Source organism: Rattus norvegicus, chromosome 8 (assembly GCF_021556685.1).
Source record: "Rattus norvegicus strain SHRSP/BbbUtx chromosome 8, alternate assembly SHRSP_T2T, whole genome shotgun sequence".
In the NCBI taxonomy this organism is placed as follows: Eukaryota; Metazoa; Chordata; class Mammalia; order Rodentia; family Muridae; genus Rattus; species Rattus norvegicus.
The window spans coordinates 100861229-101005407 of record NC_141541.1 but is presented as its reverse complement, the minus strand read 5'-3'; the positions used below and the strand labels follow the sequence as shown (position 1 = coordinate 101005407).

The 144179-nt window shown below is 40.2% G+C and overlaps 2 protein-coding genes, 2 long non-coding RNA genes, 1 other non-coding gene and 2 pseudogenes across 9 annotated transcripts; 4 read left to right on the top strand and 3 right to left on the bottom strand.

The window, feature by feature from the left end:
• Positions 1-3523: 3523 nt before the first annotated feature.
• LOC148004301 (heterogeneous nuclear ribonucleoprotein A1-like 2) lies at positions 3524-4737 on the bottom strand (annotated as a pseudogene).
• Positions 4738-12425: 7688 nt separating this feature from the next.
• On the bottom strand, positions 12426-46513 carry LOC102551814 (uncharacterized). Of its 4 annotated transcripts, none has more exons than XR_015627384.1 (4): positions 46461-46513; positions 20236-20278; positions 17610-18013; positions 12426-13060 (listed from the first exon to the last, which is right to left on the bottom strand). It is a non-coding gene; the product is annotated as an uncharacterized LOC102551814 (long non-coding RNA). The 4 variants fall into 4 exon arrangements; XR_015627386.1 differs by lacking the exon at positions 46461-46513 and adding an exon at positions 23440-23554; XR_015627385.1 differs by lacking the exons at positions 20236-20278; positions 46461-46513 and adding an exon at positions 18111-18466.
• Positions 46514-50718: 4205 nt separating this feature from the next.
• Plod2 (procollagen lysine, 2-oxoglutarate 5-dioxygenase 2) lies at positions 50719-120736 on the bottom strand. Of its 2 annotated transcripts, NM_175869.3 has the most exon segments (20): positions 50719-52072; positions 52218-52343; positions 52453-52599; positions 54395-54499; positions 55081-55146; positions 56831-56944; positions 57964-58026; positions 59229-59370; positions 61567-61692; positions 65426-65530; positions 67389-67510; positions 68902-69027; positions 71365-71466; positions 73917-74014; positions 75529-75592; positions 77822-77934; positions 79964-80127; positions 89120-89256; positions 91359-91450; positions 120431-120736. In NM_175869.3, coding segments are annotated over 20 exon segments (2277 nt in total). In that variant the 5' UTR covers positions 120540-120736; the 3' UTR covers positions 50719-51916.
• LOC148004300 (uncharacterized) lies at positions 120618-129403 on the top strand. Its single transcript, XM_087564093.1, has 3 exons — positions 120618-121001; positions 128323-128621; positions 129105-129403. The coding sequence occupies exons 1-2, from the start codon at positions 120651-120653 to the stop codon at positions 128350-128352; spliced, it is 381 nt and encodes a 126-aa protein (XP_087420219.1). The 5' UTR covers positions 120618-120650; the 3' UTR covers positions 128353-128621; positions 129105-129403.
• Positions 128994-129403, top strand: Rpl39-ps5 (ribosomal protein L39, pseudogene 5; annotated as a pseudogene).
• Positions 129404-137486: 8083 nt separating this feature from the next.
• LOC134480086 (uncharacterized) lies at positions 137487-139607 on the top strand. The gene is made up of 2 exons (XR_015627382.1): positions 137487-137623; positions 139489-139607. It is a non-coding gene; the product is annotated as an uncharacterized LOC134480086 (long non-coding RNA).
• A 4389-nt stretch (positions 139608-143996) lies between these two features.
• Positions 143997-144127, top strand: LOC120094505 (small nucleolar RNA SNORA17). The gene has a single exon (XR_015628342.1). It is a non-coding gene; the product is annotated as a small nucleolar RNA SNORA17 (small nucleolar RNA).
• The last annotated feature ends 52 nt before the right edge of the window (positions 144128-144179 follow it).

Below are 144179 nucleotides of genomic sequence, written 5' to 3'. Positions count from 1 at the left end.
ACAAACTTTTCTTTGAAAGCATGCATTTTTATATCTTTTTCCTACTTGTTCTTTTTCATGGGAGGCCTGAAAAAAAGTGATGAACAATAATTATGCTTCAGCCTGGATTCTTTTCCGTTTTGAAATATCTCCCACAAAACCCATTAACCTATCTCTTTTAAATTTCGCCCTATTCAATTTCTCAAGATACAAATAAATGTCCCTGGATTCTTTGTCAGTACATTACACAAATAACAAAGTCCATGTCTTCATAGCTCCTTGCTCCCTTCTGAAACCTCATGTACTGAGACTCCACTGTCCTCATTCGATTTTGCTAAACTTCCAGAAAAATGATCAATTAAGCTCTATTTGCAACGTCCAAAGAATTAACAAAGTTACCATTTAAAAATGTCATATACGGGGCTTGGGGATTTAGCTCAGTGATAGAGCGCTTGCTAGGCCCTGGGTTCGTTCCCCAGCTCCGAAAAAAAATAAAAAAGAGAAATGTCATATACATTTTTCACATCATTGACTCATCAAAAAATTTTTAAAATGTGAAGTAAAGGGGGCAAGTGGAAATCTTATATAATGTGTATATATATATATGTATATATATACATACATACATATATGTATACATACACACACATATATACATGTATGTATATATGTGTGTGTTTATGTGTGTGTTTGTGTGTATATGTGTGTATGTATACATATATATATATATAGATATGTATGTATGTATGCATATATAATGTTTCCATATCAAAATGGTGCTAAAACAAACAACTGTAAAGGATTACTAACTTCTTTTTATTGTAACTCCACTGGAAAAAAGTTAATCATACTTTTCACTATTGAAGGAAAAGCATCACAGACTCAATAAAATTGTCATTTTAAATATTCTTCAAATAATTCCCTACTATGATTCAGAGAATCTCCAACATTTGTCGGGGTTTTATTTTTAAAAATGGAGCCACATTAGATAATATTTAACAGAAAATAATTCTGAAAATTTTGTAAAATTTTCCTCTTTCTCCTGCCTTAACTTTTGTTACTCTTAATACCTCCTGATATATTAATATTCTCCGGTTTTAGAAAAATCCTTCCCTTCCAAGTTTAAGATTACATTTAACATCAACTAAAAGGACAGTTTTCTCCCAGTTGCCAGCCAAGTGATTTAGAAACATCTAGAAGCAGTTCCTAAGAATTCAAAGCACATAGCATTAGTCCTGCTTTGAATGCTTAGTTCATTTTATATCTACAAATGTCCCCCTTCTGTCTAACATGGTGAAGAAGATAAGGAGAGAGAATTGGGTACCATACATATCCACTCTTTCACATGAAATTGTTGCATCTTCCTGGGCACATTCCACAGTAAGATTTAACTTGCAATTTTATATCCAGCATGCTTACTGATATTTGGGCAGTCTTGTACATTCCCAGTGCCCACGCAATTATGCATGTGCAACATATTTATAAACAAAGAAAAGGCAATAAATTCCAAACTATGTTTTGTTTTGTACCCATATCTGGAAATTTCATCTTACCCTGTCTATCTACCTATATACTTTCTACCTCAAATTGTACGTGTGGTAATTGATGTAGACGTAATCTTGGCCAAGTTAATTTCAGGAGTCACTGAAGTTTTGAGCATAAGATAGCTTCCCAAATTAGCAAGCAAAACACTATCTAAATTACTTTAGTTAAAACAGCACCTTTAGTAGTTTTATGTTTTAACTGAACCAACTGCCAGAGAATGTGGGAGTCACTGAACCAATACAGGAGCATTACCAATTAGCACTTTCACAATCTGTGAGCAATTTGGAAACTGGTCTACAAATGTAGAAAGAACACTAAGTATGCTTAAGAAAGTGCTGTTTAACAATCCCCAGAGTGCCTACTCTGCAGGTGTGGCTTATTACTGCCACATAGTAATGCTCGGTCACCTAGACCACAGAAGGTTGATCTTGCCTGTGAAAATCCTCACATTTATTGTTGTCAGTAAAAATTTGATTCATCTATATTAAGGAATATTGGTTAAGCACGGATGCATATAAGACTATTTACATAATGGATGTATCAGGGCCACAAACTGTTTCCTTTTATCGTGTAAGCAAATTACGGTTGGGTCTACTGCACTCTACATGTTCAGAGTCTACCCCAATCCCCACAACTCCAAAGAAGCATGGGTATAAAGACAACTCTGTCTAGCTTTAAGTTGGTAAGTTCTCAAAGTCATAGAACAGAAAGGCAACAAATCTGTTTGGTCTTGGAAGAAGACTGTAGGGATAGATGGGATGAGACTCAGTTGGTCTTGGAAGACAATGGTAGGCATAGATGGGATGAGACTCAGTTGGTCTTAGAAGAAGATCCTAGGCATAGATGGGATGAGGTTCAGTTGATCTTGGAAGAAGACCCTAGGGATAGATGGGATGAGGCTCGGTTGGTCTTGGAAGACAATGGTAGGCATAGATGGGATGAGGCTCAGTTGGTTTTGGAGGACAACAGTAGGGATAGGTGGGATGAGGTTCAGTTGGTCTTGGAAGAAGACCCTAGGGATAGATGGGATGAGGCTCAGTTGGTCTTGGAAGAAGACCCTAGGGATAGATGGGATGAGGCTAAGTTGGTTTTGGTGGACAACAGTAGGGATAGGTGGGATGAGACTCAGTTGATCTTGGAAGATGACAGTAGGGATAAATGACATGAGGCTCAGTAGCTCCCACGCAGCAGCCACTGTGAGCTTCTTCATTCTGCTTGCACCCCTCACTTGAAGTAGCTTTGAAAGGAAGTTTTGTTGCCCTGAGTTCACAAATGAGGATTCTTTGCTTTGTCCTACAAGTTAGTTTATCAGCACACAGATGGAACACATTTTAATCCAGATGATATTAATATAATTAAACATTTTAAAGATAATTTTAATATGTACTAAAGTTACAAAATTTCTACTGTGAAAGGCTCTATCCTATGGTTAGGATGTTCCTCAATAGAGTATGTACTTAAACTGCTATGGAAAATGTTCTTCTTTTTTTTAAAGAGAATTAAATTGTTTATTGAATACACATGATAACGGATGACACAAGTTTCAATCCCATCTGTTATTTTATTTGATACCATTATTCAATTTTGATATTACATAGGGTGTGCAGACAACCATTTTATAACCAAATTGTGACCTGGCTTGGGTGGCCCTTTCAATGATGAAATCATTAAGTTACAACAGTAACTATCAGTTTAGCAACACCAAGGTTTTTGAAGATAATGACTTCTCCACTCAAGCAACCATAAATAAATTCCAAATGGAACTTGGAAGGAATTCCAACTTCACACTGTTGGGAAAATTTACCAAGATGGCTTCAGAGTAGACTAACTTTACACAGCGCATTAAAAAAACATAAAAAAGACACATTTATTCAGAGTCATGCTCAGACTTTTACATTTAGCAATCAACAGCAAGGGTGAAAAACGTCTACAGTAAAAGTCTTTGTTGAAATGCTTTCCACTTTCCACAGGACAGAAACTAAAATAATCTGTTATACAATTAGTCACAGATATAGTACTGGAGTTTTTGCTCACACACATGAGTATTGTCTAAAACATGTCTTCTTTTGCTAGGCCTGCCACCGCTGTGCTGAGTTCACAAATCGGTTGTAACCTCCTGTCACTTCTCTGGCTCTCCTCTCCTGGTAAGCTTTGTTTGCTGGCTGTAATAGGAACCTCCTGCCACTGCCATAGCTACTGCTGCTGTTGGAACCCCAGAGCCACCTTCGTTTCCTGGTTTAGCAAAGTACTGGCCTCCCACCATAAGGGCCAGAGCCCCTGCCTCCAAAGTTTCCTCCCTTTATCTGCCCAAAATTTGACAATTGTTGTAATTGCCAAAATCATTGTAGCTTATACCATCTCCAAAACTGATTTCATCATTGTCAAGTCCTTTATAGCCATTCCCACTGCCACCATATCCACCACCACCATGGCTGCCACAAAGTTACCATGACTACTGAAGTTCCCTCCTCAACCAAAATTGTCATTGCCATCAAAACTGCTTCCACAACCACCACCAAAGTTTCCAGAAATACTTCAACCTCTCTGACTGGATGAAGCAGTAGCCGTCTCTTGCTTCAAAACAGCCTTTCTTACTTCACAGTTGTGGCCATTCACAGTATGGTATTTCCGAATAACAATCTTATCCATAGTCATGGCCATCAGAGGTGACAAAAGCAAAGCCCCTCTTTTTTCCACTGCCTCTGTCAGTCATAATTTCAATCACCTCAATTTTCCCATACTGCTCAAAATAATCTCGTAGGTGATATTCTGCAGTGTCTTCTTTAATACCACCAACAAAGATCTTTTTCACAGTCAAGTGGACACCTTGTCTCTGAGAAACTTCTCTTGACACAGCTCTCTTAGGTTCCACAGCTCGTCCATCCACCTTGTGTGTTTTTGCACTCATGGCAGCATCCACTTCCTTCACAGTGGCATATGTGACAAACCCCCAAACCCTGGATCTCTTGCTGTTTGGATCTCTCATTACCACACAGTCAGTGAGTGTTCCCCATTGCTCAAAATGGTTCCTTAGATTCTCATTGGTTGCTTTGAAGCTCCGCTCTCTGATGGAGAGTTTCCACAGCTGTTCTGGCTCTTTGGAAGACTCTGACTTATACATGATGGCAAGGTGATGAGAACCTTCAGTGACGCTTCCTCAGCAGCATCAAAGAGCAGCCAAAACAAGGTATTCTGACTTGTCCAGTATTACACACATTTTATGGCTGAAGGTGCTGTGTACATAGTCATATTTTCCAATCCAATGGGAATTTGGGATGGGGGGTTAAATTTTCATGTAACGCTGCCCATTTTCATTGCTTTCTTTTTCCTACAACTTGAGGGACCTTTTTGCCGTTCAAAATAAATGTGCTGTTCTTTGACTGGAAATGCTAAACTCTAAACCACAATATGCTGTGGTTCAGAAGAGAAAGTGTGGAAGAACAGCCTAAATGGTAGTGTGTGTTTTCTTTGCATGCGAAAATGGAAATGTCATGTTGACCCGAAGAGTCTCAAATCCCAGTCCAAAACAGTCTTGAAACCTCTGTTTTTGTCGCGTCTTGTCCTGAGTTGACCTCAAAATGATGAAAGAAATCTCACCAATTAGTAACAGGAGATATTACAGATAATGCACTGAAGCAGGAAACAACCCCAGTACAATTTATAAACGTCCTCTGCAAGCTGTCCAGCAATGTATCAAATGTAATACTTGAAAACCATCCAGCCATTGCAAAAGCCAGTCTTAATTCTAGAAAATTTTCCAAGTGTTTTGACCAGGCAGATGCTGAAGCCGAGGCTCACTGAAAATGAGAGGGAGCAGAGTTTCCATCCAAAGATTCTAGAAAAGTTTCCAGGTTTGCAATATTTGAAATTCAACAATTAATCAAGATTCAATTGAGTGTTCCAGTTCTCAAAGGCTGTGTAAACAAAACAAAATTATTGTAAAGAAATAACCAACAATACTTCTTGAAGTTTAACTTCTGCCCGTCACATAAATTAGCAATCATATTTGTTAAATATTTCAAGACAGGATTATTCACAGTACAATTTTATAAGTTCTAAATATTTGCCACATCTGAAGTTATTGTGTGAAAACAGCACAGACTAAAAATACTTTGTTCACAAAAAATATAGCATATTTAAATAGACCACAATATGACAAATTCTATTTTGACTTTCACTGTCAAAATAATCAAATATCCTAGGTCATAAATGAAGTATATTGTTAACTTTATATTTTCATGTGATGGCATTATTTTTATAATTACCAGATTTAGAATATCATCATGAAAAAGGTGAAAACTCTAAATATACCCATTGCAAAGTGTATTGTTAATTTGTCACTCCTAAAAGGTCCTACTTGTTGATTTGTAAACAATACATGCCATATATGTATAAAACTCAATAAACTTGCAGGTGTGATGAGACACAAGTTAATAAATCTCTGGGAGGTCACGACTACTCTGGTCTACATAGTGAGGTCAACATCATCAGGCAAGGCTATATGGCAAGACCCTGTGTTGGTTTTAGAGAAAACATCCTATTCAGTTATACCTGTCTCTTAAGGGTTATCTGTATAGTATTTGTTATCTTATAGTCTTGAGGTTCAGAGACTCAGAAGTGAAGTCTTTTGGAAGTGGAAGTCCAAATCTACTGCTTCTTAACTCCTTTCATAAAACACCTTACCTTTCTATTCTCTGATATGAGAATATCAAAAGGCTGTGTTATGGCTCCTGTGAAAATTATTTTCCTTTAAAAGTGGTTTCACAATAAAATTTGTCTATAGCTCCACAAAGAAATCTCAGAGAACTTTATTTGTGACCCCACCTCACACTGGGTTATTCTGCATACTGTGTAGTCCTAGTGCACATAGAAATACTTCATTATGACTGTGTTGAAAGCTACGAGGATTTTTCATACAGTAAACAACAGAGATGACAAGAAAACCACAGAATGCACTGTTGCTGGCAGTAAAGAACACAAATTTTGTTTACATTTTCCCTCTAAGAACAGCTAGTGTAATCCTATTCCTGGGAGACTGACATTCTAATAGTTGCAGAAAGTATCAGCAAATACAGGCAAACTGAAACAACGGCCTGTGTTCTAGTTAACAACAATAAAATAAAGCTGGATAGCAACAGCAATAGAAACCACAGGTTGTATACAAACTCACGGGAATAAAATAACACACTATTGAACAATAATCATGAAATTATACAACTTATGAAAAATGTAATAAAATATACAATAATAAATTATATATACAATAAATTATAGACAACCAGGAAATTTAACAATAATCAGAAAGAAATAAAGGAGGGAATTTAAAATTTCTAGAATTAAATGAAAATAAAAATACAATATACTGAAATCTATAGAGCACAATGAAGGTTGTCCCAAGAGGAAAATGGATGGACTGAATACCTACATCAACAATATTGAGATCTGAAAATAATGATTTAAGGATGCTTTTAAAGACCTTTGAAACCAAGAATAAACAAACAATAAACTGGAAAAGGTAATTAAGACCATGGCTGAAATTAAGGAAGTAGAAATAAACAAAACAAAAACAACTCACAGTGAAATGAAGAGTTGGCTCTTTGTAATTATTAATGTATTAACAAACTGTAACCAAACTATCTAAAAGGAAGAGAGATAGTATCCAAATTAATTAAATTTGAGATAAAAGGAGAGACATTAAAAGAGGCACTGGGGAAATTTAGATAATCATCAGAATTCTAAAAAATGTATAATTTATCAATTGAGAATATTGTGAAATATATTTTGATTATATTTACCATCCTCCCTCAGCACCTCTCAGATCCACATCATTAAAGAAAATCAACTCACCCTTTTTATCTATCATTGCCAATAGTTCCTCAGCTCATGTAAGCTGTAGCCACTCTTCCCCCATGTTTTCAGTTTCTCTAGTTTGAGCTTACATAGGGCTTGTAAATGCTACCACAATCCCTATAAATTAATATGTGAAATTTCCCTGTTGTGTCCATAAAAGCGCTGTTTCCTTGGAGTTATCCACCACTTCTTTGTCTTATAATCTTTCCTCTCCCTCTTCCTCAAAAGAAAGTCTTGCTCTGGGTGGGAGTGCAATAGATAATTTCCATTTAGAATTGAGAACTCCATAGTCTTTTATATCTTGCATATTGATCACTTAAGGTTCTCTGGGTTAATTGCCATATTCTACAAGAAGTTTTTCAATATAAGGATTGGAGAATGTACTGATCTCTGAATTCAGCAATAATTCATTAGGATTCATTTTAATATGATATCCATTTATCAGACAAACTGCATTATGATCTACCCTACTTAGACAGAGTCTATTATCTATATAGCCACAGGATCTTGTCCTTATTAACTGTACTAGGTATGGGTTCCATCATGTAATCAAGCCTCAGATATAGTAAGGATGTGGTTGGTTACTCCCATAACTTTCATGCCACCAGTACACCATTATATAGCTTATTAGGCAAGGTAATATTATAGTCTGCAAGGTTCGCAGATTGGTGAGATTGGTGGCTCATTTTCTCCTCTGCTAGCATACACAGCACCTTCTGGCAAATGAATTCTAGCCAGTATGTTTGAAGCTTCCAGGTAAATACCATCTTGATTTTTCTCTGACTTAGGGATATGGCTTCCTTCATCAATAGTCTCTCTGGTCAAGTTCTGAAGTATAATCACGTTTCACTCACATTCAATTACCTCCAATGTAGGATCTGTTGAACTACTACCCATCAACTCCAAAAGAGGTAATCCATTTCTGACATGGTCTAGTTGGGGTTTTAATTCCATATTATATAGGTTAATTTTTTCCTTGTTATATATTTTCATATGCATACATGTACTTATAATTTATACTAATTTAGGTTTCCATATGACTTTTTTCAAAAAATTTTTAACGATAGTTGTCCCACTCAATTCCCTTCCCCACTCTGCCTCATGACAACTTAAAACTTTCTGTTATATTATTCTTTCAGCCCTTTATAGCACTGTGTTTTATCACCCTCCCCGAAAGTCCTCCCACAGCATCCCTTTACTAACTTCCTGACCTCTGTAATTATTCTAAATGAAACACACATATCTAAGGATTGAAAACTAACGTCCACAAGACAGCAGTCTTTCTACGTTTATGTTATTTCACTTAGAAAGATTGTTTCCAGCTTCTCTTGTTCAATTGAAATTTTCATCATTTTGCTTTTTTAAAAGTTGAATGATATCCCTTCATGTAAATGTGCCCCACTTTTATTATCCATTCATCAGTTGATTGACATCTGGGCTGTACCATTTTCTTGTTACTCTGAATAGAGCATCAGTAAACCTGGATACACTGTCTGCTTGGTATATACCTAAGAGTAGTACATCTGGACCCTGTGATTGATTTTATACAAGTATATACCCAGAAATTTACTGCTGAGCATAAATGTCTATTTGGTTTCAGTATAGCAAAAGTTTTCCAAAAAAGTCTTATCTATTCATGTTTCCAGCCAATAACTTATAAACATTCAAAATATTTGCTATTCTGCAAATAGAAATTTTATTAATCATTCCAATTGGAACAATTCCATTAGCTGCATTGTGATAATGTATTGTGAACAAATTTGCATTTCCTGAAAACTAACTGTAATGAACATATTTTTTCTATGTGTGTTTTCCTGCCACTTTGTATATCCCTGTGTTTACATTTATTCGAATGTTTGATTTTTAATCTTAAATTCTGAGACACCTTTTTTCCTTACCATGTATGACTCCTTGAACTCAATTCCAAGCACACACACAAAATGTAAAAGCTACTATACATACTGTGTAAAAAATACTTAGTAAAATGTGTCTTTTGAAAATGTCTCCCTATCTAGTTCCTTTGATTACTGTTAATGTTGGTTATTGATGAACAGAAGGTAATCACTTGGAAGAACAACAATATCAACCAACCAGACTTCCCAGAGCTTTCAGAGACTAAACCACCAACCAAAGAGAACACACGGAGGGACCCATGGCTCCAACTACATATGTAGCAGAGGATGGCCTTATCAGGCATCAATGAGAGGAGAGACCCGAGGTCTTGTGAAGGCTCGATGCCCCAGTGTAGGGGAATGCCAGGGCAGGGAGATGGGAAAGAGTGGGTGGGTGGGGAAACATTCTCATAGAGGCAGGGGGAGAAGGGAAGGGATAGGGGGATTCCAGAGGGGAAATTGGGACAGGGGATAACATTTAAAGTGTAAGTAAAGAAAATATCCAATAGAAAATAAAGAACTAAAAAAAAAAAGAAATGAAATATAGTTCATAAATCCATGTGTTTGTTGGAATACTGCTGAAGTGTTTTGTCTATTTTATGGTCTGGAATACATTCTCCTTTTCTTATTTTTATATTATTTTCTCTTTCATACTTAAATAAAACAGCTGCAAAACAACTGTCTGTACATAGTAATTAGGATGAACTGCATATCGATTGATGTAGAGTAATAGACTGGAAGCATTTTCACTCAAACGCTGTATTTACCATGTTATTGAACACAGTCACTGTGTTAGTGTACCTTTGTTTTCAGGAATCTGTGCTGTCCCTTGGTTAGCTGCCAATACTCAGCCATCAGATCTCCATTTGCATCGCTCTAGCTAAATGCCTACAACTTTCTGTGCTATTCTTATTGAAAAATCATCTTCATACAATCACTCTATTTTAATAACGGTTGCTCTTCCTCTAACTCCTCTCCTACCCTATTTCCCCACCTACTTAAATTCATACCCTTTCCTTTAACTGTCTTATGGGAAATCAGGTATATAAAACAAACAAATCGAAATAAAACAAAACAAAACAAAAACCAAACCAAATCAAACAAACAAAAGGAGCCAACAATAATACACAAGAAACACATGCAGATGGAGAAACACACATACTCAGACACACAAAAATCCTGTAAAAGTGCACAGTCAGAAACCAAAGACCTGGAAGGTAAGAAGTATCCAGACAAAGCATTATGAAACAAAAACCCTCCCAAAACACGGCTGAGTTCATTTTTAGTGCCTACTCTTTTTAAATTGTTTTTGAGAAACTGTACGTCTTTCACATGTCTAGAATCAACATGTGCCATGGAGATGGCTAAGCAGATAAAAGTGGTTACATGCAATCCTGGGAGCCTGAATTCTATGTTTATAGCCCATATATGAACTTATATGAACTTATATGAACTTAGTGTGGTGGCATGCAACGGTAATACCAGGACTTCTGTGGAAGCTGGGAAAACAGAGACCAACGACGTTCCTACAAGCTCACAGTCAAACTAGCTTGGACCCGATACAAAAGAAACAAAAGAAGACCCTGCCGCAACACAGTGGAAGGAGGGGATTGATGCCCAGTGTTCTCCTCTGACCAGGGCATGTGTGTGACTGCATGCACACATATAACATGCATAAACACACAGATGACATTATACCATACGCAAATCAATAAAACTTAAAAGCAATTTGTCACAAAATTTGATCAAGATGAAAAGGAATCTGTACAAATGCTCACACAGCTTAACAAAGTGACTTTTCATTGAATTCTACTCAAAGTCATTTTGTAATAAATTGAAAAATGATACTTTAGCTTAGGTTTCCAACTTTAAACTTTTTGATAGTGGATATACTTTGAATATCCAATAGTGTCTTTGCTAAATTGGTTAATTCTAATAATTTATAAATTAGTTCATAAATCATTATGGTATTTTACAAATAATGGTATTTTCTTCTTGCTTTCTATGGTGGTTGTTTAGCGTGCCAGTTAGGGACTTTGTGAAGTATTAGCTAGAGGCATTGATCATATGTAGAATTATTTTCAATTTTGAGAGAAAAGTACTCAGCGTCTTATCATGCCAATGCTTGCTAAAGGTTGGCATTACCCTGCAGAGCCTTTATGAGTCAAGGAATATCACTTTATTTTCATGCTCCTGCGTTTCTTATTCAGCATGCACTTTGAATTTTTTCAAACTATTTTCTCTTTCTACTGAGTCAGTCATAGGCCTTTTCTTCATTACTTGTGAAGCAGGGCAAGAGAGTTGATAACTTTCTAGTGGTTGATCAGTCTTTGTTCCTAGAATAAGTTATCCTATCATTCTTGGATGTTGTTTGTTTGTTTACATTGATCTTCACAAAACCGGTAAGCCTTATTTTTCCTTAAAATTATTACATGGTTTTGGCATGAAGATAATCCTGGTTTTCCATAAATATTTGAAAATAATATACTTTTTTCTGTGTTTTTTTTTTTTTTGAGCTGGGGACCGAACCCAGGGCCTTGCGCTTGCTAGGCAAGCGCACTTCCACTGAGCCAAATCCCCAACCCTTTTTTGTGGTTTTTGAATGAACTAAAAGTAACTATTTTCCTTCACTAAATACATGGAATAATAATCACTCTCTGGCAAGCTGACCATCATTTTTTATCCATCATTGTTTGAGCTTTTGTTTTTAATCATGCTGGTAAGATTGAAGATTTTATGTTTATCTAGGAAGGTTGGAAATTCAATTTCTTCAGCAAATACCCTGTTTAACTTCTGCAGTAATGTGTGCATTATATGTGTCCATGTTCATGTATGTATGTATGCTGAAGTTAACATGTGCATGTGAAGGGCCAAAGACAACACTCATGTCTGCTATATTACCAGTTCTATCTTATTTATGAAGACAAAGTCTCTCAGTCTACCTAATTCAACTAACTACTAGTTTAGCTAGACGATTTGGTCAGTTACCTCCAGAGGCATCCCCTGCTGCCTCCCCAGAACTAAGATAATAAAAACACCCAGTTTTTTATGTGGGTCATTGGGATCCAAATCCAAGTCCCCATCCTTGCACAGAACAGCAACAAGCACTGACTGATCCATCTCTCAATCCCGGAAATTCTTCAAAAATATTTATGTAAGTAGTGTTTGTCCAAGAGTATTTATTTCATTTGTTTTCAAATATCTTCACATAAATGTGTTCCTAATTTTCTGTCTTTGAGATCTAGTTCACACTTTAAAATTCATAATTTTCAAGCGTACAATTCAGGGGACATTGGAATGTTTACAAGGTTGTACAATCATGGCAGTTAACTCCAGAGCAGGTTTACAAATCCCCAAAGAGATCACACACCTGTTAGCAGTCACTAGTTATTCTTCCTTACAGCTTCTGGCAACCACATACCTGCCTTATGTCTCTAAAAAATTGGCCTTTTGAGGATATCTTGTACAAATAGAATTATACACTGTGTGACATTTTATGTCTGGTTTCTTTCACTCAGTGAGATGTTTACAAGGTTCACTTACATAATACCACCTGTCAATAGTCTATTCCCTTCTGGAGCTCAACAGTATTCCTGTGTAAGGAACACACCGCCATTTTTTATCCATCAGTTGATAGAAATTTGTATTGTTTCCTCTGTGGGCTGTTATGAAGGCTGTTCCCATGACAATATGTGAAATGATTGTTTGAGCTTTTGTTTTTAATCATGCTGGTATATAAATCCAAGAGGGGGAAGCTCTGGGTCACACGCTAACTCCATCTGCAAGTCTTGAGGCTGCCAAAGAGAACAGATGCACCATGTTACATTTCTAACACAGGAACGTGGGGGAAGTCTCTGTTTCTCATCATCCACAAGCCCCTCCTCCTCCTCCTCCTCCTCCTCCTCCTCCTCCTCCTCCTCCTCCTCCTCCTCTTCCTCCTCCTCTTCTTTTTATGTCATTATAGAGAGTATAAAGTAGTTTTGATTCGCAGCTTCTTAATGTTGCAGTTAGTTAGTTAGTTAGTTAGTTAGTTAGTTAGTTAGTTAGTTAGTTGGTTAGTTAGTTAGTTACCTAGTAATATTGATGACTAATGCTGAGCATCAACACATAATGGGATTGTATTCGCTTTCCCTTTTCCTCTTTGACTAACTAATAGGGTCTCACTGTGTGGCACAAGCTCAATCTTGCTGAAGATGCACAATTGTCCTATTTATATTTTCAATTTCTATGTAGTCTTCAATGGAGTTGCCCTTTTCAAATCTTAGACAAGCACTTTGTGTTTTCTATTATCATCTTGCAAGACTTTTCATCTTTTGCAGCCTCATAGGATATGCCTGTAGTCATATCATTGCTCTTTCTTGTATATATTTTCTTTTTTATTACTGTCTCCCTTTGTTTAAACTGTGACTGTGGTCATACTTCAGGGGTAGAACACTTGCTTAGCAAATGCAAGGACTTGGGTTCAACCCAACAACAACAATAGATGCTATCTTCACATGCAGTTTCACAAGGACAAGATGAACTTAAGCACCATAGATAGATGAATTTAGGATCAAGGGTGATAGAAGTCAGCCAGGAAGAAGCGAAGGTTATGTTCTCAGCTTATGAAAATAGCCTGGGTGGCATGAATGTGCACATGTTTGTCAAAACCAATTGAATCATTCACTCAGCATTTGGGCGTGAATCCCACACTCAGCTTAATAGTGGTTGGTAATAGATAACTGCTGGAAGTCAGACAACAAAAATTTTAAGAGTAATATTTCTGGTAGATTGCCCACCTGCCAGTGGGATGTTTTGCATTCAAGAGTATATGGGCATCTCCATAAGAAATTGATGGGTTTTGAAAAAGAAACACATAAATTTCAGTGGGTTGGAAGGAAGACCTGGAAAGAGTGGTGAATATGATCAAAGCACATTGTACAAAATTCTCAAGATAATAATACACATAATAAAAATAAAAATTAAAAATAATTTACATGAAGAAGAATATTTTATTTTGTTAATAATATACCTTTTAAAAATTAAAAAGTATTCAAGGAACATTTGTTATTTACACAATTTAAAAACATTATATTTCGCAATCCTAATTTCACTTGGTAGACATTTCCTGATGTTCCTCTTGACTCAAGTTTTTATGATAATGCTTTGTTTTATCCATAAAAGGTTTAGAACATACTAATCCTTCTAATATATTTTAATACTCTAAAATCAGTAATTTTCATAATCTTGTTTTAATGTCTATAAAACTCAAGATATTTTGTCCTACTTCAATTGCTAAACTTACACTTCAAATAAAAAAATGTAAAAACCTTAACACAGAAACACACATACTCACCCACTGACATGTAGTCAGTGTTTTCATTCAATCTCAGTATTTTTGCAGATAATTGACAGTTCATCTCACTACTTTGGAAAAGCTTGAATTGGACCTAAAATACCACAGTTTTAAACCTAGCGACAGAATTTCATTTTTTTTTTACAGTTGAGTCAAAATCCACTGTGTAGGCTGTTCACATTTCCTGGTTATTGTTAGCAGTGCAGCACTGAACATGAATAGATGTAGCAGGATGTAAAATCCTTCAGAAACACCTCTAACTGCTGTATAGCTGCAACTTCCGGTAGTTTTAGTTCTCCCTTTTTGAGGAGGTTCCATACTGGTTTCCATAGTAGCCACAGCAGTTTTTATTCACACTATGGTCATTATTGGAGCCTCTAAGAACTAGCAGTGAATAGTGAGCCCCCTTTCCCACATCAGTGCCAACTGTAGTTGGTGATTAATAGAGACCCAAGACTGGTCAATGGGCGGGATAAAATGAAACAATAGACTGCTTTGCTCTAAATGGGGCATCTCTGTCACACCCTCTTCTCCCCAGAGTCACTGACCATTGCTAAAGAGTGAGTAGAAAGAATGTAAGAGGCAGAAATAGGAGACCCATGCAGTGTCACAGTATGTATGAAGTCACGTTGGCTATGGCTATATGCTTAAGATGTAACCAAGATAAGTTTGGCCAAAATTAAAGCACAAAGAGGAGTAGGGCTCATGAAGCCCCATCCCACCTGAGGAGCTATCGATAATCCATACCTGCTGATAGAATGAGAGTCCATTTTCTAAAGGGATGTTGTCTCAAAGAGGCTACACATCCTCTAATAGATGGGCCTTGTGGTGCTTTGAAAACGATGGACCCATGGGAGTGGCCCTATTAGGAGGTGGAGTTTTTTGGACGTAGTGCATCGCTGTGAGGATGAGCTGTGGAGCTCTGCCAAATGTGGAAGAGTCTCCGCCTGGCTTCCTTCAAACCAAGATGCAGAAAGAACGCTTAGCAACTTTACCAGCACCATGTCTGCCTGCATGCTGCCATACTTCCTGTCATGAAGAAAATGGACTAAACCTCTGAAGCTGTAAGCCAGCTCCAATTAAATGCTTACATTTATAAGACTTGCCTTTGTCATGGTGTCTCTTTATAGTAATGGAAACCCTGACTAAGGCAGCCTTTTACTCATACCCATCTAGGAAGCACTGGGTGGACTCGGTGGGTTTTAAAAAAAAGAAGTAAACGAATGTCCAAATTGCATACATTCCCAAAAAGTGTGGGGGTACATGGAGGAGTTAAAAAGGGGGTTGGGAGGTGTATTTGATTCAAACAATTAGACACATAAACGGAACTCAAATAATAAATCAAAATTTAAAAAACTCAACAGATATAAAGGTCAAGGAAAAATATATATCCCATAAATCAATTCTAAAACAAAAACAATGTAGACATGCAAATGATAGCCTAGAATATTTTTCACAGGGAAGAGATTTGTTTTTCCTACTAATACAAATAACAATACATACAAGAAAATTTTGGGCACCATTTTTTTTACTATGAAGGAACACATAAAGATCTTTGGCAGCTCTAGGCAATTTGTCGGCTTCAACCATCAAAGCCTGCCTGACACTTGCACCCACTCTTTTCTCCCTTGAAATGTACTCAAGTCTTTCACTATATACCATGACAACCTCCTTCAATGTTCAATGTTCTTGCAAGTAGTCTGAGTTGAATCGAAATGTATCCAGGAGCTAACTAGTGTGATACATATAGCTTGAAGTGTACCTAGGTGTTTTTCTACAGCTATTGCCTCATTATGAGGCCCTGACTGTGCATTTTTAACTGTGATTTCACAGAGGAGATACAAAGTCTCCTTTTCTTATTAAGTTACATCTCACTTTGAATTCCCTCATGGTTGAAGTTAGCTTTGATCATTTGACATGTGAGCTCCTTCAAAGGATTATTTTTCGCTCTGTGGCCGTTCTTCTGCCTGTTGATTAGCCGAGGGTATATTTTAAGACCTTTAAATATACTCTCATCTTTAAGGAGCAATGCTGAGTTACCGTAGTCCAGGAATAAAGCAATCTGTCCAACAAGATTTCAATTACCCCTCAAGTCCATGTTCCAATGTGGAAGCGGTTTCTCAAAGTCAATACAGTCGAAAAATGGTTTTATCTATTGCATCAAGATGTTAGTTCCAACACAAGGAGGCAATGAATGGCTGTTCAGAGGGGCCGGTACTTAGCCCAAGAAAAGGTAATCAGCCTCTGGACTTGCAACATTCCAATCTCTTTGTTCCCTGAAACAATGACTCTGAGATATAATATTTCATGAATAAATGTCTAGGCTAATAGCTTTGGCTTGTTCCCCTATTAGCTCATAACTTAATTACCTGTTATTCTATTCTAAGTCCTGCCATGTGGTTAGTTCCTGTCCTCAATTTCTTGTGACCATCTTCTTCAGCACTAGGAGCTTATCTCCCTCCTAATTCCCAGAATCCTTTCTTTCTCTACTGAATGTCCCACGTTCTAATCCTGCCTCAATTCATTGGCCATAATTGACAGGTGATGCTTCCCATACATTGCACAAAAGATTCTTACTACAGAAGTTTCCCTTCACACTAGCAATACCAGCCACAATAGTGAGTTCTGGATTTGATTGAGACACTATGCCTCAGTCAACTAGAAGAACATTTGATGGGAGATGTTTCCTGACCTTAACCCCAAACTCCACATGCGTGTGCGCACACACACACACACACACACACACACACACACACCACACACACACCATACACACACACACACAAAGAAGAAAGTCAATAACAAAGTCCATTACCTCAACGAAAAATGTTTGAGAAAAATTATATTCTGCATGATATGCACACTCATTATTGTTGGGATAGTCTCAGTCAGAACAGGGAAAGGTGTTGGACATGTACCCATAACTGAAAGCATCCACACTGAGAGCTGACCATTAGAATGGGCAAACCCCACAGGTTTATACACAGTCCTCCATTTACACATCTTACCCTCTGTCTCTGACAGGGTGAAGCCTGGCTGCCATTATCTTCGAGTTGCCTTTTTAGTTCAATTCCTGCAGTGTACAATGAGTCTCCCACTGTCACCATGTCTCTCTTCTCCTGTTCCCTTTACTGACTCTGAGCTGCTGCAGCCTCCCTGTGCTCCTATAAAAGCGTTCCTCTTGTCCAGTTCAGGGACTCCAACACTTTGCACCAGCCAATGCTACCAGCATCCTGCAGGGATCCCTTTCACATTGCCCTGCCTCCCCGCCGTGCCACACAATATTTTCATTCCAAAGTCAAAATGCCAAGTGACTCCAATTCACTGTATGACTTCTAGACACTCCAAGTAGCAAGTCTGAAGACTCTGAAGAGCAGACTCATTTTGGAACGGTTCGTTTAAGGAGATGACTCTGTGGAAGACAACAGAGAAGGAGGCAGACTAGGTCAAAGGACTGTTTGCCTGCAAGTATATTCTACAGCAACCGAGGGAAATGATGAAGAACTTACAGGGAGTCATGGGAAAGGAAGTTCGGCCAAACATTCAGGGCTTGACAAAATTTTAGAAGAGCGCTGTGACTCCCAGAAACTTTCCAGTCCCCAGATGTGTTCCAGCTGTGCCCAGTAAACTGTGTAAAGTGTGTGATGGCCACAGATCTGCACAGCGGCTGAAGTCTTGGGAAGCCACACCCTCGCAGTTGGACAAGTGTGAGCTGGTTTCTTATTATCACTCCCAAATCAAGTTCTGTTTGTCAGGTTACAGATCTTTATGGTTACCTCTTAGGATCAGTTCAGCACCACACTAAAATAAGCCTTACCTAAAGAAGACCTTGGGAGTACACTGAACAATAAGTGCACTTCAAATCACTGGTAAAACCATAGGTCTGGTGGTATTTTAATGAAAGACAAAGACAAAAATCAGATTGCGGTATTCTTATCCCAGTAAAGACTTCTGGGAAGCTTTTCTTTGGGAGCTTCCCGAGGAAGGACAGCTATTGGACTGGCAGATCCTACTTGCCCATCCCTAGGACAACCATCTAGTGGAAGCAGCCAGTAGGCCTTTCTAAAATAGTAATCTGCATCTTCTGGACAAGTATTTCTATTCCTTAAATGTGACCCTCATCACTTTTAGAACTTTACTGTTTTCATGTACAGGGCATGTATCTTTTTAAACAGCACATCAACATTTTCCAGATAAACAAAACACATCTGCCAGATTGCACACATTCTGAAAAACTTGAGATAAAAAAAGAGGAGGTCATGGCCGCGGAGAGCTGCTGCCCTTCACGGAGCTATTGAGCAACCTCAAGCATAACCTCTGGTCTCCAAGCTGTAACTCACTATATATATCGTCTGCGCACTAGACGTTTACCTTTGAATGCAATCCTCTCACTTTAACACCAGTGGTTCACACTGCATAAAAGCAGGTTAACTCAGCACGGCCCCGGGAAGCCCCACAGTCCCCTGACATACAGCAATATTCTGCCGAAGAGGTAGCAAGACACACTAGCTACAGATAGAAAACACGAACACAACGGACAGGTAAATGGACAAAAATTACAACTCATGTAATGAGAGTCTCCGGAAAGTCTTGACTTGCAATTCTCCACCATCTCCTTGTAGTTTAGGTCCCAGTTTACGTAGGGAATATACACAGTAGGAAATAAGCCTGAAGACTCAAGCGTCAATGGTGTTACAAAGGAGGAATGCTACGAAGCAGTCCTAGTTTATGGTCACTTAATATTCTATACATACCTATTGAAGCATTATTTAAAACAGTATTATTTAATCGCGTGTATTTGTTTCCATGTTTTTTGATACAGAGTTTTTATCTGTGTAACCCTGGCTTTCCTGAAAGTCACTCTTTAGACCAGGATGGCCTTGAGTTCTGATTATCCACCAGCCTCCAGAGTGCTAGAATTAAACATGTATGCCACAACTCCTGGATTACAAGTATTTATTAAATACTTGAAATTCGGTAGTTCAAATGAAGTTGAAAAATGCTTTGTAAAAAAGAAACACCACTTAGACTTCAAATTTTTGTGTGGAAAAATGAATGCAAAATATCCCAATAATAGTAAACTGACTTTTAAAATGACAATATTTTGAATATTTGGGTTCATATGTGTGTTACTCTTTGCTACTTAGCCTTCCTATTTCACTGTTTATAACTTGGATACCAGTTATCTGCATAGAAATCCTCTTCTATTTCTACTGGGAAACATGAATTATACTGCAGAGCATATTCAAGGTGTTGCCCAAGGCAAATTTCCTCTTCCTATCTTAGTACCTGCAGCATGTCCTCCTCATTCCACCCAAAGTTTGGTAAACAGAATCCTTCAGCAGGGGGATTGTTAGCTTCCTCACCAGCAAATGGGATAAAGTAGCCATGGTCCCCCGTGTTCTCCCTGGCTACTAAGAAGGGTGTCTTCCCACTTGCATGCAATGTCTATTAAAGCAGACGCAGACATTTAATAAGTGCTTCTTTGACAGCAGCAGTGACAGCAACAATAGCAAAAATAACTAAAGGAAAAAGGAAGAAGAAAGAAAAGCTTTTTATTTGTTCTCAGGCCTCGATTTCTAACACTAGTCTCAAGTTTCTCCTCAAAGAAGTGTCTTGACGCTGTAGTTGTACCTAGATGAGCCTCGAGCATCGCGCAGATCCACAGCTGAACAAACTGAAAAAGACAAAAGATGACCACGTGTCAAATGGACACCGAGCTCAGGCTGACTAGCGCTGGAATCATTAGAGCAATAAAACTATAGCAATTCATTACATTTTAAAGACGCTCTGTGCCTGTCTGTACTGATATGAGTGAATCCACGAATAAATATGTAAATAAATGAGCTTAGCACACATTTACACAAGAATCGTAATAATTTGTTTTAGATTAGACTCAGATTTCTCTTATCCCATGGCAGAGAAGTCAATGGCTCACCCCTCTAGTATGCGCTGCTCTTAGTGACTTGCTTTCAAAATGCATGATATGGTGAGGTTTATGGAAATGAACAGTCCCCCTGTGGTCCAGCCTGGAAAGGACTTCCTTCTCCAAGTGATCCCAGAGAACATCAACAAAGACCTTACATTCATAGCAAGCATCTTTAATATATGTTGACAATGGCACTTCACCCCTGTGATCTGCCTCCAAGATAACTAATATGATGAAAATATAAGGAAAAGAACAAGTTGAGAACCAGTCTACAAATGTCTGTTCTAGAACCCCTCAAAACCATTAAAGTCATAATAAAGCACTAAAACACAGAGAAGACATAACTGAAACGAGTGTGGTACTGATGGCTGCTCATCATAGGTGCTGCGGTAGAGAAAGAAGCGCACCAAGATGCCTTCACTTCCCAAAGGAGCAGAGGGGTACAGCCTCCTGGGGAGGACTGACACCCAGTTAACTCACTCCAGTTACTTGATTCAAACATCATACAAGGTTAACTGGGGCTGGGAAAGCTCCAGCTATCTTGCCCTAGGCTGCCCATGAAAGCAGACAAACTACACAAATCTCAGAACTCCCAGGTAATCAGGAAGGAGTGTCTTAAGACCAAGGTTAGTCCATCTGCAATCTCTCATGGACCACCAAGTATGGACCGTCTAGAGAGAAAATATTTCTTCAAGGTTCAAACAGCCTCATAACGATTTCTCAGCAAATACCGATTAACCAAAACATAGCAAAGACTTTGCTGAATCATTTCACTCAAAGCCAACACAAAGGCTTTACTATACCCTTCACTTAAAGACAGACATAAAGGTTTTACTGTACATAATCACCCCAGTCTGGTATCTCAGTCCAGGTGTGAGAATATTCAAGAAATGTTAGAGGATATGGTATCACTTGCCTGTAACCTTAGTACAACTGTGGCAAGATAGGAAGCAGAAACCCAAGACTCCCTGGGAACCTGAGGGCTAGCCAGTCTGGCTTATGCAGCAGCAAATAAGAAATTATATATAAAATGGTTGGAAGGTGATGATTAACAGCTGAGGCTATTCTCCAAGTTCTATAATACTCTGTGGCAGGCAAAATACACACACACACACACACAAACAAACACACACACACACACACACACACACACACACACACACTATGAGGAGCATGGGGAAAGAGGAAGATGTAGGTAGAGGGACAGGAGGAGAGAAAAGACAGGAAGTTTTTAGATAAGCATTAAAAAAACAAAAGTACTAAGTACAGTTAACAATTAAATAACAGTATTGGTCCATTACCTTTGTGCCATAGCGATACCAGATGGTAACAGAGTATCTGTGTACGACATATATGGGAACTCATTGTGCAACCTTAGGGAACTCCCAATAAGTCTAAAGCTACCTCAAATTAAATATTTTATTTAGCTATAAAACAAAATATTTTAGTTACTTTGAAACTTCCTTAATTGCAGGAGAACCCAAGCAAAAATTATATTTCTGTATTTGATGGAAAACCTCTTAGGGGCTGCGGGCAGATGGCTCAGCTAGAAGAGAGAGCACTTCTCAGGGATGTCACCAGGTGCTCACTTTGATACCTGTTAGTGTTTCAATTAGACTTGAAGGTCAGGGAAAGCCTACATCTTGGGTAATTGGACTGAATCCACCAAAAGGCAATAGTTTACCACTGTTTGCATCCTCACTGTTTCATTTGAGATGACCACGTCAGCTTTGAATGGTTAGGGACCTGATCTAATCAGGATGGTAGATTGGCTGATTTCGACCTGCGAGTTTTCAAACATGCTTCCGAGCATTTGGAGTGGTTCCACTGAAATCAAACTAACTCATTTGTATAAACAGAGTGTGGAGAGCATGATGAAATTATATTATGAGGCTAGGATATTTTCATAATATTAATCCCTTGCACCTTCTTGTGAAGTACATTCAAGTTTCCATCTAATAACTTTACAACAAAGGCCATCCTCTACTCCTTCTTCTACGGTGTTTTCTTTGTTTGCCCTCTTCTTTCTCAAATCATAGGCTTTTATTCCCACCTCTCTAAGTCCCCTGGAGAATTCCGAAACATAATTTTTCTAGGAAATTAGCATGCTGAATGCTGGCTAGAATGGGATATTTTGTACCATTATACATCTTTATTTGCAGAAGCTATGCTGGACGGTGATGGTGAAGCATATCCCTTCCACTGTGCCTATGTTTGCTGAAAGTCCAAGCCACGTCCTATCAGCATGTCTGCAACACACACTGCTGAACTGGATTACAAGAATATAAAGACGCAATGTCTACTCATCAGCATATTTTAATATTGGATGAAGAAACACGATTGTAAAAAACTAAAGAATATTAAGACATCCTAGCAGTTCAAAGATCAAGTCCTTCTATGGCATTCCCTTTTGATAACTTGTTTGCCTCCAACTCCTCATATAGAAGCATTCAGCTAAACAGAGGCTGATGAGGAATCTCCCCAGATTACTTTCCCTTTTTCCTCTGTAACAACAATAATCACACCTGCCCTAGTCTGCGTCTCACTTCACTTTTAAACTAGAAGTATTGATGAAGATAAATCCCCGGGGCACTGGGCTCCATCTCTCAGGAAGATTTGTGACCTTAAGCAAGTAATTTACTCACTGCGCGGCTCTGTTTCCTCCCTTAGTAAATTATATTAATAACACAATGTAAGCTATTGTTCGAAAGATTAAATTGAATTAGCAGCAATATATTACATTACAGTGTTTATCGTACATTAAGCATCTGATAAACATGACCTGCAGTTATTCAATGGCTGCTTGCTTCTTGTACTCAGGAACTTGGGGAAAATAGTGGTGTTCCACTACCCAGTTTGTGCCTTAGGACAGCAACACACAGTCCTGAATCAATATGGAAGGGACTTACCATCCAGAGAAAGGACACACTTCTTGCTAATGGAGACTGTCACTGTTGGATCTTCACGGAGGTACAGCATTTGTCACTTTCCCACACATAGCCATAACTATATTTAAATTGCACTAAAATTTTAATTGGGTTTTCTTTAGATGCAGATCAAAAGGGTGGGACTATATGTCAGACTGTGATTGTCCTATGAAAATAATACTGAAATAAGGCCAGCTTCCACATCTGAAGATTTGGCTGAAATTCTGTTTTCCCTGTGCTCAAGCCCTAGCAACCAGATGACTCAGTGAAGAAAAGCATTCCCAAACAGGAAGCTGGGGGGTGGCTTGAGTTAAGACCTCTGAACTGACAGGAAACTTAATGCCTGGCTTGAATCTGTAATCCCAGCACTCCGGCAGTGAAATGGAAGGTGGAGGCAGGAGAGTGCCCCAGAGTCTTGTAAGCCAGCTAGCCTACAGGACATAGGACAGCAGAAAACAATAGTGATTAAACATGGTGGAAAGGGAGAACTACTGACTCGTTTTATGATTTATTTATGTGAGTACACTGTAACTATCCAGAAAAGGGCACCAGATCCCATTACAGATGGTTGTGAGCCACCATGTGGTTGCTGGGGTTTGAACTCAGAACCTCTGGAAGAGCAGTCAGTGCTCTTAACCACTGAGCCATCTCTCCAGCCCGAGAACTACTGACTCTTGAAAGTAGTCCTCTCAGCTACACATGCACTCATGCATGCATACATACACACAAACTAATAATAATAGCAATTATAAGAATATGATCATATATACATATGAAACGAATTTTATAATTCATTTAAGACATAATGTTTGGTTGACTCTTGGTTCTAAAAGCTCTGTGACAGCTTGGCTAATGGCAACCAAAGACTCTGCCCCCAAGAAGGAGTGTCACAGAACATTGGAATCAAAACTATAATGTCCTTATCTCCTTAAGTGGAAATCTGCAGCAGGCCACATAAAAAAGATAAATAATATTCTATATATACGGAATTCAAATTCTTCCAATATCTACTGTAAAGGATTACATAGTGAATCCAATGTTCCCCCAAGGGACGGTTTGTGGTCTGGCTTTCGAAGGCAAGCAATGGTGGCATCAGTTTACATATTCCAGTATGGCAAACACAAAAACCATCAACACATGCCTGGCATATTATTAAACAAGTGTTTTCTTGTAGTGTGTTTAAATTAGTTAATCTGTTTCAATTCATTAATTTTTAAATTAACCAGTTCTATATGCTCTTTTGCAAAAACCTAGGAACGTTTTCCTACAGCTCAACATTGCCCTCCTATGGACTGAAAGCCATAATAAAAAATTTCTAATGTTTAAAAACAAACAGGAAAATTATATCTCTGTGGCACGGTTATTAATAGAAGCAATTAGCTTTTGGAATTCTGAATATCAAACACACACCTGTCCCCAACATCCCAGCATCCCAGCATGCTCGCGTCGCTTATGGATGAGTGTGCCTGAAGAGACTTCCTCTTCAGACACCCTCCAGTCTGAGTGGGCAATCAGTCAGTGTACAAAAGTGATCAGCAGCTCAGCAAGTAAACAGCTGCTTCACAGAGTTTGGTCAATAATTAAAGGACAGTCACAGTGGTTTGCTTTACTGGGCACTTTCAGTAAACTGTGGTAAGCTTCGAAATAACCAAACTTTCCATGAATTAAGAAAAGAGTAAGGGATTGTAGGATTCAATCGAGAGTTTCAGAAAGAACTAAATCATGCTCTGATAGCAACTCATCTGGACTTCCAAGTGTGCAGCTCAGAAATGATCCTGAGCCACTGGATGGAATGATCAAGCCAAAGAAGTGCTGGGCGACAAGAGACTAATGCTTTGAAGACATTTAAGAATGTCACTGTCTGAGACTGGAGAGATGGCTCAGTGGTTAATAGCACTGATTGCTCTTCCAGAGGTCCTGAGTTCAGTTCCCAGCAACCACACAGTGGCTCACAACCATCTGTAATGGGGATCTGGTGTCCTCTTCTGGTGCGTCTGAAGACAGTGTACTCACATGCATGAAATGTATAAATAAACCTTTTTGTTTAAAAAAAGGTTAAAAAGGAAAAAGAATGTTGCTGTCCTTCTGGAGCAGACCTTGACATAATAAAGGTTGTGCATAACAAACCCACAGGCAACATGGAGGAAAAACTAGAAGCAACCTTGTTAAAATAGGGAATAAAGACGGCTACCCATTATAACTGCTCCTTTTCAATGTAGTACTTAAAGAAGTAGGCAGAGTAGTGAGAGAAGAGAAGGAGGGACAGTAGAAATGTTCACTGTCCAAGAGCACTTGAGACATTTTCAGGGGATCCCACTTAGATTCCTAGGACCCAGATGGTAACTATCACCTTCAATTATATCTCCAGATGATCCAACACCTTCTTCTGGACTTTCAGTAACTACACAGACAAATGGTCCAGAGACAATCATGTAGGCAGAACAGCCACACAGATAAAATGAAAATAAATACATCTGAAATATAAAGACAAAACAAGGCAATATAAAAAGAATATAAAAAGAAGTCAAATTATCCTGATTTGTGAATGATATAGTATGTGTAAGAGTGATATATTATATGTAAGAGATCCCCAAAACTCTACCAGAAAACCACTAGAAATGAGCAATATGTACATCAAAGTGTCAAGATATAAAATCAACATACAAAAAAATCAGGACACACACACACATACACACTCACACACAAACACACACACACACAAACACACAGACATACAGAGTGTGATAAGGAAAATATAATAAAATATACTCCCACTAATAACATCCTGAGAAAAGAATTTCCAGGAAAAAGCCTAACCAAGGAGGTAAACACTGTAAAATCAAATTATTAAGTCTCTGAAAAAAATAAACTGAAAAGGACACTAAAAGATGGTAAAAAAAATCTCATGCTCATGGATTAGTAGATTTAATGTTGTGAAAATAACCATTTTATCAAAAGCAAGTTATAGATTAAATGCATTCCCAATTAAGATATCCAGGATGTTTTTAATAGAGACAGAAAAAATACTAAAATTCATCTGTCACACAAAAGTTCTGCAATAGCAATTCTTGATTGCCTACTTGACTACATCTTAAATTAACTAAACAAAAGGAGGGCATATCTGTGAGGTGGAAATTTCTGGCTGTGTCATGCGATGTAAACTCATGCGATATTTTGCTGAAGCAGGCCCTTGAGAGGATATATAATGCTGGAGAAAGGATAAGTAGGACCCAACAGTGACACTTGCATAGCTTGCCATGCAACACTTAGTTGGTTTTCACTGAACCTCACTTGAGAGAGGCATGGCGTTCCCACTGGTTCTGGTCACTCCTGCTGCCAATGTAGTGACGGCCTGCCTGGTTCTGCTGGATTATGCCACCACTGTTGCTTTGAATTTGAGGACACTTTTTGAACTGCACTGTTGCTATCCTGACAACGAAGGTTGGAATTGTCCTCAAAGAAGTACTTCTAAGCAGGTCTACATCCCTATTGTTTTATTACCCATCTCTTCTCCCCTACCTTTGGACAGTGAACTAGAAGCGGAGTTGAAGGATTTGAGAATGCTTATTAAAGTAGGCTTTGAAAAATCTAAACCTACATACCTGTGAAGTATTTTTGCTTAATTTGAAGTGGGAAGATCTATTTCTAATCTCAGTCTTTGAAATGGGAAGGCACACATTTAATCCAGATCTTGAGGTCAGAAGACTGACCTTTAATCCAAATATAATCTGGGCTAGGGGCTAGGCCTTCTGCTAGAAACCTGTGCAAATACCTGGAAGAACAAAGATTTTGCTCTTTGCCTGCTTGTCACTGTCTTGCTAGCAAATCAATTCTTTCACTAGCATTAGAACCTACTTCTTCTGGACTCTGGTTTATACTACAGACTAGCTGAGACATCAGAATCATGGACCATTCAACCATTGTGTACGTGGACCTTCTGTTCATTGGCAGCCATTGTTGTATTAGCTGAACCACAGCCTGTAAGTCATTCTAATAAATCCCTGTTTTATACATATAGATTCACTCTGTAAGTTTTGTTACTCTAGAGACATCTAATACACTTCTCAATTAGACAAAGCAGTGATGAGCAGAAAGCAATTCTGGAGGCAATACTTTCCAGATTTCAAGCTGCGTTACAGAGACCTACTAATAACATACTGACACAGAAATAAATGGACCAAAATGGAAGGTATTAATCAAACGACATATACCTAAAATCATCTGATATTTGACAAAGATGCCAAAAAAATACACATGGAGGAAAGGGGTGTCTGAAATAAATGGTGCAAGGCAAACTGGATGCCCACACGTAGAAGAATAAAGTTAGACCTCTACCCATTGCCTGCACAAAAATCAACACCAAATGCATCAAGAACTTCAATGTAAGACTTGAAACACTAACAAGTTGTAGACAGAAGGCATACCTTGCAAGACACAGGAGCAAGAAAAGACTTTCTGCATGCAATTCCATTCATTCTTGACTTAATGCCAAAAATCGGCAAACACAACCTCATAAAACTAAAGGTTTCTATGCAGCAAGGGAAATAATCAAGTGAAGAGAAATCCAACAGCATAGGGCATCTCTGCTGGCTATGTATCCAACAGAGGATTAAAATCCAAAATATACAAAGAAATCAACAAAGAACCAAGAGCGAACTAATCAAAAATGGCTAAGAGATCTAAAGAGTGAGTTCTTAAAGGAAGGAACAAAATTACCTAATAAATAGCTTTAAGAGTATTTAACATCCCAAGCCATCAGGGAAATGCAAATTCCGTCTTCCTCCAGTTAGAATGACTAAGACCAAAGAAATAAGTAAGAGCAAATACTAGTGAGTTTGTTCGGAGGAAGGAACCTTCATTTATAACTGCTGGGATTACAAACTGGTATAGAGCACAGTGTAAGGGATTCTCAAAAAAGCTAAAAATAAATCTAGCCTACGGCCTAGCCATACCAATCCTTGACATAAGTCCAAAAGACTAGATATCTAATACACAGATACCTGCTCGGTCACTCTCATTGCTACTACATTTGCAAGAGCAAGGAAATGATAGTAATTTAGATGTCTGTCTTAGTTAGAGTTTTACTGCTGTGAAGAGACAGCATGACCAAGGCAACTCTTATAAGGATAACATCTAATTGGGGCTTGCTTACAGGTTCAGATGTTTAATCCATAATTATCAAGGCAGGAGCATGGCAGCACCCAGGCAGGCATTGTGCAGGCAGTGCTGAGAGTTCTACATCTTCATCTGAAGGCTACTTTAAGGAGACTGACCTCCAGGTAGCTAGGATGAGGGTCTTAAGCCGATGCCCACAGTAACACACCTACTCCAACAAGGCCACACTTCCTAACCGTGCCACACCTGGGCCAAGCATCTACAAACCATCACAGTGTCCTTCAACAGATTCATGGAAAAATAAATTAGACGGCATATACCATATGAAATTCTATTGAAATGCATTCAGAAAAGAACCTGGAGTCATGACATTTGCAGACAAATGGCTAGAACTGAACCTACTACCACCACTTCCTCAAACCAGGGAATATCTCATTTCATTCTAAGTACTTAGCCTTATACCCACAGATCTGTGTAACTCTCACAATCATTAAAGAATCTGCTATTTGCAACAATCAGAAATCATTACAGAAACCCACAGCTGGTCAAAATACAGAGAAAAACTCAGCATAGAGTGGCCAACACCAATCAATACATCCACAACACAAGTCTTACACATCCAGCACAGAAAACCTCATTGATGACTGGAGGAAAACTTGTAAAACGCAAGGAACCAGGACACAAGCTTTGAGTAAGTGTATCTTAGACGTGACAGGGATGCTATACCTACTAGTCTCAACAATATGGTTAAGTAAACCAGAGCTACAGAATGACCAACCAGTAGCCCTGGAAAGATAGATTGGGGGAACTTTACAAGGCCCCACCCTATCTCTCACACCTATTTGTACACATCATAAACATGCACTGCTGGAACGTTATTGGACGAACTCCAGAAATGCAGCTAATTTTCAAGGAAATGACTGAGATATTAACTGGAAAGACTCTTCTTAGTAACTATGACATATTTCCTTTTAAAAATCCCTTGTGGTGGTGTTTTTCAGCACTTAGGTATTACAAATATTATGTTATGGATAAACTGTAGACTTCATCATTTTAGATGCGATTACAACAGAATTATAAATTCTGTTTCACATATGTCTGTGCATGCCGGTCTTGCCAAAATCCCTCTTGCATTTGAATAGATTTTTGTAGATTTTTACATTTTCACTATTTCTCTTGCCAATCTACATGAATTTTTTTATGTACATACAAATATTAGCATGCACAAGTTGTCTGGGAAATCCTCTGCACATCAGCCACTTACATATGCATGTGTGTGTATGAACACACACACACACACACACACACACACACACACACACAGTCTATTTGAACTGGTTAGAAACTCTAACATGAGGTATATTTTTAAAAAGCTTTGACATTTGCTCTGATTTTAGAAGAACTCAGACTTGACATTAACTGTGATGGTATCTGTAAATTTATCCAGTTGTGAGAAATTCAATCCACTAAAAATATATTAAAGCTGCACTTTAAAATTTTTCAATTGTTTTCTATATAAGTAAACATGATTTTCTTGTATTCTGTAAGGACAACATTTCCTTTAATGTTCAATCAACTTGGCATTCCTGAAAGAAAATCTCACTTGAACATGATGCTCTGTCCATGTATTGCTGGATTGAATTTACAATGATTCTGGGTCTGCCTCTAGTTTTCCATTAAATTTTTGTGAACCTTTAGTAGTGAGGGCGATGTGTTTATTATAGTGTTTCCTTATTCATTTCTGAAATCCTCTTTGGGAATTTCATCACAGCTTTCTTAAACATTCTATTGCATTTAGCACGAAGCCAGTTGAGCCTGTGTGGGAATGTCTGTGCGTGAGCATCTGAGTGAGGATGTGCAGGTATGTGTTCTGCATTTATGTGAGTGTGTATATGGGGGAAATGTCAGTGTGTGTGAATGCAGTGTATGTGCATATGTGTGTGTGTGTGTGAGAGTGTGATTGTATGTTTCTGTGTTAACCTCAATCCTTCTTTAGACAATAATGATAACAGGTTTTCCATGCAAGCATAGTTTTACAATTTGCATTTACAAATAGCTTCAATGTGTATTGCTGTTTTCGTGACATAACATTGTTGGTGTACTTTTTGTTATTGATTTTTTTTCAAGTTATGAAATAGTAACCCCTCTATTATCCTATAACTTGGAAATTTTATGCTTACTTTAATGAATTTTATTGATCTTTTGAAATAATCAACTTTTTGTTTCACTTATTTCTCTATATCATTTTCTGTTATATAGTTTCATATATTTTTTACTGTTTATTATTTCATTCTTCTACAACTTTTTCTTAGCTATTACATGAAAATTTGTCACTGTCTTAAAATATTTTTTCACTTCTCATAATAAGCATTAAAGGCATAGATATAAAATTTCTCAGCATTGAATTAGCTGTACATTTAATAGGACTTGCTGTATGTGCTTCAAATAGATTCTATTTTTTTTTCATTTCAAAAGATAACTTCACTTAGAAAATGTTGACAAATGAGGTCAAAATTCACCAAAAGATGGAATTTTCTGGGCTGTCAGGAGCGGTGATCTGAGGCCTCCTTCCTTCTTCACATATTCTTTATCCCTCAGCAACTTGAGAACCTCTGGCTAGGCTGAATGGGGTTAGTTACAGGAAAGTTTATCCCAGCGCTGTTTCTTAGAAGCAACTGGGGTTCATGGAGTCCTCAAGAGTCCTTTCTTCTGGAAGGGCTCTGAGGCCGCAATACTGTATGGATGTAAGTTTTACTTCATCTATAACCTGTTATGTCCGTGTCTGTGTGGTCAGGTCACAGAAATAAAGCAATCAAAGGGAGAAAATGTAACCATGAAACTGTAATAGGAAACAAGTTTGAGGCTACAAGGAAGAAGACAGCGCTGTGCTACTATGGGGGCCAGCATTCAGTCTTGATGGAGAGTACAGTAGCAACTGTGAATGTGGACGGGCTGACAGAATTACACCAATCCAGACTTGGCAGGCAAGACAACAGATTTCTGCAGTGTAGGCAGAAGCCCATCTTGAGAGGGGAGCACTGTTTAGACTTTGAGTTCCACTGTGGATGTGAAGCCTAGAAGATGCCACGCCCATGAGAGGAACTCAGAGAAAATCAGCCTTTTGTGTAGATTAGCTGTAGATCGTGGGAAATTGTCTTAGCTCTGGGATCTGCGTGAGTTAACATGAGGTCCTGATTCTGAGTTAGCTGGCAATGCGCAGAGATGCTGTATCATTCCTGCCAAAAACTGCCCCAGGCTAAATCACCCTCTGCCCACTCTGAGACGTTAAAAAGAAGTGCCTGTACCCAGTTCTGGTCAGGGACAGTGGATGCCAGCGCCTGCACAAATGTTCAGTAGGTAGGGTGAGGGGCATAGCACCCTCACATTTTCCTGGGTTGGGTCCAGAAAGAAAGAGTGGAAGATTATTACGAATGTTGTGTTTCTTTGTTAGACCCAAATGATCCTGTTTTTAAATTAGAAATCCTGCATGCTGTTTAGGGGGACACAGGGATTCAGTTGTTATCTCAGAAAGGAGAATGATGGATTTTTTTTTTCACAGAATCACCATTCGGAAATACAGAAAAGTTGGTAAGGATGGGTCGGGGTCCCGGTGGGGCGAAGTGTAAGCTCAGCTGCTTACACAGAAAATGGGAAACTACTGAAGCAGATAGTTTGTATCTGCGTCCCTATTTCCCTTCATTCTTTCTGTCATTCAGAAACATGAGAAGGCACGCAGGCAGGGCAGTGTCAGATCAGAGAGACAAGAGGCGTGCGAATGAATAGATGTCAGCAGAGACAGAAGAGAGGACGATAAAGGGACAAAGGAAAGCGCTGTTTTGAAAGACTCTGAGTGAAGACAGTAGATGAACCGGTGAGAAGTCATTTTAGGGCTTCCGACAGGACTGGGAAGTCATTTCCAGACTTTGTAGATCTACAGTTGGCTAAACAACACAAGTTGCACTGTAAGCTCGAAGCTGTGTACTTGGTTTGTTCAAGAGATGATTCGCTTTGAAAACAAGACAACCTTTTTAACGGACATCTGATTTTTGAGGCTATGCTTTTTGAAAGATGAAGCCATCACCTAAGATGTGGGGGAAAAAAAATCGTGTGGTGTAGGAAGTCGGCCACCTCCAAGGAAGATCTGTAGAGGGAAAAGAGCCCTCAGGTTATGCTAATTTAGTCTGGTCTTGTACTAAGGTTTTCCAGCCTACGTGCCAGACTGCTGAAACTGCAGTATAAATAAGATATAATTACTGGTTTGCCCATTGAGAATTACAGTCCTGCTGGGTTGGAAAGAAAGAAGCAAGAAAATCATAGCCCTAAAACCTAGAGGTCACAAACCCAAGGGCCTGCTGAGGTCAGAGTGACTGCTGAGGAGGAGCTGTGGGCACTGCGGCAACACAGACTCTGAGCCATGACAGGGCCAGTGCCACTCCCGGTTCTATGGTTCTGTTCTTACCATGGGATACCTCAGATTCCACATGGCCAATTCCCCTTTGAAACTGCAAATATAGGTTATAAGTAAAATTACCTAGCTTTTTCTTTATTATTTACTTTTACACATTTTAATTAAAATAGAAATGTACCACTTTCTCCCCTCCTTTTTCCCCTTCCGGTCCCTCTCAGTCCCTCCCACTGGTAGCTTACTTCTCTTGGATTGCCACTGTTACATACATGTTACATTTACGTGTGTTAAGTATGTATATGTGAAAATATGTAGATGATATATAAATATGTACATTAGATGGTGCAGATATTAATATAGATGTCGATACAGACAGAGACGGAGACAGAGTAGAGATATCTACTGAGTCCATTTAGGTTATTTGCATGTGTATCATTTCAGAACTCGCAGCTCTGCATTGGACATGGTGGCCATATCTGAGAGACGTTAATTCTTCTTTTCCCAGCAGTTATTGGTCACCTTCATTTCTTTGCCTAGGGGTGGCATCCTGTAAAATTGTCCCCCTCCAAGTGAATGTGCCCATTGCCATTGCCATTGTTACAGTCCTGTTTAGGCAGCCATTTCTAGGAGTGACTATTTCACATCCGATTTTCTTGTATTCTGAAGAAAAATTACTCGGTGATTAAGTGTTCCAATCTTTTTAACTATGAGAAATGAGGAAAGAAAGAGACTTCTGTGGATGTAATGTATAATGTTTCCACGGGCTTCCACCGTTCTAAGTCAGTACACATATTTCAGATGAGGAGTTTGGCCCCAGGGATGGGAACAGGCTTTCGCCCTGTTCACAGACTGGTTAATAGCAGGGCCAACATTTAGTATGAAGACTCCCTTGTTACCATGTCAGTACCTGCCAGCTTCTGTAGATTCCAATGTTCCCAAACATCCACACTGAACACTCAGAGCCTTTTGAGCTTAGAGAGAGCCTCACTTGTAGTCCCAGTCTTTGCCGTTTTACTGAGAAGCCACCGCACTGAGTGCTGTTCTAAATCCAGGGTTGCTGTGGCCTATCAAATTAATTTTCTCCTGATTCGGCATAGAGGGCTAAAAGGTCCCTGTGCACAGAGGTAAGTACTGGCGAAACCAGGAAAGGTTACACACACAGCTGATCTTTCCAAAGAGAGAAGATACTCGGCCATTCTTCAGGAATGCTGGGAAAATGTGGTTTACCACCTGGTAATCCTTGGCTACCTGTTGAGCCAGGCTCCACCCATATCAACCAGAATATTATGTTTCTTTATCCCAGACCTTTTCTTCCTAAAACCTTGACCATTTTTGTTTAGGCCATAAAACTTATCCTGGTGAGGTTTGTACTTCACATATTTAATTCTATATTATGTTACAGGTTGAATTCTGTATTATTTTAGGGCCAGACCAAATCCCACAGGGATTTTGTTCACCTCAGCCATTCTCTCTAGACCCCTATCTTGAGCATTGCTTCTAAGTCAACCAGGGCCCTTCCTATGCACAAAGCCCTGTACTGCAAAGAGCTCCAATATCAACAACCTTGAAGCACTGTTGTCCTCATGGGACAGAGTCAATTGTTATCTGAAAACTTCTTGCAAAATTGTGCTGCGCTTAAATTTGGCAAAAATATACAAGCTGATATCAGACTCCAAGAAGTCTTGGCCCAGCACCAGTCACCTAAATTGGACTGAGCCGTGTCTCACTCTTCCCTGGACCAGATCATTTTTCCTGCCAGCTGTAAAACCCACAGGGACCTCCCACAATTTGGGAGGCAATTCGGAGAAGGTGAATGCCTACACATTTTATGGTACTCTGAGCTGTTATATGAGTGGAACATAAACCTTTGATCTACACTAGCCTGAGGCTGTCTAATCTCTCTGCCCACTTCTTGCTAAACATTTCCAGTGCAGTGGTGATAAGCACTAACCCGAATATTAAAATGTGTTAAGTACCTTAGATTTTTAGGAATACTCTTGAATAAATTTGAGATTTTTAGAGCTCAATGTAAACGACACCAAATTACAAATCTGTGGAAGACTCTCCTGAGGGAGACCAACACTCTTCAGGTTGAACCAGACACCATGGGGAATAGAAGGGCTCAGACCCAGGGAGAAGAAGGAATTCCTTTGGTTCAGCAAAGATTGACAGTCCTGGTAAGCATCTGGGAGATGGATGAACTCTGTCTGACTAAGTTTGAAAGAAGCCCGCCCCTCATCTTGCACTGAGATCTTGTGGTGGTGCTAATGGAAAAGAAGAAATCTTACACCTCTTCCACGAAGAATGAACAGAAGGGAAAGGATACAGTGGCTGGCCTGAATCGCTATAAGGTGCATGAAAATTGTAAAAATGAGTCACTCTCGTGGACAGTGTCTTTCTATGAAGGTAGTGCTAGAGTGACCGTGGTCACCTGCTTTGACTGATAGCGTTGTGACAAGTGCCTGTCTATGAGTTAACAAAAAGATAGGAATAGATGAAAAAATCAACAGAAGGTATATCGTGGGGAAGCACATGGAACCATGAGGCACTTCAAAGTGAAAACGCAGTCCCCTGCTGCTCAGATGTCTGCAGATGTTGCAGAAGTGGTTATTCCTGAACGGCACTCAGTTTGCTGTTTAGAGAACTCTGACAGTTGTGAGTAGTCTTGATGACTAATGCGGGTTATTAATAGCATCTACATCTGGTTTAAAGTCAAAGATGTCTGCAAATCCTGAAAAAGAAGAGGAGATAGCTGCTGATCCTGGAGGGCATTGGACCTCGTGAATCTGGCAGCACTGCTGACCCTCGGGGACTGGCACTGCTCACTCTTGGGAACTGGTATTGTTACTGCTTCCAACAGTTCCCTGCAATTTCTTAGAGATTTCAGTAAAATCACTAAAGAATGATACACAAATGCAAAATGCTTCTGTGTTCTCTTAGCCACCAGAATGCCATTAAACATGCTTCATAATCTTGTATTTTTAACTGAATCTTTGTTCTTGTCTGCTGTAATTCACAGATTCAGTCAACAAGTCCTACTCAAAAGCATTTGGTGGGACAAGATGTGTGTGTAGCATTTACTATTAAAACGGACCAGGGGAAAATAGGTCAATGGGATGGTGTAACGGAGTTATAGATTTTTCTATCCCATCATGCCACGCTCTGTTTTGTGATAGTCAAATCTAATTTCAGAAATTTCACTAACACAGAGGAAAACACATAAATCCCTGCAAAGTGCTTCCTTCTGAGGAAGGCTGAGGTTGCAAGAGAAATGGACCTCCCGGGATAACTGATGGGTGTGGGACCCTCCTCCTGCCAGCTGTTGAATCACTGAGCGGGAAGCTTCATCATTCAAGAACTCCCCTGCTCTGTCATTAGCACAAACCCTCACAGAAGGCTTCATTATGCTCCATCAGTGGGTGAAGTCTTCATCTAACTGTGTGTTGGAAAATGACCACTGCTGTACTGCAGATCCCCACACCTGTCTTTTTATAGGCAAAGCCTGCTCCTGACACTCAGCCTCCGACTACCAGAATTCACCATACCAAATGAGCTCTCCACCTTCCCTGAATGCAAACCTGATGTTCTCACAGTAGAAGGAGCTCCCGAGGACTCAGTTTCTCTAACAATAACATGGTCTTGTGTTGGCTCTTCTCTCTCATGCTCTTCTTCTGTGTGCATCCCATCAAGTATGCATCTGTTTCCTGGGCCATCTCAGTTGCCTACATTGCCCAGTTTTCTTCACACTCACATATATTCACAATATATTTATTGTCATTTATCACTACATCTTCCTTACTGAGCCCATTCTATATTTTCAGCTAAAATTATTTCTATAGAAATTGATGTCCCTATAGGCTTATAAAGAAATGAAATGCTGGGACCGAGATACAGCTCAAGAGGTAAAAGTTTGTATAATCAGAAAAGTCAGAGTTCAGGTTCACAGAATCTGTGTAAGCTGCATTGTGTGAAGGAAGGACAAACAGATTCCCAGAGTTTGCTCACTAAACAGTCTAGCTTAAAAAATTCAATATGAGCCCTGTCTGGGAAAAAAATGTGAACAGAAATAAGCAACAGAGGAAGACACACACAGTTGATTTCAGCCCTCCACAAGTACACACAGGCTAGTGAACCCATGCAGGGACACTTTTCACAACATACATTCAGAAAAAAAAGAAAATATATACATATAATGTTGATGACCCCTCTGTGCCCGCACACCCATTACTCTCAAGGAAAAAGTTTAAACCCTGTTTTCCCTATTGACATTGTTTGAAATTCTAAATCAAATTTCTAAAAATTTAATCCTTTTAAAGATACCAATCCTTAAACTTTAAAATGTATATAACGGATAAACTTATCAACAATCAAACTTTGGGCTGGAGAGACGGCACAGTGGTTAAGATTATGCACTGCCCTTACAGTGAACCCACGTTCGGTTTCCAGCAACACGGCAGAGTTCAAAAGACTTGTAACTCTATGTCCAGGGAATCTGACATTCTCTTCTTGGACACTGTGTTCACATGCACCCAACCCCGCCCCGCAAACACACATGCATATACACACAATTTCTAAAAAATAAAAATGTAAGTTTTCTGTTCATTCAAATGAAAGCTACAGTTAGAAATGTCTAGGCTAGGTTAAAATATTAGTATGTGTACTAGATATATAATAAATCCCCAACAGCTTAACAGTAATAAGAAAAATAACAAAGTTGGCCAAGGCTTACACAGATGTTTCCCGAATGAAAAAATACTAAAGACCTATAAATTCACTTTAATGTCACAGTGGGATACCAAGCCACATTCACTAGGACAACTAAAATAAAAATACTGACAGGGACAGTGGTGCAGGTCAGCTGACACCCTTATAAGAACAGACTCCACCTCTAGATGGTGGCCACCTTGTCTTTTCCCTTATGGATAAACCCAGTGAGTCAGGTTAGGAACCTCCCTGCCCAAGATGGCAGGTTCACCTCAGGAAAATGGACTTTCCCTTCTCAGAATTCTTACCCCCTATTGCAATACGGAGAAACAAAGCAAAGTCTGGCTGGGCCACCAGCCTTTCTGAGCGCTCAGTCAGGAAGGTGTAATGTCTCTTTCTTCTCTTCTGCATTTGTTGGGCAGAACCTAAGTATGTTTTTAAAGTTTCCATTGCTTTCGGCTCCCTTACTCTTTTTGCTAAAGCCTCCCTTTCTATCTCATGGCTGGCTGCAGCTGGCTCCCTTTTCTTCTCCACTTTCCTTCCTACCGTGAGTCCTGTGAGATTTCCTACCGTCTGGTTTTCATTTTAAACACTAGTGAAGTGTCATCAAGCTTCTGTTTGAGTCTACTCTTAAATTCTTTCAGTAACAAAACTAATGACATCTCTTATCACATTCTAGTCGGCAACTCTTGCTAAATCATTATTTGAGGGAAGTTTCGGTTTGAACATCTCAGTGAGTGTGGAAACCACAAATTCCAACAAGCTCAAGTGTTATTGGAATCTAGAAGGCTGGAAGTGAAGCAAGAAGTGTAAGGTCTGCTAAGCACAGAGATTCATTCTCCATGGGCATTTCTCATCCTCTACTCCCAAAATATTGACTGGCAGAGGCTGACGAACAGAACAGGACCAATATATTCAACATAAAGAAGTAAAACCCATGACGGAACTTTCTCCCATAGAGATTTCCTTGAGGTTTTGTTACTACTTTCATATATATATATATATATATATATATATATATATGAAATATGTATATATATCGTGTATATATATTGTATATATATACATATATATAAATGTATATGTATTTTATCTGCATGTATATCTGCATACGAGACGATGGTACCACACAATTGTGACTGCCATGTGGGTTCTGGGAACTGAATTCAGTATCACTGGGAGAGAAATGAGTTTTCTTAATCACTGAGTCATCTCTCCAACCACATTGTTACTACTTTCTTTTATTTTTATTATTAATTTTAAAGTTAATTATTTTATTTATTTCCAGCCCAAATGTTGCCCACTCCCAGAGTCCTTCACCTCCTCCCTCCTCTCTTTCATTCCCGAAAGGGTCCTCCTCTGCCAAGCCCCTTGGGCACTTCCTTTCCTTGGGGCATCAAGTATCTACAGGATTAGGCAAATCCTCTCCCACTGAAGCCAGACAGGGCAGTCCTCTGCTACCTAAGTGCTGGAGGCCTCAGACCAGCCCAAGTATGCACTATGGTTGGTGGCCTAGTCGTTGAGAGCTCCCAAGGATCTGGGTTAGTTGACACTGTTGGTCTTCCTATGGGGTTGCCATCCCCTTCAGCTCCTTCAATCCTTCCCCTAAATCTTCCACTGGGGTCCACAGGCTTGGTCAAATGCTTGGGTGTATGTATCTGACTTCATGTCCCTGAAGAACGAAATCAAAGAAGACCTCAGAAGATGGAATGATCTCCCATGCTATGGATTGGCAGGATTAACCTAGTGAAAAATGGCCATCTTACCAAAAGCAATCTACAGAATCAATGCAAACTACATCCGAATTCCAACCCAATTCTTCATAGACATGGAAAGAGCAATTTTCAAATTCATATGGAAAAACAAAAAACCCAGAATAGGCAAAACAATTCTCAACAATAAAAGAACTTCTTGGGACTCACCATCCCTGACTTCAAACTGTACTACGGAGCAATAGTAATAAAAAAAAAAAAAAAACACATGATATTGGTACAGGAACAGGACAGCCAATCAGTGCAAAAGAATTGAAGACCCAGAAATAAACCCACAAACCTATGATTACTTGATCTTTGACAAAGAAGGCAAAAATATACAATGAAAAAAAGAAAGCATATTCAACAAATGGATCTGGCTTAACTGGATGTCTGCAAGTAGAAGAATGCAAATTGATCCATATCTATCACCTTACACAAAGCTCAAGTCCAAGTGGATCAAGGACCTCAAGACAAAAGAAGATATCCTGAATCTAACAGAAAAGAGAGAAATAGCCGCGAATGCATTGGCACAGGGGAACATTTCCTGAAGAGAACGCCGATGGCTCAGGCTCTAAGATCGACAATTGAGAAACGGGACCTCACACAACTGAAAAGCTTCTGTAAAACAGAGGACACTGTTACTACTTTCTAAACAGACTGCAGACCACGCTTGCCTCAGATTCTGCTCTTTTGAGAAACTTCTGAAAGGAACGGTTAAATCTCAGTGCTGCTTTCTGTTGTTGCCTGACGAGTGTGTGGAAGAACCTGCAAAAGCTTGCTTTCTGGTGCAGCCACGTTTCTAAAATAGCTGGGGTTGCTTACCTCCGAGGATGACTTTCAGAAGAATAATCTCAAACTAAAATTGTGTGGGATTTAACAAACAAATGAGAAATGATTTTACTTTTCAAAAAAAAAAAATTCTATCCCTAAATCTTTGCTTGCTCTAATCTTGATAATCTAAAACCTTTTAACTTTTAGTCGCAGTACACGGTACACAGAGGTCCAAATTCCAGGTTGTTACCAAAGGTATTTAAAATTCCATGTTTTAGTCACACCAGCTTTCACCTACAGCGATACCCCGGCCTAGGCAAGGCTGGGAATGGACCTTCCCACTTTCCGTCCTCACTACAGGAGCACAGGGCTCTACACTCTGATATTTGGAGAAGTTGATGATAAAACAAATAAAGACCGGGACTGTTATGTAGAAGTGAAATAACTGACAGTATTAGTCTTTTATACTGTTAGTTTTCACAGCTTCAGCTCCTGCCAAAAACAGAGCCAACTATGTAAACTGTTTAAAGGAAAGTAAACCGTGGTATGCCTGAGGGAGTGTCCAGAACACGACATTCCCCAGAAAGTACAGTTGATCCCTTAACAATACCCAATGAACGCTGCTGCTACATATAGGCAGACACAAATATAACCTTGCTGTTCTTGTGGGTAAGCTGAATGACTGGCTTCAGTTCTGTCTTTAACCTAGGGACATAAATTTCCAAGACATGTTACTGTGTTGTCAGATTTGTGGAGAGAAAAACCAAAGGACTGTCGGCGTGGCACGGCCTGCAGCGCTGGGTGCTAATGGTGTGAGCTGAGCTCCAGTCAGAACTCGATTAGAACGTACTAAAAGCATGGACATCTTTAAATATTGATTCCTGGTCAACTGAGGCCCAAGCCTTTTCTTCTTTCCTTGTATGTTGCCACTTACAGGATGTAAACAGATCAACAACTTGAAAATCCAGTGAATTCAGAATGATGTTCACATGATAACAAGTTTGAAATACTTATGATTTCAGGAAACAGTTATTTTACTGTGACAAGGGTCTTTCTAGCTCGTTACTTCCTATCACTATATGGGCCCCAAGAGTCAAGTTCATGTTTGAGGCTTAGTGGGAACCACCACCTTTACTTGCTAAGGTATCTCGCCAGCTCACATTTCTTAAATGTCATAATAAATAGTAAAAAAATGAAACCGTCAGATGAGAAAAAGAAAAGTAAAAATTGTATAAGTATTTTACTAAAGGAAAAAAAAAGCAGGTTAAAGGAAACACAAAAATACTTTTAAATAAGAAAGGATATAAGATTTTAAATTAGATGTGCCCTTAAACAAATGATTGTTTCAAAGTTGTAAATACAAGATAAAAACAAAACAAGAAAGTTAATCACAAAAATGCTATAAAAGTTAAAATTGAAATAAAGGTTACATGCTAAGACTAAATTGGCTATAGCTAGAAGGCATCGAAATTCCCAAGGTCAAAATTCAATGCGTTAATACTGATGTAGTGGCTGAATTTCTGTTGAGAACGTAGCTTTCTTAAAATATTGCTCTTTTAATGGCCCTGGAATTGTTGGGGTCAGAGGCTGGGCTTTACAAGTCTGTGAAGCTAGAATCAGTCACACATTCCCAACAGGCCAATTAAAGAGATAAATAACGGTGAAACAAATGAATACACAAACATACCACCAGCAACAAAACAAACAGCAACAGATACAGAAATGAGATTCTTCCTGATATGGCTACGTTGGGGAGAGGAAGAGTAGTAAATAAATTCCCTCTTTCACCCAAAGCCCCTCCCACAACCTCTGCATTGGTATTTGAATAAAGAAGAAACACTAATTGTTAAACTTGATTTTAGACTTTGTCTTCCCTGGTCTGAGACCTTCCCATTAGACCTTCCACATCTAAGACCTGTCCTTGGTAAGGAAACACCTATTATCTCTTTACAAAGTATTAAACATCTTATAAAAATACGGTCAAAAGACTACTAAAGGGAGCCACAGTATACTATTATAAGGAAACCTTAAACCTGATAACTAAAAATTCAGAATTGATTACAGAATCTTTCCACTGAGAGTTCCTAGACATTAATAATTAACAGAACATGGGCTAAATCCAGCTGCTTTGATCTACTGGAAAAAGGAGAGCAGAGCCAAGGCTCCCTTCAGCCTAGAGGGAAAGACCACAGTGGCATGTCTAACCACCTCCTGAGCTGGAGACCATCAGGAAGTAAATTCTCCAAGCCACACTTTTCACCCCACACTTTTCTTTTGAAAACACACCCTCAGACTTCAGAAAAGCTGGGCAACCCCAAATACCACAACTAATGCATACTCCAATTGTATTTTATTACGGACAATTTGTAGCCAGATAAAATTTTGTTCCCAACACAACCTTATAGTTGCTTACTTTTTTTTTTTTTTGAGCCAAGTATAGGAAGCTACTGAATTCAAAGCTACAAACTTTGTGGTTTTAGTTTGTAGTTCTAAATGGTTGGCATATTTGTGAAAGGTGGTTTTTCTTCCCACCTAACATAATTTTTCAGTCTGCCCCTGGTTCATGTCACCTAAGTATGTGCAAGTCACATTTAAAGTACAGACCTGTTCAGAAAGTTCAGCCTATGAAGAAGCTGAAGGGGATTGCAACCCGATAGGAAGAATAACAATATCAATTAAGCAGACCCCCACCCCCATCCCCAGAGCTCCCAGGGACTAAACCACCAACCAAAGTGTACACATGGAGGGACCCATGGCTCAAGCTGCAGATGTGGCTGAGGACTGCCTTGTCTGACATCAATGGGAGGGGAGGATCGATGCCCCAGCATAGGGGGATGCTAGAGTAGTGAGGTGAGAATAGGTGGGTGGGGGAGTACCCTCATAGGAACAGGGGAAGGAATAGGGGGCTTGCAGAGAAGAAGCTAGGAAGGGGACATTTGAAATGTAAACAAAATAACTAATAAAAGAAGAAACTTGAGTGTAAGTTAAAATTACATCTTAATCTGAGCGGCAATTATGACTACAAGTATTAAAAAATTGAAAGTTTATTAGTGTGTGTATATTCTTTCATATAATTCATTGATATACAAAAATATTCTCAGTAGAACTTACTAATGACCAATTTCAACAGTTCAAAGAAGTTTGTGATTTGTTTCCCGGGGATCTGCAGAACAGGACAGTGTCTACTTCATATTTTCCTCTTGCAAGTCCACAGATGAGTCACTCACTAAGAGAAGACTGCAAGTGACTGAGTGTGCATGGCCAACAAAGAAGGGATTAAAAGCTTTGCTTAGAGAGGAAGTGCTCAGAGCATGAACTTCTCTTTTATTAATAAAAATTTTAATTTATTGGATATTTTTAAAACTTACATTTCAAATGTTATTCCCTTTCCTGGTTTCAGGTCCCTAAGCCTCCCCTATCCCTTCCCCCTCCCCCTTCTTCTATGAGAGTGTTCCCCTACCCAATCGCTCACCCCTTCCCGCCTCCCCACCTTGACATTCCCCTATACTGGGGATGCTTCAGCCTTGGCAAGACCAAGGGCTTCTCCTCCCATTGGTGCCCAACAATGCCATCCTCTGCTACACATGCAGCTGGAGCTATGGGTCTGTCCATGTGTACTCTTTGGATGGTGGTTTAGTCCCTGGGAGCTCTGGTTGGTTGGTATTGTCCTTAGGGAGTTGCAAACCCCTTTAGCTCCTTCAATCCTTTCTCTAACTCCTCCAATGGGCCCCCCACCAGCCACCGACATACATCTTCTCTTCTTAGATGACAAATGGAATCACATTTTATTATTTGAAATTCAATTCATACTAACTCCACATATCCTCTAGATAAGAGGGAGTTATATCTCAACACACAATAAATTTAAAAACCTTGTTGAACATCCACTTAGCACAAGCCTGACATCCTAACACAGCAGTGCAGAGCACCCGTCCTGAGTCCAAGCTTCTTGGGAAGTTCGGCACACTGAACTGACAATGAAACATGGAGGTAGTATTATGTACAGCAACAACCTGAAAAGAAGATAAAATTGCAACATGTGCATTACTTTTGAATCATCAACAGGTAAAAAAAAACAACTAACTTGTCAGTGACTATCTTTTCTCTTCCACTGACTGTTAGTTATGTCACCACATTTTGCTGTTGCTGCAATAAATCATCATGACCAAGGCAACGTCTACAGGGATTTAGAGTTCTAGAGGGGTAAGAGTCCACCACCCTCAAGAGTGGTAAAGAACGGTAGCAGGAAGACAAGGGAGGCAGGAACAGCTGAGAGTTCACATCTGGAACAGCAAACAGCAAGCAGAGGGAGGAGGGTAAAGAGAGAGAGGGAGAGAGGGAAGAAGGAAGAGAAAGAGAGAGACAGAGACAGACAGAGAGAAACGGAGACAGAACTAACTGGGGATGGTGGGAGCATTTAGAACTCTCAAAGCCTGACTCAGTGACACATTTCACCTAGCAAGGCCATACCTCCTAAACACCCCCACAGACAGTACCACCTACTGGGGATCGATTATTCAAATGTTCCAGAACACACAGGACATCTAATTCAAACCACCAGTTACAATGCAATAAACTGCTTGGCAAATCACAAACTCTCAGGTAATTAATTATCTCAAATCAACTTCATTTCTCACACAAATGTCCTGGGTCCTGCAGCGCTCAAGAGTTATTTACTTATTTCCATGAGGGACTTTAAGATCAGGTCTCTCAGTGTACCTGGCTTAAGGGATATCCCAAACGAGGGCTAAATGCTTGTCTCTGTAGCAAGTTACAAAGAGTTACATGATCCCACGGAATCTGGGAATGCCTCGGGACAAGGCAGGGAATCTGGAAGCACAGTAGGACTCAATGAGTACCTGTAACTATCACAAGAGTGAACTATCAACCACCATCCAGGGTCATAAGCATCTGAGAGTCATCACCTATGTCATAGAGACAAGTATGTATTTTAAAATTAGTTGTGTCCTCATTTAAACCACAAATAGTTTAACAATGGACTATATTTTTACAAAATGTATTGCAAACACCCTTATCAAAAACAAACAAACAAACAAACAAACAAACAAAAAAAAACAAGAAAAAAAACACTTTCAAGACAAGTGCCCCCAAATTAGCAGAGGAAAGCTATTTAACCAGCGACAAGCTTGTGTTAATTTTTCACCATGCATGGTGGGTAATAAAATCAGATTAATTCCCTCAGCAGTGTCAGCCCTCACCTTTAATCCCAGTACTCAGAAGGTAGAGGCAAGCAGAGTTTGAGGCCAGCCTTGTTTATGTAGCTAGTTTCAGAACAGTCAGAACTACATAGACCCTGTCTCAACACACACACACACACACACACACACACACACACACACACACACACACACACACACACAAATAATCACATTTCCTGAGCCCTGCCTACTCTACAATCTTCATCATTATTTTATCCTTGAATTCACTGCAAGTTCCCTTTATATACGACCAACTCACTTATAGCAATTGTAGAGTTAAAAATAACATGTTCATACTTTTACAAAAATTACTATTTTCTAAGGTTATATGATTCACTAATATCTACCTTTCAGCCAAAAAAGTTACTAAGTTTTAGTCTTGTTTTTTCTTTTCTTTCGACACTACTCTAGTTTTAACTCTCCTAAATGGTATTTATCCCATTTTGCAGACCAGTCTGAAAAAAGATGTTGAAATGATGTTTGGTCAAATCAGCCAGCCAAGCGGAATGAGCAATGCCTTCAGTAACCAGGGTAACCATGTGGCTCCAGTAAACACGTCAAGGCCACTCTCAGCCTCAGCATCTGAATCCACTCTCTTCACTCGTTACTATTTTAGAGCCATATTTTACTTGAGAGTTAGACGATTAAATGGGAGCTTTTTAGATAGTTTATAGGCATAGCACTTTGGAAATACATATAAATACACTCTTTTTGAAGATATGTAACAACAAAATGACTATTGGAAGTCATGCATGTGGTCAGTGAGCAGGTCGCTCATAAACTGAATAAGCAGAGACAGGGAGTTCTTGTTAGAGTCTTAATGCATCACTCTCTCCAATTTGGACTATATGTACACAGCTCTGTTCAAGGACAGACTCAACACCTTCATCCCTCACCTCGTATGTAGTAAAAAGGCCATGCATTTTCAAAAATGAACCTGTTAGGTTCAAAGCATCTGCCCCACCCAAGCCTCTAGCAAATACTGGTTCAAACACAATAAAATTTTAGGAATAAAAGCACTTCCCAGTTACTCACAATTAAGCAGCACCAGACTTCAGACTGGGTGGCCAGAATGCAGGAGAGGCTCCAGAACTGGAAAGGCTGTTGAGGGAGGAGCCTTCACTTCTGCTCCTGGGAAGCTCTGGGTCTTGAGAGGGAAATGTAAATAGAGTGCTCAGAGGGCTTTCCAGGGGAGCTTAGTGGCTTACAGTTATCCCACCACTCTAACATGTGACTTGGCTCAACAGGTGCTCAGCCTATGTAAAAACACTGCACTGGAGTCTGGAGAGATTTCCCGAAGAGTCACTGTCCAAGGAACTAAAGCTGTAAGTTCTGTAATTAAACCTGGACGCTGCACTTCCACTTCTGGGTGGATTTCTTTTCTCTCTAGAGTGTTCACACGGATGTGACATGGAGGACAGAGACTTCACAAGGGCCCATGACACTATCATCTAGGACCAGCTCTGGACAATCACGGCCACAAGCATCCACTCCTCACAATAACATGTATTTCCCATTCCTTATCCTTGAGGTTCAGAGATGAGTGTACAGGTACCACCTTAGAGCAATGGTTCTCAACCTGTGGGTCATGTCCCCTTTGTGGTCCAATGACTTGGTTCTCAACCTGTGGGTCATGTCCCCTTTGTGGTCCAATGACTCTTTCACAGGACTCACTTAAGACTTTCAGAAAACACTAACATTTGCATCATGATTCATAACAGTAGCAAAATTGTAGTTATGAAGTACCAGCAAAAATAATTTTATAGTTGTGGGTTACCACAACATGACCAAGTGTACTAAGGGGTCACAACATAAGGACAGTTGAGAACCATTACTGTAGAGTGAGCTGGATCCCTTTGACTCAGTTAAAGAGCAAAGGCACAAGGCAAGGGTGGTGGTGAACATGTGAACAGGAAAAGTAGACATGCCTGGGAACTACTTCCCAACCTCTCTCCATTGACAAGAACATCATTAAGTCAAACTTGTATCTTCAGAGTCTTCATCACCCAGTTTCTATTTTGTAACCACAGTAACTTGTCCTTAATGTTACACGCATCAGCCATGTGATGACCACTCACAATTATTATTCATTACTATTCATACACAGTAATTCAAAAGTTTCCTTTGTAGAATCCTATGGAGCTCTTCCTGTGGTGATAATAGCTATAACTTGTGTACTCTAATGTTTATCAAACGTACCAGCATGTGACATCTTCTACACAGGGTTTATCAGTAAGTAACCCATGCTAGAAGTTCCTAGCAGTTGCTGGTAGAGACTGAACGTCAAGGAGAAGCCAACAATGAAAGGATGGAGGTCAGAACTGAGGACAAAGCATTTCATTAGCATTCACTGGAAGCAGGCCCATTCTTTGAGACTAAGGTTACAATTACTCCTTTTGAAACACTGATCCAGAGCACAGCAGAACATTTAAAAAGAACTGTGGAAAAAGCATCTCTGCGATTTTCATTTGTATAAGCTTTAAAGAAAAGAAAAAAGCTCAGGAATAACAAAAAGAAAATTCAAGTTTTTGCGTTGTTTAGCTTAGACTGTTATCCTTGAATTCTAACCACAAGGTGGAGCTGTTATGTCAGTTTGCAAACACAAACCATGTAAACCCAGATGAGAATACTATAGTAAAACACAACGTAAGAGGATAACTTCATTTTCAAACTATGTATTTTTTCCAATTAATCAATTATATACCACTGATGCTCAGTATCAAATGTTTCCACTTGCTCAGTCCTGCCCTGGTTGTCACAAGCTCTAGCAGATGCAGCTACCCTGTGATTAACGCTTCCTTGCTCTTCTAAGAGATCCTATTACAGTGTCAAAGTTCACTGAACAACATTGTAAGGAATGCTTTTAAAAATTACTTTTAAAGTTACTGTGCAATTATGCAGAGAGCAGTTTATTATCTACCACAAATTTACAGGAAACCTCCATGTCTTAATTCCCAGTGATGAAGTAACATTTACTTTAGAACAAACTTTTGGAAGGGTAACCCTGAGGGCATGCTGTGGCAACTTTAATTTAACGACTCATGTTTTTACTATTATATAGTCAGAAATTCCTAATCTAAAAGAATATTAGTATTCAAAAGTAGTCACTTATTTTTCAGTGAAGACAGAACATGCTAATTGGTTTCTTAATGTACAAATAAACATATATGAACATCGTAAATTTGATAGCACAAAAATTGCTCTCATAACTGAATGCAGGGTCTTGTACCTACCTCTATGGCGAGAGCCCTTCCAATGGGCTCCGAGCCCAGTCCACAGCTCAGTCTGCATCTTTAGAAGCATGCAACCATGTAGTTTTCTACTTTACTTCTTAATTGGAATCAAAGCTCATTTCTTATACACACAAACATACACACAGACAGACACACGGCGTCTGTTTCCCTCCAATGTCTTTCTCTTAATAGCAATTTCAAGTCTGTACTTGTTCTCTGAAAGACCACAGAAAAACAGTGCTGACAAAACCTGCTTTCACGATGTCCTAAATAATTTAATTTTCCAAAAACAACATCTAGTGAAAGGAAGTTATTGACACAGACTGGTTCTTCACCATGAACAGCAATTTTAAATTCTATTAGATTTGTCTGCAGTTTAACGAGATCCGGGGTTTAAATGGTCCAAAACTCTGAATGAATGACATGTCCAAACACTAACACATAAGATGTGCTCTAGTGCTTAGCCAGCACGCAAACTAGCAGGAATCTGGGCGCCTTCTGTCACTAAGAGCCCCCCACTTACTACTACATATATGTGTGCTTTTCCATATTTTTACTCTATGAAATTACCAATAAAATGTTAGCAGTTTTTAAAGGCAAAGCAGAACAGAGGCTGAAATATTAGAATATAATGATCTATTCTAGGGGATGCTATTCATATTGATTCCCATGTGCATAAATAGTTAACAAAAGCAGACTTGGGAGGTGTTTAACGAACATGAGTGAGTAAGAGGTTCCGGTTTCAAACAGGAAAGGAGAGGAAAAAATTAGAAAAAGAGAGAAATAACTTGGAACAAAATAACTATCATGAGGATTTGAAAGTCTTCTCGTCTTACACATGTAAATGGTATTTTTTGCATTTTCTTTCAATATTACATAAATGCATTTACAGAGTGAAAGATTTCAGTTGCAAGGAAACAAGAAAAAGACCAAAATAAATTTACTCCTCCAAGGTCTTGTACCTTTATGTCCTCTCTACAATATTTTACACACACACACACACACACACACACACACACACACACACACACACACGCACACACACGCACACGCGCACACACACACGCAAAGAGATAGAGAGACAGACAGATTTTTTTTAACCATAGCTGGTATTGTACTCTAGCAGCATGGTTTTCCTCATATATCTCTCTTCCAGAGACATCTGTCATCTTGTTATTCCTAAAAAGAATGCATGAATCATGGCTTCGGGAACTCTTCCCATCGGTGTCTCAGTAATCAGTTTTCTCCACCTACCCAATCTTACATTTCCCCATCTTTTAACTTGTATGATCTACTTGTGGGAGGTTTACTCTCACTAATCATGATTCTAAGACACACTGCCTACTATTTCATTAAAGCGAGATGAAAAATAAAACCAGAAAATTTGCTAGTCTGTTATCTTTATTCAATTTCTGGAAACATGGCCTGATGTGTTTCGTAGGAGCCAATGCTTGGCATCTGGCCTCCACAGAACAGTGTAGCAAGTGTCTGAGCCTAGCCTGCAGAAAGTAAATCCTTTAGTTTCTGTGGACCTGGATGGCACCATTGCCGGACCAGATCTACATATTGTGAACAATCTGCCTGAAGTGCGATTAAATTAATAAATCATTACTAAAACACTTCCTCAATCTAGCTGATCTACTTTGGATGTTTAGGGCCACCAAAAAGAACAAGGGGGGAATCCAACTTCTTTACCTCTCAATCAGTCTCCCAGTGAGCACCAGAACAGAATCACAATATCCTCACTGCTTGACTGAGCCTGGATCTTCACAGAGACTCAAAACTACAGCTGGACAAATATGTAGATTGATTAAATGCATGGTTTCTGTTTGCACTGCTATAAAACGAGTTATACCATCTCACTGGTCTCTGTATGATGACCTGTCACTCTAGGAGTAGAAAAAGTACAGTTGAATTTAAAATTTAGGTAGTAATTGATATACTATTAAACCATCAAGGTAAATAAAATAATTACAGCTTTTATATCCAGATATGCTTTCAGAATAGTTTATAATATGTTCACTTCTAAAGAACCACCAATAATACAGAAAGGCACAACGTTTATTTTAAGTTATTTTATTTTTCATTATTTTCTAACACACAGAGTTAGAAAAATGCATTTTGGCACCATGAATAAAGACTTTCTTCAAGTTTAACCTTTAAATTAAAAACAGTAGCTCTAATAAAGATATTTAAACCTCATTCAGAGAAATATTAAAAATTCAAATAAAAATTTTGCTGTGGGAATTTTTAAAAAGTGGGGTAGAGGAAAAGTAATAACAAGACTAAGAATGAGAAAGTAGTTTATGATGAGGAAAAGAAATGCCCCTCCTCCAGGAAAAACAAAGAGACCAACTACCAACTACGGCCAAAGGTAAGAACAGGCTCAAAAACTATTTTCCTGATATAAAATTCAAGTACTTAATCGTTAAAAAAGAAGATAGTAAAATGTACTACTAATCTCAATGAAACTGATATTTTTCCTTACTATTTTCTATAATTAGAGGGGAAAAACAGAAGGAAACACATCCTGTTTGACTTGGAGCTGACGCCTGAAGCACTCTGTAAAGCAGGCAGATGTGAGCTTCCCCTGAGAGCTTGCCCTGGAGACACACAGGGGCCCAGTTTCCAACGGACAGGAGCACCTGCCTCACAAGCTGAGGATCTCCAGTGGATGGGCTTCCACTGGCCATCTGCCCAGGCTGCTTGAGGAAAGCCTCTGTGCAATATTTTCTTTGGGTTTTCTTCCTTATCACTGAAAAGCGAATCTACCCGGAGGTCAGCATGGCTTAAAAGTTACACATAAATTCAGTACGCGTCAGAATCCCGGGCTTCCAGACGTGCCGACCCTCATTTAGAACCATTTTCCATATTTCTCCCACTGAAAAATAAAATCTTCTCAGGTTCTCCTTAAATAAGAAAATATTATTAGGCTTACTGATTATCATTCATGCCTTTGTACCTAAACATTTTATAAAATGTCATCATTTTCATAGACAATTAAAGCACAGAAATAAATACCAACTTTCACTTTTTTCCTCTCTCTTCTTCTTCAACCTGTGTTTTAAGGCTCAGAGCAGACGTTAAGAAACATAAAACAAATTTATATAAAAAGTTTTCAAATGCTTGGCCCAAAGTGACGTTGTTCTGGTGACATTATTTAAATATTCCTCTCGTCTTCTCAAGTACAACTTCAGAGACATGTTCCCGCCAGTCATCCATCTCAAAGAGCCACTCAGTTTAAGTTCCGTCAATAACTTAGGGATCGATAAATGAGACTGCAATGTATCTTGTTCCATTTTTGACAGGAAGCCCTTCGTGTAGATGAGTAAGCCTCCCAGGATGCATGAAGCTCCAGCCTTTTCGGGGGGATTCGATGGAGCAATTATACCTTAGGAATTTGCATCCACCTCCCTAAGAAAGTTAAACACAAACACATTTTCAATCAGCAGCAATATTCAAACTGCGCCGACTAAACAGTGAGCAAAGCCCAAATATCAGCAGAGCCTTTCCTGTATTACCACAGCTCAAAACATTCTCTTATGCTTGTCATAATTACCTGAAAATCCTCTCCTACATTATTTAGAGCAATGTTGATGGTGAAGGTTGACGCATCGTGGTGAGGCCGGAGCGAGCGCTGTCTTTCGGGCGAGTACTTCACTACGAAGTTCAGCAGGGCAAATCCCTAGAAGATCAAGGCAGGAGACTTGCTTAACAATGGAGACAGAAGAGCATGTTCCCATGCTCCTCTTCTACCAGCGGTGAGCTGGTAGGCGCAGGACAGGCGGGACTACCTTGGTGTAATATCCCGCGAAGACCTTCAGGGTAACTGGAGCGATAAACTCTCGGATAAAGTGAAGCCAGACGTTCTCCAGGTCAATCTGCTTCATATGAATGTCATCCGTTGGGACATTTTCATAGCCACCAGATATACGGCTGTCCTGGAAATAACATTAATATACCAAGACAGTTTGTATTGATTATTGGTGTTGTTTTCAATCAAGGACCATAATAAAATAAACTGCTGTTTGATTATACTGTGCCATCTGTTTTAGTATCAAGACAGTAAAGTTCATTCGGGTAACACGGCTTTGCACATGACATGCATGTGTCAGTGGTGAAGTGAGCTTCAGTTGGAAAATACTTCTCTACTTATTACTTATCATAGAGTTCCACTGTTAAAGTGACTTTCTAAGCCTTCATACCACCCCTGAAAACAACTTTACAATCACCCTTGCTATGTGGATTGCCCTGGTGCTGTTTGTATTTTGATGCTAATTATGCTCCCTGAAAAGGGGCTCCCCCCACCCCATGAGGACAGGATCACAGCACTCAGGGGATTTCATGAGAACCTTCTCCCCATTTTAACTGCTCAAATAAAAGCTAGAGCCTGTGATTGGGCAATGGAAGGAAAAGGTGGGGCTGGAAGTTTTGAAGAAGGAAGGAGAGGAAGGAGAGATGATGAGACAGAGGGAGGGAGAGAGAGGATGATGGAGGAAAAGGAGGTGGAAGATGGGGCAGAACCACGTTGCCGGGAGGAGGCACGAGTATCAAGGTATCTCATAGCTGGGGATAGAGTAGTGTAGTGGTATATCAACCTAGGCATGCAGCTTATAAATATTATAACTGAACTGTTTGTTCTTTGCATGGGCATATTGGGGGTGGAGATTTACCGATAGAAATCTGGCTGGTATTAAATATTAAGGCTGTATGGAGTTTTCTATTTGTGACCATTTAGGTGGCCAAGAGAGAGGGTGAAACTGCAAAGCAGTCATTGGCAAAGCCAACGGGGCAGTCTGTCTATGGAACTTGTAGCTTCAGGTGATCTCAGAAAGGACTAGTTTGGGAGGCTTAGCCGCAGGAACCAGGGCCAGAAGGCCATTTTCAGCATCCAGCAAGGAGAAATGGGCAGCTACTGATTCTAGAGCCAAGCTGGAGCTAGCATGGATTTTTAAAATTACAAGCAACACAGCCTCATGGTAGACCCCTCTGTGAGCTCTCTGGACTAGAGCCCCTTAACCCTTTTGTGTTTGGTGTAACCCAAGGCTTTCAGCAATTGTTCACCATCACACCGCCAACGTCAGACTGCAGGTTCTCCCTCATATCTTGAAAGCATGCCTTCCTGGTCAGGTACATAACTGTGAGCAAAGCTAGGCAAATGCAGCTAGGATTCCAAACTATCCCACTAAAATCCCTTTGTAATGTTAAAAAGCAGGCTGCCCCTGTGGCTCCTTAAAGAGACACACATGGAATCAGGGCTTATATTACTTTACTGCCAAGTTTCCGAACAATGTAAATAAAAAGCAGAATTCCAGACTCTGCTGCACTATTTTACACACACACACACACACACACACACACACACACACACACACACACACACAGGACCATGCAAACAGTCAAATGCATGATTGGGACAATAAGCACAGGGAATAAAAACTGTCCTTGGAACACTGGTGAGTGAAGACATGGATTTACTCATCGCTTCCAGTCTGGGGGGCACAGATCCCTCATGGCTACACAGTGGAATTACTCTCATAAATGAGAAAGTGACCCAGGTACACAGTGAGCTAAAACAACTAGCAATCAGTACAATTAGGCTTCCAAGTTTCTTGATGGCTAATTCAATTAGTTCAAGGCCCCAGAGACATGTACCACGTAAGGTGCACATCCTCTGAAATATCTCTGAATATCTACCCCTCCCTCCTCATTTCCTTTCTGCAAATTACAACTCACATGATGCTTTCCCCCGGACCACTTGCCGTAATGTTCCATTTCTTCTACCAACTCGTCACAGGCTCGTTCAGAAAATATGGGAAACCAGAAGACATCTGGACAGGGCTACAATACAGCATGTCATTAGAAAGTTGAGTAACACCAGTAATAGTTCTTGATATGTATGCATTTTTAAAAAAATCTTCACCAGAAAATAATTTTTATCATTGTTTAGTTGGTAGTGTATTTTATTCTTCTTGTTCCATAAAACAATGGTGTATCACAGTCCTGGCAAAGCTTCCTCAGCAACAAATCTGAATGACAGTTTTGAACATTGAAATGTAGTTCATTTTTAGTAGATCTGCATAAAACTGTTTAAGAAAGGGAACCCATTGTTTTTACAAGACAAGGTTCGGGAATCCATTGTTTTTACAAGACAAGGTTCCACTGTACCATCATCTATCAGTAGTTCGCCAGCTTTAGTGGCTTGAGGGAGGTCCAACACCCTGATGCACATCTGCATGTTTTCAAAGACAGGTCTTAATGGTTGGCTCCATTAAGAAAACTAAAAGCCGTAGGTAAACCTTATGAATAGTACGTAACCAATACTTTCCCTATATTTAAATTTTCTGCTAATGTAGTATTGCTTAAGATTTTGTGGAAATTATAGGAAAACCACTCTACAAGTTAGAATCATTAGTACAAACCTGCTCGACTATATTTTCAGTGAAAATCTTTGAATAGTCACGGTTTATATATTTTTCCTTCCAATCCTAAGAAAACAAAGAACACATTTAAATAAATAACTGTTCCATAAATAAGTATACACATTGTTAAAATATTCAAATAATTTATAACTTCAGAAACTTACAATTTTTAAAAAACAGCTTTTATTTCAGTTTTGGCCTGATTCTGCAAATGGGTACACCCCATGAAACCAAGCCTTTCATCTATAAAGTTTCATGTCTCAGACTACTAAAATTGAACATTATAATAAATAGATTTATATGCAATTTGACAGAACTAAACATGTGGTATGTAAACATAAAAAAGAAAACAGAACTGAGAATGGAGCTCAGAGTGTTAAGCGTAGGAGAAAAACCTCACATTCCAATTGAGTTGGGCCATCCTATTTTTAACTTGTTGATGTTAAAATCCCTAACGTTTTATATTGGGCACTGACACAAACTCTTCACTTGAAAACATACCTCTAGACATTAGAAACAAATAAGACAAATTATAATCTCACTCATCTTTTAGAACTTCTAAAAATGGGAAAATCTCTAAGTATTCTGTCACCAACCATCTTCAGACTGAAGTACGAAAGAGTGAGCAAGGCCATGGGAAGGCAGGAAGGGCCGGCTCCCTCAGCACAGTCACCATAGCCTCTGAGGAGAGCTGAGCTCCCAGGAACACAGACAAGGAAGGCCATGAACTGAAGCTCACCTGCGAGCTACAACCAAGTCCTGCTACCTCTCAAACTTCTACAAAAGGTAAGAGCATAAGCTAAGCATTCTATTCTCTCCATAAGAAAGAAAAAAAAAAAAAACATCCAGTTCTACCTCATAAAAGTTGAAAATATCCAGGTAAAATAAGACAAATGTTTCATTGAAACACCAAAGTACCAAAAAGATACTCTCTCTCTCTCTCTCTCTCTCTCTTTTTAAATTTAACAGAGGATTCAGTGTTCAAAGTTGCTCTTTCTGGAATCCTGCTATTTTTCCAAAAATCAAAGATTACTCTCGTCAGGAGGTCAGAGTCTTTGTAATTTAAAACTTGCTGTTGGAAAGGGACGAGATCTTAAGAAGGTACAAAAATGACTGTCCAAGAAAGCTTTCTTTCTAATGGACAGATGTGCCAAAGCTACCGATGAACGAGGGCCGGTAATTCAAAACCAGCAGCTATTACCATCTGACTCAATTTTCTTCAACTTAAGAGCACATTACCTTAGGAGGGAGGAAGATTTACTCTGCGTTGTCCTCTGGCTATCTTAGTTTACATTTAAAAAACTGTTGTTTTATGACACTAAGTAACTTTAATTAAATACTGGGTGTTTTCCAAAACTAACTTGTGATAGTGTGTGTGTCTGTGTAGGTGGGGAGGGGGATGCACAGCTGGGGATGAACTTAATGCATTTTGCATGCTAGGAGAGAGTTCTAAGCCCAAGTCAGTAAGGTCTTTTTTTCCCCTCCTTTTGAAAATATGTATGATATTCATATTTTTTTAAATTATGCTTAGTACTGGGAGAAAGTAAAGAAACTGATAAATTCCTTTCCTTTGAGGATGTGTCTTAATTTTAAAACGTTCTTGGTCAAATTTAGAACTATAACAAATCATAAAACACAATTAATTGAACCCATTTAAAAACATCTATGCGTCAATATTAGTGCACAATATATGTCCACGTAGCGTGACAGGAAGACAAGCAGCGAGGGGGTTACTTGAACATGAACATACCACGGGATTTTCAAAGATCTGCCAGAGGTCATTGTTGAGATGGGAAGTGTTGTAATTAGCAGTTGATATCAGCCGTCCAAATTCATGTCTGTTAGAAATGTACATAAACACACCCTACATACCAAAAAACAGCAGTATTAATCTCAAAGCACAGAACACTTAATCATGGGAAAAATATATAAGATGCATTAATTTCAATTTTTATAATACTTCATTTGTAAAGACACATTATAATTCTGCATAAAACATGGATTATTTAAAACAGATATTGTTATAGATTCACACAACACACAAAACTACTAGCACTAAGGGTCAAATGAAAGGAAGAGGAGGACTGGGCTGCTGGGCCACTCTGTTACTTTCTCAGTGATCCTAGACGCAGATGGGGGAAAAGTAGAAAACATTTCAGACATCAACAGGCAATCAAGTGTGTCTTCTCTTTCTCTTCATCTCCTTTCAAAGAAGCACATATTTTATGGAAGCTCAACATGTCCAAGGTTCTTTCTCAGCGATGCACTCCTCTATGGTTCTGCCCCAGCACCCACACCATTCTGTAGGCACTGGGAGGATCTAAGAGAGCTCATTCCTTAGCAAACTTCATTAGACACATAATTAAGACAAAGACACAAGAACATGAAGCCTTCCCTGCCGCTTTATTTTAACTTGTCTCCTGGTCTCCTGCCCTTGCCCTAAACCCAGTAATTATGGCTGACACCACTGGGTCAAGGACATCTCTCTGTACCTGTTTTTTGTTATAAAAAGGATTAGTGGCAAACAAACACATCCACAAGTACCCAAGTCTCATCTCTAATGGAGATGCCCTTTAAACTCACTTCCTTCTCCTCTCCACAGCACTCTAAAACCTTACAACAATTAGTAAAAGTATCTGAAGTTATTTCTCTCACCTGCTAATTATAAAATGTAAACTACTTTGATCAACCAAGAGCTGACCCTCTAGCAACACATCTACAAAATCCCACAACACACATACAAGCAGATATGGATCCCATGAGAAGCATCATTTTACCAGTCAGTGCAAAGGAGGCTCTTACAGGGTGGCTTGACTGCCACTGGAAACAGCATATCTAACAACTACATAAAGAAAAATCAGTAAAAATAAATAAAAATGACACCTTTGGGGGGCTGAGCATTTGGAATGTTTCCGGAGTGGGGGAGTCTTTTTCCCTTTGTAAGGTCTAAAATGAAGAGAAGCATCAGGTCAGTGATCTGCATACCCTGTGCGAGGCATCTTGGTAAATAAATACAGCAGCTCGGATAAAAGCAGACACTGTGAAATGCCCTTCCTAGACACATGCAAAACAAGCAAAGCTTACAGAGCACACAAGAACATGAAGCCTTCCCTGCCGCTTTATTTTAACTTGTTTGGTGAAACACATATCCAAGCTCATTCCTTAGCAAACTTCATTAGACACATAATTAAGACAAAGGAAAAAAATGAGTAACAGAGGCCATTCCGGATGCACTGTTGAGTGAAATCAGCCAAACATGAGCACACAAATACAATCAAAGTCCTGAGGGTGTTCACTGAGGGTGCACACAGATACACAGGCAGTACAAACACACCGGAACACATGCCTTGTTAAACTAAGGAAAAATACTTGCCAACTTTTCTGATATTCCTTAGGCCATGACTGTTTATATAAATTGAGGAACAAAATAACAATGGCTGAAATAGAAAATCTTTTAATTATGTTTTCTGAATTAAAACATATCTGTGCATTTTGAAAAATTATTTTCTACGAGCATTTATATTTTATTGTAAAAGTACATTTATAAAATACTAAAATACTAATGTATCATCAATTTCACATATGTTAAATATATTCTTTTTTTTTGTTCTTTTTTTCGAAGCTGGGGACCGAACCCAGGGCCTTGCGCTTCCTAGGCAAGCACTCTACCACTGAGCTAAATCCCCAACCCCAAATATATTCTTTTTATAGTTAGGGAACCTGCTTCGTTCGTACCATCACTTATCTTATAGGGTGCACTCAGAAAAAAATAGTCACTGATTTCCCAAGAAGAGTATGTGCTTATCAAATGTGTAAAGTACATTTCATTCAAATTAATATTAACTTGATTTTTTTTAAGTTAAAAAAATTCCAATGTGAGTAAAGATAGTTCTCTTAAAAGAGCAACTCTTATTCTTAATTCTGCCTTTATTAAAATCTTTTCGGGTTGCTTATGAGACAAGCTCAGTCTAACATTTAAAAATCTACATTATAGACGCTCACGGATTATTCTTCAAAGAGCATAGGATCAAAAAAATTGGCTGGTATTTACAAGTAAGGGAGAAGGGGCCATCCAAACACAGGGCCACGCGGACTGAAAAGCAAGCGTCTCATGAGGAAGCTGCAGGAAGCCGCAGCTGCGGACTTACCATGTCTCGAGCATTGCGGCAGAGAGACATGTCGGGATCCAACTTATCACGCACAAAATAGTTCCTTTCACTCATCTCTGATCGCAGCGTCTTCCCTTGAATTAAGTACACATTAGCCATGTATGGGACATTCCATATTCCTCTGAAGGTAAAAAAAAAAAAAAGCATTCCAGTAATACCACACATACAAGGAATGTCTTTCGTGCTTACATTCTAAAATAAATACTTTGTAATGTTCATGGTTTGCATATATAAATTATTCAGCTGGCTAACAATATGATGATGTTTGACAAAAGTGAATGTTTTGTATATACATGTCCTAATGAGGTTCAGAAGAAACTATTATCCCTAGATAGACTCTAATTTAGGTGTATCTAGCTGTTGTTACATGCCACTTTGTTACAGTTATGTTATACAGACTACTGTACAGAATGGTTTCTGTTCATCAGTGAACGTCTGATAGCAAAAGTGCTCACACAGAACCAGAAGTGTGCTAGCATTAGCTGGCATAGCTCCCTGCAGACATCAATGCCAAGACACAGGTCATAGAAGTATTCATACCACAGGACTTTGTAAACACTATTCCTGAGGGTGTGCATCCAACCACAGTCAAAATAAATAAATAAAAAATACATGAACATAAAAATAAGAACCCCCTATGACGTGTCACAACAGGAGCAATGATATTCCTAAGGAAACTCACAGCATTATTAACTTTTAAATATTCACTGGAGTTGTGTATTTTGCAAGACATATAACAGACATATAACATGGTGCAGTTCATTTAACTTCATACCTATGGTATTCTCAAGGAATTCATTGAGCTTTCCTTAAATCTGGGCATGAAGAAGCCGTGAGGAAATGCAGCTGGAGTGGAACTGTTGGCAGACAGTTCCCTCTTCGCACTATCCCCAGCCCAGTCTGACACAACTCATCCTATATGAACAATATCAGCTCCTGAAAGCCCATGTCTGTCACGATTAGGAAACAGAAAGTCTTGACCAAGGACGTGTAAGACTTCATTTTGTCTTACTTACATGAGAAAATATAAACAATCAAAGGCCTTTAAATCAATATGATTTGTCAGGTAAATTCAAACACTAAACGTGCTGGGATACGCAATACTTCTTTCTGAGGGCACATATGCAGATGCACTCCTATGTGTCATCAGCCATGAATCACTCCTTCCTCCAGCTCAGTAACTGACCACAGTCCTTACCATCCTCTATGGGTGGATCAGACAGGAAACCACTGTATACAGAGCAACAATAATGGTTTACTATAATCCACACGAAGGCACGGCTCTGCATTTGACAACCTTCACTTTCATCCAATCCATGGATAGTATCAAATATATGACTTCTGAAAGTCATTTTTAGACTCAATAAAAGTAACTGAAATGGAGTTGTCTTCCTACTGATCCCTTACCTATTATGCTATCAGATAACAAAAACTTTATTATAGATTATTATTATCAATCAGATCTAATGCTCCTAAGCCCATCTTTATTTTCAGATTGACCTTGCCACATCTACAATTTCCCCAAGGACAATATGAGGCATTTAATCTGAGAATACCTCTTTTTAGATGTCAGCTGAAGAGTTGGCTAATTAAGACCAAGCACTTAGGACTCCGGCATGCTAGCCTACCATCTAGGAAAACAGAGTGACATTCTTGCCTAGTAGTTCCTTAACAAAACTCTTGATATTTGACAGACTAATTTTCTTAATTTTAGAAAATGTCAGCTATCATCTAGAAAGTATATATGACTCGTACACTGGCACATTGTAGCATGTCACCTAAAAGATGACAATTGAATGTCGGTGAAGTTTCCTACCTTTTTAGAACACATTAGCTCTTACACACAGAGATGACAAACTAAAAGCTACCGCCATCACCAACAAAAAACCTCATGAGATTGCAAATGTTGGGAAGTTTTGGTTTTCTGCATTATTATTTCCATATTTATAAATTTTAAAGACAAGAAAGACAAGTTTTACTGGAGCTATTAAATGAATTAGGTAAACTAAACTCTTTTCCAGCTTTTAGGAGAGAGCTCTACTCCTCTCCTCCACTAGACAGGTACACATGGCAACCAAGTATTATCATCTAACAGTGAAGTTGCCCACTAATCACATAGACTGCTTTCTAACAAAAAATGTTATTATGTAACTGTAAGTGATCTCCCAGTTTTCAAATTTATACTAAGCAAATTGAAGATAGATAAAGATGGTTTTCAAGTAACATTGCATGTTATACTGAACCACCCAGCCTAGAAGTCCACATAAGATCATATCTTCACTGTATTGTATATGAAAAGATTAATCAGTTAACTCACACTCTGTTTCCCTGAACGATATCTACGTAATCTTCAGAACGAGCATAGTATCCATCAGGACTCAGGGCTCCCCAGAAGTTGGACCACAACTTTCCATGACGTGTCACAAGAGGGGCAATGATCTTCCTAAGAAAGGAAACCCACAGCATTATTAACTTTAAAATAGTCATTGGAGTTGTGCATTTTGCAAAACATGTAACATGTTAAAGTTCATTTAACATATAACAATCATAATGTGTGTGTATATATATATATACATAAATATAAATACACAAACAAAAAATTAATCCCATCATTTTTTCTTCAATAGACACAAAATTTTTAATTATGGTAATTAAAAAGAGCAAAAATGGAAAATTTATTGGAAATGCTAACAAAATATTCAAATAATAGCACGTTAGTTACATTGAAGAGAGTAAAGATAGATTGTTTCACTGTTTTTAAACTACATTCTAGTTTAACTGGCAAACGGAACACTCTCCACAGTGTTAAGGTAGCCAATGGATACTTGTTGAATGAAAAACAACACAGGCAGATGGGCTGAGACACTGACAAGGCAGTGTTCCAAAAACAAACCCTAATTACTTTACCGTCTGTCTTCGGGATTTTAGGACTTTTAAAACTGGGTTACAGTTGTAAGCTGGCCTCCCAGCAATGGATATGTCAGCCTTCACTTTAGAAAACAAAACAGAGATGCTTGCCTGGAACTGCAAGTCCCCTAGGAAACTAGAGTTTGAATTTAATTGCTACCATGATGGGGCTGAGAGGAGGGACTTTGAGAGGCCTCCAATGAATCTCGGTCCCTAACTTCAGAGAAGGTTATAAGAGCAGAGAGACCTTGAAACTCTTTTCCTCTTCTCCCTCTTCTCCTCATACGGTACCCAAGAATGTTGTGAGGCAGCTGGCAGCCCTGCAGCAGCCCCTGCATGTTATACTGAACCACCCAGCCTAGAAGTCCACATGAGTGAAAGAATAAACTCTTACTCTTTATAAATTACCCAGTTGGTGGCCTTTTGTTACAGCCATAGCGAATAGAGTAAGACACTGTAACAATGTCTTGTCTTATTAACTATTTGGAACGTGGTTCCTTTGAGAGAAACACGTACAGGTTTGAAGTGCATCAGGTTTTCCCTTGGTTAGTACCTTATATTATCCATTTGCAAATGAGTAAAGTCTGACAGTCAGTCTCTATGTTTACTTTTAGGTTGCAGTGGCACCAGATCATTTAAGAAAAGCTCACATGATTCTTCCATGCTTTTGGACTGAACATTCTCCACAAAGAATCCTAATTCAAAATGCTCAATACTTCCGAAGATCAGCAGGCCCCTTGCATGAACATATACTAAAATAAAATAAGTATAAAAATATTATATCTCAAGGCTAGAGAGATTGTTCAGTAATTAGGAGTATTAGCTTGTTATCCAAAGACTCAGGCTTGGTTCCCAGCACCTTCATGTCAGCTCACAAACCTTTTTCACTTTAGTTCCAATGGATCTGACAGACGTTAAGGTCTCTGGGCAATGGGCACACACATGTGGTTCCCAAACCTATATGCAGGCCACGTACTTATACACAGAAAAAGATCAATTAAGGAAAAATATGTATCATGCCCACCAAGATATTTTTTTTTACTATTTACCAAATATTAGCCAGAAGCATGTGGTTTTGTCTTGTAGAATAGCATTAGAAATAATGCTACAGGGGTTGGGGATTTAGTTCAGTGGTAGAGCGCTTGCCTAGCAAGCACAAGGCCCTGGGTTCGGTCCCCAGCTCCGAAAAAAAGAAAAGAAAAAAAAGAAATAATGCTATAAATTAGTACTATGGGAATTCAGGGAATGATGATTCAATGTCCATAACTGACATGAAGTATTTTGACAGTTAAAAAAGGCCAAAACAAACAAAAAACTTATAATTTCAGTTGTTCCTGAAGTGTTAGACTGAGAAACTTAGTCTAACAAAGCTTGCTTGCCGTGCACCTTAGTGTTTTTTAAGAATGGAAAGTATGAAGAAACAAACTGGGGGAGATGACTTCTCTTTTATCAAAGAAGTAAAATGGGGAGCAAGAAACAGGGAGAACAGAGAGGTGACAGATGCTCAAAGTTACATGTCCCATCCTGAACAAGTGGCCTACACTTGAGTTCTCTGTATCTCACACATATCATTATGCACACATTTCTCATGTAAACTTCAGAAGCAAGAACCACGAGAGTCATACGTAAACTTTTGTTAACTGAGAAGTCCATGCAAATAGGAACCATTGGTTTTACAAGTCTGTAAAGGGGTAAAGAATAAAAAAGGTAACTCATTTCCTCTTAAAATAATTTTATTTTTCAGATTATTAAAACCTTTGATTAATAGTAAGGGGAATATATACTTAATATCTGGCATGAATTGTTACACTAGGATAGTAACTAATAATTAAGTAACTATGACTAAACAAATTGTCATAAAATTAACTCATTCATGATGGCTAATTTTAAGTCTCAACCCAGCAAAACTTAGCATCACCAAGAAGGAGACTTAAAGAAAAAATTTCTAGATCAGGTTGGCCAATGGGCATCTCAGGGTGTTTTAATTGTTAACTGAGGTGTGATGATTCAGTCTACTCTGGGCGGTACCATTCCCTACACAGGGCATCCTGAGTAGTAACAAAAGACAGAAAAACTAGCTGAGAACAAGCGAGCAATTGTCCAAGAGCAATTACACTCTCTCTGCTCTTGACTGTTGATAATTTATATTCCAACCTTGACTATCTCACAATAATTGACTGTAACCCGAACCTTGTGCCAAATAAAGCTTCTTCCCTAAGTTGTTTTTGTCAGGTTATTTTTTTTTTACAGCAACAGAAATAGAACTAGACTACTACTTAATACTGAAAGTCTGTATGTGTCATATGACAAGCATTCAAATCAGAGTGGGAAAATATTAACAAAGCAAAATTTTAAAATTATTGAATTCTCCTAGATTTTTTATGAATCTGAGAGAACTTTGTAATATCTCTATCAGCTTATTCAAGTCAAATGGTTAAAACCTTAAAATACTTTGAGAAAGTATGAACTTGAAATTGGCTTAAAGCAGGTATCTGTGGATGAGCACAATGGGACGGAACAGACAGACCGTGTGTGCTCTGTCAGGTTAGGCAGCAAAGGCTGGATCTGCAGACTGAGCAGACCTAGGAGCATGACTCCACATGCAGGAAGGGTTGATGCAGCATAGCTGACTTCCTATGTAACTTGTAACACAGTGAAGTCATGCTGACATTTCAATTCCTACTCCTTTTTTTTTATTGTGTCAAGTATAAATGCACACAAACAGCACAGATGTGGGCCGTGAGGACCGGGGAACAGCAACAGAGACAGTAGTCACTGTATTAGAGCAGGTAGGATTACGACCCTTGAATCCATAATGTTTTTATACCATTTCAATTCGAGTCAGTGACAGTCAGTTTAACAGAAAATGCAACTCTAGCTTGCCGTGGAATGATCAGAGTGTTGGAAAAGTCTGACTTTAGAACTATAGTTCTACCAAATAACTGATGAGCTTTATGAAGGCCTAGATTTAAAATATTTACAAATGATAAAAATTTAAAAATGTTCTAGTATTAGATATATTAATATTTTAATTAAATGCTGCTTATATAAAAAATAGACCAAATACCATTAAACAGCCACTTTTTGTCTATAAGTGCTATTAAACACTTTTGGCTACGATTGCTAATGGAATATTTAGTACAGGGAGTTTACAAGATCCAGAAGACAGTTGAATGTGACCTACCTCAATTTATTACAGTTAGAGAGTAGGTCCACACAGAGGTGGGAAATTACCGTATGACTAATGAATTCATGTTAAATCTTAGTACCTGTTTTGTTCAATCAAAATTTTTAAAGTTCTTGGGTTTGTCAAAACAACATCTGCATCCACACTAAAGTAGTAATCACACTTTTCATCCTGACGGCAGAAATCCCTGGTGTTGAGAAAGAAAATAAAATAAGCATTAGATAAAAATTCCTGTTTGGAAATATTGGCATAAAGCAAACCTAAGTAGGGATGCACTGATGTTATTTTCCCAACCACACTGCTCGACACTGAAAATCCCTAATTCATCAATGTACAGGAATACATCACTACAATCTTAGACCAAGTGAGAATGTATTTCAAGTCACTATATACTTTAAGGCATAAAGCATACAGGAGCCACAGGGATGGCTCACTGCATCACAGTTCTCGCTTTGCAAGCATAGGGACTTATGCCCCAAATCCATGTGAAAAGCTCAGCCTGGTCCAACATGCAGGCTGTACCCCAGGACTATAGTGACATAGACAGAGGGGGTGGCTGTGACTGGCTGGCTCCAGGGAAGTGAGAGATGTTGTCTCAAGGGAATAAAGATAGACAAGGGTATCTGATGTCCTGCTGTGGCTTCTACAAACACTGTAGTTGTGCACACTATGCACATACATACACCATACATACAAAACATCTTGTGACAATGAGAATACGAGAGCCTTGTAAATGCTTTCTGAAAAGGAAAAAATAATTCATCTTAATTTGTTTTATTTGAAATTACGTTTTACATGCTAACACATAGATACACAATATGAAATACTGTATCTAAATAACTCAGATTCTTTTAGTGGTTTAGGTTTTTTGCTGGGGTGTGTGTGTGTGTGTGTGTGTGTGTGTGTGTGTGTGTGTGTGTGTGTGTGTAGTGATGGAGATTAATCCCAGCTTTATCCATGCTAAGACCAATGTACTACAAACCTAGACACCCACATCTGGAATTTGAGAGGAATTATGGAGATGAAGCTAAAGGTGCCTTGAGTCTTAATATCTAATACATGATTGCAGAGAATGTTTCTTAAGACAGTTGTCTCCTGACTGCTCACTGGAGGTGGTGACTGGTATCTTTTTACAAGAGAGCCCGCAGCGTTATCAGCAGAAATACCAAGGACTGAGCCAGTGCTGATACCATGATGACCTGTGAAATCTTCCACATGCATTTAGGATTCTTTGCCTGCTTGATCCTTCGAGTACTGGCCCCGCTGACTACTTTCTGCTTTAAGTTCATTTTCAAAGTAGGTGCCAGCAGGACAGTTGATTGGGAAGACTTACAGCAGTCATTCAAACCATCAGAGGGAGGGAGTCCTGAATGGGGACTCAGGGGGTTATCTAATGATTCAGTTAGGGGTAAAGGCACTTCGGACTGTACGAAAAGCTCATCCCAAGCAGAACCCTAGCTATGAGCCAGACTTGCACAGTAAAAGGCGTAAGAGTCAGCAACAGAGAAGAATGTCTCCTGATAAGAAGCCACGGCATGTTTGCCCTTTGACAAGCAGTTTACGAAATGTTTCTGGAGAATCGGCTTGGCATTCTCTGAAGCCATGACGTCTCTATGAGCAGAGTTTTACATGGATGCTATTAGAAGTATGCAGACTTCCGCGCACACAATATTAGCCATGGCAAGTAGGAGCACCTGTATTTCCCATAGGGGCATTACTATATATAGGGCCTCTAATGGTGAATTTAAAAGCAAGTCATTCACTACTGCAGCCATAATATTCATTTATCGGCTGTTTTGCTTCAATCTTTATCCGAAGTTCAATTCATAAACTGATTAAACATTTTGACTCAGTTTAAAGAAAAATGTAAGAAACTTCTACAGCTGTCCTGTGTAACCACACCCATGCAGAACTGACTCCTGGAGCTGTATCTGTGACAGACATGAAGCAGCTGCCTTGCAACTTTAATGGAATAATTTTGAGACAATTTTTTCATGAAGTTCATCTATTAGAACACTAATTCGGCATACAGCATTCAGACATACATTCCCATGTTTCTGGCTTCCGCTTGACTTAGATTTTCCTCTGGTCCTACTATTTTTATAGAGCTGATGTCGTGTTTAGCTTTATCAACAAACGCTTTGATGTCCTTTTCATGATAAACTTCCTGTAACATATTTTAAATAGAAAAAGTTAGAGAGAGAACAATCATGATTTATACATGAAGACAATGCTTCACACTGAGAGTGTGAATTATACGATTCACAGTTGTTCAATTGGAGAAAATACACTTAACTGTCGGTTAAAACACACACACACACACACACACACACACACACACACACACACACAACAAACATAAAATCGGTTTGCATCAATATCCAAAAAGAGAATTGCTTCAAAAATATTTCAGTATCCACTCCTTGGTTAAGTCCTGCAATGCTACTCAAATCCTAATCATTCAAGAGAATTTGAACTGAAGGGAGAAAAAAAAAATCTTATAGCCTAGGAATCCCATACATTTGTCATAAAAATCTAGAAAAGAAGGTCTACTAAATATAATAAATATTAATCTGTTATGAATATAAAGTCTTGTGAAAAAACGTAACAATAATCTTTGAAGCCAAAGACAGCAATACAATGATATGAGAGACTGTCGTCAGTAATGGAGACTATTTGATGTATTAATATCGACAGATATCCCGTCTGCAGTGTCAACCGCCAGTTTAGCTTGATTCAGCCATACTGAAGTTCAGGGGGATTCTCTCTCCAGCACCAGGCCGTGAGGAGAGTTTTATGCAACAGTCAAACTCAGCCTTCTCAAAAGGCTGTCATAGCATGGCCAGGTCAGCATCACACAAGGTGCAAGACACAGCCTTAAACAGAATGACGAACAGAAACGTTAAAGATTTTTAAGGCCATTTAAGGCAAGTAAAATGTGAAGAAAAAGCCTAATACCATGAAAGTAAAAAGGGTTTGTTTTAAGTATCTCTACTATGATGAATTTTGGATGGCAAATGTCTGACATTTACTCTTTGAAATTATGAAAGATGGGTTTCTGAAATTTTAAAATACTCTACAGAAAAAAAAAATGATTCTGAGACACCCAAACACAAAGTTAAACAAAATTCAAAATTATTACCACAAAAGTAGAAAATACCATGCTTCGTGGCTTGCAAGAAATAGCAACATCAAATTCTCTGGTGAAGCAGATGCCACTTTGGGATGGATGGAAGTGGTTTTAGTTCTAATGCTGTGGGATTATTGCTAGAAAATCAGCAATGGCAGAAATCCACTAAAAGAAAGCCCTGAACCCTCTTCAGTGCAAAGGAACACAAGCTCTTACACACACCCTTCACAGACATGTCGTATGAAAACGGCTAATATTCAGCCATTTTGATCTACAGAAACCGTCGATTTCATGCTGCTCAGCCTAACGTTAGATTCAATTTTCAATTCTCAACATAGAATGGAAGAAAACCTTCCACTTGGTTTATTTGCAAGGAAAGTCACTTCCGAAGAATTCTCACCCACGACACTCACGAGGGAGATACTCACTTTATTATGGACAAAGAGTCGAAGTGCTTCTTTAGGGTAATCCAGTGTTAACAGTAAGTCCAGGAACCGAGGTAGAAAGGGGGTTGGTTGTTCAATAAAAACACCTAGTGTTACCTTCGGATAGACCTACATGTTATAGCAAATACAAAAGCAAACTCTGATCAGTCCGACTTCAAATTCTGCTCAGATCTTAAACAGTATCACAGTGGGGGAAAACTGCAAACAAACGACACCACGCTAGACTTTCAAGTCAGCATAGTCACTAAGCTTGCATCACGCACTGATGTGCTCTGCACTGTAAGTTAATTTCCACAAAGCCAGTCAAGGTGACTTTATCAAATCACATCACATGCCTCCTGAAACTTGGATGTAGAACTTAAAGTACTTCTGTGATTCATTTCCTTCAGGGCTGCTCTCAAAAAAATGTCTTCCGAGCTGAACTGTTTTGAAAGAATGCTGTAAGTTCCAGACCAGGGGTGTTGCTTACTGGTGGAGACCCTAACTATCCCTGGGCATGGAGAAAGGAGAGATGGCAAGGAAGGGAAAGGGAAAAGGAGGGGGGTGGAGAGGAATAATCTCATCTTATTAATAGGCTCTTTTTATCTTACTCTTTTCTTCACATTTGATATACACTACTTTCACTAACATTTTGTTTTAATGAAAATGTTTATGCATTTTCTTAAATCTACGTTAGGATATTTAGGTGTAGTTTCCCCTTTTATTTTTTATATGAAACTGCAATCCACACTGACTATGGCAGTCTCTGTGATGTTTTCACCAAAGAGAATGGAAGCTCCCTGTTTTAAAAGAGTATCAGTAAGGAGGAAAAACAGACATACAAGTTAACTACTATGCAACAGGGCTAAAGCCAGACCTACGAGACGCTAAACACGCTGAGCAAGCTCGATACCACTGAGCCAGACCTTCGGCCCACCCGTGCTGTGTGGACTTGGCTCTTCTCATCTCTTCACACCCATCCCTGCGTTATCTGAATGCGAGAATATGTTTGCAGGAAACTGAGCTGATCCACTGGGCTTGACTTATCACTTCAAACACTGATTACTAGACGAGCAAATAAATGCAAAACCCCTAGAAGCAGCACATCCACCCTCCAGGAGCTTTCAATGGAGGAAATTAGTCAGGAGTAGCTCACGGTCTTCTCTGACGTGTCTCATTCAATGTCCTAATGCCTTAGAAGTTATGAACCATCCCACATTATACAAAAGCAAGACGGAACTCAGGAGGAACTTAGAGCCATTCAATGTTCTTGGTTTATTTTTCTTAACAGTAGCAACAACAGGGAAACATCTATCAAACACTAAAAGTATCTGAAATATGCACACATAGTGCCAGTAAGATGATCCAGAAGTCCAGGCAGTAAAGGTGTTTATGATCCATAGGACTCATACTAAAAGGAGAAAACAAACTCTTGCAAGCGTCCTCTGACCTCTGCATGTGCACACAGAATGTGCACACTAGCATGCACACAAACATACGCACAAACAAAGCATGAATGAATTAAAATATAACCGAAATTTGATTTTAGCCAATAAAAATGTGCTATGACCCACATCTAAACATATTCTCACTCTGGGGTCTTAACTCTTACAAATATTTAATTTCTATGTCCCTATTGAATGATCACTATATTTTGAGACTACAGACTTTTACTATATTTAGGAATAACTTGTTTTCCTTTCCTAGCAGATTTTATAAAGTTTTAAGTCAAACAATTTAGAACGAAATTATTTATATACAAAAACCTTATTTATATGTTGAACTAAAAAAAATAAATAAATAAAACCCTCAACATGAACATTTTCTCCTTCAACCAGAAAGTTTATATTAGAAAGGAAAATCCAAACAGAAGGAATTGATTCTCCTTCCAGAGGACACCACCATTTTCTGCAAAAAACATCAAGACAAACGTTTAAACATCTCTGTGGTGCAGCTTCATTCAGAACTGCTCTGGCTTGCTTTCCAGATAGGAAACGTTTAGTTTGTTGCTTGAAAGTCTGGCCAAAATATCCTTCCTTCCAAGTGACATAGAGCTCTATTCAGAAGTTACTAAATGCAGACAATTTGCTTTTTATCCTCCCTTCAGGCAGCAATGAGAAATGAAGCATTCATTTTGGGAGTTCCAGGGTGCTGCGTGGGGGACCTGCCGCTCCACAGGTACCGCGGCCACACAGCCCTCACAGACTTTATTTTGAGCCTGTGCTGCTTTACCTCCCAGGCATGCTGCAAATGCTCGATTCTCTCAACTTTCAAGCTGTTAGTGGTTTCAAAACAATTCAAAAGGACAAGTCAATAGATTTTCTCAGTCACTGTATCTTTACAGTATAAATCCATTACCTAATATCCAAGGGACGGTATAAAACAATTTGCCTTTTCTCCTGAGTCACTGCATTTTATGACAATGTAGATTTTTAATATAAATTGAAACAAATAATTTCCACTTACATCTACTGTAGACAGGTCAATTGTGTCAAAGTCACAAAGAGCACAGCCATTTTCCTGTGTCCATGAATTTGGAACATAGTTTCCAAAGTAATTCAAGAGAATCTAGTAAATGCAAGAAAAACAGATGAGCAGTAGTCCTTACCCACTGCGGTGTTGTCACCGGATACTCGTAGTTCCACAGAATTCTGTCTGCACCTGGCATATCCCAATACCCACACTAACATTTATCAACAATAAATACACATTAAATAAAGCTCTCTTTACACTAACTGCTTCAAACTGTGTCTAGAAAGGTCTATGTGGTTACAACGTGTGTTGTACTACTTTATATAATTTGATAAAGGAATACTAATAAAAAACGATCATTGCAAAAATATGCCAAAAAATCTATTAAAGGAGCAAATAAGACATTTTAGACCAATTTCCATAAATCATATGTTAGCACTTTAGTGATGAGATAAATGTGTTTAAATGTCCAGCAGACACTGCAGTAAATGGGGCAGGGATAATGTGATCTCTTCCCAACACATCACACAAAACAAATGCTGAGAAAAATTCATCACCAAAGGACATTAGCAATTTCTGGAGACTTAACGGTCAGCTAGGCTTTGGAGTGCTGCTCAGAACACTGGTGCTGCATGGGAAATGTCCAATGCACAAACCAAGGCTGTGCTAAAGTAGAGGCTGCTTACCCATCTGACAAGCTCCCCGCTCCCTGACTATGGCCCTCCCTTCTCAGTATCGATTGAGAGCAATTGGAAGAGGTCACAAGACGCAAGCTCACTACAATTCCCTTTGAGCCCTAAAAATAACTCCAAACTCTCCAAAATCAGGACACGGCAGAAGATACTCTCTAGGTGTCACGACATGTTTTGCAGTCTTGATATCACAGTGTCTGTTGTACCCTAACATTAGCACTATAGAACACCCCTCAAATCCCCATTGTGCTTATTTAATCATGTTTTTTTCATCATGGCAAAAGTAAGATCATCAAAAGAAAGACTCAACTGTATTAAAGACAGAAGTGGAAATACATAAGGAAGTGCCCAGATTCTTTTCCAGCTCCTCCTGGCTCGACAGTGCAGCACAGATGACCTAGCCGCTTCACCAGAGCCCTTCCACCGTCTGGGCCACATTTTCCACAGCACTGAAAGTTTCAATCAGAGGCTGCTGCAACCAGTAAACTCTGCGTTAGGACAGAAAAGCCTTTGTGCTGCTAGGATGCTACAGATGTGGCTACACTGAACCTCTGCAAACCTGAGACAAGGACGTGCAGCGCACGGCATCTGCTGTGGATGACATGGTACCTCTGAAGGCAGGAACCATATATATGGCCATGACAGTCACTGTGACATTCAAGGGTCAGTGAGGCAGAGCACGGGGATGCACACCTTTAGCCCCAGCACTCCTAGCCTCCAGGTTAGCTAGAACTGTACAGTGACATCCTCTGAAAAGGGGTAGAGGCCAATGGTGACATTTTAAATGTATAACAGAAACAAACGCAGAAAGTACTTCTGATTGTCCAATAATTAGTGACTAATAAGACATGCTTATATAAAAATGGACACCCTGATAGGTGTTACTTTTAAAGGGCACGAAAATGTAAAACATGAATTGAAATACATAATTGGACACATTAAGAAAGTCCTCACAACATTTGACTGACAACTTTCCCACTTAGAAATAAAAATTTAACATTTATGCCATGAATTCATCTACTAGATCCTTGGTATGAACATGAAAATGGTCAGGAACTCCAAGGGGTAAAGCACAGAGGGGGATTTGTGCCTTCTGTTTTTAGAATTAAAATGTGATCTTGTAACTTTCCACCTTCTGCCCTTTGTTTCTAGAGTAAGTAAGCGGTTGAGAAACAGTCCTTTTGATGGGAAATGTCCTCCCGTTTCTCATCCATGGCAGAGACTATCCACCTCCTCCCAATTCCCACACACCAGAGCATCTGTTTTCCTCATAATTGGAGACATTTCTGCTGGCTGCTGAGCAAGGTGTGGAAAGCTGCTCACAGGGCGAGGCTGCCTTGGGCTCCAGGGCACTGGATCTAGAACTTCCTGACTCTTCAAAACACTTCCAAGTGTGATATCATTTGCACTTGCCGAGGACCGATCCTGAACCAGAGCTAGCTATTCTTGAAGGTCACAGTGGCTACACATTATGATCTGGGGGCACGAATTAAGGTCATTTTTATTATACATCAAAAGAGTTGAAGAAATTACTTCTTTTCATGTGCAAAACGAGATTCTTCTAAGGTCTCTGAACAATATGGGGAATAAGGCCTGCTCTCCTGTCCTCGGGCCTTTGCTCTTCCTAAAAATACAAATAAATAAACACTAAAGCGAAGTATCTACCTATGGAATAAAAGGTCATAATCCTGCTAACGGAAAATCCTATTTTAAACCAGATGCTAACTGCATAAAGACAATGTAAGTAAATGCTCATGTGGAAGTTTCTCACACAGGTTTTAAGAGATGATGATCCTCACATAGTGGCCACAGTTCAACACTGAGAAACAGTGAGCTGACGACGCAGGTACTCACTTTGGTGGGCCCATTCCCATTGATGGCCACTGGCAGTGTTTCATAAAATGTATTCTTCACTCTGCTTTTACCATTTTCAAACTTTAAAACAACTTCGTCTGGGTTAAAAGGAGAAAAGTTTTTGTCAACTTCAAACATATACAGGTCTATAGATTTGTAAAACACACTATCCCGTTATTTTAATGCACAGAAACTATCTTCTCCAAGTCCGTAGTTAGCAAACAAAGGCTGGCTCCTAACCAAACGCCTTATCACTAAGCCTGGTTGTGAAGTGGCTCAAGGCTGCTTCACTGGTTCCTGACCAGGTTCCTAGCTGTGTGATACTAGCCACACTATCAAAGTTTATCCTCCTGCAGTGGACCCAGACTGGCCTTGAATGACTGCCCTAGAAACAGCAAGCCATGTTGTGCGGTGAGTGTGCATTCCCAGGTCTAAGCAAGACTTGCATAGTGACTGGGCACCTGATCGGGTGGATGTCTAATTCTCAGCTGGTCTTCTGTGATGGTCCAGAAAAACATAGAGGGGCATGGAAGGCACCATGTCTGTACTCCAAGCTTCTCCCTTCACAGTTCTAAACACTACATGCTTTCTATCCGAAGAACTTAATCACTGGATGGTCAGCACTGTGAATTATGCTGAACTCTAGCACGTTCTTAATTTTTAAAATGATAATGCATTAATAGATAAAAATATTTGACTCTTAGTACACAAATCAATGTACCGACATGTCCTACTGGGGTATATGTGTCTCTAGAAAAGAATAAAATCAAGGATCCTCACCGTGAACATGTGCATGTTCCGTACAGATGCACTTAAATATGCAGGTATGCACATGTTCTGTGTGTGTACTCACAAGTATCCAAGTGTGTGCACAAGTACTGTTTGAGCAGCCAGAAGTATACACTTGTGTGCGCACACACACAAGTGTGCAGATGTATCTGCATGTTGTATGGGCAAGTACTGACAAAAGCACAGGTGTACACAAATGTTACATATATACTCATGTGCAGGTATGTGCACATGCTCTGTATGGATCCTCATAAGTGTGCACAAGAACGCTCTGTACATGCGCTCTCAAGTATGCAGACATGCTTGCTTGTGTACAAGTGTACAGGTGTGCTTATATGCTCTGTAAGAATGTATTCACATATGTAGTAGTGTACATACGTGCTTTTTGTGAGTATACACACATGTGCAGGTGTTGTACACCTTGTGCACACAGTCATAAGTTTGCAGGTGTTATGTGCACACTGAGAGTGTATTCACACATGTGTAGGTATGCACACGCTCTATACATACTCACAAGTATACAGGTGTTCAGAGCCCCTCTCACTCTTCCACCATCCATTCATAGATTTTACCAATTGCCTTTCAATTTACTAAAGAGTCTCCCTTCCAGGTAACTCAGGATCCAAAGAACTTGAACCAAACAGTGTGTTGTACAGATGTAATTAACACACAGCTATCCATCCAAGGTAAGTGACCCAATGGACTATATGGAAACGTGACAGGTTAAATTCAGTATTTGATGGGTTTGAACATTTTAAGGGTTGTCACCTTGACTACAGTACCACATGGTCTAATGCAGGAGAGAATGCATGGGTGTCTGTACCTGTAGCTCCATTCAAGGCCTGGAAAATTTTGCATCTGTGATCCAATGTGATGTTAAGAGCTTCCTAAAAAAATAGAAAAACAGATAACATTGAAAACTACAACAGAAACAGCCAACACTAGTAATACTGATATACCTATCTTTGAGGGGATTTGCAACTTTTTAAAATACTTGTTTAACATATTATGAAAATATTCAGATGTCTACGACAGACACCACTGTACACTTGACACTTGCTCTCACACAGATCAAGCATCCCTGGTGACAGTGTGCAGGGAAGAAAAATCACAATTATATTTATAGGGCACAGAAAATGCACAAAATATTACCTCATGTTATTCAAATAATTTGTTCAGATTACATTTGCTTTTTCTCTGAATTAAAGCTTAAATCAATTTTAAGAATGTTTTCTATAAAGCATGAGGCAGACTGAGTTATAACAGTACCCAGAATTTTTAGTATGGTCTATGCATTTGAGAACCACAAAATTTTATTCATATGTAATGTGCAGTCACAGGATATTTTGTCAAAGAAATGCAAATGCACTTCCTGACCCTTCCAGAAAGGCTCACTAAGGAAAGCCCATGAATTTCAATGGCTTTCTTTGTGAAGTCTCCCGAATTTTATCTGTCTAGAATATGTCTGTGAAGACTGGGGATCCAACAGTCATCGAAGCTACAGAGAACAGTGGGAAAATACGCACTCCAGGCTAGGTATGGTGCAGTGATGAGCAGAAAGACCACCACTGTTATAGCCCATGTTCTCTCTCTTTATATTTAGTATTCTAGAAAAGAAAAATAAATACAGACAAAGCATCTATCTTATTAGGCCCACTACTAGTTTTAGTTACTCTGTTTGTGACAACTATAGTATTTTACCTAGGAGATAAGACACTGTCCCTGCCTCCATAGAGTCTCAGGCCATGATCTCTGGAATTTCTTAATCAATTCATTCCACGATCTACATACATACCAAAGCACTCTTTTTTTCCTCTGCCTTTTTGATGATGATGATGATGGTGGTGGTGGTGGTGGAGGTGGTGGTGGTGTGTGTGTGTATGTGTGGGTGTGTTAACCTGTATGTGAGCACACATGTATGCAGAAGCCAGAACTCTACACTGATTATCTTTCTCTACTGCATTCTACCTTACATAGAGGCAGGGCTTCTCACTTGAACTTGGGGCTCACCAATTGAGCTAATTTAGCTGGCCAGCTTGCCCCAGAGACAGCAGCCTCTGTTTTTCAGCACTGAGATTACAGGTTAGTCTGTGTAGCATTCATGTGATATTTAGTACCCCAACTTGGTCTTCAAGCTGACACAGTCAGTGTTTTACCCACTGAGACATCTGCCGAGCCCCTTTGCAAACATCCTTAGCATTACTGCTGGCTATAAAACTGACTAAAATTTATCTGCACAGGACCATATTCCCACACAGTACCTACAATACCAGCCCCTGGATAATGGTGAGGCACCCTCAGACTCCAAGGGACAGGTCTCACAGAGATGCCCATTCTAGCTTGACATATGTCATTTTTCAAATCAAAAACTGTCTTTGAAGTGAGCTCATCAATATGCCATTTCAAAGTTATCAAAGTACTGCTAGGCACAGTTGTAATTGTGATTGTAATTTACAGCACTCCAGAGACAGAAACAGGAGGCTAAGTAGCTCAAGGAAAGCCTGGACTAAACAGGACCTTGCATAAAGATAGATAGATAGATAGATAGATAGATAGATAGATAGATAGATAGATAGATAGATAGATAGATAGACAGACAGATAGATAGATGATAGATAGATTACTTTGTTATTGCTAAAACACTGTCTTAATGAAAGATATGTGCTCCAAATTTGGCATAATTGTCTGGTATTGTCGTTGGTCTCCAGGCTCAGAAATGCTACTGTCTTCACCTCATTCTGATATTCAGAGGCCTGGCAATGAGGTACAGCAGGTGGGCAGGTATGATGGTGTCGGCCCTGAATTTTCTAGTTGTTCAATGTGTCCTTCCATACAATGTGGCAAATAACAGGGTCTTAACCCTACTGTTTTCCTCTCTGATGAATCCAGGCTCAACAAGGCTCCTGACCCAGCCACTGAGAGATACAGAGAGTTCTCATACCCAAGGGAGGGAGGGAAACCAAGGCCACCACTCTACGCTTGCTACGCTGACTTGTATGTTTTCAACTGTGATGCTAACAAACATAATTCGCAATTCAGCCTCCAAAATCCTTTGTTTCCCTGACCACTTGGTGAAAGCCAAAACAGCAGATGAGAAACCGCAAGCTACTGCTCACCCTTTTCAGCGGGTCGATGTAAACTTTAGTGTAAAAGAGCTGGTCGTCATCATTATCCTGCAGATCCCACTGCTGGACCAGACGGCTGATGTAGGGAGCATAGCCAATAAAGCCTGCAACGCACAAAAACACAACAGAGAGCTTAGGATTCAAAGAACAAAATGCATGTCAACCTGTCAGTGTTAGCGCTGTTGGAGAACTGACAACGTTGCAAAGCCATGAGGTCTAACGTACCTGTATGCATGCTACAATAGAGATAATACCAATATAACATAATACAAAGCAAGATAACCAAAGATACTTTTAACCACATGCATCCTGAAGCTAAGTGACATACAGGAACGAACCTTTGAAGGTGGCCAAGGGAAGGCTAGCTAGGAAGAAGCAGGATAAAGTGGCATCCCTCCGACCTTGTGAATAGCTCTCCTTGAGGGAAAGAAAAAGGAGCCACTGCTTCTGAATGAGGGAAACGTCTCCTGCTGTGCCAAGATTCCAGTGTAGGCAAAGAATGTAGGCTGTCACTGACTACAAAAAAATCGTGAAGAAATTAAATTTTTTCCATTACTTGAACCAGTCTTACTGTGCCAGCTAGACTGTTTTGCCGGCTAGCTTTTATATGTCATTGTCTGGAAAAGGGAATTCTAAAATTAGAGTGTTCCCCTTGGCCTTCGAACCAAGGCAATAAATCTGCCAATGGCATGTATCTATAAAGACCAGGGACCACAGGATCATTTTCTAAGTATTCCCCTGAGCTTCAGACATGCAGCCAGCCGTTCTGCCTCACTGACAGACAAGAATCACCACACGGAGACGGTACTTTATAAAACGACTTATGGTATATTTGTGAGCAGTCTGCCTGTCTGCATGTGTGCCATGTGTGTGCACACTGGCCAGAAGACGGTGTCAGAGCCCCTCGAACTGGAATTACAGACTTGTGAGCTATGATATGATCTGGGCACTGCGACCTGGAGAAACAGTGAGAGCATTCACCCAGAGAACCTCTCCAGCCTGACAGTGTCATTTTAATTACTACGAGTATTGTTTTAAAATAAAAAATTAGTAATGTAACATTTTTAGTTGGCCATAGTATTGACTTATAAAAAATATTTTCTTATCCTTCTTCTAAGGTCAAATATCCTTAAATAAGTAAAATACAATTACATTCATATACATTCTTAATGCATTTTTTCTACTGCCATGTTTTAAGACTAAACAATCCATTTTCACTAGGTCATAACTCATGTCCTCTGAGTATCTCTTCCAGACTGTCTCTGAAACCACACACTGACACACCCATGGTCCCTGCCTTCCCACTCACAATCCTGCTGCACACAGAAGCTTCATCCCCTGTCTCCTAGGCTTCCCTGAATTAGATCACTGCCAGCATCACTTCCTTGCTAATGTCTGTCATCTCCACAGCACCATGGGGCCCTCTGACATTTCCATCAGTGGCTTTTTACTGCCCAGATGAATGTGTATCACAGGATATCGTTGTACGTGCTATTCTCAGGGAAAAACAGTTGAATACAAAACACAACCTAATCCAAAGCTATTCACTCACGTAGAACACATGTCCTCCGTCTATGAGGTCATGATGTCCCCCATCTATGAGTTCATGCCTTCTATCTGTGTGTTTGCATGAATCTCAGTTCAAGGGGAACATCTTCTATAGTCATAATGTCTCCTGGGTCAAATTTTCTCTTATCTTTAAGGAGCATATGTGATCACTGTTATTTAATCTGTGGTGATTCATGTTAAAGAATGCAACATTTCTGTACACTAGAACTATTTAAAATTTTGACTAAAAAAAGTCAGAACAAGTAACTTAGCACAATATATTTAAAAACAGACCAAATTAACAAGTGACTGCTTTTAATCACAGGGTTATAGATTAAACGTGAAACGTTTTCAAAGAAAACTCATTAAACATCATATCCTATACCCAAAACACCTCAACGAACTGCAGTGGGAGGACGTCATTCCCACTTATAATGTGGAAATGTGAGCATCCACACTGCCTAGATACACAGACAGCTCCTGGGAAATGGTTTCCAGGCTCTAACCTGTGCATGAGCTTTCAGGATACTCCCTAGCAAGAACAGGGGCTGTGAGCCGTCCTGTCTCTAGCTGCATTGTTCATACCTCCAGAATTCAGGTAGCGTTTCCCAATGTGCACACCAGGATACTTGTCTGCCAGCCGCTTATCTGGCCACAACAGCGCATCCGCTGCAAAGACGATTTTATGATTTGTCTTTTGGAACTTTTTAAGAAGTTCTTCAGGCCCACCAGCAAATATAACATCAAAACTGTTTTTAAAAGAAACAAACAAGTCTTAAAATGCATGTTTCTGAATTTAAGAACAAAAACTAAGAAAAAAATCCCTAAAACATGAGAATTTAGAATCCATACAGGATTAAAACACATTTAGAGAACACAGCAGGCAACCTCTTCCCAACTCACATCACACGAACCAGGTTTGTTTTGGTTTTATTCTACATTGACACATGAAGTGAAAATATGAGACATTTTCATTTTAATATATAGCAACTTATCTCCAGAATAAAACGTGAAAGTTAGTGTGCAGATGTTACAGCTAATTTAAATTAATAACACCGGCATAAATACTTAATAAAGTCTCCATCTTAACAGTCAAATATTTCAGTGACATTCACAGACAGGAAGTTTAAGGGACCAATTCATTATTACCCCTGACAAAGTGGTTTTGACTTGTACGTCTCAAACTGCTATCAGTATACACTTAATACTTGATATACTCCATAATATGAAGCCTTAATCACATTCATAATCTTATTCAGATCCATAAATTCAAAACGAGATAAAATTAACAAAATTAACAACAGAATTTAAGGTCTCAGGTTTATTGATACCCCCCAGCCCCAGATTTTATTTTCAGACCTAACTCATGGGATCATGACTTAACAGAAAATTAACTGTAATAACCTCTATTAGGAATACAACCCCTCTGCAGATGACCCTGTTTATTGCAACTTTAAATCTCCCAGTGTGGCGAGGATGCGGAGAAAGGGGAACACTCCTCCATTGTTGGTGGGATTGCAGACTGGTACAACCATTCTGGAAATCAGTCTGGAGGTTCCTCAGAAAATTGGACATTGAAGTGCCTGAGGATCCAGCTATACCTCTCTTGGGCATATACCCAAAAGATGCCCCAACATATAAAAAAGACACGTGCTCCACTATGTTCATCGCAGCCTTGTTTATAATAGCCAGAAGCTGGAAAGAACCCAGATGCCCTTCAACAGAGGAATGGATACAGAAAATGTGTACACATTTTACACAAATGTGTATACATCTACACAAGGGAATACTACTCAGCTATCAAAAACAACGACTTTATGAAATTCGTAGGCAAATGAATGGAATTGGAAAATATCACCCTGAGTGAGGTAACCCAATCACAGAAAAACACACATGGTATGCACTCATTGATAAGTGGCTATTAGCCCAAATGCTTGAATTAACCCAGATCCACAGAACAAATGAAACTCAAGAAGGATGACCAAAATGAGGATGCTTCAGTCCTTCTTTAAAAGGGGAACAAGAATACCCTTAGGAGGGGATAGGAAGGCAAAGTTAAGAACAGAGGCTGAAGGAACATCCATTCAGAGCCTGCCCCACATGTGGCCCATACATATACAGCCACCAAACTAGAATAGATGGATGAAGCAAAGAAGTGCACGTTGACAGGAACCGGATGTAGATCTCCCCTGAGAGACACAGCCAGAATACGGCAAATACAGAGGCGAATGTCAGCAGCAAACCACTGAACTGAGAACAGGACCCCCATTGAAGGAATCAGAGAAAGAACTGGAAGAGCTTGAAGGGGCTTGAGACCCCATATGTACAACAATGCCAACTAACCAGAGCTTCCAGGGACTAAGCCACTACCCAAAGACTATACATGGACTGACCCTGGGCTCCAACCTCATAGGTAGCAATGAATAGCCTAGTAAGATCACCAGTGGAAGGGGAAGCCCTGGGTCCTGCTAAGACTGAACCCCCAGTGAATGGGATTGTTGGGGGGGAGGGCAGTAATGGGGGGAGGATGGGGAGGGGAAGCCCATATAGAAGGAGAGGGGGAGGAGTTAGGGGGATGTTGGCCTGGAAACCGGGAAAGGGAAATCTCCCAGTGTTTCTTTTTACAGCAGAGCAGCTGAAAGCCAGTGTTTGTAGGACTCTAAGCTGATGCTTGTGGTAGGTGACAAATATGAAAGGGAAGCTCTCAGTTCCGCAAAGGATTCCCTAGTGGCTAACAGTGCAGATGGACTGTGAGTCACGTGTCCTGGAAGCCCAGGGCTGCTCCATGTGCTCTGTAGCTTTGTCTATGAGGGGCTGGGTACATGTAAGGTTCAGTAACATACAGTTTACTGTGTTAGATCATTGCTAGCAAAAATACCGGAAGCTTGTTTTCCATTAGGCTCTTGGTGAAGATAACACCTGCCCCTCTTCTACATTCGAGCTTTAACAACAGCATTGCTCGTGTGTAAGATGAGTACACGGCCATCCTGCTGAGAAAGAACCGTGAAGGAAGAAAAGACGTGCCACAGGACCAACTCTGCCAGCACCACCAAGCCACATTCTTTAAAAAGGAAACTGTCTGCATCTCTTTGCTCTTCCTTTGCATAAGGGATAAGTGCTTACATCTTTACAAAATAAAATATAAAAAATTGTATAACTAAGTTCTGTATTTATGAATTTATTTTGAGATGTGAGTCTCACTACATACCCACACTGCCATTAAACCCAGGGCTGGAATTACTCATACAATCCACCACTCAGGCCACACTCCCCCCGACATTTTTGAAGTAATATTTAAAACTGCTGTTCAAAAAAGTTAGTTTCTTTTCACTTGAAGCTGTTCTAGAAAAATTAATCAGTTACTTATATTTCTATTATGAAATATTGCATTTCAAAATTAAATTTCTGTTTATGAATATCCAGAGAGGCAGACTGTCAGAGAAAGATTGCAGACACACAGACACATTCTAGAATCAGTAAGGAAGGTGCTCTTGATGCTAACAGCAGGATCGCGAAGTCTACCCCAGTGTGCAGCGTGCTAGCTGCAGTCTGACTCCAGCTTTGCTGCTGCCTTCGCAGCACACACACCAGTTCCTGGACCTAGCTTAATTTCTTATTTATAAAAGAGCGGGAAAGTGGGCATAAACAGGAACTGCTGATTGACAGTTGCTAACACACTGTTAAGTACTGCACATGAGAGCTGCTGGCTACAAACTCAAGGAGGGGTTGCCTAGAAAGCAGGACATGGGAAAAGGCAGTGCTCATATACGTGTGTGCGTGTGTGTGTGTGCGTGTATATGTGTGTGTGTAGTGTGTTTTAAATAAATTTTAAAGATGTCAATTTTTATATCTCAGTAATGTATTCTGAAATCTCAAAACTAACTTTTTGATGTTTTTAAAATTAAAAAAAGCTAATCTGATTTACAAAACAAAATAAATACAATTTTCTGTATAACTGAATTCATCAATCCTGTTTATAACTATAGCTGCTTTATTCCAAAGAACTAGACATTAATTTTGTTTGTATGTGCCCATGATGAGAGAGAGAGAGAGAGAGAGAGAGAGAGAGAGAGAGAAAGAGAGAGGGGAGAGTGGGGGGATTAATAAATACCAAAGATGAGGCCAAAAGCTCACACTCTGAGTCAAGCAGACAGTGAGCTTTAGGAGACCAAACAACTTTCTGAAAACAGTTAAAAATATAGTTTGGTGAGTAAAAGAACCTTAATTTATAGTCGATAGATGGATAGATGGACAGACGGACAGATGGACAGACAGATGAACAGAAGGACACACAGACAGATATATAGACAGACAGATAGTTTATAGAAAATTTGTGAGTAGTACCACGTACTCAAATGTTACAATGAGGGTGAGATGGGTGGGTGTGAAATCCCATGTACAGCCTTGGCCTCAGTTGAACAAAGCCTGGATTGAATTCCCAGTTTAGCCCAAAAAAAGTTACAGATGCCATTTGAATGTTTTTATCTTTAGAACTCTACTGAAGAACAAAGATAAAACTGTATTTTAGACTATTAATAAAGTCAGTAGCTTATAAAAGAAGATATGATTTTTAATTTGCTAATTTAGGATTTTATAATCATTACTTTTTAAATGCAATTCTCTTAATGTAGATGAGAAGAAAATTATTTTCACATAATTCAAGTAGGAATTGACTGTAAAGAATATTGACTTTGACTTAAAAATGTAAAGTATTTCCTCTTCTGAGAAAGGGTCTCACATAACCCAGGCAAGCCAGAGAGGGACATGGTATGAAGTCCAGGCTGGCCCTGACATTTCTGCCCTCACCTCCCAAGTGAGGGAGGCGCCACTGCACTCAGCTAAAAAAGGTAAAGTTGGTGACATGTTTTCCTATTTCCTTCCAGCAGGTGTCATTTCTGTTTGCGTTCCTTGGGTGGGGGTTTCTTTCTGCCTATTTAAAACTTCTCAAAGGGAAGAAAGTTTTTCTACTTAAAATTATTTGAGCCACAAAAATGTACAATAAAAATATTTTTTTCAAAATATGAATACACAGAGGTCATAAAAATAATTCTCACAGGAACTCAGTCCATTTAAAGACAAGGAATAAAATAAAACTTTTCCACATTTAAGCATGGTAAATATTCCCCAGTCCTGCAAAACCCATGAGTGAATGCAGACATGTCACAGTTCTATCTCCAACAGGTCATTGGGACTTTTATGAGTACTGGTCCTTCTGTGTTATGCTTGTGGTAACTTCTACCACAGTGACCCAGACTGGATGAAAATCCATCATTTATCCTGGACTCGTCGGTTTCCATGACAACTGCCATTGAAATACTTTTGCAGGGTCTTACTGATTGCACCTTACCTCTACTACTCAGTTCCTCCGAGAAGACAATGATCTGTATCGATTTACATTCCCTCCAAACTCCATATGCACCTTCCCAGCAATCTGTCACCCCCTGCCACACACACTCCTGACTCGGGGAGTCTGAGACTCTCCTGAAGGTACCACGCCCCAGAGTCAACCAGTAGTTTCTAGCTGTGGCCTAAAATAAGTCAGCAAATATTTACACTGGCCTTCAGTAGACAGTTTGGACTCTTAAGGCCACACAGTTTCTGTCAGACAACTTAATTCTGCCAGGCTGGTACAAAAGCAGTCACATATAAGACATAGGACGTATAGAGTTCTCAGTTACAGAACAATGCTTGGTCCCACAAGACCCATTTATGGATACCTGCCCTGTAGAATAAAATCTAAATAGACCAGCTCACAACAATAACCTTGATTCACTATCCTATTCAGAAGTTAATATGAATTCTTTCACGTGGGGTCAAGTGTGTCTTCATAATGAGCATCTGTCTACATAACGTGGATTTCCCAAGCAACTTCCTCTCGAGGCTTACGTGCAGTCTCAACTCCTCTGACACCAACATGGCAGGAAAAGAACCTTTCCTTCCACTTAGCTCTCACTATCCTTTAATTCTCTGTACCCACCCAGATATCCGTTGTATTTTATGCACCTAATCAAAAGCCCCTCTTATTCCAGGCTGCATCTTCTCCCTTATAAGCTGGATTCACATCCTTAGCATTTATCTAGGCCCTTAGCTGAGGATTTTGAAGACATTAAGTATATGTCTGTCAAACAAATGAAATGAATCAACCAATAAATGAATTAAATTATATCTGTACAAGAGGAAAAAGCTTATAGGTTGCCAAGGAAAAAAGCCACAGAAGTTTCCCCAAACCTTGTTACTTTGCCCTAATCCAAAACTTTACTGATCATTACATGCATAGAATTAAACAAAAATTATAATCATCTGAACCATAAGAAGGTTCAGGTTAAAAATAAAGTCTAATGAAACTGAACCATGCAATACCTGAAAACTATGTATCTTAAGTCTCCCTCAAATTTTGGTATTTCCAGAGATTAAAACCATGATGCAACAGAATAGAACCTTTAATACCTGCAACATACACTGACGACACAGACACACAGATATACAGGGACACATAGATAACACACATGCACAACACGTACACACACACTCACACGCATGCATCCACACACGCGCGCACACGCACACACACATCATTTTAACTAGTTGAAAATGCTCACTCAAGTGAATTTTCAAAATAAAGTATAAATCATTATTGAAAACGATCAAATTAATATTAGCTATTTGTGATAGAGAAAAGGGGAGTTGGTGGGCTAAAGTAGGTTCTATCCTAAAAGCCAAACATTCCTTGATGAGTATGTCCCCAGATGAAGTTACACATGAAGGATATGAAATTATTCCTGATGCTAAACAGAGTCAGAAACGATGAAGATCTTTCTATCTGGAAGGTCACCGCCTCCAGACGGTTTTCAGAGGAGCCCAAGTGCAGGAGCCACAATGCACAGAGGACAGCCAGAGGGAGAATGTGGCAAATCTCAAAGATGTTTGCTCCTCAGCCCAGCTAACTGCCAGACCAGGATCTCCCCTGGTTTCTCAGTCAGTCCCTTAAACTAAAATGATACAAAGAATTAGATGAGAATCACAGTCTCCTTTTAAAAGGATAGGGCTTATTATCTCTGAATGATAAGAACGTGCAAAGCTGGCAAATAATCTGTAAAAATGAATATTCATTCACTCCATAAAAAAGTAATAAGTAATTTTTCAGATCCTTTATGTCAGCTACGACACATATAAAAGAGAAAAATATTCAGAATGTCTGACCCAGTCAGCTGTCAGTACCCACAACTAGTATCTTATTTTGAACAGAGATAGCTAATACTTGTTCACTAAAGAACAAATTTCAAGTAGACAATTTGGCTTGGGAATACACATGCAAGGATGTGTGCACGTGTGTGTGTGTGTGTGTGTGTGTGTGTGTGTGTGGTGTTGTTGTTGTTGTAAAAATATAAAAATAATAAAGTACGGTGGTCTTTTACCCCGCTAGGTCCGTGCCACAGTGTCCCAAGATATCTGCTAGATATGTTGGCGGAAACACATCCCAGCCGCACTTTCCTACACTCAAATCCCCACATAAAAGAACACACAACACAATAATCTTAGATCCAATTGGTAAGATATAACTGCCCACTTAAACATACAAAGCCTGGTACTATCCATCCCTTGAGAACATTAATAACAACCTGTAAATACACAGAGCAGAATCTTAACATCACCTGCCATCTTGTCCTGCCAAGGCTTCTCCCCTCTCTCCTCTGCCCTGTCTCCTCTTCTCTCCCTTAGTCTCCTCCTCTTCCTTCAAACTTCTCTCCCGCCCATCCTTCCTTCTCCTCCAATGATAGGCCTCCTTCTATCCTGTACCTGCCCCTCACCAGTACTTTACAAATTCAATGGGGAGGTGGTTCTGGTGAAGTCACCTGAGTTCTGAGTCTTTGACTAGGCAGCTGTCCTTGGGGCAGTGGAATTAGCATCAAAATACAGTAACTTCAGGGCAAACCACAATGTGTGTATATGTGTGTGTGTGTGGGGGGGGAGACAGACACAGAGACACAGACACAGACAGACAGAGACAGACAGACAGACCGACAGACCAGTCACTGCTACTATATCTATATGTGAAGTGCGGTCCATCACTAATGATCAGATCCTTTGTGTCTGCACATGTAAACTGTCACTATTGCCAGGGAGGGGGCTTTACCAAATAAACCAGCTTTTCTTAATAAAAGTACAGGTTTGCTTTTAAAACTTTATTCTCAAAGAAACTACCTGGACCACGGAAATGACTGATCCTGAACCTAGAGCCATCGGACCGTTTTCAAACACTGTATTTTCTGCCGAGCTGAGTCTTAAATACAACCAAATGAATCAGACTGACTAGTCTCAGGTATGTGTGTCTTATGCCCTCTTCTGTCTGTCAGAAATAGCTGGGCTCCTCACACGCCAACTCGCCAGGATAAAGCACATGAGTAAGGGAGAAAGGAGGCTGGGAAGGGAAGGTCTGAGAAAAACAGGGTCCCCATTCTCAAAGGCTCAGAAACCTAGAGACCATCACTAGGTTCTTCACTGGTGTGTGATCACGGACTATCTCCCTCATAATCAAAATCCAAAGTTGCTTGTGCCAGGTTCAAACTCAGGCATGTGAATATTAGAAATCCATACTGAGCACTTAATCTAGATGTTATATGATATATATTATATACGATATGGATATATTAGACAATGTAAAAAACTTCACAGTGCATAAGGTGTCCCATACCTGCTGTCTCAGACTTGCAAGGAAAGTGCATGCATGAAAATAAAGCTTCTGTCTGGGGACCTCAGCAATTGGAAGTGTGACAGTATGAAGGACTGACGGGGCCTAGGCATCACTGCTTCTGTTTTTACGTCAGAGTTCAGCCCATCCTCACATACACTTTTGCCTAAGAATCATCTCTAGTTTCATTTGCAAATGATGTGGTTTTGCATTTGGGAATTGAAAACAAGAAGGATTTAAAATGACTTTATTACACCAATGAGAGAAATTCCAAACAGGATTTAAAATGAAAGATCAATAACAACATTATAAAAATGAAAAAGACACAAAGCAGTATATGGTACAATGTGGTGTTTTTAAAATACATATGTTTTAAAAAGACGTTAAGTACTTCAGGAAAATAAGGCAGTATGTAAAATGGTATCCGTGGGCCAGGGAGACGGCTCTATGGCAGAATATGTGCTATGGATACGAATCCCTTTGTATTTCAGCCAAGCTCAAAAGCAAATAAATGGCAAAAATGTATGCACCAAAAGACTCTTTGTTTAACAGCACAGGGTCTCATCTGTCTGCCTTGCACTTGCAACTTTCTAGGTCATTTGGACGGCTAAGCAGAGCTCATTTTGTTGTCTCCCTCAACTGCACACTCAAGCATGACCTCCAGTGTGCCTTTAACCCAAGATTAAAGTGAATGTCACAAGAATGTTACATGGTTCCATATTTTCTTATTAGTTCTTATTATAACTCATCATCTTTAATACTACAAGACTGGTGCAGATTGTGACTTCTTTCATGCGTAGTAAATTTATTTTGCATAGAAGAAAAACTCCCGCCAATGGGAAAATTCAGTATAAAATCATCTTGCTTTTAAGTTAGGGCTCAGAAGCACCAACTGCTCACTGGAAAAACTTCAGTTATACCCGAGGAAAATAAACTTTCTATAATGAGTCACTGTCAGTAAAATATTTCAACATTTAAACTTCAATTATCCAATTCTATCTTTAAAGGTAACATAATACAGGCTGAAAAACACACAGGCTTAGTTCTCTTACCATTCAGTAAACAAGATGACCAGATCGTCCTGACCGGCGTAGTGCTCCATGGCTTCTTTCATTAATCTCACCTTCTGGCCCCCTCCAATACTGTTCATCCCATCACCACCTCTCCACTCTTGCCCTTGACCAAGAACCTAGAAATGAAACCAAGAATTCATCCTGAGGAAAACGCCAACGGCGATATCAGCATTAAAATGTCAGCAGAGACTTGTGCCGCACTCCTTTAACCCACTGCTTATTTATAATTAAAGCGCAATGTCAGGATGGAAGAGAAATTAATGCACGGGACGGTCTTAATTCTTCAGTGCTGTCCACCACTAAGATACCACTCCAAACAACACCTCAAGTTGATTCTAACCTATAGAAGTGGACTCAGAAAGTAGTTCTCATCTTATTCTTCTTTCCCAGATTTAAATGAAAATGAAGAGACCCTTGTGGTTTACCTGTCTAATGGGATAGGAACTCTGTAAGGAAATTCCTATGATCAGAGGCTCCTAGATTGGCCTGTCAAACAAGGACACACAGAAAGCCTCCAGTATAAAGAACCCTTATTTCTTTGGCAAATCTTATTTGTATCAGCCTCAAAAGTTTAATAAGAATTACCCAATGCAACGGATGCTGAAGTGCAGCTAGCCTGGGCTACGTAGGCTCCTTCCAGCATCTGCCTCAGCCTTAGCCACTTCACCATGAGCTCTAAGTGGTGAGTGACGCCCTGGCTTTGAGATGGAGAGATATAATCAACATGTGCCCCACCTCCCACACACAAGTAGATCTGGAGAACGAAAGGGGAATGGAATTTAAACAAACTCAGTGAACCCAACCTCAGATGTTTAACTGCCTACAGGGATGTCCGGGGTAAAGACATCCAAGTGGACTGAAGTTAGTTAGCATGGGACTGGATTCAAGCCGGAGCGAATGCGGATTGATCAGTGCTCCAGCCGAGCTTCTCACAGGACGCTCTGGAGTTTCCAATACTGCGCCCCTGAGCCGACCACATCTGGGGCTTATCCCAGCCGAGCAGAGGGAGGAGTCAGGCTTTGCTGCACATGGGCAAAAATGGTGAAAGAAGACTCTTGGGTCCACTCTGTGACTCACTCACCTGATGTGTGTGGGAGAATTTCCCGGTCCAGCTCCTTTCTAGTAATGAAGAGCTCCCTGGTACAAAGTGTATGCTTTAGAAACTTCTGGACTACATAGCAGGAGGACGAAGAGAGGACCCAAATCTCTACTATTCAAAGGGAACTGGACTCTAAGATATGATAGGTCAGAGCTATGTACTCTCAGCAAGCAGGCAAGTTTCCCTCAAAAATAAATAAATTTTGCTCATAAGCATGTTTATGTCATTGGTTATGGAACTGGTCAACAGCATACCACATACGATTTTCCTAATACGTGCACATGAGATACTTTCTATTCTCTCCTCACATCGAGCCCTACATATCGACCCACCGAGTCCCAGGCATATCCTTTGTTTGTGTGTATACACCGGTTTCCATCAAGGCATGCCAACGATAGCTCTCCTCTTCTTTCTCACTCTTCCTCTTTAAACACACAGATGCTATCACTAAATCTCTTTCCGGCACAGCTCAGCAACATTAACGCTCTGCATGAAAATCCACACCTCGTCACCTAGAGGCCAAGTAATGGATGACACTATTCTCTACATTACATGCTAAAACAGGTCAGTTTCTCCCAAGCTAGGAGCAACGTTTTCCTTCTTTTTGTTTTTCATTCTCTTCAGTCTCTCAGATACTTCCTCATGCTCCTCTTTCTAAAAACAATATGGCTGGCATACTCTTTATATCAAAAGATAAATAACCAGATCCAACAGGCACATGTCACAAAAGCCAGTGTAACACTCTATCAGGGGCTCCAAGTCACCTCTGATCATATCCATGAACCATATCCTGGGGACAAAACATCTAAAACACTTGGCAATGTTCCAACAAATGAACCCAAACCAAACCAAACAGGAAAAGCAACTGTCAACAGCATACCCCGACAGCCTCCTTCCCACCGTGTTTTCAACCATCTATAAAGAAACACCATGGCAGACAGTCCCTTAGTCAAATCCTGATTGCACTGTATGTATGCATGACCCTCCAAAGGAAGTCAGGAAAGTTACATATATATGTATTTCTGTTGCTTACAGAACATGTTTAAATAAACCACTAGATAATGTATTTCAGGCACATACATATTTTAGGAAGTCCAGAGACAGAAAGACGTATCATACCTTCACAGTATAATTGAAATATTTGGCTGAATTCATAAATCTGTGGAATCCATCGTTTTCTTTGGTTGCTACAGTTATGACTAATAACTTATCTGAAAAGATAAAGAAAGAAGGTTTAGCAAAACATTAAATGCTGTTTCTCCATAACATTATGGTGATTAAACACTTCCTTATCACGCAGGAATTCTCTTGATTAGTTAAATGAAGAGTTACTGAAAAACAGGCATGGAAAATGGGCCGTATGACAAGGCAATGATTAACCCATGTAGCAAGAAACTATTTTACTGGTATTCAAATAAATATAGGAGATGGGCTTTCACAAAAGGCCTATTTTATCTCCAGTTAAGACTTCTGTACACATCACTCCATCAGCCAGCCGCACTGTCACCTACACACCATCCCAGGTGAGGTGTGCTATCATGTGATTTCCTCAGCAAGCTCTATTCACTCCCAAAGGAGGACCTCATCGCAAGACTAATCATAGTCTCTAAAACAAGCTGAACAAACTGAAAACAGACTACTTACAAAGTCTTATTTTTCCTCCTACGTCTGATACTAAGGTCTTAAAAGACATAACGTTTATATCCTTTCTTTATTCTTAGTTTTGTAAACAGTAATTGGATCAAAAGTCAGAGATGCTAGCAACACCATCAACAAGTAGGTAGCCTTTAGTTGCCTTTTACAATGGCTCCCGAATTCACTATAGGTTCTGTTCTTAACAGAGACGGGTGGAGTAAAAATCTGTTTACAAATACTCATAAAAGCCGCTGTAGACAGATGGGATAATATTTATCAGGCAAAAGCATGCTGGAAAACTCGTAAAAGTTGCATCCTCCCCAGCAAGCACTAAGGAGCAGGGCATTCCTCAGGGAGTCAGACAGCTGAGCTAATATCTCAACATTGCAAACACCAAGTTATCCCACTTAATTCTCCATGGCCTAGTGATACAAGAAGACGGAGAAGGTTCTGCATGACCGCTAAATCATAAATAATCTGTAGTCATAGGATTAATGGATCATAGGAATCAGTTAACAAACTAGGGTAATTCTTCATATCAAATTCTGAAAATATTTTACTATAGAATGTAAGCATAATTAATTTGCGTAAGCTAAACATTCATTATTCAAATCAAAAGGAAAAACATTTCCATTAAGATAATTAATGCGTTTTTAGATTTCTGTTACAAATGAAGTATTACCTTACAAAATTTTGGTTGAATAAATGTTCCAAATAAAATATAGCCGGTAATTAATTGACGTTATGAAGATCTGAGTATGGTTGTTTGAATAAGCATGGCCACCACAGAACCATATATTTAAATGCTTAGTCATCAGGGCAAGGAAGTGTTAAGGAAGCATCAGGAGTTGTAGCTTCCTGGAGATGTCACTGGGTTGGGCTTTGAAGTTTCAAAAGCCCACTCAAAGCCCAGTGTCTGTCTGTTTGTCTCTCTCTGTCTCTCACCAACCCCCTCCAGCCCCCTTCGCCTGCTGCCTGAAGATCAGGTTGTAAAGCTCTCAACTGTCCCAGCACTGTGCCTTTCTGCTCACACCGTGATGTCTATAGACTAAACTCTAAGTAAGTCCCTCATTAGATGCTTTATTTTGTCAGGAGTCCCCTTGTTCATGTTTCTTCATACAACACAGACTAAGACACTGGGTAAAGCTATCTTAAAGATATCTTTAAATTGTTAATTTTAGAAAAGAAAACTTTCCAGGGCTGAAGAAATAAATGGGCAAGGCTGACCAGCTGGTTTTCCAGACCATGGAACATCTGCAGCACAAGGGTCTGTACTCCCATCATGCCCCACTGCAGAGACACAGGCAAAGACAGGAGAGCCTGCAGAAAAAAGCCCCGGCCAGCAAGTTATGTGCAGTAGTGGTGCATCAGTCTCTGGTTTAAAGAAAGTTATGTGCAGTAGTGGTGCATCAGTCTCTGGTTTAAAGAAAGTTATATGCAGTAATGATGGCATCCAGTCTCTGGTTTAAAGATTTATTTTGTTAAGAGCATACTGCTCTTAACAATCTCGAGCAAGAATAATTATGAATTCACGAGAACAATTAAAACTTATGATCAAATTCTCTCCAACCAGACTATATCCAAAGACTTGAGATGTCCTAAAACATTAACTAAACTGTGAGGTTATCCATGGTATGCAGTATTCCATGGATTACTAAACTTTTAAAATTCATTTTCAATTGATACAAAGTAGCATAAAATTGTACATATAATAGAGTACAAGGAATTTTTTTCATGTACATACATGTTGTATGTATCAACATCTTGACTGAGTGGATTCATGGACAAAGGATGGCATACACATGTGTACAAAAAATAATAATTTTCAACAAAATACATAGCACTACCTGGCATTCACAGATGAGGAGAGTAAGAGTTAAATAGGATAAGTGATTTAACTAATATTACCAAACAAGCTATGTGCAGAACAAGGAGATCATGAGAGCTAATCTGTAAAGCTCATTTGTTTCCAGTATTTAAGGTTGCCTCATTTGGCAAAGGTCACTGGGCCAAAAAACCCTTTAGAGTGGTATATATGGTGTAGCAGAGGACTGCCTTGTCTGGCCTCAGTGGGAAAAGATGAGCCTAATCTTGTAGAGACTTGATGACCAGGGAGGGAGGATGCCCTGTGGAGGAGGAGGAACTCTCTCAGAAGCAAAGTGAAGGAGGATGGGGGAAAGAATCGGGGGGGGGGGGCGGACATTTGGGATGTAAATAAATAAATAAATAAATAAATAAAATGATATGTGTACAGAAAAGGAATGGTAAGCCAGAAGCTTCCCTCTTCAGAAAGGTCTGATTGGAAGACAAAGTAACTTTCACAGAGCTATGGGTGCTTAAAGACATTTTCAAAGTATGTAAGTAGATTATTTATATTGCAAATAAAAACAAAATTAGTATATTTTATAGTAAAAGTGATTATTAGGTAAAGATTGAAATGATAAAATTCTATCCTGCTATAAGATGTAATTTTAATATATTGTTGGCCACAAACTTTATGTCAATGATAACAATGACGGATCACAGAAATTAAAATGAGAACAGTTGGCCGTAACACAACACCTAGTTTAGGGAAGTTCATGCTCTTGTTGTAACAATAGTTACAGACGTGAGCCACACAACTTATGTAATCTGTACAAAACGCATTCCAGTAAGAACCCACACTCCCACCCAACACTCCCTCCCTCACCATTGCCACAAACCTACAATTGTGCCGAGTCCTTCAGTTACTCAGACCTGACTGTTCAAAGATCCCAAGCTCGATGTGATAAGTGAAAGGAAGAACAATGAAGGGGATCCACTCCCCCACATTCATAGCAATCCCTTCCCAGAAACATGGAAAGAAAAACTGCACAACCCTGGACGGCAGCCAAATACTCCACACAGAGATCCAAGAGTTCCTTCTGGAGTTTAGAATGTGGAAACGAAGTTCACACACCAAAGAATGAGCATGGACGACTCCCAATGCAAGCAAGGAAACTCTGAGATAAACTTTTGAAATAAAACTTCAACAAAAACGAAAACAAAAAAAAAAAAAAGCAGGGAAAAGCATTCACTATGATTATCTCCTACGTGGTATTTAATAATAAATATAAATTCTACATTAAAAAAAAAAACTTGTGAGGTTGAACACATGCTCAGAAACAGCCAATGCATGCCAAGCAAGCCAAGAAAAAAGCCATCTTTATCAGGCAAGTGACATGTGCCAGCTCCTTCCCACGTGTGAAGTTACAAGACACTGGTGAGCTATGTCAGGAAGTAATAACTGTGTGAGGTTTGACCGGGTGGCAAGAGATATGGAAGCCATGCTGTGTACTAATTGTTGAGGGACTGAGACGTTTTTCTACTCTGATAAAAAGGAAAAAATAAGAAAGTAATCAACCACCTTTTGCACTAACTCATTTCAAGAGGGAAAAACAAAAATCTAGGTTTCTGTGCTTAACTGTAGAAAGCTGGTTGAGAGAGAAGGACAAATTAATTGAGGACATTGTGTCAACAACAAGAGTAAGATGTATCCAAAATAAATGAACTATGTGAGAAAATTGATGTGCATTCTATCCCTTAGATCCAACAAATACAGTGTAACTTTCCAAAATTCATAACAGTATATTTGATACCTCCACATGTCACAAATTGTGAACACTAGATATAATTCGAATGTCAAAGACACAAAGAGCTGCCAACCACCCGCCCAAAAGAAAGAGTGTACATTAATGAACTGCAGGGCCTCAGAGACATGAAATGTCACAAAAATAGAAAAACGTGCCAGTGAGAAGAACATCCTCGGAGCTGAGTGCTGTAACACATCTGCTGGCCAAATGCTTTATCAGAGACGGGGACCGGCCTTTCGCCAATCTGCAAGCAGATTACGTAGCTTGTTGAAACACATTTGATCTGTTACTGTCTGTTCCATATTTTACACAGGCAGTAAAATATCTCCTCTGCTCATACACAGGGGGCACCGTTTAGGGACCAGGACAATAAACCACAGATGAAGGTAACACGCATTCCCACGAGCTCACTCACTTGTAAGGGCCACTGGCAGCTGTGCTGGGATTGAGAGACCATGCTCTAAGAGAAGGGTCTAACTAAAAGAAGATTCAGAAACATATGCTGTTGAAATTTAGTGAAAACAAAGTCCTAAACTTTACTTATCATCTTCAGCTACAAGGAAATAGTTGTTTCTTCTATCCTGCATTTCTAAGAGAACAGTACAGAATTATTTTCAAGGACTGGGGCTGCCGGGCTTGCAATGCTGTTTCTTGGTTCTCAGAGTGCTTGTTTAACATGCTCGAGGCCTGACTTGATTTACAGCATAATGTAAGAAATAGATGCTTTGGGCTGGAGAGATGGCTCAGAGGTTAAGAGCACTGACTGCTCATCTAGAGGTCCTCAGTTTGATTCCTAGCAACCACATGGTGGCTCACAACCATCTGAAACGTGATCTTGGGGCAAACTTCTGGCATACAGGCATATATTCAGTCAAGTGCATTAGATTAAGCAGCAGCAGCTCAGCCTCATTCTGTCTTTAAGGCTTTACAGCATTTACTCCAGAAGCTTTAGAACACCTTCCTGCTACTTCAGTTCACATTATTCAGAGGTTGCCATGTAAAGGATTACTAAAAACATGGATGAGCATATTACATGATAATTTGAGGCTATAAAGGTAACTCCCAAATGACTCGCAATGCCACCTTTATAGTCCGGGCGTTGATGGAATAACTACAGTCATTACAAAACTCTTCTGTGCTCTAACTACCAACTGTCACACTCTCATCTTGCTGAACAAGTTAACAGTTTTAGCAGTGTTTCAGGGCTAGAGCAATGGTTCGGTGGTTGAGAGCACTGTCTGCTCTTCCAGAGAACTCAGGTTGGTTCCCAGCACTCACACAGTGGGGCTCATAACCTGTTGTAACTCCAGTTTCAGCAGATCTGACACCCTCTTCTACCCTCCGTGGTATTGGGTTCACAACTGGTGCACAGACATTCAGGCAAAACACGTATGCACATAATTTTAAAAAATGTTATAGGATTGAATAATGAAATCAAAATATATTTTCAGACATCTGAGAGGGTCTCGCTCAAGACATTAAAAAAAAAGTGGTTCTTCTGCTTGCTTCTAAAAAAAAATCTCAATGCCACACAAGTGAGTATTCCATATATTATTATACATGAGCATACTTTACATGTTAAGCCATATTTTCCTTTTATAGGTTTTACATGTATTTGAGCTGTTTCCAAATGGAACAACAGTATAGTTTGGTTTATATAAAGCACTACTTATTTAACCATTATACCGTGGACTTAGTCAAGCTATTTTAAAACACAGCTATCCTTTAGAGCATTTAAAAAGATACAGTTGTTCTTGATGTACATACAGTCGTTCAGGTACACTATATGTAATAAATCCCAAGTTCAATTCTATTATGATTTGAATCTGCAATGTTCCCCAAAGGCACATAGCAGCTGGTCTCTAACTGTTGGCCTTGATGGCCTGAAGTCCTCTGTCAGCATGGCTAGCATAATTCAGTCCTCCCTTAAGTTGCATGTATCAGGAATGCTGTTACAGCAACCAGAAAATTAATGGGTTCAGAAGAGAGAGATCCAGGGTTCTCGCGTATGATAAACCTAACCATTTAGTTCACAGCCCTTAGGAACTGCTTTGTGGAAGACATTGTAGCAAACACAGAAAAACCCTAGCGCGCCATAAGCAAGGGGTGCTGTCAGAACACGGGCCGTAAAGACTGTTGATGAGGTTGCAGGCGGCAGCAAAGACTGCTGAACGTTGACTGGAGGCCACTCAGGTTATATTCTGACCATGTTCTCCCCTCTCCTGGAAATAGGAATGAAACTGAACTCTAAAGCAATTACCTTGTTTACCTGACAGGGTGACTTTCATGACAGCCTAGCATGCAGCCTGTGGCATGAGTGTTATTGGCTGCTTTTAGTGAGATTTATTATGAGTATGCAAAGCAAAAAGAGCAAAAGAATATGTGTCCTGGAAAGGAAAGGGTGCCATAACCCTCCTGATTCCATGTGGAGGGACTGGTATGGTTTAAGAAGTGCCCATCTCAACTTACAACAGGCTAGAGAAGCAACCACACAGTTAAGAAGTATAGTTAGTTTATCCTAGTTATAAATTGAGGGGGAAATCAAAGAGTTTAGTAAGACACAGCAAATAGGCATGCATAGTAAATGACTGCTCATAAACAGTAGGTAATCAAAGTATTTTATTTCAATCTATTATTTCAGGTACCAAAGAGATACAGGAATACATGGACTATCTCCAAGTGAAACACTGGGAGTAATTTGATGCACACCTCCCAGAAGACACTTTGTTGACCTTAGAGATATACATATAACGTCCCTCAGAAGCAACCTCTACACTCCAGACCACTTAACCTTATCCTGAAAAGCACCCTTGCTCTCAGTGTCTGTGCTTAACAATTCTGTTTTTTTTTTGTTTTTATTTAATTTATTTTTATTTTATGTGCACTGGTATTTTGCCTGCATGTCTGTGTGAAAGTGTCAGATCTTGGAGTCGCAGACAGTTGTAAGCTGCCATGTGGGTGTTGGGAATTGAACTCAGGACCTCTGGAAGAACAGTTAGTCCTCTTAGCAGCTGAGCCATCTCTCCAGCCCACAATTTTGGTTTTTCTACTTACCAGTCACCAGTCCCTTTGTCATATTCCGGTCATGGAGCTGGAACCTAATGTTCTCACCCATCCCAAGAAGCCATGTATGCCACATTTAGCTCAGTATGGCTTACCCGTCTCAAATCTCCCCACTGTGGAGCTCACAGGAAGCAAGGCAGTTAACCATCTATTATCCAAAATGTGCTCAGAAGGCCAGCGTCTAAACCACAGATGTAAACACTGACCTATTTTCATCTCATTGACGGTTCTTTGTCCTACAGGACATCTCCCAATTAATGATACAGTCAGAGAAATAACCATATTATTCATTCCTGGAACACTGGGCCCCATTTCCACTCCAGATTTTCTATTTCTAGAGACTATTGAACCCTGATAATTCAGTGCTAGTAATAATAATTTATCAACTGGCTCCCTAATCTCAGGTATCACCAGCCTGTTCCATTCATATACCGTTCTTGTCAACTGGTTCTCAGACATGAACATGAGTCAGAAGTAACCACGGTCTCATTTAAACATAGATGCTGGGTCACAAGTCTCCTCTCTTACTCTGTATCAGGAGCTGCTGAGGACTGGTTTTCTGTGTACAGGGTGATATGATAAAGTAGAAATGGGGACCACATTATAAACTAGTTACCTAGGTGTGCCAGCAAATATCCACAATGACATGCAACGAGACGTAGAATAATCTAGATCACTCCACAGAAGAAACAAACTGTAGGTGGTTCTTGGAGAAAGGGTGAGATTTAAACAGTAAGAAATAGGGGTAAGAGGTTCTGATCCTCTGCCTTCAGAAATGGAAAGAAATGGTTAAATGCATTCACTGAGAGAAAAGGCATCTGGAAGCCAACATGAGAAAAAAACATGCATAGCTCTGAGAAGTACCAAGCCCCGGCAGAAGAAGATGCTGCTGTGTATGGTTTGCAAGTGAGAATGAAACATTCTATGAACGCTAAAATGTCATCGCCCTCTTCAATATGTGCTGTGCTCTACCATGTGCCACAGTGTTCGAAGACTCCATATTCCAGGGGAATAGTGACAAAAGCAATCCATCTTTGCTGCCAGGGGGGCAAATACAAAGGACAATGCTTCTGATAACTCTGCTCTGAGATGCATGGACAGGCAACACAGGGAGGCGTGGTGCTGCAAGGCTGCAAATTCTGAGTCACACACATAGCACGCTGAGAGGAGAGTCTAATGCAGACGCAGTGAGCCATGCAGATAACATGCTAGAAGTTTTCTAGTAAGAAGGAGCAATACAAAGGTTGCCATGGTGCCTGGCTTGGGAAAGGACAAGAGAGGCAAATACGTGGCCAGGAGAGAACAAGCAAGAGAAGATGTGGCACACACAAACCTCGGAACTGCTCGTGACCTACAGAGGGCCTCACAGGTCACTGCAGATTTTAATCTTGACATTGGATACCATTAGAAGTTTGAGGACAGGGATAAAATACAAGGCCAAGATTAGTATCTGCTATTAGCAACAACATTTACCTAATATTCATTAAATCCAATTACTAAACGGTCTATTTTTACATCAAATATGCTCTAAATAAAACATATTTGAAGTGACAGGATCCCAGATTTGGGCCCAGATAAAATGTTTAGTGCGACACAATATGGCTTTCTCAGTCATTATGGCTAATGATTATCAGGATGGCATGGCTTCGCTGAAAGAATGAAGGACAAATTCAGGCACTGCAGGCTAGTGGGGTGGGGGTGAGGGTGGGGGTGGAGCTACAACTCCCTAAACTAAAGAGCATGACTGGAACCAAGGAGTAGCACTGACGAATGTGAAAAGCAACTGATCTGGGTGTGTCTTGAATAATTCAACAAGTTAACTGATATATTAAATCGACTCTGTGTGGAAGGGATGGAAGAAGGAATTCCAAATTATTTAAGATGATTTTGTTCTGAAAATGGCAAGAAAATGTAAAAGTACTTACAATGACAGTGTAGATCCTACGAATGTGACAGTAAGCTGTTAACTTTTCTTGTGTTGATACTTGCTTGTTCCCAGGAGAATCTCAGACACAAACTAGCAAGAAACCCCAATGAGCTCCTGTGGGTTTTACTGCAGGGATGAAGGCAGCAGTGACTGAGCTCACCTCAACACCAAACGCTTTTCATACTGCCCACTGCCCATACAGCAGACTGAGCTATTGGTGTGCAGAGACTTTTCCTCATTTTAAACTAGAGTAAAATAAACAAGCCACAGGTACACTATGTAAATTCACCACGTTAAGTCATTACTGAGACGGTCTTGAATATATCCACTGAAGCTCACTGGTGAGGAATATCCTGGAGGCAGAGAACACAGAGGAGGAGAGGATGGGTGAAGGGTTAGTCTAGTCTAACTAGCTCTCCTTTCCCTAGTCCCTCCATTCTTTTCCTGTCTTCTGTGTAGAAATATCCGTTTACTTTCTTGCTATGATACATTAGAAATAAATGGCAGGCCACGTGGTTGTTCAAATGCTAAGATGACTTAAGCAAGGCATTGATTAGTCATAAAGACGACACACATTTAAAGCAGACGTTCACACAATAGCTCTATGAATGCAATCTAAGATCTGCGTATAAATCCTTTTACGCAGGGCCATATGCCTCCCTGAGCACTGGCTAGGCTGTGCAGTATCAGACAATCAGAAGTTAAGGTAGAACATTTTTGGAGGAGAAAATGAAGATCAGTCACATCCCATGTGGCCAGCTTCTAATAGGAATCCTGAGACTTGTGAGCTCTGCAAACATCTCTTACAGTACAGGGTCACCCTGCCCACTGCTGTAAAGCTATTACTCAGCCTTGTCTAACTTCTACAGCCAAGAAGCCCTGTTATCTCCGGGTATTTCCTCAGAATCAGTGACCTCTCCCAGTGAGCCTTGCATATCATTAAGTCGAAGATTTCTCCAACAGGAAACACAATGATTTCATTTAGTGCTAAATAAAACAATACCTATAAAACTATGCTGAGTACGTGCACACGCATTTGTGTGTGTGTGTGTGTGTTTACGTGTGCACACATGTGCATCTGTGTGTGTTTCAAGTAAAAACGTTTCTCAAATTCACAAACTATTCTGCATTTTCTGTTACAACACATTCTCATAATTAGAAAAGGCATATGAAAAAATGACTTCTCCGTGATTTCTAACTGCATATGAGAAGATGGACTAATTTTCACAGGCTTTCAACTTTAATCTCACTTTCCCTACTTTGCTTTTGTTTTTCTGATGTTGGGAATTGAACTCAGGACTTGGCATGCAGGAGGCAAGTGTGCTACCACTGAGCTACGTTCCTGGCCCTGGGTCTTTAACTTCTTAGTTCCCAGAAGGGTCAGGGTATCTTGTGTCACCAGACAGCATGCATCTTCAGTCTTCACTAGCTATCCCTGCGTGATTTTAAAAATGTATTTTATACTGAGACGCGGAAAGCTCATTTGCTCATTCTGTACATATTCCTTAATCACAAGTAATGCAGATCATCTCTGGATTTTAAGCTATGACCAGACAATACTGTTAAACGATCGGTAGCCCATGTTTTCACCAATACTAAACTGATTACCAACAGGCACAGGATTTATCTCAAAACTTGCACAAACTGCATACACCTTCTCTGAGGGCATCTGGAAAAGTGAATGTCAGCCCAGGAGGTTATATTGTTGAAAAGAAAGCCAGACTGCCCTACACACTTCCCAAACGCAGCAGTGAAACATCTCAAGTTTCCATGGCATCTTGTAGAAGGTTAACCATGGTTTGATGACTATTAGAATGGCATGGAAAAAATCCCAGACCTCTTCTGAAGAAACTCACACAAACATTTTATCTAGAGATTCCCTTGCCAAGGGAAAGTAAGTAATTACTGAAGAAAAGTGAACGCTCCACCCACACAGTACAGCTGCTCCGTTCTCCTTTGGGACATGACTTTGAAGCCTTCATGCTGTTCGAATGCCTAAAGAATGTTTTAAACACTAGAGTAGATCCTAGAGGAACTACTATAGAATCTAACAGAGGAACTAAGAGAATCTTTTATTTCCTTTTCCTTTACGGCCAGACGAAAACCTCATATATAGCAAGAGAGTACCAGAGTAGCAGGACACTTGGAAATTTTAAGGAATAGGAGCTTTCATTCTTGAGGCCAGTCTGGCTCCTAAATCACAGCCTTAAACTAACTCCAGGCTCCACTCTGCCCTAAGGTCCAACAGATTACCGTTACGTGTCTCATTTTCAACGGTTACCATCGTCCCCTGTGGAACAGGCACCAGCTCATCGAGAGATGCCACAGGAAGCCAGAGAAACAATACAATGTACAAGAACATAAAGTAATGACTGGCAAGCTCTCAGTGCAAAGAAATATCCCCGCAGATCTACTTTGAAGACAGGTTCCTGACTCCACATAACTCAGGGAATAGTGAAGACAACACAGGGTAGGTTTTGCCCCCAAACAAAGGTTTCGTGCTAACTGTGATAAATGTGCAAAGAATCCTTTTTGTAAAACAACTATAGTGAGGTGAGAGACTTTTAAAGGAAAAAGTTGTACTAAACAAGGTGGTTAGGGAATAGTTCTAAGAAATTTATACCAACAGTGAAACCTAAAGGAAAGAAAAGACTTTACCAGGGGAAGAAAGACAGTTGCAGGGAAACCTCCTTAAACCAGTAATAAGTAAATGTTCCAGGACCAGACTTCCTTTGTGATCCCTATTCTCAGAGAGTTGGAGGACTGATAATAACTCTCCTTACTGTATCACTGGTCAAATGCTGATGTAAGAAAAATAACTGTGTCTGTCTGTCTGCCTGTCTGTCTTTCTGACAGTGCATGTGTGTGCGTGTGTGGAGGCCAAAAGTCATTAGTGCAAGGGTCTGTCCTCTTCATTTATGGAGACAGGGTCTCTTGGAGAACCTGGAACTGTGGGACTGGCTGTTTGAGCAAGGCTGGCTAGCCAGCCAGCAAGCCAATGGGATCCTCCTGTCTCTGCTTGCCAGAGATGGAGTTACAGATGTGCAATACATCTGGCTTTTATGTGGATGCCGAGATATCTGATTTCAGGTTTTCAAGCTTAAGTAGTAAGCTATCTCCCAGCCCACAATTCTTTTGCTTTTAAATTTTTATTTTTTTTTCTATTTTACAGATGTGTACTTTGCCTGCATATATGTAAGTACACCACATGCTTGCCTATGCTCAAGGGAAAGGTTTAATCCTCTCCGAATAGAAGTAACAGATGGTTGTGATCCACCATGGGGGCACTGGAAATCAATCCAGAGTCCTCTGTAAGAGGAATTACTGTTCTCCTAACTACTGCTCTATCACTCCAGTCGTTCAGAAAAATTTTTAAATAAAAATGATCAAGAAAATGAATATACTTTAACAGAACTACTACTGTTACTATTTAATGCACAGCATTTAAAAATTCTTTTAAAGATTTGTTTTTATTTCTAACTGGAGAGAGGGTATGTGTGAGCGCAGATGCACGTAGAGTCAAGGCATTGGCTATCCCTAGAATTGGAGATACAGGCAGCTGTAGGTGGTTTCTTGTGGGAGTTGAACTCCGGACTTCTACAGGAGCAATATGTACTCATAACTACTGAGCCATCACTCTGGCCATGACGTGGCTCTTTGCACTGATTTCTGTCACCAAGGAAAATACTTTCTGAATCATTAGAAATAACACAACAGCCACTATCAACAATCACCACGAAGAGATCCAGGATCCCCTCAGGGATTAAGTTAGCTGAGGTGGAAATTGATTAGGTAAACTGTACGTGGCCCATTCCCTGGACTGGGATCCTGTACTACACAGAAAGGCAGGAAGAGAGCTGAGCTCAAGAATGTATCATTCTTTGCTTCCTGACTGTGGACACAATGGCCCAGGTCCCTCACACTGTTGCCACTGTGACATCCCCAACATGGGAACTGTAACTGGAAACGATGCTTTCTCTCCTTTACAGATGTTTAAGAGCACTTTATCACAGCCACCGAGGGGCAACCTGGGAAGAAAAATAGTTTTTCCTTTTTTTTCACTAAATAGAAAATTATGTAATGCAATCAATCCCCTTTTCTATTAGCAAACTACCTAGTGCCAAATTTACTGTCCAGTGCATTAATCCATTCTCCAGTGATGCCTCTCAATACTATTTTTTCCTCTTCTTCTCTCTACCTTTTCAGTCTCTTTTCCAGTTATTTCTCCCTTCACCCATTACTGAAAGCTAAGCCCTAGCACACCATTAAATATTAACATCAATTCTAAATATCCTTTTTAAATTGCATAAGCTGCATATTTAGCAGAAAAGATCACCAGGCACTGCAAAGCAGCCCAGAAGAACTTAAGGGACAATGTGATATGAGGAAAGCACTTTTAGGGAACATAAATGCCCCTGGACTTCCCGTAAACAAACTAAGCCACACAAAGCAGCGCCTGTCTTTAAACAAAATTTAATGTGTGATTCATAACAAATAAAAAGAGAAATTAAAAGTAAACTGTCTGGTTACTGTTCTGCAATACAGTATGAGGGGGCAGCAGATTCGGTCAGTGCATGCTAATCTTGATCAAATCAGATATGATTATCCCTTTGAACAGCTCTCTGCTGACTCAGGGAAAGATGAGCAAGGATCGTAGAGCCCTGGAGCCAGACTCCCTGGCCTATTTCCATTTCCCTTGCTGTAACTGTCGGAGCTTCCAGGGAGTGTAATTCCTCAGTTTTATCACCAAAGTTCGGAGAATGCTGTGTCCAAAACTCATGGGCTCACTGACCAGCAGCCACTGTTCCAGATCTTCCTGGAGTTTCCCACTCCAAGTTCCTCTGCAGAACCCCTGTTTCAGCAGTCGGTCCTTTTCAGCCAGCCCCGGCACACCACCAAATTAAGCCCTTGGATAACTTCACAGGGACAGACAGACTATACACTTTAATGAGTGATTACTGACAGTAAAACGGTCACCAAAAGTTTTCAGAAAGCTCTAGTTTACCCCACATCAGAATGTGAGAGCAGGCATGGTCCATTTTTGCTCTGTGAAGATTAGAGCAAATTTAATCATTTAACTGCAAGGCATGTAGAAAATGTAGAGATATCTTCTACCCTATGTTCCCCTCTCTTGTGCATGTGCAATGTGTCTGCAAATTCTATCAGAGTAATGTGGCCCAGCCTCTCCTTGCCACCTGTCCCATGCATGGCACCATCATCTCCTCCCCTTGTCGCATGTTCTAAATGACCTCGCAGCAATTACTCCAGACCTAGTCAAACTGTTCTTTACACTGTCATCAGAGGAGGGGGCCTGCAAAACTTCTTTCACCTCAAAAGATCTCAGCAGTTTCTCTCGTTTTTCTGTACAGAGCAGGTTCTTTGATACAGTGTTCCCTGTGGAGAACCAAGGGCTTACAACAACAGAAATATGGAACGAAGCCCTGAAGAGACCTGAAGTGTGTTTTACAACCCGTCATTCTTACACTGGATCACCAACACACACACACACACACAGAGAGAGAGAGAGAGAGAGAGAGAGAGAGAGAGAGAGAGAGAGAGAGAGAGAGAAGTTCTTTCTTTTTGTTATTGACATTTACTGATAGAATTCTTTATTGTGCTCCTTCCACTCAAGCAGATTGTATATTCCAGTACCATGGTAAGACATCTCACAGGAAAAACAAATCGGAAAAAAAAAAAAAGAAAAAAAGAAAAACCTCCTATTCTGCTAAGTAGAGAGTGAAAAAAAATCACTACGAATTGAAGAAATCAATCAGTAGCAGTATTGGAAAAGCTGCCACGATTCAATAGAAACGTAATAGAAACGTGAGGGACAAGACGACAAGCCACACAGCTTTCTGCTTATTCACTTTGATACATGACACAAGAAAAAGTCCATACCCCGTGACACACTTTTCCTTTTACAAATCACATGCAAATAAGTATAAATGGGTCCAAAGTGTATTTTCAATAATACTATTAGAAAATAATTTGTTAGTGCATCATACTAAATGGTGCATTTGTTCAACAGTGAGTAATACCTAGGGAGTCTCAAGCAAGCCCTCCACAGACACCAAAATATTACCACTATAAAACCGAGCCCCAGAAGCAAAAGCACCGCGGGGAAAGACAGAACAGTGTTTTGAAGAGGGGCAGATTACAAAATTGTCTTTACATGCCTGTTGACAGCATGTACTGGATTTTGTGATGACAACACATGAAGGTACATCAACTTAAAAAAAAATCACACTATCTTGCTTACTACTTCATAGTGGGATCGCAGACAAATTTAATTTGCTAGTGACTGTATGTTAAGTCCCAGAAACCCATTTCACAGCACGATTTTAAATAATGACACGGTTTTTATATCAGTCGCTCTGCACTGGTCCTATTGGTGCATTGACGCTTCTTAGGGAGCATTTTAGGACGCGCTGCACATGAAGTCTCTCTAGTTGCTACTTACTAAAGGTCTGTAGAACGGACACAGTAAAAAGATTAAGCAACAATCGAAAATCAACACTGTTTTTCTACACTAGCCAATGAAGAACTCCAGTGAGAATATAGTAAAATATTCTTTCTCTACGAAGGCTTCCACTTCTAATAAGATAGCTTTTAGAGAACAGATAAAATGCCATCAATAATTGTTTCCTGGATGCACTAACAGAGGACTTAAAATTGCTAAATGGGATTTTAAAAGTCAAAGGGCCTGGAATTATGACCCAAAGTAGGCAGAGGTAAAAGGAAGTTTGCTGACAAGCAAGAAGCCACCGGTGAGTACTGGCCAGGGAGCCCAGACAGGCTTGGAACCCTCAGAAGCACAGGAAGCGGGCCGTGTAACCAGAGGGGGCTGAGACGGTGACTCGTCCTTCAAACTCGGCAGATCTGACAATCAGGACAGGCAATTCTTCCTCGGAGGTCATGCTGTAGGACACCCCACCCACTCATCCACCCACCAGTGTTCATCCACGGGAATCCAGCAGCACCAACTACTCACCACAGAGCCCTTACACACATTATCACTTATCCGCTGAGAGAACATCTGCTCAGGAGACGCGGGACTTGAGAGGGGCAGGAGAAGGATGCGGAAGAGTTGTGGTTGTGTCCCTCAGAGACCAGCAGCGCCCAGTGCCCAAATACAAGGCATCAAAGGGAAGGAGCAGAAGAGCCATGCACCCCACCCCCACCCCCGTTCCCCTGCAGCCCCTTCTGTGAGGAAGGCAGCTCCGGAGTATTTCTGCCTATGTCTGTCCCTCACTCCCTTCTCTCCCTTACCTTCTCCCCCTCTCTCTCTTCCTTCTCTCTCCCCACCAAAAGAAAAAAAAAATAAAGACTACAGGTAAAATTCCCTGATCTGAAAACCCAACACTGTTTGACCTTTCTGAAATCCCATAAACAGAAGAGATTTGACTCTGCGTCCTGGCATAAGCCGGAGACAGCTGCAAGGGTGTTTAGAAACAGAGATTAATGCATCTGATCACACATGCTTCCCGGCGAAAGGATTTCTGAGATCCAGCAGCTGAGATGAATTCAGACCACCGTAGCTTCACGTTGTGTATTTAAAGGCCTTAGCTGCCCGAGACACTGACAGCTACTGAAGACGAGTAAAGCCGACGCCAAGGGAGTAACGGTGCACACAGCAGAGCTGAGCACCGGGCCTAATCAAACCTGTACAACTCCGGAGGAGACAAGTGAATCGTAGGTTTGTGATCATAAATCCCAAGGACATCTGGGCTTAAAGGGTAAAAAGGAGGAAAAAATCATATATAAGAAGAATGACAAAAAATTTAAGTTTTGAAACTAAGTAATCAGCATCATCAAAAAGATGACATGTGAACTGTTAAATTTATCTTTAATTTCTTTTGAGTTCTTCTGAACTTGCTGCCTCTGAAGCTTAGCTTGTTAAAACCTGCTGAGGCCCTCTCTATCTTCCAGTATGGAAAGGTAAGAATAATCCCACGACTTTTAGGTGCCACCCTAGAAAAATGGTAACTAGAATTACATTTCTTAAAGTGGTACAAAAGTAACAGCACAAACTGGGCAAGTTCCATTGGCAGGCGAGCCTCTTCTACAGGTACTGTCATAGTCAATGTGCAAATGATTGCCGAGGAAGCAGCATTACCGGTAGGGAACTAAGAGAGTTCAGGGAGGTTAAGGAGCTTGTGCAGAAGATAATCTGCTCACGTGTGACACCTTATGGGTCTTGAAAGGTTTATCCTCTTAACTACTGCCCTACACTGTTTCCACGCTGTTTATCTTTCGGGTACTATGTAAGCAGTTGGTAAGCCCTTGGCTTTCAAATACATCATGCATCCCAGCATCAGAAGCGACAGCATGAGGACTTTACATTCACAGTTAGGGTTCTATCAGTATTTTATGGGGAGCCCTCACTGGCTATTTTCAGAAAGTGAGCACTCTTCTATCTTCCTTTTACATCCTCTTTGTATTTCAAAATAAATAAGTACCATGCTTAAAGTCATTGCAATGTTAAACAGGATGAAGCTGATATTAATACAGCTATTCAGGTCTTTCACAGCAGACATACACCTCAATTCATCAGAAGTACCAAGAGACATGTGAATCGTGTCCCTGTTTCACCAGCAAACACTCATGTAGAGTTGATATCTACCTTTCTCCATCTCTGCTAATCATGGAAGCAGCCAGCTGTGTGTGTGTGTGTGTGTGTGTGTGTGTGTGTGTGTGTGTGTGTGAGAGAGAGAGAGAGAGAGACAGAGACAGAGACAGAGACAGAGACAGAGAGAGAGTATGTGTAAGAGAGAGAGAGGGAAAGGGAGAAAGAGAGGGGGAGAGGGAATACTGTCAGGGTCCACTCACAAGAGACCACAAGCTAAATGCCATGGTCTAGCAAGAACGCCTGGAACAGTACATTCGTTATGGTCAATATAATATGCCACGGCATCAATTAGCAAAACCTAAAGTCCTACAGTGAAACTGACCAAACCGTATCTCTACTTTGCACAGAATTAAAGGTTCAGCTTATGATTATAAAACCCCATCAATGGATTCTGATAAATGTTTTTCTTAGTTGTTTTTCTTAGTTTTCCTTCTCACTTGGAAGTGATTTATCTGCCACTCTGCTTCCTGTCCCCTCTTCACATGTCTTCCAGGTTTCCCTACAACTCAAAGAGACTCTTCGATTCGTTCACACGTATGATTCTGACTACTGAGAAAAACCCATGTCTTCCACCTATGATGAATTGGCTTACTTTCATTTTCAGTGTTGGGGATTAATACAAGTCCTTGAACATGACAGTCAGGTATATCTCTCCTGAGAGACATAGCCAGAGTATGACAAATACATAGGTGAATGCCTGCAGCAAACCACTGAACTGAGAACGGGACCCCTGTTGAAGGAATCAGAGAAAGGACTGGAAGAGCTTGAAGGGGCTCGAGACCCCTTATGAACAACAATGCCAAGCAACCAGAGCTTCCAGGACTAAGCCACGACCTAAAGACTATACATGGACTGACCCTGGACTCTGACCTCATAGGTAGCAATGAATAGCCTAGTAAGAGCACCAGTGGAAGGGGAAGCCCTGGGTCCTGCTAAGACTGAACCTCCAGTGAACTAGATTGTTGGGGGGAGGGCGGCAATGGGGGGAGGATGGGGAGGGGAACACCCATATAGAGGGGGAAGGGGAGGGGCTAGGGTGATGTTTGCCTGGAAACCAGGAAAGGGAATAGCATTTGAAATGTAAATAAGAAATACCTAATTTAATAAAGACGAAAAAACAAAAACAAAACAAAACAAAACAAAACAAAAAAACCTCTAACACTGAGCTGCTCACACAGGCCCATCAGAATCCAAGCCGAGTTACAGGAAAGGAAACACACTGTTAGTGATGGCTCTTATCTTGAACATGTTTTAAAACATAAACTGCTTACTTGATCTCTCACACTTCAGCCAGCATCCCACCCTCATCTTCAGAAGCCACTCATCACAAGCCGTATAAATAAAAGCCTCAGTCAGGGAACTGAGCCATCAACTGACCTATATGGTGGGCTTAGCTATTTAGGACCTATCGCTGTGTCGGGGGGAAAATGCTTGTGCTTGAAGAGCATAAAAACATCAAATATGTAATACCTAGTAATAAACAGTTTAGTTAACTCACGGCTACGGAGATGGCTCAATAAAATGCCAGCCCCCAAACTTGAGGGCCAGAATTTGGTTACACAGCACCCATATTAAAAACTGAGTGGTTATGGGCCACTGATAATCCCAGTGCCTGAAAGAAGACAGGAAAATCCCACCGGCAAGCTGACTGGCTAAAATAGCCAAGCCCCGATTCAAGGACAGCTCTCAGTAAATAGAGTACAGAGGAACTAGGACTGAAAAGGTCCCCAGCTTCAATTCCTGTCCCTCGCGCACAGGCAGACATACATGTTCATGTGTACCCACACGTGCAAATGGGCATGTATAACTATGCACTAAAGCGTCTACCCACACACTAAAGCAGTTACCATTTTAATAAACCAGACATTTCTTTAATACATAATATACTGGGACGAATAAATGTTAATGTTTACTTGCTTACTCAACAAATCGTGGTTAATTCCTCAGTTCTCAAGGTGAATGCTTTTGCAACTTTATAGTAATAATATCAAAAGAGTAATTTTCGCTTTTTCAAAATTTACACTCTTTCCTTCTGATCATCCTGCTTGAACTTCTTCCCTAAATTTACCTAAAGTCATTTTGGAGAGCTGGGGGGTTAGCTCAGGGGTAGAGCACTTGCCTAACAAGAGCAAGTGTGGGAGGTGGGGTGCGGTCCTTTTGGAAACAATAGATAAAATTGTCCAAAAGAAGGAAAAGAAAAGAAAAAGGAAAGACAAAGCAATCCTCCAGGTATAGCGATAAGAATCCTACTCACTAGATAACATTCAAATGTGGATGTGCAAACACAAAGAACGAACTCTGCTGAGACAGCAGCCCAGCAAGACCTCAGGCAAGGCACTCCATTCCCAAGGCCTAAGGGTGAGCTCTGTCAAGCACACATGCACGTACACACTCCAGAACACACACACTCCAGAACTTTTGTCCTACAAAATGATTTCTATTGAACTTATGGTTCTAGCACAATAATGTCATCATATTTTAAAATTATGGGATAAATTAACTATTTCAGTAGCAAACTAAAGAGAGTACATTTCCAGGGTTATCGGCATCATCTTTGCTAATTTATAAATTTTAAATAGGAAGGAAACAGAATACAGTTCTTTTAAAAATGTTTACAGTATTTAAATGTACTGGATTATCTAATTCCTCTGAGAAGAAAAAAAATAGTTTCATAGCAACACTAGACTGTTTTTCTCCCTCTTATGAAACATGTGGACTATTTTAAAATGTAAATTTAACTCTAGTTATTGTTAGCATTGCCTTACATCTAAATCAAAAGCTCATTAAGAAAAAAAAAGCCACATCAAATTTCAGTCAAATCCCATGGGAGATACAATAACCAGGAGCAAACACAAACTTCAAAATACAAGACCACTGTGTATCTCTGTTCTCTTCAGTCGAATAAAAAAAAAATAGCAGTCTTCCCAAGGACTCGAAGGGGACAGGGTGGGGGCTGGCGGGGGCGCGCTTATACACTGCGAATCAGGTTTGCTGGTGTGGTGAGGGCTCAGCTTACAAAATGAAGGGATCTCAAGTCACCCTGCCTCCTGGCGCCAACCATCCTCCTGGCGCTTCACCCTAAAGGCTTTTTGATTTCTTCAACTTTACATATGAATCATTTTCTCTTATGATTCCTATAACTTCAGTGTACAAAAGAACTGAACCCGAGTTGATTTTGTTTATGTTACGACTTTTTCTTCTCCCCACATAAATCAGCAAAACAGAGACAAGACACTCAATAAACATTGGAGCCCTGCAATACTGTCATACCCAGAGTATTAAACAATGGGGAACGGTGGTGCTGTTAGCTACCAACAGAAACTCTTATTAGAGGAAAACAAAGTTTAGCTAATTAACTGCAGAATCACAAAAGCCTTAGCAAATTACTACTCAAAACCAAGAATTATAACAATAAAAAAAGAGTTCATTTACCAGCTCCACTGGGAGACCATGTATGCAACACAAAGTGGGCCTGCGGAGTTTTTTTAAAGGAACAAGAAGCTGGGTTTGAAGAGAAGGGAGTTATATATCTGGAAAGAGTTGGAAGGGGAGGTGAGTATGATCAAAACATGTACGGGCTTGAAACTCTCAAGTAACTAATAAAGGAAGGAATTACATAGGCAAAAGTTAAAAAGTAGACAAATAAAAACACAGAATCTCTCTCCTACTGAAGAAAAGGAATGCTAAATGCATAAGGTTGTGCTAACAAGTCACTGAGAGGCTACAAACAGAACCATCCACTACTCTTCCTACCTTCTCTTTTCTACCTTGGAAAGCATTTGTCTCTGTAAAATACTGTGCTGGAAAAGGCAAGGAGATAAAAGATTGCCAGATAAAAGTTGGGCATGGATTTTCGGAAACCAGTCCCACGCCAGGAGCATGGAGCTCTAAGGACGCCGAGTCGGAAAACACTGAGAACTCTGTCTGCTGCGTGGGTCTGGTCATTGCTTTGCTTTGGTGATTTTCCAGATTTGGGTTTGGTTTTGTTTTGCCCTTGGTTACCTAGTAAAGTCACTGTTTAAAAAATTCCAACCTTCTCTAAACTAAACTAAGAAGAAAAAGAGAACTGTCCTCTAGAAGTGGCCGGCAGGAATGAGTAGGGTCTGGATGAGCAGGGCACTCTGGTCACGGCCACAGTGCAGGCTGGCAGCCAGGAAATACCAGCTGGAGTGGGAGCCGAGACCTCCGGAGACGAGAGGTCTCAGATCTGGCTTGAGCAGGACTGGAAAAACCCAAACAACCATCCAGCCAGTCAGTCAGCCCTCAGCACAAGGTCTTGCAAGGCTTCCTGGGCGAGTGGTCATTTGGGTTTTGAAAGACATGATTTCAATTCTCCATTTGCAGAATTTTTGAAAACAAAATTGCAGCTGCTGTTTGCCATAACTAAAGAACCAAGAAGAAAAGTTTTCTCAATGCTCCAGGAACCTATTAGACACTGTTGATTACCAAAAATAGGAGGCACATCAGGTTGACCTGGGCCTGTCAGTCCAAGGAGACAGAGGGAGGAAGGCCAGCAGTTTAAAACCAGCCTGGGCTATATTAACTGAGATGAGGCCTTAAAGGGGGAAAAGTACCTAAAGGGGCTGGATTCCCCCTGTGCAAGAGATATTAGATATTAAGTAATTAGCACCCTAAGGCCCCATATAAACCTTGGCTCTAAGCTATCCTAACCAAAGGCAACACCAAAAATGTGCCTTGGGCTCTAGAGGAAAGGAGGATGGCTTCTGGGTGTGTCTTCTACCAAGGAGGGAAGCTGCAGTAATAGGAACTCAGTGACTGCCTGAATCCACACAGCTCTTCTCATATTGCTAGGCCTGCAGAACGGTCAACCATGGTGCACTGTTCAGTTACGGGGAAGAACAGCACCAAGGAGGAACAATTTTCAGGCAGCATGAACAGGACAGGACACTGGGATGAAAGGGAAGCTTCACCCAGCCCAGAAAGAACATAGTTCTTTAAGGAGGGGGAAAGTGAAATGGACCCAAACTCAGCTGACATTACCCAGTTAGACTTAGAGAAATTCTTTCTTTTCACTTCTGGCTGAGAGGTTTAAAGGGTCCCGGGGCATCCCTGGATAAAGGTCATCGGTGCAGCAGTGACCAAGGTTGGATGTCACGAGCCAGTTTTGTCTGACACAACCCCTCCGTGGCCCAAGTTATCTGTAAATGCCAGGTCCTAAGGAGAGGGATCAGCTTTCATGAGAGCTGTGAGAGACCAGTGGAAGTTGAGGCTTCGTCTGTGGGGGTTCAAGAAGCAGTATGTCAGTCTGTCAGCCCTTCCTGGCAGTTCCACAGAGGGGATACCTAAACAAGGTAGAGATAGCCCATCCTGAGAGGGTGTGACCTAGAAGATACCTGATATCTTTTCTGTGTATCTGAGCGTCTGAGGCAGTGACCATCAGAGCTTAAGAACTGTTTATGCTGAGGTGGATATAATGGCTCACAGCCACCACCGTGGCCAGCCCTAGAAAGGCAGAGGCAGGAAGAATCCAAGTATGAAGCCAGGCTGAGCAACACAGTCAGACCCTCCTCTTCAAAACACAAAAACGTGTATTTGAAAGCCTCCTTTTTTCATGCAGAAAGAAATCTTCACCTGTCTGCATGGAATATAACCGCACTCCTGGAATCTAATGAAAAGCCTCTCTCGCTTTGCTTTGGGAAGAAACCTTAAACCTGGAGAGCAAATGGAGGACTTCCTCAGCAACATCTGACTCTGCAGCCCTGCAGCAAAAAAAACCTGGGAAAGGTTAAAACAGCATAATGAATGGATGTCGGGTGCATCTAACAATAAGATAAATAATACTAAAATCAACACATATCTAACAAACGAGATGTCATTTTAACTTTCTCCTACTTAAATTCACCCTGGTTTGACCGAAACACCTCCTGACAAGCCCTCAAAAGCCCCACATATTAGCACGGGTCCACTAAAATCAGCCCAGGGGCCACTCAGTGCTAAGTGTGCTCTGTGGGTTGCATCAACGTTTGAAGTGTGGTGGTTTGTTTGTTTTTGTTTGTCTTCATCTCTGGTGAAGTCTCTAAGTACAGTGGTCCTTCAGGAACAGAAATCCACCGGCAGAAGGGAAGGCTCCTTCAAGGCCAGGGTCTCCCTGTCTCGGCAAGGTGTGGAACATTCCTGTCACTCAGAACCCTGCAGTCAAAGAGAACGATGGTGAAGGGAGAGAATTCTGTGTTGGCTGCTCTCGACTTGAGGAGCAAAGGCTGTCCGTGGTCTCCTTAGCAAAGTCCCGTTGGCTGCTCGGCATTCTGAACCTACCCAGACCAGATGTTAAACTAAAGTTCTGGTAGCAGAATAGAAATCGTACTCGAACCAAGAGAGTCACCACGGGTCCCTTTGCATATAACTGCACCGCCTTTAAGAAATCCAAGAAAATGTGTATGCTGGTAGGATGGCGAATGCAACATTCATTGCATTGAGAAAACTGCCGCACGTCATAACTCAGAGATGTATAAATACTCTGGCTTAAACTATTTTTTTTAAAATAGGATATTCATGTGTTATGGAAATGCTACGAAAACTTAATTTCCCCTCTATCAGAACATAAAAATAAAGGAAACCTAGCTTTTTGCATAAAACTACCTATCTAAAATCTAAGTTTGTATGTGAAGCTATTCTGAATGAAAAATATTAAAATGTACATGAAGCTACTATATTTTAAATTATAAACTGTTCTTTTTTTTTTACATAAACAGTAACTTATTTGAAGGTACACTTTAAAATGATGAAGCGTTTCGGATATAAAAGTATCATTGTGACCCAGTGAGTAGGGTAATAATTTAACAGCGCTCCACTGACTGTCAGCCACTGCTTAACAAACCAGGCTTTCAAGGCAGTGACACTGCCCATATTCTAAGACTCCGAGTAACTCCTTGGGGGCAACTGCAATGGTAATAGCTTTGGAAGTTACCCCTTTCCAGTGTGTTCACAGAGAGAAGAAAAGTAAAACACATACACAAAACCGCTCAAGTCACTTGAAAATGCACTGCCTTTCTCGATGCGGCCTGATTTACTGCTGCAGTTACAAGAGACTAAAATTTCTGATGTACAAATATACTAATTATTTCATACAAGGAATTAAGCCAAAACCTACCACCAAGTCCCTTGAATAAAGGTCTAGAATATAAATCTAAAGAAAAATGTGTCTTCTTTCCCATCTGGCCAAAATAAAGATACTTTGTTTTTAACTACATAAACAGTATTTACACCAAAGTATATATCTAGTTAGAGTCAAGTATCCGGTTTCAAAGATTGCAGAAATCTCCGGCAACATCTAAAATGAAAACCAGGCCTCTGGCATGCCCAGAGCCAGCTGCTACTGTCCCAACTGTGGCCCTTTCCAAGAGAGGAGCAAGCTACACGTGTTACAACTTCAGTAAGAATGTCATCTCCTATGACAAGGACCAACACAGGGCAAGACAGTAAACATTTTAAGGCTGTGTAGTCAATTCCATCTGTGGGGAACTCCTCAGCTCAGCCTGGGAGCACTAAAGGCCACCACAGAGAATGTGCTAGCCGTCACAATGTGACTACAGCCAACACAGCTTCGAGTCCATAAAGTTTTCACTTGCCCTGATATATTACTTTCCTTCTGATCTTCTCCATGTATCCGAAATTGTGGAGTCTGGTTGCTCAAAGGCCATCGAAAACACAAAGGTGGATCTGACCTTGTGGATCTGGCCTGTGGTTTTCATTCTGTCCCTGGCTGAGGGGCAAATTGGTGTTGCACATATACCACTATATCCAAAACCTATGAACAGCATGCTTTCCCCTTTCCCTGTCAATCATTCATCTCTCTAAGTCCCTGAAGCCCAGCTGCTATTTCTTTACTAAATACCCAAAAGTCCAACAGAACAAAACTGAGGGCAGGTAGGGCATGGAGAAACAGAAACAGTGCAGGAGAAGGGGTACAGGCTCCTTTTATTGTTCCCCAGTGTTCTTGTGGGAGGTACGAAATACCCCAAAATCCTAATTCTGGTCCTATAACTGATTGTGGCATACAAGCACCTGAAGAGAACAGCGAATGCACTATCTTTTATTAAGAGAAATCTGGGGTGGATACAAGCTATGGAGAAGAGCTGCTAACAGCAACTTGGAAATAAGGTCCCGGATGATAGGACATGCTTACAGTGCTCAGTCTCGGTACCAAGGGTCCCTGAGGCAGAAAGAACACTGGGCCAAGTTAACTGAAGGCCTGGAAGAGGCACTTCTAAGCTCACTGGCTGCATGCTGTTTTTCACAATTCTTAAAGGAGGCCTTAAGCCTTACAAAATAAATGGTGAATGAATCTTTTAGTGGTAAAGGGGCCAGATGTGCATTCTGAAGACCATAAAAAAAATGAGTAAAACCTCAAAGAGTCTAAGTCATTAACTTATAAACACAAAGCAAAACAGGTTTGAGCTGCATATACTGACCATATTAAGCTATAAAAGAAAGAAAAGCAAAAACAAAAGACAGCAAGTGGGAGAAGCTTCCAGGACTCAGACTGGGGAGAAATGCAGGAAAGGCAGAGTACAAAGAAGGAGACTCCCCCTTTCCCTCCCTGCAGCCTGTCTGGGGACTCACTGTCTCCCTCTCCACCCTGTAAATTACTAGTTTGCATCAGCAGATAGGGACAAGCCTTTTCTTCCTTCCTCGAACGCACCATAGCAAATTAAAGAGCTTATAAATGGATATCACTGAAAAATGCTAGTCTTAAGAGAAATGTCTGAAACCTTCTCTTTGCTCCAAACTTGGTTTTGGCCCAATGGAGTTCATACAATAGTCAAGGTACCTCTAAGAGCACACACTAGTCTGGATCCAGGTCTAGCATCCAGACTGCAGAGACTTGGCAGGAGTACCCTCTCCTTCTCTCATCTAGAAGGCATGAAGTACAAGAAGCATCAACGTAAGAACCTGACTGAAGACCTCAGCCTGGGGAAAGCTCCAAGAAAGAAAAATTTGATAAATGCTTCGAGGACAAATGGGGACAAATGACTTTAACTGAAGTCATTTTTACATTCTTTTTGAATCTGGACTACTGGGCGGCCAAAAGACATCCAGGACAGCACACAGCAGATCCTTCCGTTGCTGTAACAAGCAGGACATTCCCAACTGTTGAGCCCCCAGCCAGGAAATATATTAGAGAAGTACATTCACTGAAACAGTGGAAAATTGAGAGAAAAAAATGTTTTTTAAAAAACTAAGAATGGTAGTCCCAGCTATTCAGGAAGCTGAAGTAGGAGGAACACATGAGCCCGGAAGTTCCAGAAAACGCTCACAAATAAATGGAAGAACAGATAGCACTGTGATGTCCCATTGCGTCAAGGACACCTATTAATCTTGGGCAGTGTGATTCTCAAGTAGGTAAGAGGTCAAGGAAAAAGCAAGACTTACAATTTGGGTTATGACTCAAATTATCAATAGGGTCCATTTCCTTTCATGTAGGAGAGTGAGCATACACTGGTGGGGTTGGGGCTGCATGTGAAGGCATGAAGACAATCTCAGGAGTCACCCCTCAGGTACCAGCTACCTTTTGTTTGACACAGGATCTCTCATTAGCCAAGCAAAGGTTGCCAGGCTGGCTACCTTACTTAAGTGGCCAGTCAGCTCCAGGGCTCTGCCTAAGTCTCCCTACCATCTCACCATCAATGCATCTCATCATGCCACCTTTTAAGTATACCCTGGGGATCCAAAACTCAGATCCTCACACTTTTGGGACAAGTCCTTTACTAAATGAGCCATCTCCCGAGCTCTGACTATAGTTTTTACTGACCAGCAAGAACACATTGTCAAAGAATGGGGGTCACAGGTGATCTGCACTCTTCTTGAAGTTCTATTCATCTAGACAACTTAAAGAATTACTTCCATATTTATGTAGTAATTTCCAGTTATACTAATTTAGGAATAAAACTTAACCACAGCTGATAATAATTCTGACCAAATTACCAAACAATGCATCTATCAGCTCACCACAGAACATGTCAAACCATCTCTGTGTGTGTGTAACCAGAATGTCTACTACTCAGCTGGCTCCATTCATGCACACGGAAATTTCCAACACTTAGCTCATAACTGAACTCTGGGCCCACCTACCACAGAAACCACATCTCAGATATTAGCCATGGGTTTCATATGGAAAAAACTTTCAAATCTGAAATCCCCTGCCCTCAGCCATTACAATCCATTAAAAATTTAACATCCATTTCCACGAAATGTAAAAGTTTGCATTGGGAAGTTGATTTTTAACTACGAACAGAAAGGGAGCAGCCTGGCACGGATATCCTCTTTAAAAAGTGAGAGGTTGCATCGAGGTGGCATAAAATACACAGAAGCTGAAGCCCAACTCTGAAATTAGCAAGTCCTAGAGGTTTTTTTTACTTTACTAATAAAAGCTTGGTTTGGGGGTTTCAACAAAGACAGTTTTCAGAAAGAGTCTTTCTATTTTGTGTCTCTATTTGCATCTATCTGGGTCGTTTTCTAGTATTATGCTGAAAGAAATACCCTTGATATGTGATTAAAATGAGTTCAAACTCAGAATAATCGCACAGGTTCAGATTTCCCTGTGACTGGTAGAATAAAGGCACCCATTTCTGCAGCCAACAAAGGGAGCACTGTTCCCCAGAACCAGGTGCTTCTAAGCCCTTAATTTCCATGTATTGAGCCAAGCGAAAGACAAAAAAAAAAAAAAAAAAAAATGGCTACAAGGAGCATCTGGACTTGTGCCAAGTGTCACCTTCTGAATTGGAATCCCAAGGTGGTAGGTAATGTTTGCTCCTGGGTTTGGTTTCCAGCAGAAAAGGATCTAACTAGTTATTGAAGAATGCAAAATTATCGCATCCACCCACTCACTCACCACCAGAATACATCAAGTTATTTAAACACAAAGCTCAGTTCCAGGGCAGTTGAGCCCAGGGCCCAGAAGTGGAAACCGCCAAAGAACTCCCCTCAGCGTTAAAAGCGCTGCAAGTCCCTTTGAGACAAATAGGCGGCGGGGCTCTCCTCTGGCTGAACCCAGAAAGTTTTGTTCACACCAACTTGCCTCCAACTACTAGCTTTAGTTCAGCTTCCGAACACCGTCCAGGGGCACCCCAAAGTGAACAAAAGGAGGAGCGGCTGGGTGAGCATTGGGTCCACTCTTAGCCAGGTCCCAAGCGCGGCGTGTAGATAGAGGCAGGATGGCGGGTTGCTTCCCGGGGCGCAGGGAAGAATGTCCCCATAAGTCGCAAAGCACAGAGCCCCGCAGGTCAGGCAGCGATGAAGCACGCAAAGAGGAAACATGCCCAGCTCCCTCTAGACCGGCCGATGGAAGCCGGCATGCAGAGCTCACCTGCTGGGATGCGCGAGGGAGTCTCCTCCGCTACGCCCAGGCTAGCCGCCCAGGAGAGCAGGGCGAGCATGGGCATCAGCAGCCCCAGCCTCACTCCGCGGTCCCCCATCCGCCCCTAAGCCCGAAAGCCCGAGGCCTGCGGCGAGGACTTCTCGCGAGACGCGGAGACCCCGAAGAGCACCGGGTTAGACGTGGGGCCCGGGACGGCAGCGGAGGACGGATGAGAGGACTGCGTGGGTACCAAAGCGATTGGAGAACACTGAGCGGACTAGCGCGGAGCCCGAGCGCACCGAGCAGACGACGGAACCGGCGGTGCGCCCGGCGCGGGCTTAAGAGCAGCCAAGGAGGGCGGGGCCGGGGGCGGGGCGCTGTCCCGGGACCCCGCGTCCCAGGCTATCCGGGCTGCGCCCCCACCCTCCGAGTCGCCTACGCCTACGTGCACCGCCTCACGCCCGGGCTCCGGGGAGCTTGCTTGCGGAACGTGCGCCCCTCTGCGCTCCCCGCGTTCCAGAAGCTTCCTCGACACGCCCTGGCTAGACCTCCTTCCCCACTGAACCGGGCGCTCCCGGAGGTGAGTGGTGACTGCGGGGCTTCAGCCTGCCTGGCTGAGCAGGCGCTTGTCACACTCACTGCTGTTGCTTCTGAACTTAGCCATCACCTCGTCGAGGAAGGCCATGCTTTGGTTTTATTCTGTAAACAGAAACTTTTCATTGTCCGGTGAACATCTCTCCTGCCGCTGGTGCCAGGAGAGCCTCAGACTCTTTCCAGTAATGAAGCTTGTAAATCCGAAGGAGTCCAAGCCCAGCTTTTGTGCAACCTGGGGCTGTGCTTTACAAGTTCTCCCTGCCAGGCACATGGAAAATTACTTCCGAAGAAGTAGGGGATCCATTCCTGGGCTCCTGGGCTCCTGGGAGCCGCCTCCACTACTTCGGGTTTTGATTAGTATGTCTATGTAAAGTCATTTGTCCTGTGTTTTCAGACTTTAGCCCAAGATTTAAACTGTGCAGGAGCAAAAGTCTTGACAACTTTGTCTCACACTTTCCATGGTATGCTAAAAATTGAGGGAAGAATCAAAATGACCGCATTCTAGAAGGTTCTACTTAAGTCTCCATGAAATGAGAGAAGAAAGAAAACATTCATTCTATCTCCGAGTCCTTCAAGATAAAGTACTCAAGTTCATGAACACAGTTTTTGTAAAATTAGCATCAAATGCAGAGGAATACTAACTAACAGATTGAGAGCAGGTGGGAGAGTTTGTAAATATTTGGAGTGTGACATTTAGAAGAAAAATAACCTTGGGGCTGAGCCAGATTTTGCTGTGTTTTAAAGGTTTTGGTGGTGTGTCTGTCATCCTCCTCTTTTTAATAAAGGAAAATTGGGGAGACTTCAGAGATGAGTAGAAACAGTGAAAGAAATGGAAACTGTGACTGGAGAAGAATGAAGTTAGGAAGAATGAAGTAAAACTTTTTTTCTCTGAAGAGGAGCCGCTAAGGGATGGATTCTTTTGCGGTGTGGGTGGCAGGTGTAGAATCCAGGCAGGGGCAAGTCGAACCAGCCCTCGGAAGAATGGCTGGTCGTTTGGCTAAATATGTTTCCAGAAATCAGACTTACTACTGCCAAGTTCCTTGAACTTGAGTTCTTGCTTCCCCGAACCTCCGGAGTCCTCAACTTGCCTGGCTAGTGATGGAATTTCCATGGATGCTTAGCTACAGACTCCACCAGTAATTACTGGTTACCATGACAGGCTCATCCTCTGTTGAGTCTCAAAGGCAGAACTTAAGAGCTTCTATAAAGCAATAGTCTCTGAGATTTTCAAAATAGCCAGACACTTCAATAACAGCCTGAAACCAAATCTTTCCAGCCCTCTCAGGTTTCCAGCCCTCCTGTCTGCTGGGGTTGTCTACTTGTATGTTCCTATGGCAAATAGCATCTTTAGCTCAGCAAATCCAGATTTCAAACCTAGCTTCTTTACCTTATTAATGATGCTCTAACTCACATGGTTTCAGATTTTTTTTAAATATTTGTATATTATTTTATTTTTATCATTTTTTTGGATATTATTTATTTACATTTCAAATGTTATTTCCATAAGCCCCGTATCCTATCCCCTACCCTTCTTCTATAAGGGTGTTACCCCTCCCCAACTACACCCCTCACCCCACCCCCTTCACCCACCTCCCCACCCTTCCACCACCACCACCACCCACCAACCACCCCCCACCCACCCCCTGTCCAACCTCCCTACCCTGACATTCCCCTACACTGGGAGGTCCAGTATTGGCAGGACCAAGGGCCTCTCCTCCCATTGGTGCCCAACAAGGTCTTCCTCTGCTACATATGCAGCTGCAGCCATGGGTAAGTCCATGTGTACTCTTTGGATGGTGGTTTAGTCCTTGGGAGCTCTGGTTGGTTGGTATTGTTGTTCTTATGGAGATGCAAGCCCCTTCAGCTCCTTCAATCCTTTCTCTAATTTCTCTGACTGGGACCCCATTCTCAGTTCAATGGTTTGCTGCTAGCATTTCAACCCTATTTGTCATGCTCTGGCTGAGCCTCTCAGGAGACAGCTATATCAGGCTCCTGTCAGCATGCACTTCTTGTCTTCATCAATATTATCTAGTTTTGGTGGCTGGATCTCCAGGTAGGGCAGTCTCTGAATGGCCGTTCCTTCAGTCTCTGCTCCAAACTTTGTATGCACTCCTATGAATATTTTTGTTCCCCCTTTTACGAAGGAGTGGAGCATCCATACTTTGGCTGTCCAATCTTCTTGACTTTCATGTGGTCTGTTGATTGTAATTTGAGCTTTTAGGGTAATATCCACTTATCAGTGAGTACATACCATGTTTTTTTGTTTGTTTGTTTGTTTTTTGTTGTTGGTGGTATTTTTGTTTGTTTGTTTGTTTGTTTTTGTGGTTGGGTTACCTTACTCAGGAGGATATTGTCTAGTTCAATCCATTTGTCTATGAATTTCATGAAGTCATTGTTTTTGATAGTTGAATAGTACTCCATTGTGTACATTTTCTGTATCCATTCCTCTGTTGAAGGGAATCTGGGCCCTTTCCAGCTTCTGGCTATTATAAATATGGCTGTTATGAACATAGTAGAACATGTGTCTTTGTTATATGTTGGAGTGTCATTTGGGAATATGCCCAAGAGTGGTATAGCTGGGTCCTCAGGTAGTGAAATGTACAATTTCCTGAGGAACCTCCAGACTGATTTCCAGAGTGGTTGTACCAGCTTGCAATCCCAGCAACAATGGAGGAGTGGTCCTCTTTCTCCGAATACTCTCCAGCACCTCTTGTCACATGAGTTTTTGATCTTAGCCATTCTGACAGTGTGAGGTGGAATCTCAGGGTTGATTTGATTTGCATTTCCCAGATGACTAAAGATGTTGAGCATTTCTTTAGCTGCCTCTCAGCCATTCAACATTCCTCAGTTGAGAATTCTTTCTTTAGCTTTCTACCCCATTTTTAATAGACTTATTTGTTCCCCTGGAATCTAACTTCTTGAGTTCTTTGTATATATTGAATATTAGCCCTCCATCTGATATAGGTTTGCTAAATATCTTTCCCCAATCCGTCGGTTGCCCTTTTGTCCTAATGACAGTGTCCTTGACTTATAGAAGCTTTGCAATTTTATGAGGTCCCATTTGTCAATTCTTGATCTTAGATCATAAGCCATTAGTGTTTAGTTCAGGAAGTTTTCCCCAGTGCCCATGTATTTGGGCTCTTCCCCACTTTTTCTTCTATTAGTTTGAGTGTATCTGGTTTAATGTGGAGGTTCTTGATCCACTTGGACTTAAGCTTGTACAGGGTGATAAGCATGGATCGATCTGCATTCTTCTACTTGCTGACCTCCAGTTGTACCAGCACCATTTGCTGAAAATGCTATCTTTTTTCCATTTGATGGTTTTGGCTCCTTTGTCAAAAATCAAGTGACCATAGGTGTGTGGGTTCATTTCTGGGTCTTCAATTCTAGTCCATTGATCTACCCGCCTGTCTCTGTACCAATACCATACAGTTTTTTATTACTATTGCTCTGTAATACTGCTTGAGGTCAGAGATGGTGATTCCCCTGTAAGTTCTTTTATTGTTGAGGATAGTTTTTGCCTTCCTGTAGTTTTTGTTATCCCAAATTAATTTGCAGATTGCTCTAACTGTCTGAAGAATTGAGTTGGAATTTTGATGGAGATTACATTGAATCTGTAGATAGCTTTTGGCAAACTGGCCATTTTTACTATATTAATCCTGTCAATTCATGAGCATGGGAGGCCTTTCCATCTTCTGAGATTTCTTCGGTTTCTTTTTTCAGAGGCTTGAAGTTCTTGTCATACAAATCTTTCACTTGCTTGGTTAGAGTCACACGGAGGTATTTTATGTTATTTGTGGCTATAGTGAAGGGTGTCATTTCCCTAATTTCTTTCTCAGCCCGTTTATCCGTTGAGTAAAGGAAGGCTACAGATTTGTTTCAGTGAATTTTATATCCAGCCACTTTGCTGAAGGTGTTTATCAGGTTTAGTAGTTCTCTGGTGGAACTTTTGGGATCACTTAAATATACTATCATATCATCTGCAAATAGTGATATTTTGACTTCTTCCTTTCCAATATGTATCCCTTTGATCTCCTTTTGTTTTCCTATGGCTCTGGCTAGGACTATGAGTACTATGTTGAGTAAGTAGGGAGAGAGTGGGCAGCCTTGTATAGTAGTCCCTGATTTTAGTGGTATTGTTTCAAGTTTTTCTCCATTTAGTTTAACATTAGCTACTGTTTTCTGTATATTGCTTTTACCATGATTAGGTATGGGCCTTGAATTCCTGTTCTTTCCAGGACTTTTATCATGAAGTGGTATTGAATTTTGTCATATGCTTTCTCAGCATTAATGAAACGATCACATGGTTTTTTACTTTGAGCTTGTTTATATAGTGGGTTATGTTGATGGATTTCCATATACTGAACCATCCTGCATCCCTGGAATGAAGCCTACTTAATCATGATGGATTATTGTTTTGATGTGTTCTTGGATTTGATTTGCAATAATTTTATTGAATTATTTTTGCATCAATATTCATAAGGGAAATTGGTCTGAAGTTCTCTTTCTTTGTTGGGTCTTTGTGTGGTTTAATTTTAAGTTTAATTGTGGCTTCATAGAAGGAATGGGTAGTGCTCTGTATGTTTCTGTTTAGTAGAATAATTTGGACAGCATTGGTATGAGGTCTTCTATGAAGGTCTGATAGAATTCTGCACCAAACCCATCTGGTCCTGGGCTCTTTTTGGTTGGGAGACTTTTAATAACTGCTTCAATTTCTTTAGGAGTTATAGGGTTGTTTAGATGGTTTATCTGTTCCTGTTTTAACTTTGGTACCTGGTATTTGTCTTGAAAATTGCCAATTCCTCCAGATTTTCCAGTTTTGTTGAATATAGCCTTTTGTAGTAGGATCTGATGATTTTTTTGAATTTCCTCAGATTCTGTGGTTATACCTTCCTTTTCATTTCTGATTTTGTTAATTTGGATATGCACTCTGTGACCTCTGGTTAGTCTGGCTAAGGGTTTATCTATATTATTGATTCTCTCTAAGAACCAGCTCTTGGTTTTCTTGATTCTTTGTATAGTCCTTTTTTCCCCTACTTGGTTGATTTCAGCCCTGAGTTTGATTATTTCCTGCCTTTTACTCCTCTTGGGTCTATTTGCGTCTTTTTGTTCTAGAACTTTTAGGTGTGCTGTCAAGCTGCTGATGTATGCTCTCTCCTGTTTCTTTCTGCAGGCACTCAGACTATGAGTTTTCCTCTTAGCACTGCTTTCATTGTGTTCATAAGTTTGGGTATCTTATGCCTTCATTTTCATTAAATACTAAGAAGTCTTTAATTTATTTATTTATTTCTTCCTTGACCAAGATATCATTTGAGTTCAACTTCCATGTATATGTGGGCTTTCTGTCATTTTTGTTGTTATTGAAGATCAGCCTTTGTCCATGGTGATCTGATAGGTTGCGTGGGATTATTTCAATCTTCTTGTATCTGTTGAGGCCTGTTTTGTGACCGATTATATGGTCAGTTTTGGAGAAGGTACCATGAGGTGGTTTGAAGAAGGGATATTCTTTCTTTTAGGATGAAATGTTCTATAAATATCTGTTAAATCCATTTGGTTCATAACTTCTGTTAGTTTCTCTGTGTCTCTGTTTAATTTCTGTTTCTATGATCTGTCCATTGATGAGAATGGGGTGTTGAAATCTCTATTATTATTGTGTGAGTTGCAATGTGTGATTTGAGCTTTAGTAAGGTTTATTTTATGAATGTGAGTGCCCTTGTATTTGGAGCATAGATATTTAGGATCATCTTGGTGGATTTTTCCTTTGATGAATATGAAGTATCCTTTCTTATCTTTTTTGATAACTTTTGGTTGAAAGTCGATTTTATTCGATATTAGAATGGCTACACCAGCTTATTTCATTGGACCTTTTGCTTGGAAAATTGTTTTCCACACTTCTACTCTGAGGTAGTGTCTGTCTTTGTCACTGAAGTGTATTTCCTGTATGTAGCAAAATGCTGGATTCTGTACATATCCAGTCTGTTAGTCTGTCTTTATATTGGGGAATTGAGTCCATTGATGTTAAGAGATATTAAGGAATAGTGATTGTTGTTTCCTGTTATTTTTGTTGTTAGATATGGAATTATGTTTGTGTGTCTCTCTTCTTTTGGATTCATTGTAAGGAGAGTACTTTCTTGTTTTTTCTAGGGTTTAGTTTCCCTCCTTGTGTTGGAGTTTTCCATCTATTATCCTTTGAAGGGCTGGATTTTTAGAAAGATACTGTGTAAATTTGGTTTTGTCATGCAATATCTTGGTTTCTCCATCGATGTTAATTGAGAGTTTTGCTGGATGTAGTAGCCTGGGCTGGCATTTGTGTTCTCTTAGGGACTGTATGACATCTGCCCAGGATCTTCTGGCTTTCATAGTCTCTGGTGAGAAGTCTGGTGTAATTCTTATAGGTCTGCCTTTATAGGTTACTTGACCTTTTTCCCTTACTGCTTGTAATATTCTTTGTTTTGTGCATTTGGTGGTTAGACTATTTTGTGACAGGAGGAATTTCCTTTCTGGTCCAATCTATTTGGAGTTCTGTAGGTTTCTTGTAGGCTTCTCTTTAGATTAGGGAAGTTTTCTTCTATGATTTTGTTGAAGATATTTACTGGCCCTTTGAGCTGGGAGTCTTCACTCTCTTCTATACCTATCATCCTTAGGTTTGATCTTCTCATTGTGTCCTGGATTTCCTGGATGTTTTGGGCTAGGAGCTTTTTGCATTTTACGTTTTCTTTGATGATTATATCAATGTTTTCTAAGGTATCTTTGGCCCTTGAGATTCTCTCTTCTATCTCTTGTATTCTGTTGGTTATGCTTGCTTCTATGACTCCTCATCTCTTCCCTAGGTTTTCTATCTCCAGGGTTATTTCCCTTTGTGATTTCTTTATTATTTGTATTTCCATTTTTAAATCCTGGATGGTTTTGTTCAATTCCTTCACCTGTTAGGTTGTGTTTTCCTGTAATTCTTTAAGAGATTTTTGTGTTTCCTCTTTAAGGGCTTCTACTTATTTAACTGTGTTGTCCTGTATTTCTTTAAGGGAATTATTTATGTCCTTCTTAAAGTCCTCTATCAGCATCATGAGGTGTGATTTTAAATCTAGATCTTGCTTTTCTGATGTGTTTAGATATCCAGTATTTGCTTTGGTGAGAGAAATGGGCTCTGATGGTGCCAAGTTAGCCTTGGTTTCTGATGCTTAGGTTCCTGTGCTTGCCTCTCGCCATCAGGTTGTCTCTGGTATTAGCTTGTCTTGGTGTCTCTGACAGTGACTTGACCTTCCTGTAGGCTTGTGTGTCAGCAGTCCTGAAGACCTGTTTTCTTTCAGCTATATCTGGGAACAGAGAGCTGCTCCTGACTTTGTGTGACCTGAAGCCTCCACGTGGGTTTGCTTGGAGCAGAGGAGTTGGCCTCACCTCTGCTCTCAGGTATGTCAGTGCTCCGGGGACTGGCTTTAGCTCTGGGCTCAGGAAGAAATGGCAAGGCTCCTGCCCCTGATTGCTCCTAGGTTACTGTATCCAGAGGACACTAGGCAGGTTCCTCTTGGGCCAGGATGTAAGCAGAAGTGTCAATCTTCCCTGAACTCTCAGGATTGTCTGCACTTCTGAGAATCCAGCTCTCTTTTGGGTACGAGCCAGATTTTTTTTTTAATTCCTACTCACAATAGCACTAACCTAGAGGACTGTTACGTTTTCCTTCACATTTCCTCTCCCTCCTTCCATTCCCTTTTTCCTGCTTAAGTAGCATACCACTTAATGCCTCAGCTCAAGCTTTTTATCACTGGCCAAATTTTCTGTGGCTGCTTCCACTACCCAAACTGTGGCACTCTGTATTAAGGCTAGATCCATCATAGTCATGATTTTTTTTCATCCCCAGATACAAAGATTTCACAGAGCCGGAAACAATCCTAACCCATTTGCCTACAATTCAAATTATTTCACTAAAGTTTAAGCCGCCTCATGCTGTATCCTGCATTTGATTGGTTTGACTACTTCATCTCTCACCACAAGATGAATGTTTCGTTTTTATCCTCCAAAATCTGTATGGCACTCTCTTCTCCTTTCCTCTGCCCTACACCTGATCTGACTTCTTGCCATGCCTTCTCACAAGGCTTTCAGAATCAAGCGATCCCTGGCCAAGAAACAAAAGCAAAATCGTCCTACTCCTCAATGAATTCGGATGAAAACTGGGAACAAAATCAGGTAAAACCCAAAGAGAAGACACTGGAGGAGAACGAAGCTGGGTCTGTAATAGTTCACAGAATGGCAGGACTGGGGGTTTATCCTGAATCATGGTCATTGCTCAATCCTACCAGACAGAGTTTAACATTTTAACCTGGAGACTTGCTCGTGCCTAAATTGGGGGTGTGGTTTGTCCAGCAATAAAATGTATGTAACCTTTAAAAAAAAGTTTATATAGCAATCATTGTCATTGTTTGGGTTCCTCTGTGTTTCAGCCTTGGTTACAGGAAGAGTGTTCAGAAGAAACTGAGTAGGTGAGGTTGAAGAAAGTCCAAAAAAGACAACCAGGAGTCCATTCATGTTGTAATCTAACCCAGTAGGTACAGCCCGTAGTCCACAGACCTGATGTATAATTACACCTTATAGATAGCATAGTCAAGGCACAAGATATCTGCGATATCTTTATTCTCAACTCTAAGATAGCATAGTCAAGGCACAAGATATCTGCAATATCTTTATTTTCAACTCCAACATTCTTTGAAGGGCCTCGAAACAATGCTTGTTTTCCACACATTCCCAGCATGTGTGCTCAGAGACATAGCAACCTACCAATGATTGTGTAACTCTAGATTGCAGGATGTCAAGTTGTCATGCTCAGAAATGCTAAGATCAGAGGAGAAAACAGGAATAAGCCTGCATTCGTTCATGTTATCTATCTGTATAAAGACTTCTAACAAACAACCCTCTCTGCCTTCTTTGAGCTAGCCAGCTCAAATTGAGCTCAACCTCTTTAGAGATTCAGTCTATCATCCTACGAGACAGCTGAGCACATAGGGAACCTGCCTGACCTCTTTCTTTGACCTAAGTGAACAAAGAAGTCCTGTGAATGTTTTAGGAAGAGCAGAAGTGTGCTTTGCACACTGGAATAAGATTCCAGATGTTAGATGAAGAACCAAGGGGCAGGCAGTGGCGAAAAGCAACACTACAAACCAATTTAAAGATTGAAGCCTAGCAAAAAGGCCATGGTGGCATTAACCACATTGGTATTACTAAATCAAAGTCAGTTTCTCAATAAGTTCTACTGTACAGCCGACAAAATGTGATGGTCTATATGTGGGTGTAAGAGAATGTCAAAGAATATTTATTCAGTGAATATTTGTTGGGTGAATAAGACGTAATGCTCCGGGAACATACTTCATGATGGGTGGATATGGAGAAGAACATTGTAAGAAACAAACTAGAAGGAAAATAACCAGACAGCCAAGGAATGAAATGAAAGAAAGCAGGCCCTTCTGGAAAGGGAGGGGGAGTAGTCTGTAAAGGAAACCGATAAAGTCAGACAGACAAAACTGATCCAAAGGAAGAAGTTTAGGAAAAGGAGACTGGTCTGAGTAGTTGGGATACACATGTAAGATCTTAACCTCAAAAGGGAGGAGAAACCACATGGGGGAGAAGAGAGCGAGAAAACAGCAGACCATTCCTCTGTGACTCCATCTAAACCAGGGGTTTCCTGGGCATGTTGGAGTGCAGCCTTTCCTCACTTAAGGATGGCTAAGTTACCACAGTGCTGACTCTGCTCTTCAAGTATGAAAGGTTTGTAACATGCTCGGGAACTCCAGCGGTATTCCAAGCTCTCATCTAAGGAAAGATGATTTCCTAGGTGGCATATGTATGGTAAAGTTGAATGTCTTTTCAGCCAGTAAGAAAATTAAATGAGCTGCTTAACATAATGAATAATTAGCAAACAAAGCTACTTACTTCTAACAGAGAACACTGACTCGTGTTCTGAGGATTTTAATTTACTCTCATTTGTCTGTGTCATTAGAGATTAATAAGCGTACGGTTTTCTATAAGTAATCTCAGTTCTCATTCCAACACTTTCAGATTAAACGTCATTTTTTTTAAAACCTTGATTGCATGCTTTAACCAGCTTCTATGGAATCTTCCCTAGGTAGATATGAGTTGGGAAGGCCATGTACATCGGAAAAATGATGTCATACTTAAAACTAACTCAGCCAAGTTAAAATAGCAAGGAGAGGCCAGGACCGCAGAGAGAGCCAAATGGTGCATGGTCTTCTGAGAAGATGATTCTAGCAGATGCTTTCTGACTAGTCACAATGATTGAGACAGAGCTGTCTGCGCTATGAGTCACCCCACAAGCCCAGAAGCAGACATTTGTGGTGTCTGCGTTTGTCATCCAAGTAGGTTTCAATGAAGTCCAGAGCCGCAACATATCTGTTGACACAGATAACACTAAAATGCTACTAATTGTGACCAGCTGGGGCGTAGTGTCACATTTTTCTTGTTCAACAGCAGTTATTAATGGTTTCTTTCTGGTTCTTTTGTTTTTAAGTTTTCTCATTTCCTTAAGTACTAGCCCAAGGCACAAGAAGCTGAAGTGACATGAATGCACTGCACATAGAAGGACTGGAAGTTGTGGCTTAGTCTTTATTAGGAAGGAAGTTATGGCAAAATCAGAATCATTAAGAACACATCCCTTAGACACTGCATGAGGGTTTTAGAAAAGGGGGCCTGAAATTTAACAAACATTTTATTTTGGGCATAGGAGTGCCTGAGTACTACTGCAGATGTGTTGGGTCAAAGAATATCTTTGTAGAACTGAGTTATCTCTTTATGAATTTCAGGTATGGCACTCTGTCACTTACTGAGCTGGTTCTGTGGCCCAGGCCCTGAGTTTCATTTATCCAATAAAGTATTAGGATTTATTATTATTATTATTATTATTATTATTATTATTATTTCAAATAAGTACTCAAGTTTATGAAAACAAAAGCCACAAGTAAAAGACAAATGCATGAACATACAGTTAGAAACATAGACAAACATGTCTGTGCCCTTGTATAATGTCAGGATTTGTTGAACAAAAATTAACTCACAAAGTATGGCAGGTAGGCCCTTTTTTTTTTTTTTTTTGATAGCCAACTGTACTGTCTAGTTTTATAGCAACTTGACACAGTGACAGTCATTTGTGAAGAAGGACTTTCTCAATTGAGGAAACTATATAAAATTGGCATGCAGACAAGTCTACAATGCATTTTTTAAAAGTTAGTGATTGGTGTGGGAGAGCCCAGCCAGTTGTAGATGATGTCATCCTTGGACAAGTGGTTCTGGATACTGGAAGAAAATAGGCTGAGGAAGCCACAAAGAGCAAGCCGGTAAGTACCACTCCTCTGCTTCAGTTCCGGCCTCAAGTTACTGAACAGACATCTTTTGAAGATGCACTTGCTTGTACAATACAATGATTCCTTTCCTCTATAAGTTGTTCTTGGCCATTGCATTTTTATCACAGCAATAGAAACTCTAAGAAACCAACCAAACTAAATCTAAGTTTCTTCTCATCAATCTTAGTTACTAATATTAGCTCTCAGACCACACTTTACATATCACACAAGAAATATAATAGCTTTATCAGGTAGAGAATGGCTAAAATGGTTAAAGAGGTTGAAGCAGAGTTTAAGGAGTTTCAAAGAAGCTTGAGAGTCAGAAGCTGGCAGCCCAACAGGGATGCAAAAATGTCTCTGCAGGAAGATAGGAAGCGGGGTTGGGAATCTGTTATTGCCATTGAGACAGATGGTGAGGTTGGAGCTGAGCTGCAGGGGTGTGACACTGTGTTGGTTGTCATGATGAAGGGCAGAACCAGATCCAGATGAAAGAACAGGTGAACAGCTGGATGACAAGTGCAACTAGATAAGACACAGGATGATAAGTGGATGGCAGTTTAAATAGGCTGTGTCCACAAGCTGACCTCCAGTCCCTGAGACAGTGAGGATCTCTCTGCCTGTCTATCCTTTGATGAACACATGGAATGATCACAGGATTGGCCTGTGGGACTTTCACTATGGGATTGTCCTCCACTTGGGGTCCAGGTGAGGCAGTTTCACTTTTCCCCAGCCTGATGTTCAGTAAGTTTTTGGGCCCAATTTTCCTAGTATGATTTTCATATTTTCTTGTGTTCTAGTGGTCCCAATTTTCTTTGATATCAGAGAGGGAAGCAGAGAAGAGAGGAGGGGAGTCTAGCACTCTGTGATCTAAAAGGGATCGTTTCCGTTTTTCTCATTGAGACCAGTCTGTACCTTGCTATAAGTCACTCTATACTGAGTAAAATATGGTTTTTCAGACTGTGTCTTTCCCTGAAAGACTCCATTTCGCAAGCAGCTTTTGATTCCTTTTTGATGAAGGAGAATAACAGTGTATTTCATGGATACATAAACACTCCCATCTGCCTGGCTCTACTCAACAAGCACAGACCGGTACTTAGTGTATGCGAAAGGTAGAGAGCTAGCTACCTGATGGTAAGAACAAAATTCCACAAGAAAATAACAGGAATTAATAAATACTGTTCAAAAATAGCTTCAGTAATAACAGTCCCGTTACCCAAAAAAAGATACAGATTAACAGATTGGATTAGAAAACAGAATCCTTTTTACTGCATCCAAAAAACACACCTTCCAATGTAGGCTTGACATACCTTAGAGTAAAAGAGTGAGGAAATGTTTTCAAGCAAGGGTAACAAAGAAACAGCTAATATCTGACAAAATAACCTCAAGCCAAAAGTGGTCAGAAGATAGTCATTAAAGGAAAAGACAACTGAGAGGACATTACAATTCTAAACATTTATGAATCAAACACAGGGATAGTGTGACTTCAATCTCTTATCAATAGATCATTAAGACAAAAACTAAGTAGAAAGACGTAGGAGCTAATTAGTATAAATCAAATGCATCTCTACAGCCTGTAGCCAGATTGGTTCAGCATGGAATTCTACCAGATATCCCAAGAATACCAGTACTCTGTCAATTATATCATAAAACAGAAAAGATAGATCACTTCCAAACTCTTTTTGTGATTCCTGAATTATCTGAACCAAAAGCAGACAAAAATGAGAAATAAGTAAATAAATCAAAGTAGAAAAGAAAAAGAGAATTACGTCCCAATACCTTTAATGAACTCAAAATTCAAAACTCCTTGATAAAATACTTGCAAACAAATTTAAAAGCACATCATAAAGACTGTACCATAAGCAAGTGGGCTTTATCCCAAAAATGTGGGGATGGTTCAATATACATAAATCAGTTAATGTAATCAGACACATTATTAACAGACTCAAAGCCAGAAATCACACGATCACTTCATCAGATGTAGAAATATCCCTTCATGATAAATGCAGTAGAGAATGTAAGGATACACGTGGCATATCTCATCTTAGTTAAGGCAATGTGCAAGGAGCCTACAGATCAACACCATGTTAAATAAACTTCAAAATACAAAGCATTGCCATTAAATCAGCATCGAGAAAAGGGTACCTGCTTTCATCAATTTTGTTCAAAATAGTGTTTGAAGCCTTAGCTAGAACAATAATACAAGTGAGGGAAATAGAAGCACAAATAGGAAAAGAAAAATCAAATCATCCTTATTTGCAGATGATAAGATTCTATACAGAAAAGAGTAAATACTCCACCAGACATTCCTGCATCTGATAAATGCATTCAGCAAAGTAACAGGTTACAAAATAAACTAACAAAACTCACTAGCCTTCAGATATACAAGTGACAATCATAACAAGAAATCAGAGAAACAACCTCGTTTGAAAAGAAAACACCAGCAGATGGGAGTTTTTCTCATGCTCATGAATTGATAGAATAAATATTGCAAAAGGTCATCCTACCAAAGGCAATTTACAGACTCAAGGTGGTGCCTATCAATACTCAAGATAATTTTTTCATAGAAATTATATATATATATATATATATATCAAAGATATGATAGCATCTTCAACAAGTGGTGCTCTAAAGCTCTAAAGTTGGATAGCTACATGCAGAAGACTAAAACTAGATCCTCTCCTCTCACCCTGCACAAAATCACTCCAAAGATTGTCATCAAAGATTTTCAGGTAAGAGCTGATACCCCAAATCTGATGGAAGAGGAAAGAAGGGAATACATTTGCACTGTTGGCATGGGAAAGGACTTTCTGTGCAGAATGTTAATACTACAAGCATTAAGGCCAGAGATCAGTAATGGAACTGTGTGAAACTAAACATGTTCTAATGTGTCAAAGAAAACCATCATCCTAGTGAAGAGGCAGCCCACAGAGTGTGAAAAATCTTTACCAGTTATATATCTGACAAAGGATTCATTTTTTAAAATATACACAGAAATGAAAAAAAACTAAACATAAAGAAAAAACACACCCCGATTTTAAAATAGGACATGGATCTAAGCAAAGAGTTCTCAAAAGATGAAATACAAATGCCTCAGAAATAATTTTTAAAACATTCAACATCCTGGCCATCAATGAAATGTCAACTAAAACTCCTTTGATATTTCATCTTACCCAGTCAGGATGGTCAAAATTTGTATTGGTTGTTTCTTTAGCTCTTCAGAAGCTTTTTAGTTTTAGAGGGCCCACCTGTCAGTTGCTGTCCTCAATTCCTGGCAAATTGAACCATATTCAGAAATTCCTTTCAACATCTTTGTATTCTAGAGTACTCCACATGCTTTCTTGAAGCAGACTCAGTGTTTCCGGATTAACCTTTAGGACTTTGATTCCATTTGGATTTAGTTTGGGGGAGAGGAGGGAGCGCGCTGCGATCGGCAGGCCCCTAAGTTTATTTTTCTACATGTAGACATCCACTTTTCCCAGCACCAGTTGTTGAAGATAGTGACTTGTCTTTTCTCCAGTGTCAAATATTAGATGGCTGTAATTACATGTACTCCTGTTTCTAGCTCCCATTTTGTTCTAATGATCTATATGCATTTTTTGTGCCATTACGACATTTTTTTCCATATTGTTTTTAACTACTATGGCTCTGTAAAATGTCTAGAGGTCTGGAAGAGAAATTCCTCTAACTTTTTTTTTTTTTTTTTTTTGCTCAGTACTGTTTTGGTTATCTGGGGTCTTTTGTGGTTTTATATGCTATTCCTATTTCTTACCATGTGTCCTTGATGTAGACCTTTGCCTGGGGACACAAGAGATTAGAAGGAGGTGTTCTCTGAACTCAGACCTATAGCCCAGCTTCCTCAGCCTCATTTCTCTGACACTAGGCTTTAACCCTTTCTCTGACCTCCAGGCCTAGCTAAAACGCATGCCTTTTCCGTCTACACCTGCTCACCCTGTGCCTTGTGGTTGCTGAGATATTTTTAGCTTTACTGTCCTGTTGTTTTTCTCCCAATGTTTAATAATGTTGTCCTCAAGATTGCTTCTAAGTCTGCTTTTAAATTTTATTAATGAGACTAAAAACTCAAAGGGAACTCTAGTTTCCATCCATAAGAAGGCCATGCCCTTCTACAATGTGGTACTGAGAAAACACTGTGCCAAGCTGATGCTTGGGACCATCTAGTATTGGTTCCATACATAACAGGAGTCTATTAATGTAGCCTGGGATTTCCCATTACCCCTCTCCCCCCCAAAAAATCTTACAAAAGCCAGAACTCCATTTTGTTTGTGGTTTTGTTGGAATACTCCCTCAGTTTCCCATCATCCAGTTTTTGAATGTTATCTTTTCTTATCTTTAGTTTTAAGCTATCTCTTCTCAGCTATCTCCCTTCTCAAGGCTTGATCTTGGCTACAACTTTCCTAAAGAAGATTTTTTTAAGGTTATTTGGTCTCAACTTCTCCGTGAACCAGCACATTTATTATCGCAGTCTCCATTAGGGAATTTTCACAAGCTTTGTCCAGAAAACTCAAAGAGAAAGGCTTGCCTTCAGCCAAACTGCTAACTACAGAGTGCAGTAATCTAAGTTTCACCCAGAAGCTGGCACTGGTCACTCAGGACAGCCCCTATTTGTATGGTGAAGATTTCATTACTATCGACTACACAGCAACTCATGCTAACCTGGTAAGACCAAACACAAACCAATCTTGACTGCCTTTAACCACATGGCAGGAATTACTTTCCAAGAAACTACAAAGCACCAGCTCACCCTAACAGAATAGGAATTTCTCTAAAACGGAGACATTACAACCCAGTGCCTTAGGCTACAGATGGTGTGCTCCTTACTGTCCTGTCTACTGCCTCTTACCACAGACTAAGTAAACCTGTTTCCTTCCTATTGGGATCATTCACTGACTGCTAGTCCCTTCCCTGCCACTGGGGTCGTCATCCATCCTAACATCTGTATTCCATTTACAGTCATAGCTTTTATGCTCCTTTCTTGAAAATATCCGTAAAATATTAAAGACAGCAGAGTCCTAATAGTCTTCGCTTGACGCCTTGTCTTACCCTTAGAATCTAGAACAAGTCTGACTCAGGATATTGAGAATCTGAAGAGCTTCTAGATTCCGAAGCCTCTGTGACTAAGTACTTTCTTACACAATTCAATCTTGTTTAAAAATATTCATCATAGCCTCAGATTTCTATTAGATAATTCCTCTATGAAAAAGAATAAAATCCACACCTGTATTAAAGAGTCTTTGAGGCTGATTGACAGGTAAGCGCTTCTGTGACAGAGCCGTATTAGTTGGCTCGTCAGGTATCATAATTAATATGGTGCGCCAGCTTCACAAGACTGAAGACACGAGTTTGACTCCCAAAACCCACTTAAAGGTGGAAGGAATAATATAACCTTTATGATTGTGGAGACTTGAGTGTTTCAGGTCAAAAGCCAAGTTGTTTGGGTCAGCTTTAGTTGCCATTATGGTCACTCATTGCCCAGCACTGTTTCACTTAATATCTGTCCTTAGGTAAATCTGTTTGCAATGCACAAGAGACCGCTAGCTTCCCCTGACCTGAGGGCTAAGAATGTCATCAGACAGCATCTAAGGCCTAGAGCAGGGATTTCCCCACATTTCTAAACCTTCCTGCTGTTTCCACAAATACGTTTTTAAAATACCCTGATTAATGACTGGTGTTACTGTGAAAACCTCATGAACCTGCAACCATGTTGTAACATGGTATTTTGTGTGACATGAACCTGTGTTCACAAGGCCATGGTCATTCATATTTGGCTCCAGAATTATCTTGTTCCATTACATTGAGATATCTCAAGCTAGAGTTACCATTGCCTAAGTCCCAAACAATGGACTTCTACGATGGACCTCCTGTAGGCCTTTCTCCGTGGCACCACTCATAGTCCTGCTGCTGACTGATTACTTCCATGTCCCGTCATTGCAGTTGGCATACTAACCCTTATCCTTGTAGAGTTTATTCTGGCAAACGTGAACATAACATACATTGATCGCATCGTTTGATTCAATGAGAGCAGTTTAATGTTCATAATTCCATTAGGATGCCCTTTGGCGAACTCCCCAAGAATGTCACCCTGAAATGAGTTACTACCTAGCATGGAGAAAAAGAGACCCATCAGTAACTGATACTATAAGACACCACTAGCAGACAGAAGGTGAAATAATAGAAGTTATAACGCTTTGGTCTGAGACAAATGACCGTTATTCAGATGTGTATTGTGCAAGCACTAACTCCTGGTCTGGAGTAGGAGTTCTGGGGCATACACTACAGGAAGTGTCTTTGCAGTGGAACTGAAAAGGAGTCTGTACTTGAAAGGGTGTGTCATTTGAGAAAATGCTGGAGTGTGGCCATTCCCAGCCCAGTCTGTCCACAGCACCTCGGGAGCCCGTGCTGTCTCCTTTGAATACTTTCCATTACACGTTTCTAAAGCCATACTTTGCACCAGGTGTAATTTTCTGTATTCCAGACACAGATGGCAGAGCTCAGAGCCACTGGAGACTTTGTGCTCAGCATAACAAGCACACGGCTTCCTTGCTCCCAGTGCAGGAGATGCTCAGGACCTCACAGACGCCTATTTTATAGGGTCCTCCGACTTTATCATCATACCACTCCAGTATCAAAAGGCTGCCATTTGGAAGCAGCCCTCTAATTTTTCTCTCTCATAATCACAGTAGTTTTCTAAGTAACTGTAGTGTTACTTTGTTAAAGCATGTGGGCATTCTTGGGTTTGTCTCTCCTATGATCATTAAAAATCACAATTTAGAGATAATTAATATGAATTTTATCCCAAAGTAAAAGCTACTAAGTTCAAAGGATAATCAGCATCTACCAAAAACACAGGTATAGCCTATAAAAAGCACGTGATCGCTTAAAGTATGTTTGAAAATGAGGTTCAGTTTTTCCATGAAAGCTTTAAATTCATAAAATGGAAAATACTATGAAATTAAGTACTTTAATGGCTCATTTGACTCATTCAACTTTTCAACACTGAGTATATATTGCCTTACTGAAAACAATAGCATAGATAATGTTCATGAAGCAAAAGTGACAAAAAATGAACCTTATGTAGAAAAAATGTGTTGTTTTCTTTTCCTTTATTCCATTAAGGTTGTTCATACAGTTATCCTCACTGAAGTGTCGTAGGAGTCAGAAGGGAAGGAGAGGCAAGAACCTAGAAAGAAAAGGTTGCTGTCGTCATTGCTAACCCAGAATGGAAGCCATCTTTTCCCAGAGGCCTGGCCAGAGCTAGTAGTCACCACCCACGTTGCCATTGCATTCAGACCCTCATGGCCAGATCCCAAGGTGATCCAAACTCTCTCCCTTCAAATGCCTACACATTACTGATGGTTTACATCTACAGTATACCTTAATAAATGTCTTTTTAAATGGTACTTGAGCGTAGGCATAATGTTTTTGTACACTGTGTAAAAGTTTAACCTTGTGTTACTCAAATGCAGATTTCTCTGCCCTCGTATCTCGTTTCAGTCAGGACACAGCATTTTAATGCTTATACCAAACATGTCCTGTGTCAAGTTTCTGTAAGCATTTCTTCCCATTTAGTCTCTGCCTTGTCAATAAACACTGATCAACCAATGGCTGGACAGAATAGAGAATAAGGCAGGACATCCACCAGTCAGAGGGAGGAGAGAGGGAGAGAGGAAGTGAGATCCGTGAGGGGGATGGAGGATTTGTAGCCATGAGGAAGGGGTCTAGAGAGAGATCATGGAAACACACCTAAAGTCCAAGGGCCAGATCAATAATAATATGCATGTATCATAGGATGGGGCTGGGAGGTAGCCAAATTAGCATAGAAGATTAAGGTAGATCATTTAACTATTGATATTCAAGTGCAGTTTTAAATAAATCTTGGTTTCTCTGTGTTGTTATTGAGAACTAGCATAAGGTAAAGAAATACAGCTTCCAGATTAATCGCTAATATTTATATTAAAGATAATTCACTGAAACTTGAGTATTGGACAGTAGATATTTTAAAGATAAAATAAAATGATGTAAATAACTTTTTCTTTTTTTTTTTTTTTTTTTGGAGCTGAAGACTGAACCCAGGGCCTTGCACTTGCTATGCAAGCACTGTACCACTGAGCTAAATCCCCAACCCCCCTAAATAACTTTTTCTAATTGACTTGTTTATAGTTGTAAGATGTGTTTGATATTGTTTTATCAATAAATACATAAAACATTATAGGATTTATGTTCTTTTTTATTGTTTCATTTGCAGAAATTATTACATTATTATTTATTTTGTGTGTGTTTTCATTTGTTTGTTTGTTTGTGTGCCCATGTCACAGCACATATGTGACACTCAGAAGAACTTGTGGAAGTTGGATCCACCATATGGGTTCTGGGAATTGAACTTGGGTCATGAAGCTTGGCTGCTGGCACCTTTGTTGAGTCCTCCTGTCAGCCCCTGGGCCTATTTTGTCTATGTTAGTTTGTATTTTTCTCTTTTAGAAATTGTAAACATGGCAAGGAAAGATAATTTTGAAACTTCAGTTACACTTAAAAAATAACAATGACCAAAAACTTATGCCATAAACAATAGGAGGAAATAGGAAGCAATTGTTTCTTTTTTTCCTTCCTTCCTTCCTTCCTTCCTTTCTTTCTTTCTTTCTTTCTTTCTTTCTTTCTTTTTCTTTTTCTTTCCTTCCTCCCTTTTGTCTTTCATATGTGTAGTTTTTACTATTGATCAAGAATGTTTGTCACCTACCTTAAATATGCTCTAAGTTCTTTCTCGTGAAATTGTTCTCTGTTTTTCATTTTATTAATTTCAATTTCTTCTTCGAGTGTCAGCAGTCTGAATAGTATGTTTCCTGGTGGCATTTTTACACATGTTCCTTGGGCTGATCCTCCTTTCCCACTTCTCTCCCCATCTCTTGCAGTCCCTCCTCCACTAGACTAGCTTCAGTTCTCACCTCACATTTATTCTGTTATTCACTTTTTTTATTTCTTCTCCTAAACTTCCCTTGAAACTTCTTTTTCCCTTTTTGTGATCTTCTTTCCAGTTTTATAACATGCATGCCTACACACAAGTGCACAACCATAAAGATTATTGATGTGTTTATAAAAAGATAAAGAGGAGGGGGTATGTTCTATGGAAGTGTAGTCAGGTATGGGGGAAGGGGGTTGCTCTGTGGGGCCATGCTAAGGTATTCCTTCCCCCTAAGAGACCAGTCACAAGATGGTTTAGTATGGAATAGAGTTTATTCAGGGCATGGGGAGGCGAATCAAGAGGGTAGTAGATGCAGAGAAAGGCAGAGAGAACGAGAGTAGAGAAGTAGAAAAGTAGAGGCCCTAGAGGCTGGCCATGAGCATGTGGAGAGAGAGGAGGGAAAGGGACAAGAGGGTGGAGCTTAGACAAGATGCTAACAATTATAATACAGAATCTGCATATGAAATAAAATTTTCCATATGTACGTTTCTGAGTTTGGGACGCTTTGCTTAACACAATGATTTCCAGTGTCTTCTGTCTTTCTGATAATTTTATTTTTCTTTGCAGCTGAATAAAATTCAATTGTGCATGTGTAGCAATTTCCTGCACCCTTTCTTCTGCTGATAAGCATGTAGGTTGTTTTCCTTTCTTAATTCTGTGAAAAGTGCTGGAAATAAAAAAGTCACGTCAAAAAATACAATAGACCCATAGGCTCACTGTGAGCAAAAATCAGTTAAAATGAATCAAAGACCCTAATGTAGAATGTGAAAAGCTGTTACTAAAACAGAGTCACAGTCTGGACTTCCAGAAGTCTGGTTCAACCACCCGTCTTTGAGGAGTGAATCAGAACAGCCAAATTAACTTGTAAAAAGCAGAAGAAAGAAGATGGACTCAATGTGAACGCATTTGGCTGGAAAGATAAAAGACCCAGTCATCCCCTGCCAGTCTGTCTTTGAGGATCTGAAAAGAGACTAAATAGTGGGCCAGGGTTATGTGCATCTCAGCAGTCCTTGTCAAGATGTGGTTCCCCTCACCACTGACCTGTCTTTATCTGAGCTCCCATTCTCATCAAAGTAGTCTGATATGTTCTTAGAAATGTGTGAAATCTTTCAAGATCACTGTGTGACTAATATCAGGCTTCTGCCTTTCCTTTCTCTTAATATGAGATCTTACAGGGAATTACAGTTTCTTGAGGTCTATTGCTTTAATAGTTCTTTAGTCAGAGCAAGGGACACAGTGTCTCTTTAGAATATATAAATTCTAGATCCTGTGTACCAGCCTAACCTGGTGAGCAAGCCTGACCCTAGCATGTCTACGAACTACAACCTGTATGACTACCCAAGGTTTCATATCCTGTGCTCCTTTCCAGACTGGTGAGCCTTCTACATCCTAGCTTGCCTGTACCTTTCCTAATCCCCATAACTAGCCTTGGTTTCACTCCCCATTCATGTGCATAGGCACATCCTGGTGAGTTCCACCTGTCTAGTTTCCAACCTTCAGGCTTGGCCTAGTCTAAAATTCTGAACACCAGGCCAGCCTTATGACCACCAAAGAATAGCGTATTTACCCTAGGCTCAATCATACATCCTATGAACCATTCAGCCTGGGGAGTCCCATAGATCCTAGTCTTCCGACACCATTTCCAATCTCTAGGCTTGGCCCAACGCATACACTCAGTGCACTACCCTAGTCTGAGTTATCCTGAGTTACAAATTGTGCACTGGTTCACTATGGTGAGTCTCCAGATGCTAACCCTTCTGTACCAGAGCCAATCTCACAGTCTAGTCCCACATGAACACTTACGTATGTAACAGATCAGCCTGGATCCTCCCTTTCCTGGGACATCAGGCTTCCCTTAGTCTCACAGCATGTGCACTTGTCCAAGACCCCTGGCCCACCCCTGATATCCCCATATTCTCAGGTATAGTCTGCGTGGCACAGCTTTTACTCTAGCACAAGCAATCCAACCATTCATTCCATCCACCTGCTTTCTTGCTCAACACTGAATTGGAGTCACCTCCATTTCTCCAATCCAAATTCATCACTGAGTATTTGAAGGACTGGCCTACAACTCCACATACCTGGCCTGAAATCAACCAATCTAGGAAAACAACAAAAAACAAACTCCTCAACTGAAGCAGTCTAGAATGTCACATTGGACTCACACAAACAAAGAAGTCTCTTTGCCCAAGTCTTTTTTTTTCTTCCCCCTGCCTATGCCCAAGTCTTAACACATATGCACGCATGCATACATGCATGCACACACACATGCACATAACATATGCAATATGAAGGGCCAAGACAGTATATCTCCTCCCAAATCTGTAAGTCCCATAAAAATGGTATCCAGTGATAGTTATCTATGAAACAGAACAAAAAATTCAGAGATATTAAAGGAGACAAAAACATCGCAGTAAACTTAAAGCGAATAACAACAAATGTCTGAGTGATGCCCAAGAAAATACTAACATAAAGATAAATGAACTGATGGAGATGATTTGGGATTTGCAAACTGATTTCAACAAAGACACAGGATTATTGAAAATAGATAAAGCCAAAATTAAGATGAAATTGAAAAAACTCCAATAATGCAATTAGAAAACTCAGTGGAATGCTGTACAGGCAGAATAGTCCCAGATAAAATATCAAGACTAAAGCATAAGGTAAGACTGCCCTTAGGAGCACTGCAAGTGTGGCTGCTGTGTCACATGTGTTTCAGTAGATGGCAGTGAGGGGAGAGGCTGTGCCTCGGCCCAGTGTTCTGCCCTGTGAACATCAGAATAATTAGTAGCCAATGTTCCCTGAAAAAAGTGAACCTGAGGAGATCATCAGTCCAGTACCACACAGGCCC

What these genes read in the sequence shown, in the direction of transcription:
- LOC148004300 (XM_087564093.1), top strand. Translation starts at nt 120,651, where the DNA reads ATGAGAGGACTGCGTGGGTACCAAAGCGATTGGAGAACACTGAGCGGA. An exon ending in TGAACCGGGCGCTCCCGGAG is followed by an intron (nt 121,002 to 128,322) that starts GTGAGTGGTGAC and finishes GTTTTCTTTCAG; the next exon opens with CTATATCTGGGAACAGAGAG.